General features: G+C 41.2%; 3 protein-coding genes and 1 pseudogene across 3 annotated transcripts; 1 reads left to right on the forward strand and 3 right to left on the reverse strand.

The window, feature by feature from the left end:
• Positions 1-3,538: 3,538 nt before the first annotated feature.
• On the forward strand, positions 3,539-36,404 carry Tomm70 (translocase of outer mitochondrial membrane 70). The gene is made up of 12 exons (XM_032900314.1): positions 3,539-4,049; positions 16,288-16,461; positions 17,830-17,956; positions 19,732-19,841; positions 21,984-22,132; positions 24,215-24,422; positions 26,378-26,512; positions 27,615-27,722; positions 28,666-28,782; positions 30,267-30,364; positions 31,524-31,646; positions 34,436-36,404. Exons 1-12 carry the CDS (start codon positions 3,720-3,722, stop codon positions 34,587-34,589), a joined length of 1,833 nt encoding a protein of 610 aa, XP_032756205.1. The 5' UTR covers positions 3,539-3,719; the 3' UTR covers positions 34,590-36,404.
• Positions 36,405-38,880: 2,476 nt separating this feature from the next.
• Nit2 (nitrilase family member 2) lies at positions 38,881-49,596 on the reverse strand. The gene is made up of 10 exons (XM_032900315.1): positions 49,514-49,596; positions 48,471-48,589; positions 47,301-47,421; positions 46,260-46,348; positions 44,396-44,489; positions 43,862-43,936; positions 42,741-42,819; positions 41,278-41,376; positions 39,366-39,421; positions 38,881-39,038 (listed from the first exon to the last, which is right to left on the reverse strand). Exons 1-10 carry the CDS (start codon positions 49,518-49,520, stop codon positions 38,947-38,949), a joined length of 831 nt encoding a protein of 276 aa, XP_032756206.1. The 5' UTR covers positions 49,521-49,596; the 3' UTR covers positions 38,881-38,946.
• A 3,884-nt stretch (positions 49,597-53,480) lies between these two features.
• Tbc1d23 (TBC1 domain family member 23) lies at positions 53,481-109,263 on the reverse strand. The gene is given in 20 exon segments (XM_032900316.1): positions 53,481-54,044; positions 55,263-55,457; positions 56,495-56,630; positions 59,939-59,983; positions 59,986-60,023; positions 63,386-63,430; positions 64,733-64,872; positions 66,219-66,325; positions 68,011-68,053; positions 71,099-71,269; positions 73,276-73,368; positions 74,615-74,737; positions 79,142-79,245; positions 79,554-79,600; positions 79,687-79,811; positions 82,397-82,520; positions 86,167-86,371; positions 88,194-88,299; positions 94,404-94,515; positions 109,063-109,263. Coding segments are annotated over 20 exon segments (2,094 nt in total). The 5' UTR covers positions 109,116-109,263; the 3' UTR covers positions 53,481-53,962.
• Positions 109,264-127,030: 17,767 nt separating this feature from the next.
• LOC116898325 lies at positions 127,031-127,931 on the reverse strand (annotated as a pseudogene).
• Between the last annotated feature and the right edge of the window lie 16,248 nt (positions 127,932-144,179).

The following is a 144,179-nucleotide window of genomic DNA, read 5'->3' on the forward strand; positions in this document are numbered from 1 at the left end:
AGTCTGCCACAAAGACATTTGTACATTCATGTTTATTGCTGCATAACTTAAAATAGTTAGGAAATGGTAACAGCCTAGATATCCATAACAGATGAATGGTTAGTGAAAATGTGGTACATAGACACACAACATCATTTTACTTACTGTAAAAACAAATGAAATCATGAAAATTTCAGAAATGGATAGATCTAGAAAGTATATTATAACTGTCTCTCATATGTGGTTCATAGCTTAAAATGTCTCCATGTACTAGTGAGAGGTCAGTGCCGGTGTAGCTTATGAAGCCAGTAAGGAGGCTACTAGAGGAGGGATACAGTTGTTGAGGAAAGGTGAGGGGGTGGGCAACAAGACATGTAACGTTAAAAAAAAGAAAAAGAGGCTGCGGAAGATTATAAGGGAGATAAACACAGGCATGAAAAGATGGAGAATAACATAAATACATAGAAATTTTACTTGAAATGTCCTAATGTAATTTAATGTTTTAATTTTAAAACTTGTAAGTAAAAACTGAAATTTATTTAGAAGGAAACACAAAATAAATAAAGGCAGGTAAAAATATCCACAAACTATGCATTCAGCAAAGGAACAGTATCTGGAATCTATACATTTCACATTTCAACATTAAAACAGCAAACAATTTTATTATAAAATAAGCCAAAATCATGAAAGACAATCACCTTACGGAGAAAAATAAATAAATGAAAAATAAGTTTATGAAAAGATTTTCAACATTAGCTATTAAATAAAGGTGAATTAAGAGCATTAAGTGGGCTGAGGAGATGGCTAGTCATTAGAGTGATTGGTACACAAGTGTAAGAATCCGAGTTTGAATTCTTGGTTCCCATGTGTCAATACAAAGCTAGAAATGCATAGCTCTAACCCCAGTGCTACAGAAGCAGAGACAGGAGGATCCCTGTGGGTTATTAGATGGTCAATCTAGCAGAACAGAAGAGCTTTAGGCTCAGTGCGAGAAGCCATATCAAAAACCAAGGTGGAGAACTTTCATCGGAATTATGCCCAAACTTGACCTCTGTCTTCCACACACCATGCCTGCCGATCTGAATTTGAAGCCTGGACCTACATGGCAGAGAGAACCAACTCCTGCAAGTTGTCCTCTGACCTCCCTATGTGTGCCATGACTTGAATGTCCACACACATACATGTGTGCATAGGCAAACAAACCAGAAATGTAATTAATTTTTCCAAAAATAAAATTGAAGTACAATCAGCATTTTTACATTTCCCAAAGATAACAAAATCTTATGAACTAAGTCAATAGGGATGAGAAGATCTTATAAAGCTCTGAGTGGGCCGGAAGGTGGCAAATGAGTGTCTGAATTATACATGAGTTATCAGTCACGGTGAAAGAGGGGGAAGTAGGGTTGCTATACATGGCTCCTTGCGGATAAATGCAGAGGCTGCTTCTGACAGCAGAATGAGCAAGCCAGTTGATGGAATCATGACATGACATTCCCCTGTCAAGAAAAGTAGTACCACCTACTCAACTGAAGACTTGATGGAAGTTTAATAAAGCAGAAACCATCAGGATCAAGAGACAATTATTATCAGGAGGGCTCAGAAAAAAAAAATGGGGATTCCACATAAGTAGAATACAAAACAATGCGATAAATAATATCCGACAGGAACCAGTCAGAGTGAAGGTGAGGGGCAGGGTTCACAGCACTCTAGAGTTTGGAACTAGCAGTGATGGTGGTGGTGGTTGTGAAGGAAGAGGGCTGTTTGGGGTACAGCCACAGCAACTGTGCTGAGTCCTAGCCGATAACAGTATCAGTGGTATTCAGCAATCCTGGTGCTGGACTGGCAAGGATCGTAGATAAGCTGGAGCAGCCAGGAATTTGTTCATTAAATATCTTAACAGCTCTTTATCCTGCATTAACTGTTTTAGGCATTGTATTAGGTGGATAAACCAACAAGAACCCATCATATGTCTAACTTACTAACAGGTTCAGGAGTACTAAGCTTACTATACCATGATTCCTACTCTTCAAGGAATCGAAAATGAACTTGAGTAGCAGATATGAGAACCAATAACTGTAGCAATGTGGCAATAATTGGGGAAGAAACAGAAACTAGTGTGTGATAGCATTTTGCTGGTGCTATAAAAGATCCCAAGACCCATATAGCCAAAAGAAGGGACTCCCAAAGATTCCTAACATGATCCGTGGAAGGGTTGCACACATACGAATACATACACAAAATTAACAAAGGGAAAAATCTTTCAAGTGTGTCTTAGTTTTAATGGTTTATTCAAACTGGGAGCCTCTAATCCTCCACGATATCACAGAAAAATGTGAAGTTACAAGGGAGAATCCTTTTGTTGTTATTCTGAAAACTCCAAGATTATTCAGAGAGCAAGAGATTCCTCTTTTGAAGTCCTGGGATGAGAACAGTGCCTAGAGCAATCTATTTGATCAATTCAAGTACGAAACCATTTTGGGTTTGTTGCTAGTGCAAACATTTCACTGGTGAGAGCCAACACGATGCAAGAGAAAAGGCCCCGAAGTTTCAAGCTGGAACAATTTATTTTAATCAGTCCATGCTGGCACAGCTTGACCTTTGCATTTCCATGCAGTGTTGTTATGGTGAGCAAGCACCTTGTGGTACTTAAAAGCCAAATGGCCATCTATGTTTTTGTTTGTTTGTTTTTGACAAAAGGATGTTCAAACCTGAAATGAAGGGCCGCAGCCTGGAACATTTAATTATTCATGCCTTGTCTTTTCTTCTTGTGAAGTTCCAAACACCTAGCAGAGTAATTTTAATGCTTTGAGACCTGACCCAGTGTTTAAGAAAGTTACTTCAAATAAGTGAGCAAACTAAAGTGTCATGAAAGGCTATGTGCTCCAGGGAAGGCTATATGGGCTGAATGTCAGCTGGAATCCATTTATAGATTTGTAAAGATGACTGCAGTGATCCACGGTCCTCCAAGACAGCCCTTACTTGGAAAGCCTTCTAACACACATCATTGCCTTTCTAATTATTGGAGCTGGAGCACACAGGCATCCTCAAGTCACTTCGATGAGTCAACCTAGCTTTCCCAGTTTCAATCTAGTCTTTGCTCCAGTAACTATAAACTCGTTCAAACTAACCAGGATGTTTCAGAGATACAACACAATGATCTCACCTTTTTCCTCCTACAGTTTTAGTCTTTAACTGGCACCAACATAGCCACACCCTCTCCCCAAACCTACCAATCAACTGGGAGGCCCACCATTCCTACTGGCCAATTATCCTCACAGTGCTTCTGCAATCCCGCCTACTCACAAAGCTACTGGGAGCTGTCCCTCTGCACTCGCTGTATACAACGCCCCCGTCCACGCTGCACTGGCAACAGTGCCACCGGCCCTTCCATCCTGGAGAAGAGGTCTACTATCTCGCAAGGCCCAAGACCTCCCAAGAGATTCTAAGCAACTGCCTGCTAAAGGAAAGGGGAAAGCAACCCGAAACGCCAGACGCACACCCATCCTTCTGACCCCGGAAGTGGTTCTCCCCTGTTCGCTCGATAGGGGCGGGCACAACCGCAGGTCTAGCCCGGCATGCCCCGGGCTTCCGGTGACCTCTGGCCCTTTTCTGTCGTCCGCTCCTGCTGCTTAGCGTGCTCGCTCGCGCGTTGCTTTCCTCCACGCTCCCGGCTTCCTCCCCACGCTGCCCGGTGACCGTGGCGCCCGCGACCGGCGCGGCGGCGGCGGAGGACAGTCGTCATGGCCGCCTCTAAGCCCGTAGAGGCGGCGATGGCGGCGGCTGCTGCGCCCGCTTCTGGAAATGGAGTGGGCAGTAGCGGTGGGACTGCGGCCCCCGGCTCGGGCGCGGGGACCCTGCCGCGATGGCACGTGGCGCTGGCCATCGGGGCGCCCCTGTTGTTGGGTGCTGGGGCCATGTACCTGTGGAGCCGAAGACGGAGGCGCCGGGAAGCCGGAGGCCGGGGCGACGCCAGCGGCCTGAAGCGCAACAGCGAACGAAAGACCCCAGAGGGCAGGGCCAGTCCGGCCCTGGGCAGTGGCCCCGACGGTTCTGGTGACTCCCTGGAAATGGTGAGAAGCCGCCCGGGCCGTAGAGGTGAAAAGGAGCGGATGCAGCTTTTCCTTGACCCGTTGTGCGGGTGGGGGCCCTCCCACCGGTCGGAAACTGCCGAGTGGCCGCATATGACTTTAAAGTCGTTCTGGTTGCCTTTATAGGGAATGGAATAGCAGCTCCAGGCTGGCTAGCGTAGAGACGTTCTTTGACGATTTCCTTTGGGATCCAACAGAATACTTTGCTTTTCTTCTCAGTGACACAGCATTTATCCCTAGTGGTGTAGGTAAGGGAAACGTGCACAAATAGAATAATTCCATTAAGCGAAGAAAGGCAAATTTCACGGAACGATTGGAGTTGTGATGTGAGTTGTTACTGTGATTCCCAAAACCAAAACTTTACTAAGAACCGTTTAATAACTAACAACCCATTCTTCTTTTGGAGTTACTTCTCTCCTGGTTTTGTGGGGGGGGGGGCAACAACTATAGTTACAAAATTGAAAATAAAGTATCATTAAGTAGCTTTGTATATAGGGAATAAGCCAATTTCTAAGGAACTGCGCCCCCGCCCCGCCCGTGCAGCACATCTTAAAATGCTCCATTTCATCTGGACATATACACGTGTCCAAGCTTGATAGTACCTCATAAAGAGTCTCTGGTATTAGAACAAGCATTGGAGTGACGAACTGCTTTATCGGATCTGGTGGTCAGACTATTAAACCTTTTTGACAAGTTTGACAGCTGTGGGAAGAATTGACATGGTCTGAGATTGAGTGAGATAAGGGACATTGTCTGGGTCTGGAGTTCTGTGGTGGTATTACCAGAATAAATCGAGTTCAGAGAAACCAATGGGTAAATAATTCCCAGGTATATGCACATACATTCTTTATTCTTTATACACATGCATCCTGTGTGCACTTACGTTTATGAGAAAAAGTGTACAGTTAAATGAATAACAGATTTTCATCCCATCCAGCTTGAAGACACATTGTTCTTTTACTAAGTTGCTTCAGAAGTTCTGATACATGACTATAGGTTTAGTGCTTACTGTGTGTGAGTCACTATGCTAGCCAGCAAGAAAGCTGTTTGTTCTCTCCTCTGAGGAAATTAAACGGCCAATTTCTAACCAGAATTTACAGTGTTGGAAGGAACCATGATCTTTGAGATGCCATTCTAGATTGTCCTGTCCAGCATTTTGTTTTGGTAAGCTCAGTTTATGTCATTGTCATCCTAGTAGGCTAAGAGGATTAAAATATTAGCTCCCTTCTGTTTCATCCAGTGCTAAAATGTTAAAGCAAAGTTTTTAGGATGAAAGCCTAGCACTGGCAGCCCCAGCAAACTGATGAGCTACCAAACTCCAAGAAGCCCATTACAGAGATAAATAATGGCAAAATGCAAAGATTTGTTTAGTGTTGCCACACTGGAAAGAGGGGCGATTAGTTGGTTCCAGTAACTTCCAAATTTTTAGGTTACTCTTCAGAACTTTAAGGTTTAAATAAGGGGAGGATCAGGGCAAGAGGTATGGGAAATTAAGCAGCTCTGGTCAAGAAATGGTGTGGCTGTTCTGATCCTGCAAGAGGGATGGTGGGAGGGCTGAATGAAGGGGATTGGTCTGGTTCGTACAAAACTACTAAGTGTGTCCCAGGGTGTGGAGACTCAGCTCAACCTCCAGGGTAATTACCCTAGTCTGAGGGGTGCTCTGGAATCCAAGTTAAGGACAATGGCTTAATCTCTGCGTTAGTTGAGCTGAAGGTGACACAATGCAGAGATATTAAGCTCTTGTCCTATTTTCAGTCATCAATGGGCCAAAATAAGATTTTTTAAGGGCATTTTTAGCAAAGCAACTTGTAAGTGCCTCTTAAGAAATGGTGTAGTTATGCGTGCCCGAGTAGGTGGGTGTCATGAGCCTTCTTCGACTCAGTTACTGTCTTGTATCACTTCCATATATATGAGACTTTGTACATGTGGAAATTTCATATCTAAAGTTTCTATTTCATTTTAATCTGGAATAGTAGAAAAGTGAACATTACACAAAAGTTTTTAGTTCTATAGTATTCATTAAGACTAAGGGGAGCTGGCCTGGAGAGGAGGCTTAACAGTTAGAGTGCATACTGCTCTTGCAAAGAACACGAGTTTGATTCCCAGGACCCTTGTCTGATAGCTCACTCTTGTAATTCCAGCTCCAGGAGGATCCAGTACCTCTAGTGTTCAAGGACATTCTCACTTGGTTGCACATAAGCACATTCGTGCGTTCACACATACATAACAGATAAATAAATAAGAGTAGTTTTACATATGAAACTTTTAGCATTACATTGCAGTTTTAGCCACATCCTCAGGCATGCTTATACTATGGTTAGTAAATCCTCTTGTCAGAACTGCAGCATTGTCTGCAGCGTGCTAATGATTTCCATATTTGTAAGTGGCGTGTGGATCTATAAAGAATAATTTTGATTGGCCTGACTTCTGTCGAATTCTCTGAGAACTTGAACTGCTTTAAAAAGATTACTTGTTCCAAACTAAAACTGAGCAAAACACTTGCATATACCATTTTCTTACCTCACTAAGAATGTGTTCCTGAAATCTTGCTTGGAATTACTAAATTATTGTTTAGCAAAGCAACATTAAAATCTTCATATTTTCTAATGGAAATGTATATTTTTAACTGTTGGTAAACAATAAATATTGAGAATGTTTGACTTTTAAAAATGATGTTCCCTGTGTGAGGTGGGCCACATCCAGTTATCAGTTGTTTGAGGCAGTAAAAGCTTGGAAGATCAGCAAAGCTGTTCTGTTGGTTTTGAGTAATGAAAATTTCAAGATATCATTCAAAATATTTGACAGTTGATAGTTTCTGAGTGAGGTAAAGTATTAAACCATGTTCCATTTAAGTAGTTGTAGAATTTACCAGTGTTCTGTCTTACTTTAGTAGGTTTTTCAAATTTTAATTACAGATTTTCAAAATTGGGAGATCTTCATGACACTTCTCACTCCAGATTTGAGCTACCACAAAGGATTAACCAATACACAATAAGCCTAGTATTCTAGTTGCACTAATAAATATGCACTAGTTTAAGAGCAGTATCAATTTCATAACTTTATTAATTTCATAGTAACTTTTTATTCTGTTAAATTTTAAATTCAGTGGTAAGGAGAAAGTAGCTGTTGTTAGTCTTTTGTTTTTATTTAAGTGATTGTACATATGGTTATGTGCACCTGAGTGAAAATGCCCCTGGAGACCAGAGGGATCAGATTCTCCTGGAGCTTGGGTTAGAGGCGTTTGTGAGCAGCCCAGCATGGGTGCTGGAACAGAGCTTAGGTTGGTCCAAGAGCAGTCAGTGTGTGGTATTGTGGAGTGGTCTCTACCACCACCCATCACCCTCTTGTTAAGCAGTGTCTCACTGTCTAGCTCTGGCTGGCCTAGACTCCCAAGTACTGGGATTAAAGACATACATTGCCAGATCTAGCTTTAGTAATTAAAAAAAAAAGTATCAAGGATTACTGGTGACCCTCTTATTATAAATACTTTTCTTAACCTTAATAATATTTTATATTGCCCTTTTAATAATTTTTTCTCTTCCTAAAACACATTTTACTGATTTTATTTACTTTTCAATATCACCAATTGTTAATATTTTTCCCAGTCTCTTCTGCTTTTTTCCTTTTAATGACCTTCATGGTTCTGTTGTAAGAATTCTTACATACTCTACTACTTCCATGGATGTTAGCCAGACTTCTCACGAGGTCTAACTTAAAAGGAATCTTCATTTGTCTCACAAGTATTTTAGTCTCCTTTTCCTAATCACACCTCTTCTTAAATAAAGTGTCTCATCAGATGTCCCCAGCAGAGCCTTGGGTGTCATCACTCTCTCTCTTTACCACTCTTATGATCTCTATATCTAATCAGTAAATAAAAGCAGAATATTCTTCACCATATCTTAACCAGCGGACTGATCCATTCCCACTGCTATCATTCCTCACCTGAATAGCTGCTGTCTCTTTATCTATATTTATTTTTTAAAGCAGTCAGCTCTGTCCATGTCTCCCTCCATCTTTGGATTCAGCACATGGTGAATCAAAGATACTGGGGGTCAGAGGATTGCACAACTATTGAACATGGACACTTTTACCACTCCCTAGATAACACAGTAATGATTTACATAGCACTTACATCTTACTAGGTAATGAGTAATTTAGAGATGGTTGAAAGTACACAGGAAAGGGCTGGACATAGTAGCTTAGTTGGTAGAGTGCTTGGTTAGCTTAAGCTTGCACAAATCCCTTCGTTTGATTCCCAGTACTGCATAAAACCAGGTGTGGCATGTGCTTACAATCCTAGCTTGAGGTAGAAGGAGGAGGACATAGGGAACAGTACATATAAAGTCATAGCTGCTTGGGGAAATGACTTGAGTCCACAAGTTTGAAACTAATCTGGCCAGGAGACCAGAAGAGCATGACTTGCTGAAACAAAACAGTTATGCTAGCAGATGCACCCAAGTACTAGGCAAATAGTGCATAGGGGATTTGAATATCCATAGATTTTGTTGTGGAATGAAGTTCTAGAACTAATCCTCTGGCTATTGAAGGACAACTGTAGTCTTCTACTTCATTGTCCCTATTAGATTAGATCCCATGAATCCCATGCTTAAAATGATAAATCTCCTTAGTGCAGATAAAAGTTCCTTTTATCTTGAATGATGTTTGGATTAACTCCATGGAGTTAATTCTCTGTAACCTTTCTTTTTTTTTTTTTTTTTTTTAAGATTTATTCATTTATTATATATAAGTACACTGTAGCTGTCTTCAGATACACCAGAAGAGGGCATCCGATCTCTTTTACAGATGGTTGTGAGCCACCATGTGGTTGCTGGGAATCGAACTCAGGACCTCTGGAAGAGCAGTCGGTGCTCTTAACCGCTGAGCCATCTCTCCAGCCCTCTGTAACCTTTCTACTCTATTTTCAAGCTTGAGTAGTGGAATTACAGGAATATGTTACCACACTCAGCTGCCATTTGCTGTTGATTCTGGTCTGGTCATTGGATGGTCTGTGAGCATTTCCTCTCACACAGTCTCATAAAAGACAACAGTGAAGTCACCTTACGTTTGCTGAAATCCTGGTCTGTGTGATTCCGTAATTCCCCGGGTTATATACAACACTTTTAGAGTACTAGAGTTTCTTTTTTTAAAGATTTATTTATTTTTTATGTATGTGAGTACACTGTCGATGTCTTCAGACACACCAGAAGAGGGCATCAGATCTCACTTCAGATGGTTGTGAGCCACCAGGTGGTTGCTGGGATTTGAACTCAGGACCTCAGGAAGAGTAGTCAGTGCTCTTAACCACTGAGCCATCTCTCCAGCCCAGTACTAGAGTTTCTTATTCCCACCTTTATTACTCTTGTAGTCTTGAATCTGTGAAAACTGTGATTGGCTCTATTTTCTTTTCTCAGAACTTAATGAAGTGCCTGGCATTCAGGCAGATATTTGAAACTAATTTTAAGTATAAGTTTATAGGCATAAATATATAATGACTGTTGAATCCTTATTTAGAATGATTCAACCTAAAATTTGTCACCTTTATGAGGTATGAAAGCAACAAACCTTCAGTAGACACTTTAGAATTTTCATCTTGTCCCAGGTGAGGTGGTATGTCCTGTAGAATAATCTTCTGCAGTTATGGGCAGCAGGAGAGCACCACAGCTATAGGGTTGTGGGTAAACCACCAGCACTCTGTATTTTACTGTGATGCTAAGCTAGCTTAGGTTCACTACATGCATGTTTACTTGGGATATTTTCTTTTTATTGTTTTTTTGTTTTGTTTTAACATAACCATGTCAAAAGACTTGTTTAGATGCCAGTCCTTTTCTAGTGTTTTGCACATGTCTATTAATTCTTTTGGGTTGATATTTTTCCTTCCTGAAATACTTTCTTGATTGTTCATTAGCCATTTGGTTTCAAAGAAGATTATAATAAGCAACTTTCATTAACAATTATTGAAACTTAACTTCTAAAACTTTTATTGCAAACTGTAACTTTTTTTTTAGAGGACCACCTCTTTGAGACATGATGGGCAATTTTTGCTCTTGACAAATTCTAACGAATAGTAATGTTTGTTGAAGAGAGGAAAGACATGCTTGGTGCTTTTCCTCATTTCCTAAACGTATAGTCTGAGATACTTGATTTTGATTGTTTCACCCCATGGGTTTGGATTTATGCGCATATTTCTATTCCTTGAAATGATTTTCTTGCCAGCTGTGTGGTCTGATGTATAGATTGGGATTTCAGTATTTGATTAGTCATAATTCGTTGGAAAGTGGTCATTTACTTGTTTTCTATGCTGACATGTACCATGTTCCTTTAGGAAGAGCTACTTTGTTGTTTTTTGTATAGTTGTGTCTGAATCTCTGTGTCTACAAAGAATTGGTGCCATGAGTGTCCAAATCTATGATGCTTAAAAACCTTATATATGTGTATGTAAATTATAGTTTTGAATAAAGTGTACATCATACATGCTCACAAGCTGAAGTCATCTTGACATTCTATAATACCTAATACATGTTAGATGTTAGCTTATTAACTATTTTGGAATAATAAAAATAAAGAGTGTATATGTATAGTATAGATTCAAGGTCCGATTCAGATCTGTTTTAGGCCTAATCACAGTATTTATCAGCAACAGTTAAGTTTTTCTCCCTTGATTATTTTTATTCCACAGTTCAAATTAATGGACACAGAAAGCCAAATGTGTGATGGCTTGGGGAATATCTGGCTCAGAGAATACTATGCTTACAGATCAATATGAGTTCAGGTCCCTAGTGCCACGTAAAATGCATTGTAGGCCCTAGCATTGAGGAAAGAGATGCATGCTTCCTAGTGGTTCACTGGCCAACTAATGTAGGCAAAATTGATATCAGGTCTAGTGAGAGACACTGTCTCAAAAAAATATGGTAGAAAAGCAACTGAGGGAGATGTCCCAACATTACCCTCCAATTACCACACACAAACCCAGGGAACGAAATTGTACTTTCCCAGCAAAGAGGAAAATATCTGGTTGTGCTGGTGATCCCATTTGTATGGAATAAATGTACAGTGAGTATTGTACCTTACTCTTTCCTTTGTTGGTGTCCAGAGTGTAAGCATTGAGCTTTTTGTTGTTTGGTTGGTTTGGCTGTGTACAGGCAGGTAGATGGGTATGGCAAAGGTTGTTCTGTTGATGAAGATTCTTAATTGTCCTAAAGCATCCTCCATAAATACAAGCTAAAAATATATATATAAATAGTAGTAATATGTAAAGCTTTTAGGGTGTAGCTCTTAAAAACATTCCCTCAGCAATTTTGACAGTAATTGGTTGATAACTTGCTTCATGCATCATTTCTATGATATCCTCACTGGATCCAGACATTTGTTGTATTGATTTATCAGAATCACATTGGCAGAACTGCTGCTGATTAGTCATTATCAGGAGAAAAACTTATTCAAATTTGGGGTAGAAAATGCTAAATTTTATAATTTCAAGCAATTGATAGTATAATATAATGGGCAGAAAGGAACATCTTTTAATTACTTGTGTTCTTTCCAGTATTCACAGAGCTTAAATGTATGTCCATGTACTGCCTTCTTTGAAGAAAAGAATGCGTATGACTTAGTCTCTTCAAATCTGTGTCCCTCAGAGAGACTAAGGGGCTTTCAGCTTTGTTTTCAAGGTGGCCAAGCTAGCCACCATTCTACTGGTAGCAAGTGGTGTTAGACGAGCTTCCCTAGTGGCACTACCAGTGGTAGCATATGGTGAGATTAATGTTTGTGTGTGTACATGGATGTAAAAGTTAGAGGTCATCTTTGGGTTTCATTTCTCAGAAGCCAGTCTACTTTGTTTGTTTTGTTGAGACAGTTTCTCTTACTGTGACCTGGGCCTCTGATTAGACTAAGCTGACTGGCCAACCAGGAAGCCCTGGTCCTCTGTCCCTGATTCCCTGTTCTGGGGTTGCACATGTGCAGCATGCCCAGCTGTGTGCGAGATCAAACTTAGTTCACTGTGCTCATACAGCATGCCCTCTGTGCACTGAGCCACCAAGGTTAATGCTCTTTAAACCTGCTGGACTTGCATGTATGCAGAGTGTAATAAAACTAATTGCGATAAAGGTCTCAAAACTAATAACTTTTCATAAGATCTAACCATGAAATCTATAGCCTCCAGAAAGACTACCAAAGTCAAGTTGCTTCCGGTAATGTTAAATGAGTTTGTGATTTCTTTTAAGAACTTTGGTGGCTTCTGAATAGACTAATAGACTACATGAAAAGATTGAACTAGCTTCTCATGATCCCAATATGTTTGAGGTCATCTTGTCTTCATTTTTTCGTTTGTGGAAATATACTTTCAGAATTGGTTTTGAGGTGGTATTTTTTCTAACTTCTGCCTTTAATTCTAAACATATTTAATATAACTTGGGAGGGTAGACAGTGAGGGAAATGTCTTTGAAAAGCAGTAGAAAAAAATTTTGTGTGGTAGAGTTAAAACCCCTTGTAGTAAAACAGTGATTATAATGTCCATTAAGATCTTCTCTTCCCTCATTAAATTAATTTTTGCTTGAAAAGCCTAGTTTTGGATGTAGCAGAAAACTAGTTATTTGTTGATATCCAGCTTTTTGTAAAAAATCCTAATTACTATTCTTGTGGTGCTATTTTTCTCTGCATTATTATTGAAGAAAAATTATGGGTCAGAAAATAATGGGAGTTGGGGTAATCAGAAGGTGAGGCAATGTCAGTGACCTTTGTGCTACTGCTAGTTGTAGTTAGGTGGCTGGCCAAGGTGGAGAGGTGGAGGAATCATAAAGGGAGAGAATTTGCCAGCTCATCACTCGTCTATATAGTTGTATTCCTTTTCAACCTGTCTTCAGAACACCATTTATTTTCAGTAGTACATTAAGGAAATTAAGTAGACTTAAGAAATTAGAATTTTTTTAAAAGGGAAATTGTTATGAAACTTAATTGAGGGGGTTGGAGAGATGGTTCAGGGGATAAGAGGAGTTGTTGCTCTTGAAAAAGGCCTAAGTTCAATTCCCAGCACCCACATAGTGACTGATAGTCACTTATTCCAGTTCCAAAAGATCTGATACCTTTTTTGGCCTCATGCAGTGCATAAACATATGCATACAATTCAGCCATACACATAAAATTAAATTAAAAATGTAGCTAGTTGAGATTCAGTTTGTCGGGCTTAGCACATTTAGACTTTGCTAAGTGAAGAGTGCTATCCTCTTTCTTGAGGGAACTCTGTGTCTTTGTCCAGATTCCTCTCCGTCCTTTTCCTCTGTCAGCCTCCTGGACTCTTGTGTTTTATTTAGACGTAAGAAGAGTTCATTACCTGCTTATGCTAATGAAACAACTTCCTGTACTTTGGACAGTGAATGTTCTTTTTATTTACTCTGAAAATCTTTTGTTAAAATACTGAGTAACTGAAATGTGTTGATAGTTTAGCCACATTATTTTCCACATAAATAGTCCCTAATGTTTCAGGGTATTGAGCAGGCTTTTAGTGACTCAGAAACAATGAAAATTTATTGTACTAAATAAAATAATGTTTTTTTAAACTTTTATTTGCTATCAAAAACAAAAGTTTAAGTATAAAGATCAATAATTATACTTTTGGTCAGATTGTACTTTTACCAATAGAACTATGTGATATACCGTCTGCTGCTCTTAAGAGCAGTCCTGAGATAGTGCCTTTTTTGTGTTGTACCTGCCTTTTATAATGTTTATTTTTCCTTTCTAAGATGTTTCTGTGTCATTTTGCTTTAAGTCATCTATTTAGATAACATTTAGCTTTACTTTTAAACAATTTGAAGATCTTTTGATCAAAGCCTCAACCTCTTCACATTTATTGTTACTGGTAAGTGTAGTGGTTGTTCCTGTGCCATTCTTTCTTTCTTTCTGCTTTTTATATTGGTCATTCCTCTGCTGCAGGTACGTTTGAGCACGAAAGCTGTAGTGTATGTCTATATTGTACTTAACTTCAAACACTAGTTTCTCAAGTGATAGGATTTTATGTTGGAGGTCTTGCTTCAGAACTTTGTGATTGTTAATTATTTATCAGGACCTAATGTTGACAGTTTGTACCTGATTTGTTCTTTTTCTTTTGTAGGTAATCTGATTTTCTTTTCTACTTAAACATCTTTGGGATGTTTGCTGTAAATTTTAGTATAATGTGTTTAAAAGCACATCATTTTGTTTTATTTCTCTATTATTTCTTATCCCTCTTTAACTGTCTTCTAGGAACTTGCTGGATAGATATTGGAACTTATTTCTTTATTTTCTTCAAACGTCTCACCCCTATCCTGTTTTCATTGCATTCTGGAAGTTTCCTTGGTCAAACCTTGTACTTCATTTGTTCCTCAGCTATGTTTGTTGTAGTACAACCCCTCTTAAATTAGTTATAGTTCTTGTTTCCTTTCTTTTTTTTTTTTTTTGGTTCTTTTTTTTTTCAGAGCTGGGGACCGAACCCAGGGCCTTGCGCTTCCTAGGCAAGCGCTCTACCACTGAGCTAAATCCCCAACCCTCTTGTTTCCTTTCAAGATGTCTAATTGTGGATTGTAGGCGTTTTATAGTTCAGTGGTAGCATTTGTGCTTTGTGTATAAAAGGCCCAGCAGCTTCTCCCCACCGCACTTTATTTTGCTGTTCAGTTTCTTTATCAGATAGTAATTTTCTGTTTGAGTCGTGTGCCTCATTGTGTACTGGCTTTCCTTCAGTGTTAGCAGTTCCTCTTTGTGTGGGCTCTTGGAAAGGACCATTCTCCCTTCAGGATATCACAGCCCTATTGCAGTCTGACTTGTGTTTTTGGATTAAAGAGGGCATCCTAAATGCAAGCTAATTATCACTTTGATGGTTGTCTTCCTAAAGCCATACAAGGTTCTTGTTTGGCTTCTCTCTCTGTCTCTCTCTCTCCCTCTCCCTCTCCCTTTCCCTCTCCCTTGTTGATTTTGTTCTTGCTTGTTTGTTTTTTAAGACAGAGTTTCTCTGTGTAGCCCTGGCTGACTTACAACTCAGTGGGTACACCAGACTCGCCTCCAACCCAGAGATCCACCTGCCTCTTCCTCCTGAGCGTGGGCATTAAAATCGTGCACCACTGCACCTGACTCATTTGTCTTTTCTTGTTGGTCCCAGCATATTTCCATTGTCTTAGCTTCTGTTTGGTTTTATTCATAGCTCTTCTGGGCCCATGAGGCCTGGGCTGCAGCAGGTGCGACAGTTTTGTAACCTATTTTTCCTTAAAGTATGTTTCATGGTTGCTATTTGACATGGAAAGCTGTTAGAAGTTGATTAAATCTGTTGGCAAATGGAAGGTTTTTCGTCTTTGTGTTCTTGGTTCCTTTTATCCCACATCCTGATTTTTAAGATACATTTCTTGTTAGCACTATCTAGGTTATACTTCTATGTATAATAGACAGTTTGAGTTACATACAAATCTTTCTTTGTACACTATACTAGAAATAACAACAACAAGCCTATAGGTGCAATGATGCTAAAGAAGAACCACAGAGAGTGAGCCGGGAGCTCGAGGCCCTGGGTTTGATCCCTAGATACCTCCAAAAGGGAAGTAACTAGTGTCTATATTTCCAGGCATTATCAAAATCCTCTGGTATGTAAGGGGTTCAGCTTATATGACGTGACCCTATACGTCATCTTGGCCATAACTATCCATTGCCCGCAGAGAGCTTCCTTTGAGTGTGTGATGATAATGATTTTGAGAGAAGCCAGGTGTCCTGTTGACTTGAGCCTGCCTTTGCCTGCCCCTTGTGCTTTGATGTAAAGATCCTTTCTGCTACTGCCTAAAGTAGGAAGTTTAGGCACTTATTGACCTTTTAATTTAGTTGTTGCCATTTGCTTTTAGCTCAGGTTGGCGTTGAACTCTTGACTTAGACTTTCTTGTGCTGGTATTACAGGCTTGTGCTACCACACCCAGCTATGGAGACTGGTTTTTATATACTGGAACTAGATTTTTCCAAAACAAGGGGTTTAAATTACCTGGGCTGAGAAACATGTCTTTATACCTATTTGGTATAAATTACCACTTATAATGTTGGCAGAAATGATAGAGAAATGGTAGTTAATGTGTTAGTGTGTTTGGAAGAGGTCTGGGTGGTTTTGAACTATAAACAACCATCCTATCTTCCCATATTCTTTCATCAACTTGTTTAATCACTGTTGTCTGCATTTATTCTTAAATATCATTTAGTTCTTAATAATTATTTTCTCTCATTTCAGAGCTCTCTGGATAGAGCCCAAGCAGCCAAAAACAAAGGCAACAAATATTTCAAAGCAGGAAAATATGAGCAAGCTATTCAGTGCTATACCGAGGCTATTAGTCTGTGCCCTACTGAGAAGAATGCAGACCTCTCTACATTTTATCAGAACAGAGCTGCTGCCTTTGAACAGTTGGTATGCACCCTGGGTTGTTTCCAATGTACTCCTTTGCTTTTCCTCTATCTGCTAAAAGTTTTGGTTAATTCTATTCAGATGTAATGTACTTTCTCATTTCAGTTTTGCTAGCCAAACTGTAGACCAAAATTCTATAAATTTTAATAAAACTAGATACTTTAAGTTAAAATTGCATAGTAATTCTACTCCCCCCACAAAAGTTCGAGACCATTTGTTTAATTTTTGTTTCTTTGTTTATATAAGATATGAAGTTGCTCTGAGACTAGCATCTAGTGTTTTAAACAGTAAAAGTTCCTGAGTACAGAGACATGAAAGTGAAGGAGGCAGGGACCAAGTAAGGAGAGCCTGTAGGCAGTGAGTTTCCCTTTGAGCTAAGTGTGCTGGCCTCGGCCGTCTCTCAGCACTGAGGAGGTAGAGGAACATGAGTTGATAGCCAGTGTGTAACAGCAAGACTTTGGCTGAAGAAGATGAAGAGTAAGTGAAACAAATAAATCTGCAGTTCATTCTGAGTGCAGTAGAAGTGTTTAAGGGCCTCCCTCCAGGGGAGGAATATCAAATATTTTTCCTCCTGCTCTGTCAAGGATATACTGGAACCAGAAGGGGTGGCAGGGAAGCATATTGTTGCAGTGGTCTGCACAGAAAGGAGAGCTGAAGACCAGCAAGGTTTGCTATTGCACTGCCCGTGAAACATAAAGACAAGAATTTTAATTCCATCAGGGTGGAGGAAGAGAGAGACGGCTAAAAGCAGATAGTTTAACACACATCTGTAATTTAGCAGGTAGCCGGGCTAGAGATGTTTTGTAAGGCCAGACAATCATCTAGGAAGAAGAGAGAGGTGAGAGCTTGAAGATTGCAGCATGTAGCAATCAAGTAGACAGACGGGTTCAGCTAAATCAGTTGAGAGTAGGCAGCCAGTAGTAATAGGTAGGTAACAGGCAGATGGCAAGGTGGACTAATGGCAAGTCCCTGGTCAGTGGGTTAGTAACTGTGAGAAGTATCATCTGAACATGCAGTAGAACTGAGGGCTGTTGGCAGAGAAGGAACAGGTGAAAGAGCAAAGACCTTGGCGAGGGGACTGTGTGGATCCAGATCAGTAGTGCTGAAGGAGTGAAAACTGCCCAGAGCACACAGCCGTGGGCAGGTGGGAAAACAGCCAAGATCTCATTGCCTAGTGTTGAGAATCTAGTGTAGACTCTTTATTTCATATTTGGGGCTGGGGGATGGTCTTTTATATATTGTAATCTTTGAATTGGAAATACTTTTATTGAGAAACTCTTTAACACTTGGCCTGTCAGGTTTTGAAAACTCAATTCTGTTGAACAGTTGTTTTCAGTGTAACTGTTTTTCTTTTCATGCTTTCAATTGCAGCAAAAATGGAAAGAAGTGGCCCAAGATTGTACAAAGGCCGTTGAACTTAATCCCAAATATGTGAAAGCTCTCTTTAGACGTGCAAAAGCCCATGAGAAGCTAGACAATAAGAAGGAGTGTTTAGAAGGTGAGGAGATTTCTGTATTTTCCTAGGAAAATTACTGAAGGCTTTGTAGTCACTGGTACTTTTATGTTTACTGCCTTGTGAGTGTAGAGATCAGTCCATTGTCTTTCAGTGTTAAACTATGCCACAGGTGAGACCGTGTTCTCTAAGTTAAATAGAAATTACTGGTACATAAGTTCTCTCTGTGTTTGCTACTGTGGAATATTTATTGGTTGGTTGGTTGGTTGGTTGGTTGGTTGGTTGGTTGGTTGGTTGGTTGGTTTTTTGGGGGGCATGGTTTCTCTTCATAGGCTGTCCTGGCACTCACTGTGTAGACCAGTTGACATCAAACTCACAGAGATCTACCTGCCTCTGTCTCCCAAGTGCTAAAATTAAAGGCACATGCACAACCGAGGGATTATTCATGAGTATAAGATTAAGAAAATCAGAAAAGTAGTTTTTAGCAGGTTAGTGTTGACACATTTTCAGCTGCTTTCTTGTATAAATGTGAAATAATTTGGAGATGAGTTATTAAGGAAGTCACTTCTTCCCTTCATACTTTCAAACGTTTTATACACAATTGCAGATTGTGTAATTGCTATAAAATCCAAACAAAAATGTCATTTTCTGAAAATACTATAAATATACCACCTCTAATTGGCCATATCTGTTTCCAAAAGTGCAGTTAAAGTGCGGGTTATAGGCTAAGTGATGAAACACTAAACCAAACTATAATTTCTATGGTCTAAAAGTACTTTCAGTACCTGTTTGCATATCCTTTAAAATCGTCAGCAATAAAATTTAGCCATAATTACTCTTTTCATAACTTTGTGGTTGATAGTGGGGAGTAAAACCCAGGTTCTCACTTAGCTCACTGTCCTGAGCGGAGCGCACAGTGCCTTTTTGTTGCTTTATTAAAGGAATGAGTCTTTTTAAAGAATGAGGATGTTTTAGATCATGTTAGAAAATGTAAAAGTTTTGTGATGTTCTGTGATGGTTGAAGGAATGTTTTTAAAATGGAAAAGCAAAGTTTTGAAGTTATGGCAGATATAACTGTCAGAGAAGAGGCTGAGTGGAGTTTCAGATCAAAGGCATGGAGTGAGAAAGGAGCTTAGTGTGAGTGAGTGAGTGAGTGAGTGAGTGAGTGAGTGAGTGAGTGAGTTAAATGTGACGCTGATTGACTTGCTTGGGAGAGAAGGACTTGGGATTGTGGAGAGTGGAGCTTAGGAGAAGAGGCCACAACTGTTGCATGAATACTTGAATGGCAAATACGTGCTGAGGGAACTTCTGATCTTCCAAATTTCAAACCACTCTGTTGTGAGCTGTCTGGAGCATAACCAGTGGGAAGTGGTGTTTTGAGGGTGTTTTTGAGCTCTGTGTCGAAGTAGCTTTGGAGACAAAATAACTTGAAGGCCTTTAAAAAGCTAAGTTAGGAGGCAAGGCAAGAGGATTTATTGGGTGGAGGAGTTTGATAACAGCCTAAGCAGCAGAGCAAGATGTGATTCTACTGTGTTCACTTGCCTTGTGTTACTAGCCAGAAGGAAATATTCTGGATTCCTTGTTTTCTTTGCTGTCTACACAACGTTAGACCATTGAGAGACATCAGAAATTAAACAGGATAAGCACATTCATTTCACAGGTGAGGAAAACAGACCCCAGCGAAGTACAGTGGTGACAGTTCCTTGAAAAGTGAACGCTTCCACCTTGCTTTGAGTTGTTTCACCTCTGTATTTCAGTTATACCTATTTGATACTGCTGATCAGAATAATTCCGTAATGCTTATTTTCTGTCATTTCCAGATGTCACTGCTGTGTGTATATTAGAAGGGTTTCAAAATGAGCAGAGCATGCTGTTAGCTGATAAAGTTCTTAAACTTCTCGGAAAAGAGAATGCCAAAGAAAAATACAAGGTAAATTAGTGTGAGTTGGTAATAGTTCAGTGCTGCTTGAACCTAGACATAATGTGTATAGTAACTGAAAGTAAAATTGGTTGTTTCTTTTTCTTTGGTTATTATAGCATACCAATTTTTCAGTAAATCTAAAACTGTACTCAAAGAGTATAGTTCATTTTATTATATATTAGGGATTGTCAGTCAGCAGTCCAAAGTCCAAATCCAATCTGCTTCCTATATTTTAGCTGCTTGCATAGTGCTTAGGGCTACTTTTATGCTGCTACTTCACAGTTGAGTGGTTGTATTCAAAGTCTATAGAGTATACAATGTTAAACTATCACCTGATCTTTTGTTTAAAAAAAAAAATGCTTGCCAACTCTTGCTCTGTATCATTAGCTTTTAAAGGTATTGTAAAAGTATAAAAAATAAAAAAAGTATTACTGTCTTTTATCCCTCACTTGGTTTATACCCAAGATATCTGCTGGGTATCTTAATTCTCAGTCAGCAAAGCCTCTCACCTGCTTTGCTCCATCCCATATCACACTGCCGAATGCCTCTCTCTGAGCCTGGCAGCAATCTCTCTACCTATCTAGTTCTCAAGGCAGGTTTCCATGCCAGAAACACACATCCCAAATCTGCACATGAAAGAACACACAACACAATAACCTTTGACCCAATTGGTAAGATATAATTGCCCACCTAAACATACAAAGCCCAATACACATCCATCCCTTAAAAACATTCGTAACAACCTGTAAAGGTACAGTGTGGAATCTTAACGTCACCCGCCATATTGTCCTGCCACGGCTTCTCTCCCTCTCTCTCTCTCTCTCTCTCTCTCTCTCTCTCTCTCCCTCTCTCCCCCCCTCTCTCTCTCTCTCTCTCTCTCTCTCTCTCTTCCTCTCCAGTCTCCTCGTCTCTTCCTTCAAACTTCCTCCTCTTCCTTCCATCCTTCCTTCTCCTCCAATGACAGGCCTCCTTCTATCCTGTATCTACCCCTCACCTGTATTTTACAAGTTCAATGGGGAGAAGGTTCTGGTGAAGTCACCTGAGTCCTGAGCACATGACTCAGTGTGACTCTGGGTGGTGGAATTAACATCAAAATACAGATAACTCCAGGGCAAACCTCAACATAAAGGTAAACTATATCAATGGACATTAGTGGCATAGCTTAATTCTACAGTTAAACTAAGCTCTGTGGTAGAGCAATGGATACAACAAGCACACGGTCCCAGATCTAAGTGACTCTTTTTTTTTTTTTTTTTTAAGATTTATTCATTTATTATATATAAGTACACTGTAGCTGTCTTCAGACACACCAGAAGAGGGCATCGGATCTCTTTACAGATGGTTGTGAGCCACCATGTGGTTGCTGGGAATTGAACTCAGGACCTCTGGAAGAGTAGTCGGGTGCTCTTAACCGCTGAGCCATCTCTCCAGCCCCTAAGTGACTCTTAAAACATAAGCACTTAGAAGGTTAGGGTAGGAGGAGCACCACAAATTTGTGGCCCACCCATGCTATAAAAAGGGGAGAGAGTAAAGACATGGTGCCTTCTCCTAGAGGGCTCATTTTAGTGGAACAGATGTTATTAATTATAAAAGACCTGATATTAAGCATTAGAGGGGAAACTTAAGTAGAGTGCTGGGAGAGTGAGAGCTTAGCTAAAAATCACCAAAGATTGACTGCTAAGTTTCAGGAATATCAGAGTACTTGTTGTCTTTTCCATTACTGATATGATAATCTCTGAAACTAATCTATACAGCTGGGCTCAGTTGGCACATGCCTATATTTCCATTACTTGGGAGGCAAAACGGGATTATAGGTTAAAGACAAGCTAGTCTGCACAGAGACCCTGTCTCAGAACAACACTTAGCAGGTTTCATTAACGTGGGCTTTCATGTATTAGCATGTACTGTGAATCCAAGACTAACTGTACTAGGGCTTAAAACTTTGTTGCCTTTCTGCAACTCATAATGGAATTCTTTAAAATCACCTGTGAAACCTGTTGGATTTCCAGTTGTATCCTGTGGCATAATGTTGTTTATTAATTTAAAAATGAAAATCTACTTATTATAAGTCATTTTCGTTCCGCAGTATACTTGCTCTTTGATTAGTATTTTCTCATTTTAAAAAGAAACTTAAACGTGATTGAATTTCAGAACCGGGAACCTCTGATGCCATCTCCACAGTTTATTAAATCTTACTTCAGTTCTTTCACGGATGACATAATTTCTCAGCCAATGCTTAAAGGAGAGAAGTCTGACGAAGATAAGGACAAGGAGGGAGAAGCGTTAGAAGTAAAAGAAAAGTAAGTATGCCAAACACAGTGTCTGTCGGGGGGCTTGTACCATGTTATTAATTTCTTGAGATTTTTTTCTACTTGTCCGGGACGTGACAGTCTTGTGTTTTATACTACAGAAAGGTGCAGTCAAAGGACACATGCCTTTATGGCTGGAGGGAGACCTCGGTGTATAATGTATATGCCATCAAAGCCTGCACATTCCTGTTTGCCAGTGCATGTGCTTTTCAGTTAGGGTAACTCCTCCCTCATATAGGGTAGTAAGTAGTGTTGCTGATTGGGTATTTATTAATACGTATGGAAGGAAGGGAAATAGTGTTCCCTGAACTAAAACACAACTGAATTTTAAGGAAATCTGTATGATTATACCAAGACATGTACATTTTAATTGGTATATAATGTTTCAGAAAGTCATAGTTGGAAAATAAGTATTTCAGATGTCACATAGCTTTAGTAACAGTGAGACAGAAGCAGTAAACGGTCTTCATCCCGTAAAGACGAGAGCAAAGGTAATGACATGAGCTGTGGCAAGAGATGACAGGATATGAGTCATAAGCTCACAAGAGCTCTCAGCGGAAGCTGTTGCGCAGTTTGTAGTTTGTATTTCCATCTTACTCCAAGCCTCGGTGTCACCATGTTTTGAAAACACTAGTACTGCTGATTCTTAGTTTATAGGATTACTTGAAGATTTAGAAGCCTATGTAATTATTTACCATGTTTTCAGTGAGTGGGAACTCTTTATGTTCCATCTGATCTTAGTATTACTGCTCCTGCTTTCTTACCCTGGTAACCTGAGCAACAAAATAGAGAATAAATGGTTAGTGTGAAGTTAGAGAAGTTAGAAGAATTTGATATAATTTTTTTTGTGTAAATCACATACCAGTTTTCTCTGTCTAGACTATAACAACTAAAATGAGAAATTGTACTTTAATTTATAGTGCTCTTTAATACAGATGCTCTTTGACTTTTGAGGGGTTATACCTGTATAAATACATTGTGAGTTGACAATATGCTAATTCAAATATGCATTTACTTTACCTAACTACTGAGCAACATAGCACACAGTAAAGAATCAGTATTTTACCCTTGTAATCCTGTGGGTTTGTATCATATGTCTCTAACCCAATGCAAGATAAAAATTTGAAGTATCTACCTCTAAAGTATATCATTTCACACCATGCTAATTAATGTATAAATGTCATATATCAAATGTCTTAGAAATCACATAGAATACTTTTTTGTGTCAGAATCTCCCATAGCAGTCATCATCTTAGAAAAATGTTGTAGCTGGGCTATGATGGTGACCCGTGCCTTTAATCCCAGCACTGGGGAGGCAGAGGTAGGCAGATCTCTGAGTTTAGAGGCCAGGCTGGTCTACAGAGCGAATTCCAGGAGAGTCAGGGCTACACAAAGAAACCCAAACAAAAAGCAAACAACAACAGATAGCAGACGAAAACTGTACTCACTGTATTTTAAAAGGAGAGGTCATTCTAGGGGCTCTGCAAGATAGCTTGTTGCGTAAACAAAAGTCCCCTGAGGTGAGTTAATTCTAGGTCTACCTTTTAAGGTGGAATGATAAATCTATTTGAAGCACTTCAGTGTTTTAACTTCTAGTCTTTGTTCCTTACTTAGTCCTGTTCCTTACTCAGTCTGTCTTGGACAAAACAATGGTCTGTACAAAACACACATCTGGCTACTTCTCTTTACTTGATTATTGTCTACTTACTTCTTATCCCTTAATGAAGTACTTCTAATGCCCCAGACAGAAAGTAAGACAAGGTCCTCATCCATGCTCAAAAGAGCGACTTTCTAAATGGCTCACTCATATTAGCTAGTGTTTGAACCAAGTACTAATGTAAGAATTCTGCCAGTGACTGCTGTCTCCACTTGAAAACTGTTTCTTGAGGGTATCAAGAAAATCCTGTTGGTTAAGAACTCCTGTCAGTTTAATCTCTAACCCCAGCTCCAGTCCCATACTGACTGATGAGCAGAGAAGGAAAGGATGATTCAGAGTGCCATATGTAGCAGGTTCTAGTATTTGCTCTTTGCTTAGGAATTATTTTCCTTTCCTATGTTTGCTTTTGTCTTCAGTTCTGGATATTTAAAAGCTAAACAATATATGGAAGAAGAAAACTATGACAAAATCATAAGTGAATGCTCAAAGGAAATAGATGCTCAAGGCAAATACATGGCAGAGGCATTACTACTACGAGCCACCTTCTACTTGCTTATTGGCAGTGCCAACGCGGCCAAGCCTGACTTGGATAAGGTCATCAGTTTGAAGGAAGCTAACGTGAAGGTACATCTTGAAATGTGTGTGCGTGTGGAAGTTAGAAAGTCAGCGTGGTTACTTGTGCAGTCGCTTTGCCCGAAGCCTCAGCACGTCACTCGAGTTTCCATGAAAGGCTGGTTTTTATTTTGAGGAATCTATGTCTAATGATATTGATGTAGTGAATCCGAAGCAGTAATACATGGCAAGAAAATAAACAGCTTTCTTCTACAGCATTTAATGTACTGTCAGATCCCTTGTGGCCATGGCATACTGTAAAAGGTTGGTTTTGGATAATGGTGACAGTGGTGTGGATGATGACACTCTTCTAAGTATTCTTAAAATGCTTTTGAAATTAAATTTTCATACCAAAGTTACCCTATAAAATTTTCCTTAATCTCTTTTTATGTTGATTTCCAAATTATTGCATTTCTTCATTCTATTCTGCTATAAAGTATATGTGCTGTTGCTTTGAAGAAGAAGCCTGTGTTCATGATCATGACTTTTAGCTTTAACAGCAAAGAGTAATAATAATATCTACTGTATACTGTGTATAAAGGCTATTTCAAAACAAACCAGAAACCTAAATGTAAGAACTAAAAGTAAAACTCTTAGGAAAAGCATAGGAATGACTATTGCCTTGTATTAGGAAGGGGTTTCTGAGACAAGACACCTAAAGTCTAACTTCACAAATCAAGAAGTGCCATCAACTTGCTGTCAGGGCTGACAACTTGAACTCAGACCCTGGAGCCCAAATGGCAGAAGAAAGGATGGACTCAAGCAAATGTCCTCTTGTTGCAGATGCCCCTGTGAATATGTGTGGGCATAAATAAGTGGATGTGAAAAGAGAAATAGCAGCTTTTGAGCCAGGCATGGTATCTTGTATTTGGACAGCTGAGGTTGGAGGATTGCTTTAAATAAGGCTGTGCTTGAAAGAACAGTATCAGAAAACTGAAAACACCTTCCATAGAGTAGAAAAAAAATTCATGGAAGGTTCATTGTAATCAAGAAAAAAAAACTTAGAACCCAACAGTAAAAAGGAAACCTAATCAGAAAATGTACAAAAGAATTGCATAACTCACCAAAGACTATTCTACAAATGAGCAATGACAGCATGAAAATGTGTTCCAGTACCACTGCCTGTTAGGACAGTTTCAACCAAAACAGTTGAAGTACCCCTTCTTTCCTAGTGTCATGACTATATATATATATTTTTTTTTAAGTTGAAAGCACAGGCAATAAAACTGTAACTCAAAAACACAGATTGTAATGAGTACTGGTAAGAATGTAGGGAAATTGGAACATTGTGTTGCTGACGGGAATATAAAATGATAAAGATTCTTTGGGAACTAGTTTGGTTATTTAGAATGTTAACACGTGTAGTTGCCATGTGATCTGTCAACGCTGCTTCCAGAGAATTTAAGACATACATATACAGACCTGAATGTTGATAGCGGTGTTAATCATGACACTCAAAAAATATAAATAACCCACGTGTCCAATATCTACACTGAAATATTTTATCATAAAAAGGAAATATTAAGGGGTTGGGGATTTAGCTCAGTGGTAGAGCGCTTGCCTAGCAAATGCAAGGCCCTGGGTTAGGTCCCCAGCTCAAAAAAAAAAAAAAAAAAAAAATATTAATACATATCACATTGAATACACTACATGAAAACCAGAAGAGGCCATAGTGTATATGAAGCATTCAGAATATACAAATGTGTGGAAATAGACTAGAGGTAAGTAGTTTCTGGGCATTCAGATTAGAAGCGTTGTGCTTGTGTGTGCTGTGTTCTTTAGGGACAATAAAAATGCTCTGAAATCTGTAATAAGCAACCTTTAACAATATTTAGTCACTATACTTTAAAACTTATATAGTCCTTAAAAGAATGAACTTTGTAGTAGGCATTACAGAATCTTTTTTCTCTTAATCTAAATTAGATTTTAAAATTAACCAGGTACTTTCTCTTGCTTTGGGTGTGTAGCTTCGAGCAAATGCCCTTATCAAAAGAGGCACCATGTGCATGCAGCAGCAACAGCCTATGCTGTCTACTCAGGACTTCAACATGGCTGCTGAGATCGACCCTATGAACTCGGATGTTTATCACCACCGAGGACAGGTGGGTAGATCTCACCTTCTAGAGCTGTGATTGCTGACTACTCTTCAGAGATTCTTAAAGTTTTCTTACAACATGTGAACTCCTGAATTGGCCTTTATTTACTTACATCTTGAAAATTTATAATAATATTGATATTATTGAAGAGAGGGAAGGCAAAAAATGTGTTAGCAGATCAGCTTGCCTTTTGGGGTATTCATCTGTAGCTTGTAGGCTTTCTGTGGGTAAACACCAATCCTAACATTTTAATGATTCTTTGTAATTAATATACGTGTCTGTAGGAGTATATGCACATGACTGTAGGCTCCCAGTGAGCCACAGGTATCCGGTCCCTCCCGAACTGGAGCTTCATGGAGTTGTAAAATACCTACTACATATGCAGGGAGCAAACACCCAGAATTGTCTGGTCTTGTCTGATTTGCTCAGCATGCTTTCTTTTACTACAGTGTAGTAGAGCAGGAAGGTCTGTATAACAACTGAATGTGTGTATATTCAGTTATTTTAGACCCAAGTCTCACTTGTTGTGCAAGCTCATCTGAGCTCCCCTCCAGCCTCGACAACCTGAGTCCTGGGATTATAGGTGGACCTGGTTTGAAGTTCTTTGGAGGGGAGAATTTTGTCCAGTGCTTCTGAAAGGCTGAAATAGCATTTTAAAAATTCTGGCCATTTCCATCTTTTTTTTTTTTTTTTTTTTTTTTTTTTTTCCGAGCTGGGGACCGAACAGGGCCTTGCGCTAGGCAAGCGCTCTACTGCTGAGCTAAATCCCTAACCCTCCATCTTTATTTTTAATATCTTGAAATTAATATAAAGTTGGTAATTGTATAAAGTTCTAACCAACTTTGAAATTAAATACAGAAGCCCTTAATTTTTTTAATTTCTTATTTTTTTATTCAAATTACAATGAAAAAAAGAATTATCTTTTATTTTTAATCAGACACTAGTTTTAAGGTTGCAGCTTGATTATTTTTTTTTTTCCCTGCAAAGTAATGTTACGGCGAATAATAATGAACGCTGAGCGTTAACTGACAGCAGAAGAGAAGCACAGTACAAGCTTAAGTGCTCTGCCTGTTGTTCTGTTGCATTTAATCATGTATTCCTTCCCTAGCTGAAAATCCTGCTGGATCTAGTTGAAGAAGCAGTGGCAGATTTTGATGCATGTATCAGACTAAGACCGAAGTTTGCTTTGGCACAGGCTCAGAAGTGTTTTGCATTGGTAGGTGCCTTTTTAACTTGTGATTTTATACACATTTGTATTTCATAGTATCCAGCAAAGTGAGTATCATATTGTCTGCAGAATCATCTGGTTTTTTTCTCAAAACAGTGAACTCAAGAAGGAAGTATCTGAAAGCATGTGTCACTGTGCGATTGGCCTTGGACTCACAGCCCTCTTGCCCCAGCCTCCTGCTGGTGCTGTCATAGCTGTGCATTGCACACCCAGCTCCTGAGTTTACAGCAGAATTACATCTCTACCTTAGCCTAGTATGAAGGTGTCAAAAATAATTTGAGGAAATAAGTCATAGTAATGACAAGACTTAACTGCTTTTGCTTTCCTATGGCCAACCCTAAAATAATTTTCCCTGTAAAGAAAGTTGTATCATAAGTATTATAGGTTTAAGATGAAAATGAAATTACTACATTAAAAAGTCTCTAGGTGGGATGTATCTTGGTGATAGAGTACGTGGAGGCCTAACATGTGTAAAGTCCTTGTTTTGAATTCTGGCACTACAGAAAAGTACATCAAAATTATGACATCTATGTGCTCAGTTAACATGTCTTAGTTTTCTATTGCTGTGGAGAGACACCATAGGGCAGCTTATAAAAGGAAACATTTACTTGGTGAACACATTATCATCGTGTCCGAGTATGTCAAAGGTCAGGTAGGCATGAAGCTAGAGCAGTGGCTAAGAACTTACCTCTGATCCTAAGTAGGAGAAAGCGGGCCTAGCCTCAAAGCCCACCCCAGGGACATACCATTTCCAAAAAAGCCACACTTCCTAATCCTTTACACAGGAAGGAATGGAGGTAGGTGGGTGGGTGACTCACCTGCTCTTCTGGAAATGCTTATGTAATGTTCTGTGTCTAGTGTAATATCTTAGGATTCCAGAAGGGGTTTTTTTTTTTAGCTCTTTGACTGGAGTGTTTTCATTTTTAATTAGTATCGGCAGGCATATACAGCAAACAATTCTTCGCAAGTCCAGGCAGCTATGAAAGGTTTTGAAGAAGTCATAAAGAAATTTCCAAGGTGTGCTGAAGGCTATGCACTTTATGCCCAGGTAAGTGTAAAAATTTTAAGGACTGCATCTGTAAACTGAAATCTAGCATGGAATTATGCTAGCCTGATCTCTCCAGGCGCTCACCCCCTCAGTCGATCTCTTGCTTGCTTGCTTGCTTATTTCTTTGCTTATTTTACTATGTAGGTTTGGCTGGCATATATAGACTAGGCTGGCTTTGAACTCAGATCCATCACCTCTGCCTCCAAGTGCTAGGATTAAAGGCATGCACCACCAAGCCTCCTTTAACAATTTTTGAAGATTTACTTATTGTTTTAGAGTTGAACTACAAAAAGCAAGATTTAAACCAACATTAAATCCAGGCTGGCCTTGAAACCATAATCAGGAATGAAGTGGCCTCCAAAGTACCAAGCCTTTGCCACTGTGCCCAGATTTTTTCTTAATTACAAAATACTGCCAAATTATCACAGAAATAGAAAATATTAAACCGTTGCAGTCTTTGTTAGACTCCTCCCCTAATCCTAATCCCTTTGTGAGATTGGTAGTTTTATTTTCTTTCATGCTCTTTAGTGACCTTTCATAGATACTTGGAAGGTTTATTGAAGGAGGCCTATGAGAAGTTGTCCTACAGCATCACGGGGCAACAGCTGATGACCTGGGACGTGAAACCACCTAGAAGTTGCTGTCTCTTCAGTCTTAGTTCTTTCCATTTCTTTATCAAAATGAAACATGGCTCACTACACTGTAAACTAACTCTCAGCATCTGCTGTGACCTGTAAAGGTAAACAGTGACAAGTGACCATTTATGCTGTAATGGCCCAAACTCATCCGCACCTTTGCCATGGGATCAGGAGTTCAGGGTATACATTTCTGTACCCCACAGAAAACAGAAGGATCGCTGCTCTTCAGTGAAAGTAATCCAGGAAGAGCTTTTCTGTAGCCTGTTTCCAAATTGCACATTTCTCTTTTCCCTTTGGATGGGTTTGATTTTTAGAAAGTTTCTTCAAAAATATGAACTGGCATAACTGCACTGAAAATTTAATATAACTTTTTACATACATGTAAAAATTTATTTTTACATACATTTAAAATTTATTTTCCATAGCTTCTATAAAAGTTATATAGTATATATTGTTTAACTCTCAAAGCTTAGATGTGAGCACCTCCCAAGTTAAACCCCAGACATAATGTCTATGAAAGTAAGTTTTTAGCCACGTCAGTAGTTTTGGGATGACTAATAACAGTTACCATATTTATAATGTACCCTTTAAAATGACTAATCCTCAGACTAATCCTCTTAATAATAGTGTGATAAATTATAAATACAAGTATAGTTATCATTAAAAGTAGGCTCTTCTATATTCTACTGTTTCCCAAACCCTTTGATTCTGTTAAGATATAAAATTTAAACTGACTTAAATTAATTTCAAGCTGTAATTTGGTGGTGAATAAATTTTAATACTTAATAAAGAGTACACTTTAAATTGTCAGCAATTACATTGTAACTAAAGTCTTTCTTCACATAGGCATTAACAGATCAACAACAGTTCGGTAAAGCTGATGAAATGTATGATAAATGTATTGATTTGGAACCAGATAATGCTACAACTTATGTTCATAAAGGGTATGTATTTTCCTGGTTTCAATAAAATACTAAATCTCTTTCACGGTAGTATACTATTTCTTCCAGCCTTACAGAAACGATTCAGATATAGTAGACCTATCAATTAATTGATGAATTTATTACTTTATGTAGGGCTTCTTTTAATCTTTGTGCATATGAATCTGTTATATCTGTGTGCTGAGGCAGAAGGATCTTGAGTTTGAGCTAGTGAAAGCCTTTCTCAAAAAATTAAAAAGCTTAAAATAATTGCTGTATTTGTTATGATACACATCTATGGGTGAGGTTTAAGGAAAAAAATGGTGACTTGAAATTAAAGACTGGAAAGGACTAGAGAAATGAGATTGCTCAGCAGACCTTATTGTCTAGAGGACCTGACTTGAGTCCCCAGCATACATGGTGTCAGGCAACTCAAAACCGCCTGTGGCTCCAGGTCCAGGATCTGAGTCCCTTTCTCTAGGAGCACTTGAATGTATGCACCATACATTTATACAACCATACGTAACACATCGATGTGAAAAACTGTGAAGACTGTAAAACAAGTATTGTTTACATTTAATATTTTGAAATGATTGTATGAAATGATTCAGAATTTATAATATATTCAATTTGTAAAGATAAAATATATTATCAGAGTAAAAGGAGAAGCAGCCTTAATTTACAGAACAACTTTTTTACAATGGGTTTATTAACATTTTATTTCCATGAAATGGAACCAAACACAACTGAGACAACAAGCTGAGTATACAACTAGAAATTAGCCAGTGCCAGTAGCAGAGTAGAAATGAGACCAAAAATATGAAACTTTAGCCCTCAGAACTCTTCTCTAGGACCTTCCAGCAGTCAAAACTGGTCGTAGGACAGGAGTTGGAAGGGAATGAAACAGGGGTTGGTATTTGCATTCAAAATCAGTTGTCTCTGTTTCTTAGAAATACAGAGAGAAAGGGTACTGGATCATGACTTATAAATCTGTGGCCGTGTACTCAACATCAGAGATGGAGACCAGAAGCCTCCAGCGTGTGTTCTGCTGTAGTCTTTGCTTTCCTTATAAATTGTTACTTGTTTATGGAGGTCAGAATCCAAATCATATGTTTATATTTCTGTCAGTACTGGGTCCATCTAACTGTTTCTCTCCCTCTCCCACCCCCCATCCCAAATCCAGTTTACTTCAACTTCAGTGGAAGCAAGATTTGGATAAAGGTTTGGAGCTTATCAGCAAAGCTATTGAAATTGACAACAAATGTGACTTTGCGTATGAGACCATGGGGACTATTGAAGTGCAGAGGTAACTTCTCAAGCTGCTTCCTACAGATATAGTTACTGCCTTGTGTTCTCATTACATATATTTGATTATTAATCAGTATCGATTGCATTTTTAAAGCTTGCTGTACTTTTGATGCAGGCTTCCCTAAAAATTAGGGAATTCGAATTTGTCTCATTTCATTATTTTTCCAAATTAAAAGTTACACTTATAAAAGCTGTCAGACTTGTGCCTTAAAAAGTGAGACTCGGGGTTGGGGATTTAGTTCCGTGGTAGAGCGCTTTGGTCCCCAGCTCTGGGGAAAAAAAAGTGAGACTTGGTCTTTATCGTGTGTGATTTCCTTTTTCATTTTTATCCTTCCCATGGGAAGACCAGAAACACCTGAAGTATAGTTTAGTCAGTGCAGGTAACAAGGAACAGATAGCTAGGCGTTGTGGGACCTGGATCCCGCTACAAGAAAGCAGGCAGCCAGGAAACTGGATGGGTTGTAACACATCTCTGAGCTGCTGAGTTTTCGTGAAACCTCTGGTTTGGTTGAACTTTTTACACTTCTGATTTCCCTAACTTGTTTTGTTTAAATATTTACCCAGAGTTGCACTTAAGGTCTACATTTAATGTTGACAGCTATATTTGTCGTGGACTATGCCCTCTTAATGTTGGCATTTCCTCCAGAATGTATTATAGACTAAACACTGGTCTTCAGTACCTTCCAAATCTCAGTTCTGTTGACCTAAACCCGTCTTTATAACAATTCCAGTGTATAATTAAAGTGTACAGAAACAAATGCCCAGGCCGGTTAGGCTAACAAGGCCCCACTGTGATACATTACTGAGGGCAAGACTTGAGTCCATACTTCCCTGACGTCAAGGCACTAATCTTGCCACCATCAGTTGTCAGGAATCAGCATAAGTCCTCTTAACTACCTATTAGTCTGCTTTTCCTGTGGCTCTCTTTCCTCCAAAAGACTGACAAAAAATGTGGTTCTTCTAGCCAGTGCCAGATTCTTCTGATGGCAGGTATACAAATACCATTTCTTATGTTAATTTGTAATAAAAAATAATTCTTTTACTAAGATAGAACAGTGGTTCATAACTATGCTTGAGCAGAGCTCTGGTTCTTCTTAGATTAGTGCAAATAAAAAGACTTGATATTTAATTTAAGGTATATTCATAGAGATTACCTTAAAAGGATGAGGGTTGATGGAATTTTCTTTGTATGGTAAATTGTACCATAAAAGTCCATTTTAGGGGCTTGAGAGATGGCTCAGCAGTTAAGAGTACTGGCTGCTTTTCCAGAGGACTTAAGTTTAATTCCCAGTACCCACGTAGTAGATCATAGCTGTCTGTAACCCCAGTTCTAGGGGATCCGACATACTCACATAGACAGACATGAAGGTAGAACACCAATGCGTGGGAAACTTTTTTTTTTTTTTTAAAAAAAGTCAGTTGTAGGTCTGGGGATTGTGCTTCATTGATAGAGTGCTTGGTAGCTTGCCTGAGACCCTGAGTTCATTCTCCAGCACTACAACTGGGCATGCGGCGGATTCTACACAAACTCTGAAGGTTGATATGGAGGAATAGGGAAGTTAGAGGTTCTCTTAAAGTTAAATGATTGGCATTGCTGGTTAGACTAGTATTTTACAGATTGGCATTGCTGGTCATACTAATATTTTGCAGATCATTTAGCTATCGTCAAAACAGACCCATATAAACCAAAAATAGTTAATTGTGTTAGCCATATACTATGGGAATTTAAATATGGTCACCTTTAGTGGCACTGAGTTACCTAGACTTGCTCTTAGTTGCAGGATTACACACATGTAATTAAGTATTATGCACATGTATGCACACATAACAATAAGATAATAATAATAACATAAGATAACACTGCTTACCTTATACAGTTGTTTCTTAGTAACTGTAGAGCTTAGCCACACTGGAGTGTAAGAGGTAAATTTTATCAGCCATAGCACGTTCATCCATTTACTCACAAATTACCAACCTTTGTACTTAGCTGTTGGAACTGAAAGATACCCACAAATGAGCTACTAAGGTAGTGCAAACTCGCATCTGCCTCTGTATACAGGGCTAATAGAACTGTAAGGAATATTAAGAGTGAAGTATTTCATTCTTCTGGGAAGAAAAGGTGGGGGAATATACAATACTGTACTTGAAGTGGACCCTAAAAGGTAGGGATTTGATCAGAGGTAAGCAGAGGCAACAATCCGAGGCTCTTTGTGATCAGGTTTGACTGTGACCCTTGACTGCATGGAAGGTCTCAGGTTTGGACGTTTGGGGTAAGAGATGAGGTAGTAAGAGTGTGGACTTGGTACTTCAAGGGACAAGCGTTTGAGGGCTACTAGTGTTCTATGTTGCGGGAAGCCACGTTTCATCAGAAATAAGTAGGCTTAGGAACCAGGAAAATTATGATTTTTAAGTAACCAACTTAGTTGCCCTAGTCAGCCTGTATTTAACAAAGGATTCAAGATAATGTGGACAGAGTAGGCTGCCATGGTGGACTCAGTGAGAGAGAATGTGCCTATCCCTGCAGACTGGACATGCCAGGGTGGGGTGATACAGGGGCATCCCCCTTCTCTGGGGTAAAGGGGAGGGAGGGATTGGGAGGAGAGATGGGGGTGGATATTGGAATGTAAGGTAGATTCATTGGTGTTTTCAGTATGCTGTGCTAGGCATTCTTTATTATGAAAGAAACATTTTACTAGAATTATAGTTAAAGACTTCATGCAGCACAGTAAACTTTATTGGTTATCGAGAACTGCTTGTTGAAGAATCTTTGAATTTTTGCTCCTTTAGAGGAAACATGGAGAAAGCCATTGACATGTTCAACAAAGCTATCAACCTGGCCAAGTCGGAAATGGAGATGGCTCATCTGTACTCACTTTGTGATGCTGCCCATGCCCAGACAGAAGTAGCAAAGAAATACGGATTAAAACCACCGACATTATAAGCACCAGGGGAAACAGACTGACTCTTTTAAAAGAAGTTTACCCCCTCTTCAACTGAATCCTGAAGACACTGTCATGAATTGTTGAATGGTGGAACTCAGTATTCCCTTTGTGATGTTGTCATTCATTACATCTGTTTCATGTTTAGGTGTAGTGGGCGTGGCCTTCAAGGAAGTTTGCAGTCTTGCAGCTTTTATTCCCTGTGCAACAAAAGCTTAGAACCTGTTAAAGGGATATTAAAACAAAGTTGTAGAATACAAACAGTAATTGGCCATGCAAATAAAAACTTTGATTTGTTGATTTGGTTTTTTTTTTTTTAATATTGGGGTGGGGATTATGTTCTGAATTTTTTTGTTTTTATAGCTGTTTGTATAATATGTGAGTGTTTTATAGTGTGTTAGTCTTTAACATAGTAAGTGCTGTAAAATAGACTTCTTTTGTATTCAATTAATCCTTTTTAATTTTTTTGAAGGATGAAAAGCTTCAATATGGATTTCAGTAAAATTGAAAGACTAAGCTATTGTCAGCATGCACAGTGCCTCTGATTCTGTAGAACTTTAGTAAATTATGCAGAAGCAAAATATTCTGATTGATACTTGTACAGGAAGACTTAATGAGGGACTGAACGAGGAAGGTAAGATGAACGAGACATGTGTATACTTGCCCGTGCCTATTCCATAGTAAGTACTATTCAATAGTATGCTTTTTAAAGAATGTGGGTGTATGTGAACAACCCACATACCCATGGAGTACATGTGTGATATATAGGAATATTTAATTAGCTTGAATTTTCTAGTGACAGAAATTTGGTAAAGGTTCAAAAAGGATGTCAGTCCTGGAGCCAGGGCATACTTTTTTGGAATAAAAACTTTAGTGGTGTAGCTGTGGCTGTTAACTTAAGGGATTTGAGCCAGTATTTTCAGAGATGTCCGATACACAGAGTACTTTTGTATTGAGGTGACTTTGTCCTCTAAGGACTGATGGTCCACGCCCACATCTCCAGGGATACTGACGGCTGACTTTACTCCTGTTCTGTTCATTTTTATCTGTACCTCATCCTCTCTTTTGAATCTCTAAGTTGTTGCTATTCATCACTTTTAAAGATTATCCTTTTACTTATTTATATGCTGGATTTTTCTGGTTGGGGAGGGATGTGTTCTTACTGAGTCTATTTCCAAGATCCAGGACAGGTAGGTTTATTTAAGTGAAATGATAAAAAAAGAAGCAAGCCTGTTAAGACTTACGGACAAAGTCTAATTATAGTTTACATTGTTGAGAGTATAGGAGCATTTTACACTCTTATTTAAAAGGGTGCTTTATCCCACTGAAACCAAATGATTTTGTCTACAGATGCTGTCTTTTTAGGAAATATTAGAAATGACTCCTTCTAAAGTCAGTTTTTGGACAATGCTGGTAAGCCAATAGGAGCACTTAACATAGTTTGAGACGACTGGTATAATGGACAGTTGGAGAGCTCTCCATTGTGTTGTGAAATAATTCTCCGGTGATGATAGCCCTAAATGCAGAAATGTCCTACATCTCTGAATGTGACCCTTCGCTTAAGAGTCTTTATTTGCATGGTTGTATTTACATTAGTAGGGACATCTTCTCCTGTTCCCTCCTTCTTGGGGTTGGGTAGGAAACACTGAAGCATGTGCCATTCAATACTGTCATTCCGAATACTCAAAAATGTTTTTGCTTGTTGTGAACATATTTGAAACTGCACTGAAAGCTGCATCTGTCTGTATCTTTACTTTTGTAAATGGCTTCACATGTAAATTCACAAAATAAATATTACATTCAAGCTTTTCTATCCATTTTTGAAACAGAACAATAGGAAATTTGTTTGTTTATTAACTGAAACCTTCAGTCAGTTTCTTGTTGATTCAAACTGACTTTGAAGATAGGCATATACAAGTTTTTATTGGTGTGGTCATGAAATTTCCTGCAAATATTCATCCCTCTAAGAATGAAACAAAGCTCTGAAGAGCGGTAGTGAGAATTGGTTCTTTATCTGTGTCATAGGCTTGTACAGCAGCCTAGAAAACATCTGTCATGTTATCATGTTCTTCGAGTTGATTCCACAAGCGTGTTTAATCATAGTGTCAACCATGGAGAGAACTTGAGAATGTAAGTAAGCTAAAGCCATAAACTTCAGAGGACCCAGAAGAAGGGCATCTTTAAAGGAAAATAGAGCTGGAGAGGTTTGGTTTCCAGGACTTCATGTGGCAGCCCACAAACTGCCTGTAACTCCAGTTCCAGGTGATCTGACACCTTCTCCCTCTTCAAAATGACTAAACGTAAACAGTCATTTTAAAGGAATAAAAAGTAAGTTGGCCTTTGTGGAAATATACAGTTTGCTCTTCAAATAATACTTTAAAAAAAATTGAAGTTCGTAGGCATGGTGGCCCAAGCCTGTACTCTCAGTACTCAGGTGGCAGAGATGGGGGCAGAGATGGCCACCTAACAAGATGGAAAATGATAACTACTAAGAATAAGTGAAGTGGTAACTGGTAAGAAGGATGTTTAGCATGGGAGATCTGGGCTTAATCCCCAGTGTGAGGACGGGTAAATGTCATTTTCCCCCTTTAGAGGGGGAGACTATGACACAGCATGTACATCAAAATATATAAGCAACTTACCATGAGGATAAAGCCATAAAATATAGGCAAAAGGTTATCAATTGATTTCACCAAAGATACACATGAAAAGATGTCAGTATCAGTGGCTAATCACTTTTTAATTGTCTATTAGTTGTGCGAAGCGTACATGTGGAGGGCAACTTTATAGAATTGGTTCCTTCCATCATAGGGTCATCAGGCCTACAAAGCAGAAGAGGCCTGCTTTTACCCACTGAGCCATTTTACCAGCCCAAGAAATACTCAATTTACTGAGAGGAAGCTGGGTACTGGCATTGTGCCTATAATCCTAGCACCTGGGAGGTTAATGTAAGAGGGTTGATCCCAAGTTCAAGGTCTACTTGGGCTATGTAGCAAGGCGCCATCTGCAAAAAGGAAAGACACTAAAGTTTAGCCATACTAGGCTGAAGTGGGTAGGAGTGGGGAGTTAGAACTTACACAGTTATTGGCAGCAAAATGGCGTGGCCACATTGCAAGCCGCTTGTCAGTGACATAGCTATGTAAGCCCACAGCTCTACTGTTCAGGTATGAAAAGCTTGTTCATTTCTAACTTCTTCATTAAAATGTAGAAAGAACTCAAATGTCCATCAACAAGTAATACATCGCTGATATACAGGTGAGGTAAACACCCAATAAAAGCACTAGGTTGTAAGTCATTTTTTACATAATTCTAGAAAACTCATAGTTCTCTATGGTGACGAAGCTTACCAGTGATTGAATAGCTAGAGAATTTACAAAATTATAGGGAGGGGCCAAAGAGATGGACCGGTGGTTAAGAGTGCTTGCTGCTCTGGGAGAAAACCTGAGTTCAGTTCCTATATTGACCAACTTATGAATACCTCTAACTCCAGGCCTAGGGTATTTCTTCTGACCTCAGCACCTGCATATACCCACACACAGACAAGAAAAATCTTCCAAAATGCTAACAAGGAAACTTCTGGTGGTAGTACATATACTCACTTTCTCGATTGGTATTTCAAAGATGTATGTGTATGTGTGCCAAATCTTGCCAAATTGTATACTTCATATATTTTTAAGAGTCACTTGGTTTTCTTACTCTGTAAGAAAAATAGTCTATATATTTATATATTAGAAAAGCTTTGATTTACCAGTATTGAACCAGTGCTAAAGCAATATTGTATAGGTCACAGGACCCAGCTGCACATCTGTTTCTGTTTACGAGTGGCACGTTAAGCTCCATTGTTTTCTTTTTTGTGGACTTTTTGTTTCCTTTTGTCTTTATTGGTCTTTTGCTTGTTAATTTTGATTTTCATTTTATGGAGTTTTTGTTTTTGAAAGAGAATATAAATTTAGATGAGTAGAGAGGAATTGGGGAAGAAAAACATCAAAATATGCTGTATGAAAATAATTTTTAATAAAAAATTTTTAAAGTGTCATGTTGATGGGCTATTAGAACCATGAAAGTTAGTGTTCCTGTGAATGTACGTTTTCTCAGACAGCTAGGACCAGCCCACCACAAGGTACGCGTGGAACCAAAGTGCTTAGAGGCTTCGGGTTTTAATTGTGCAAAAGATCTTGAGCCTAAAATGCCTAAGAACCATCAGGCTAAGTTGTTAAGAGCTAGAACATTGTTACCAAGCACATTTGAAGACGGATCTTTTAATTAAAATAGGGGGCCTTGTGTCACAGATCCTTGGTAGAGTGGTAGAGTTGCTCGTCTTACAGAACATCACTCTGCTTGTGACAGGTTAGAAGGACATCAGGGCTTCTTTGACTCCACTGAATAGAGGTCTGCTCGTTTCTGTTTTAAAATGGGGATTTGCTGCCGAATTTCAGACAGCTTCTTCAGGTCTGTAAAACAAGGAAATACACATGATTACTAATTTGCAACTACTTACCGAACAATGAAATTTCACCCCCAAACTAAAAACAACCTGAGTCTCAGCAAGTGAGCCAGGAAAGTTTGCCTTGTCTGGATGCTGTGACCTGGGTTGTCTCTGGGTCAATTCAGATGAAACAAACCCAGTGAGACAAAGCCCCAGAGATCATCCTCAAAAACAGTATCACCAGGATAGACACACAGAGCACAAAGGGATCCTTCCAAGTGACCAGCCACAAAACGTGGCCTCAGAGCAGTGGGGACACCGGAAACCTGAACCACAGCAGGGCAAATCTTACCTATGTCTGAGTACAGGATTGTTTCCTCGGTGCCAGCTTTGGTTAGGACCTGCCCCCTGAAGGAAATCCAGAGAAAGAATAGAGATTCACTGACATCTATCTAGTAATTTCTCCTTGTATAACAGGCCAAAAGAAAGATTCTAAGGTCTGAAATAAGGACATAGTATAAATTCTGGTTCGAGAACTTTTGGCATATCGTGTAGAAATGCGAGTCCTGTGAGTCTTAGTGAGGAAAGTGTGGAATATGTATTATAAACTGCACATTGCTAGAAAATTATAGCTTGTCCATGATTATAAGTATCTGAAAACAGATACCAATTGTCAACAGGAAGTCCCAATACTACTTGGAGAGGCCCCTTCCAAAGAAGGTCTCCATCTGTTCCTCAAGCCCCCCCAAACTGCAGCCACAACTGAGGACAGTGAGGCTAGGCCTGTCGAAGGCCCAGATCTACCACAACCTCTACCTGCCTATGTGGCTCCCTGTGCTTTTGAGTTTCAGATTGGAAGAAAACTTTACCCAGAGCTTGAATAACGTGCTAAGAGTGTGCTGACAGGAGCAACAGCTCTGCAAAAGTCCAGGCGTTCTGTTCTGGAAAACTGCAGTACCCAGCCTTTTGACCCAATGCAGAGCCTCAGTAATATATCTGGAGAAATGGTTAATTTCCAAATATGTCAAAACAAGCCATCTGGCACAGTAACTTACTGTACTTATCAGCTAAGGATGAGATACCAATACTATTAATTTCATTTGATTAAATCCTTCTCTAATTTCCACCCATCTGTCCTGCTGAATTCAAAGTTCTTTCTCTAATGTCACCCCATCCCAGGCACCAACCACCCTAACGTAGGCCTCAAAACCCTTCAGAAATAAAAAGGAAGAGCACGTAACACCTGCAATTCCTGTCACCAACATCTCCACAGGAACATGACAAACCAGTCTAACCCAGTTCTCCAATGCCCATAGACCTGAGAATCACATACACTGAGGGATTCCCCACTCCTCTCTGGGACCCCTGATGGATTATTTATAAGGTCTTTTATTTTGGGTTGGAGAGTGTTCTGTTTCAGTTTGTAGAAATAGTGTGTGTGTGTGTGTGTGTGTGTGTGTGTGTGTGTGTGTGTGTGTGTACACATACACAGAAGTAGGGCCAAAGCCAACTTTTGAAGTTCAAAGTTCTAGTAAGGATACATGTCTGATTGAAATGCTATGTGTGAATGTATGCTGTCAAATGACACAGTTGCCAAACATGTGATTTGTCCAATGGAGAAACATCTGTGTGACTGGACAGATGTTCTGTGTTTAGTCAGTGGTAAAATGCTTTACTTTTCACAGGGGGACAGCCAGTTTCTTCTAACCCAGTGGTTTTCAACTTTGTTAATGTTATGATCCCCATGTTGTGGTGATCCCCCAGCCATAAAATTATGGTTGCTACCTCATAACTGTAATTTTGCCACTATTATGAATCATGATGTAAATATATGATATGCAGGATATCTGATATGTCTGGAGAGGTGATGATGCACAGATTGAGAACTGCTTTAACCCATTCCCCCATTCTCTAATCATTACATGGGAAGTAATGCTTCTCATTCCTGCCCTTGGACCAGTCACTCAGCCTAAATTTTAGCCAAATGCAAACTAAGAATTCTGGAATCTCTTCCTAATACCAACTACCTGCCCATGCTGCAGCCTTGTTTATTTATATGATTGCCAAGACTACCTAGACAAGCAAAGATGACCAGAGCCAACTGCTAATACAGATGTAGGACAGCTTCCTTCTCCTGTGGGTTGCAAGTAAAAGCTTTCCTCATGCTTGTCAGGATACGTGGATAAAAGTGGGTAGGAGTTGCAGGAAGATGATCCTATATCATTCTTCAACTTCCAGCTGAGCTCAGCCTAAGACATACTTACCAAGGATCCACCACAGTGCTGTGTCCCCAGGCCACGTACGAGGCTTTCTCATCCCGGGCAGGAGAGGCTGTAGCCACATACACCTGATTATCAACAGCTCTGCAGTCGGAAGACAGAAAACAAATACACTGCACATTGCAGACCTGCAACATGTTTCTAGCCAAGTACACAGCTCTTTTAAAAAAGACATACTATGAAAACACAGGGAAAGGCTGGGTACATTGAAATGAACAAGGACTTGTGGGGGACTAAAACAGAAACAAACACAAGAGAGGCACGTGGGCTTATAATCAGTCTTCTGTACAGCAAACAAAGGTACCAAGAATGGACAGAAAAACCTCCAGAGTGGCAGAAATATTTGCAGGTATGCAGCTAATAATTCTACCTAGACAAGCTCAGTGTCACAAAAACACAGCTCCACTCAAAACTAGCAAAAAGTCAAAGTCTGTCCAATCTCACCAACCAAGAGGCTGAAGCAAGAGGAATCAAAGTTCAGGGTTAGCCTCGGCTACTCAGTGACACTCTGTCAAGGAAGATCAACAGAGCGAGACATTTTTAAAAAGTCAAGCAAATCGTACTTGAAGGCTGGTACACAGTCCACAGCACTACTAGAAGGGGAAGTTGCCCAACCTTTATAGGAAGTAGGACAGAGAGAAGAAATTAGGCAGTTGGGGGTACCCCTGAAGAACCCGTGAATCCTGGCCTCTCTTTTTTTCCCCCAGGTGAAAAGACTGCAGTAGACTCTACAGCCAGGTGAGACATGAAACCTGAAAGTACAGCCAAACTAGACTTCCCAGCCTTCTGTGTTCTCTCTAAGGCATTTTGTCACAATGATAGACAGCTGACAAACACAACTGACCAACATATTTTTAGAAGGCCCCAATACCACCAATCATCAGGCAACCCAAAACCAGGATGGCCAACCACAACACTATCTAACTATAGTTCAAATGGTCATTATCAAGAAGCTTAAGTCCCTGTGAGAAGACCCTAGTGCACTATAGTAAATTAGTATAGCCATTGTGGAAAGCAGTGGAGTTGTCTTTAACAGGTAAAAACAGGACATGTCCAGAAATCCTTCTAAAAGGTACAAGTCCAAAGGAAACAACGCCACATGGGAAGACATCATCTGAACCCAGCATTGATGGACTGTCACAGGAGCCAAGAAACGAAACATCCTGTATGTCTGTTAACTGTTGAGTAGGTAAAAGACTGTACCCATATACAATATTAGAGTGGCATTCGGCCATTGCAGAATGGATGGAACTGGAAGTCACTGTAGCACATGTAACCCCAGCATCTCTTGAGGGAACTGCTATGGCATCGGAGGCAGTACCTAGCAGAGCTCTATGCAGTCATCCTTTCTAAGTGCATCTGGGTACCAGGACAAGCTGGGGCAAGGGCAGGGTTCCAGTTAAGGCTGACAGCTCTGTCAACACTGAGATGCTTGATTCCTTTCTTACCGGGCTCGCTGAAGCAACTCCCAGTGGGCTGGTCCAGTGGTCATATTGAAAGCTCCAGGATACACCAAGAGCTGGCAGCCTCCAGTGTGGGGGGAGACAAAGTGCAGTGGTGAGCGCTCAATTACTCCCTCCCTTTATTTCTCATCAAGTACAAACAAACTCAAACTTTCCCACCCACATAAAAGGTCAGTCTAGTAAGACAGACAAGGCTCTGAATTTAACATTTCTAGACATATACCCCTAAAACAGCTGCAAGAAAAGTGCAACAGATGGCTAATGTCTGACTTGTGCCTTCACTTTTAAAAAGAGTGCTGTTATCAAAATGTTGCTTGGCCTCAGACACTCAGCGCCACATAGTGAAGAGATGGACGATGTGACTTTCTAACCTATTTGGGGCAGTACAGTTTCACACACTCTTAAGCCCAGGTATATGCACCTCTCTGCTAAACAGCTGTCAGTCATCCATGCCACTCAGTTAAGTGTCAGTGACTTCAGGAGCTTAGTAAGGACACTGCTATTCATTGAATGGCACCAGAAGTTTGTAAGTTCTCCCATTCCTCTGTCATACCAGTCCTCTGAGGGAACCACACCTCCTCAGAGAGGTAAAGTGATTGATGAAAGTACTGTGCTAAGGAGAAGAGTTAGAGCCAGAACTCGGGTCTTCTGACTTACCTCACTCTGACTTACAGGCAGTAAGTTGTCCAAAGCAAATCATTACTGTGTATGTGAGTGAGGAAATCCATGAGATCATGGCTCCATTTCTACCTGGCCTCATGTGACTCCACGTACAGTGGTATTGGGGACTCAAAGGGTAAAGGGGATATTCCAGAACAAAGCTTTTGCTACATAAAGTGTGAGCTCCTACATACCCACCCTGTAACCATATTATCCCTTGCTCAGCACAAGTCTAGGTAGCAAGTTGTGGAAGTACTGGGTGCGGAGACATTAACACTACCTCTGACATTTTGTGCAAATTTCTTTGTGTTTTGGGTGGTTTTTTTTTTTTTTTTTTTTTTTTTTTTTGAGCAGCTTTGTGTTAGGGGGCTATCTTCATGCCACAGATACCACCCCAGAATCAAACCTCCGAGCAGCTTTGTCACCCATCTGTGACCCTAACTCACCTCTTTGTGCATAGATTTGTGCAAGCTCTGCGAAGCGCATATCGTAGCAGATGCCCAGGCCCACTCTGCAGTAAGCTGTTTCCAAACAGAGCAATGCACAAATACGTGAAACTCTGGCATAGGATGGGAGAGTAAAGCTCCGATCGTAAACACTGACTAGGAAGAATTAACTCAGGACTCCTACACAGACAGTTTGTAATCAATCCTAATGGGACATCATTCAAAGACAACATTCACAGCCTCGGGATAGCTTTGAGAAATTTGTTCCAAACAGTGCATTATTAAGTACAGTGTGTCAGTGGTGGCCCACAGGAACGCCCTGGACACCATGGTCAGGAGTCTGTAACCCAATGGAAGAGCAATGTCAAAATCCACTCTCTCCACTCTCTCCAGACTTTCTAGTTCTCTGACAGCTTACTCCATTCTGAACCTTTAATGTGGATATATGAAAAACTTAGAGCTAGACATGGAAAAGAAAATACCTGCTCCTCTTTTCTGGGATTGCTGTAAGAGGCAAACTTAACTGGTACGTACAGGTATCAAACGTGGAGAGACTATCACCAGGACTCAGTGTTTTGGATTCTTGAAATGTAATTTTCCCAGGAACATCAATGTCAAACAGATGGATCTGCACCACAAACAATTGATTTGGTTACCACTTTCCCACAGGCCTCACGGCAGTCGTGTCAACTGTCTCTCCATGGGATTGACAGTACAAAGATCATCCTCGGTTTTGGCCATATTGCACCTACAACTGGCCACATCTGACCACTTATCTTCTTGCTCTGTGTAGGATCTTAGGCATAGTCTTCAGACATAGATGTCTTTATCTTGTTTTCAGTCCCTGAAGGAACAGGTTAACAATTTTGCCTATCCCTTCTACTATAGGAAAACAGGAAAGTGATGTGGGTTTTATAGCCCCTGTCATCTCCATCTGTGAAAACGTGCAGGTTCCTCATGGACGTAGTGTGTTGCCTTTACTCACTTTCAATGCTAAGGAAGATTTCTCAGAATCAGAACCAAACTGACAGAACTGGCAAAAGAAGAAAAGGCCTTTGGGAAGCAGGGACAGATATATGTCTGTGAGTCTGGTGTCAGACTGGTCTACAAGGATAGTCAACCTACATAGACCCCACATTAAAAATTTAAAAAAATTAAAAACACCACCAATAAAGAAAGCAAAAGTATGTGCAGCATTTGAAAACAAGTACGTCGACATGGTGGCACATGTCTGGAATTTTCTAGCACTAAAGATGCTCTGAAAGGAGGACTGCCACAAGTTCTAGGCCAGTCTGCACTATTGGAGTTCAAAGTCAGCCTAGGCTACACAGAAAGACCCTGTCTCAAGACAAATACAAAATCCAGGTAAAATTTTGCAAAACAATTACAGATAAGATGTATTTCCTTCCTTCCTTTTCCTTTTCCTTTTCCAAGACAGGGTTTCTCTCTGTAGTCCTGGCTCTCCTGGAAACTAACTCAGTAGACCAGGCTGGTCCCAAGTCAGAGATCTACCTGCCTCTGCCTCTGCCTCTGCCTCCCAAGTGTTGGGATTAAAGGAATGAACCACCAAATGCCTAGCTAAACTAAGATTTTTGTTTTAAGCACAACAAACGTGGCTTGATATCAGAAGATTAACCAATGTAATTTATTGCAATAATAAAAGAAAAAGCCATATGATCTCAAAGACATATACTGAGTGACAGTAATGTATGCTGTGTATGAGGGGCTGGGGGTCAGGGCAATGACAGTGACTAAACCCGGGCCTTGCCTGTGGATGAAAGCATCTACTACTGAGCTTTACCTCCAGCCTATGTCTGCTGAGCTTCTACAGCCAACCATGGTTTTCAAAACAAAACAAACACTTTCTATGAAGGGAATGCTATGCATGTAAAAGTCATAGTAAGCAATTCTAAAACAGTATTTAGGAGTAAAATAGTGAACATGTTCCTTCTGAGACTGGAAATGAGACAAAAACACTTTCTTTTTTCTTTCTTGATTTTTTTAAGACAGGATTTCTCTCTGTAGCCCTGGCTGGAACTCACTCTGTAGACCAGGCTAGCCTCATACTCAGAAATCCATCCACCTTTGTGTCCAGGGTAGGATTAAAGGCACGAGGCAGGCAGATCTCTGAGTTTGAGGCCAGCCTGGTCTACAGAGTGAGTTCCAGGGCAACTAAAGATACACAGAGAAGCCTTCTCTTGAGAAAAAAACAAACAAACAGGTAAGTGCTAGCACCGCCCACCTGAGAGCACCTACTATTTAATGGTATGTCTGAGATCCTACTGGAGCGACAAATTCAACAAGGCTGAACCAGCAAAACCAGTGGTGTAAAGGTTAATTACATCTACATCCTCGCACGAAACAGAAAATGGAAGACGATGAGATTTGCACTACTCACCTTTCTGTGCTTTACCAGTAAATTTCCATCAGGCCCAAACACAGTGCAGGTATTATACAGTTTCCCATCATCCTCTTCTGGGATGGAGCCTTCCGTTGAGAGAAGCATACAGTCACACAAAACAATAACAAAAAGGAATAAATAGCCCAATAACTTTGTGAGGGTAGGTAAAGGCCTGGTAAATAGTCATTTGGGCCCAATAATAAAGTTTATTCTAAGCATTCTCTTTCCCCTTAAATAATTCTTTCTGTGATTAAGCTCCAAGTTATTGATGAAATATAATTAGTCCAGATGTCAGAGAAAGGTTTAAAAAATAACCAAAAGGCCCTGAAATTCAGTCAGGCGCTTGAGCAACAGTTAATATGTAACATCAGAGCAAACTCAAATTCCACATTGCTTGAGTCCACCACATCTTAGAACAAAACTGAATCCCACGGCCCTGGGATGAGAACGTTGAGACCCAAACAAGCCTTTCTTCGTCACAGAGCCAATCCAGTACATGCTCCATGCATTGCCAGCACCTAGTCATTTCTGGTCCCCAACTATCATGATCAGCTGACACCAGATAACCTTGTTCATTATGTTTATTGATCCTCTGGAGGTTTATTGAGATCTTTGTTTGTAATCAGCACATAGAACACAGGTCAAATTTCTCTTGCCATATTCTATCTAGCTCTTTAACCAGTCCTTTGATGGGGATGTCATCAGTGTCCGGACGGAGCGTTTCTGTGGTATTTACTAGGAGATCTGTATCTCCATGAGAAAGTGTACAACCATCATTTAAAGGAGGACTAATCTAAGTTCTATTATAATCATGCTGGACTTGCATTTTTCATACTTAGTATATCTTGAAGTATATTCCAGGTGGGCCTTGAACTTACAGTCCTGCCCTAGCTTTCTAAGTGCTAGGATTATAGGTGCATGCCACCAGCCCTGGCAACCTCACTGTTATCAAGGGCTAATGTTTAAATATTTAAGTGTAACAGAAGTCATCCTAGTGTTCTTTAATGTTTACATGTCACTCCGCATGGAAGAAATTACCTCCAATGAGGTATATGCTGTTCTCCTTTGCGACTTCAGAAAGCTTCTTTGTGGACTCTCCAGGAATCTTCTCTGCGTATTCAGGAAAGTAGTTAGTTCCATATGGAGAATTGAAGCACTCCTAGAGTCATGTTAGAGAAGAAAAGAGGGGAGAAACCAGACAACACATTTAAACTCCTGCAGAAAGCAGAAGCACAGCACTTCCAGTTCTGCTTGGAGCAGATAAAACACCAGCAGGAAAAGACGGGGCTGGAACTAAGAATGTGATACTGAGGGCAGACAGGCAACCAGCCCTGGAGAGGATACTAATCACTCCTGTGACCTGGCAGAAGGCTAGCCCTGCGGCTTGTGGAATTACCAGCTCTTGGACATCCAGGCCCTTCACAAATCATGCTTACTCTGTGACTTGGAATCCTGAGATGATTCTGGAACCCCAAATTTTACCACTAATTAGGTAAAGCAATAAAAGTTATGCATTAAAAGTTCCAAGAGCCACAGAAGTCACACTTTTATTAATTGTAAGTAAGCTGTTCCCTACTCCATTCTGACACCTTTATGATGTTTCTCATGGATAGGGAAAATGGGTGAGGATGAAACAAAAACAGGGATGGGACACAGACACTAAAAATGACAATGACACTAACAAACACACATCTGCCTTCAGCAATCCTCTGACAAGTCAGAAAACAATAGGTTAATAGAAAACATTAACTGGATTTCAATTTAAATTCACTCATTTTGCATTTAAGGTCAGTGTCTAGGAACCAGGCATTCTGCTAAAGAATGACCCGACATAAACTAACAAAAGACCAAGGTTAGGGACCAGGTACAGATGAGTCCTGTAACTGATGTTTGTTGTATAGAATAAGTTCCTTAACTATGGAAGGAACCAAGCAACCGTACAGGCCCCGAGTGTGTTATCTTCAAGGAAGTCCCCCAGTGGACTTCTTACTCCTGGTCTGAACAGGGTGGAGATCTTGTTCAAGACTTGTGTTAGACATCTTATGACAAAGGTCGCTGCTAGTCTTCGTGTAAGTTGAGACAAGTACGGATCAATATTAGGGTTCCAAAAGATATTGCTAGAGGTGGGACACAAGAGGACCACTGGCAGCAAGCAGTACTGTGGTGGGCCCACAGCTCCTAGGAAGGGCAGGCTGCCCCCATACTTACCGGCAGAGAAACTATGTTGGCACCTTGCTTTGCTGCCTCCCGGACTAGGCTACAAGCCCGGATAATGTTATCTGATTTAATGGAAGAAACCTGAAGCTGGATGAGGGCCAGGCGGAAAGCTGAGGACAAAGAAACAAGAAGTCGTCAGATCTGCCCACTAAGTTCGCCCAGAACCAGGATTCTCAAATAGGCTATCGGGCACTGTTTGAACATACATGGTTTTTGATCGTCCCAATCTGGCAATCTAAAGGCTTATCTCCAACAGTGACAAAACCCTGGCTGACCTTGAGCTATCACCAGAGTATCACAGAAACTCATATCTCTCGTAACCCTAAGAAGTTAGACTATCTCTGCTCCTGAGTCAGGGGAGGATAAAACTAATTTGCTTTTAGCTTCTACTCTCCCAAAAGCCACGAGGTATAGTCCCGACCCAGGTTTGGTGCTGGTGCAAAGCGCCCTCTGCAGGCTGACTCAGGGAAACCCCTCCACTGGGGTCTTGGGCGTGCAAGACTTGTTGCTTCACCTTCTCAGAAAAGCTGTTGACTTTGAAGATGAACAAGAGGGGGCGGAGGGCACGAAAACACCGCGAGTGACGGGCCCATTATGGGAACAATATTGACATGAATATGACAGGTCATTGCACCCATAAACTTTTACAGACGAGGAAGCCTGCTGTAGAAAAGCCGCACCAAGTCACTGGACAAAGTGGCGCAACAATCAGGCTAATATCGGAGTGAGGTCCGAATATCGGAGTGAGGTCCGATTATCCACCGCTCTGTGAGGCGAGGGAGTCGGGGTCACGAGTTTGACACCACCACCCAACCCGCAAGCCGACCAGCTCCTAGAGTGCAGGATGCCCTGGGCAGAGGCCTGTGCTCGCTCGGCCCGCCGCCCCTGGGCTTCCCCGAGCCGCGGACGCCGGCGACAAGAGCCACCCGCATGGTTGACCGGCGGACGCACGGACCCAGCCGGCTCATCTGCACCGCCGTACCGAGGACTCCGCTCCTGCTGGGAGCTGGACAACCAGGCCACGAACCACTTACTAGACATGGCTCTTCCCCGGAGCGCCAGACGCCACAAGGACTGCAGCCAGTCAATCTCCGCTGCCCAGCGCGGAAGGCTGGGCGGAGCCGCGGGCGCGCGGAAGGGGCGTGGTCGGGGGCTGGGCCGAGGGGCGGAGCCTCGATGAGCTTTGAAGATTTGTTTTGTTTTGTGCTGTGTTGGTGAGTGAGCCTCTGACTTTGTGCACATTCAGTTCCAGTCTACCACTGAGCTACATTCTTGCTTGGGCCCCGTACTACAAATGGCTCACGCTTTGCGGTTGCATACACCAAGAAGTGATAATTTCAAATTCTTTACATAGGGCCTTCAAAAGCCAGGTCAAAAAAGTGATGTGCCATAAATGGCTAAGGAGTGGAATATTTGGGGTAGAAAAGCCCTACTTATGACACGAAGGACGTAAATTCCAGGTTGGATCACAGCAGTGGCCAGGATATGACTGATGCTCCGTGCTGACTGGCTTGAGGGCGTGACCTGGTTGTTTTAGGCTAGCAGGATTTCAGGAGCTTGCTCCTAAATGGGCTGGGGAATGAGATGGAGAGAGTTGGTGCTAAGCAGTGCTAAGGTCTATGATTTGACCTTAGTATTTATTATTTTTCATTACCATTTATATATGTAAATATTTATTATTATTTCTTGTTTTGAGCTTTTCTGGTTTTCAGACAGGATGTCCGGTAGCCCAGGCTGCACTCTAACTTATGTAGCCAAGGCTCACCTTGACTCTTAATCCTGCTCCCACTCCTAAATGCAGGGATTGAGTCATCCACCAACACACACCTTGCTCCACTGCTTTCTAAGCTTTGCCGTGGTTGCAGGTGAAGGTCCATACCTGTCACATTTGCAGAACATGGAAACGAGGATTATAGAGCTAGGCAAGGGAAACAAAGCCTGCAGATCAGATCCCCAAAGAAAATTCAGTCAAAGTCTTCTTCAGTGGTGGTTGAGCTTTTTACAGATTTATGGGTGTGGCATTTTAGGGCGAGAGGGAAAAGGAGCCATAAACAGCAGTTTAAAAAGGACACTGCACCCTTTCCCACTCTGGCCTGGGTGAAGCAGGCTTGTGGGCCAGTGACACCCAGAAATTAAGAGGGTTTTGGAACCCGGGAGGTCGTGGACGGTTGCCCCGCGGCTGTCATCATGCCACAAAATGAATATATTGAATTGCACCGCAAACGATATGGATATACTTTGGACTACCATGAGAAAAAAAGAAAGAAGGAAGGTCGGGAGACCCATGAACGTTCAAAGAAGACAAAAAGAAAAAAGAAAAAAATTGATTGGCCTGAAGGCTAAGCTCTACCATAAACAGCGCCAGCCGAGAAAATATAAATGAAAAGGATGCATGAAAAGAAAAACACCAAGCGGGGCTGGAGAGATGGCTCAGTGGTTAAGAGCACTGACTGCTCTTCCAGAGGTCCTGAGTTCAAATCCCAGCAACCACATGGTGGCTCATAACCATCTGTAATGAGGTCTGATGCCCTCTTCTGGTGTATCTGAAGACAGCTACAGTGTACTTATAAATAAATAAATCTTAAAAAAAAAAAAAAAGAAAGAAAAAAAGAAAAACACCAAGCAGAAGGATGATGAGGGAGCGATCCCTGCCTATCTGCTGGACACAGGGCCAGTAGAGCACAAAAGTACTTTCCAACATGAAAAGCAGAAACAAAAAGAAGGCGGGAAAATGAAAAGTTCCTCTACCCAAAGTTCGTGCCTAAGGAGAAACAGAAGTATTGAAAGTTACTTGAACAGGAAAAAGAAAAAGGAAGTCATGGAAGAGAATAGTTACTAGTCTGCTTTGTTGGTGATGATTTTACAAGAAAATCACCTAAATATGAAAGGTTCATTAGGCCAATGGGTCTACGTTTCAAAAAAGCCCATCTCTCACACTCTGAGCTGAATACTACCTTTTGCCTACCTATACTCTGTGTGAAAAAGAATCCCTTCTCCCCATTACATACAACCCTGAGTGTGATCACCAGAGGTACAGTCGTTGAAGTGAATGTGAGCGAGCTGGGCCTTGGGACGCAGAGGCAAGGTGATTTGGGGAAAGTATGCTCAAGTTACCAACAATCCCGAAAACGATGGGTGTATAAATGCAGTCTTGCTGGTTTGACAGTGACATCATACAAGTCATTTCACTCATTACCAAAGACTACACACTGTCAGGAAAACACCATCGCTATGCTCTTTCTGAATTAGCCTTACCCCGTGTGCAGTCATCAAGAAGTACTTAAATGGTAAAGGAAAATGAAACGCTGCCCAATTTACAGTTGGTCTTTAAAAAAGACAAAGCAGGCAGGAGAGATGGCTCTGTGTTAAGGGCACTGACTGCTCTTCCAGAGGATCTGGGTTTGGTTCATGTCTTGAAGGGATCACAGAATTGTTTCTTCCAAGAATCTGGGAACACTGTGGAAGCTGGTGAAGAAAGAATGTGTGTGCTGGAGGGAGGTGTGGGGATGGGTTGCCGTATGGCCTTATGTCTTGCAGGTATAACATGTTTACCCCACCTCCATCTTGCACTAGAAACTACATTGGCCTGGTAGCCACGGCAACACCTGAAGAAAAAGCCAGGTCTATGGAGACAAATCTATTGACTGGCTTTAGTAGAAAAAGAAAAAAAAAGAGGGAATGCCTCGCTTCCTGAGCTCAAGTGATCCCCCTGCCTCAGTGATCACTCCAACCCCCAACTAGTGTCATTAGTTTTAGCCTACCTAAGGTGCATATATAAGACAAATGTTTAATCTGCAGATACAATACCGATAAAAGAAAGAGAACAAAACAGCCTCGAGAGCAGAAGTTTTGAGCAAACTTGTATCAGTTTATTTACAATTGTAATTTATAAACAGTAACACAAACATCTTTACATTAATATTATGAAAAAAGTCCCATAGCTGAGATGGTTGAAAAATGAGACTTCAGGACATTTCAAAGAGGGTGTCAAGAAAATGGAAGAAATGAAATACAACAGTTTGGGAGAAGAGTTATAAATATCAAGTACCTCACAGGGTGCAATTTCATGCAAATGTCTTCAACCACTCAAATACACTTTTTATTTAGATATCAGAATAGAGTTCTTTTAATTATGTTATCTTTTATTCACTTGATTTCCATTATGCAAATTAAAACACTGGCTACTAGTGGGGTACACCTAGATACTTCTATCAACCAACCCCTTCGAGAAAATCTATGACACTGTATGACTTGGCAGGTTATGTTTACTATTTTTCAAACAGATTTTATAAAAATCATCCCATGGTCCAAAGATGTTCTGGATCTCTCAGCACAGTGGCTAATATGGGCCACAGAAATTAATCTGAGCAAGCTGCAAAACAAGCAGGCCGCTTCTGGCTTTTTTTTTTTTCTTCCCAGAGTACAAGAATGAAAAAAAAGTTTCAACTACTGAGATTTTACTGAGAAGACAAAACCAAAAAATTTTTTAGAAAGTGATAGAAAAACAATAAAATTTCTATAGCTCTCTGATTATCTATTTTTAAACTGGACATTAGTGTGGTCACAGGTGATCATTTCAAGGAGGATAATCAGTGTGTTCAAAACATTTGAAACAGCCTAGACCAAACGACCCATGACATTCTTACAGACACAATTCTGTCCCCCGAGTGCTAATTTTAACCTAACATGCCTACTTACTTCTAATGCTGTTAACTGTTCCTTAGCAAACCCTGGGATGAGGCTCTCTGTCTCTGAGTCAATTGTCTCTGAATAATTACCCACTGGAGCAAAGATGGGGCGAAGCTGACGCTTCAGGGTCTCCTAGGGACTGTACTGGAGTTGCTATGATCTCCATCCATTCTATCAAACAGACTTCAATCTTTTTTTTTTTTCCTATTTTTTTTTTTTTTTCGGAGCTGGGGACCGAACCCAGGGCCTTGCGCTTGCTAGGCAAGCACACTACCACTGAGCTAAATCCCCCACCGACTTCAATCTTTTTTAAGAACAGAAACAGTGAGCTAATTATGAATCTAACCATTTATTTTCCAATAATGCTCATTGTAGTAAAACTCAATGTAGCAATTAAATCTCTTCAACTAATTCTATCCATAAATTTCAGTGAAGACATTGCAAATACGTATGTGTACAGTTGTTTTAGAACCGAAAATGATGCATGTCTTTAAAACAGCTCTTCAAAACAGAACTGCATTCTAAGCCCTTGATCCATAGGGCACAAGGCCAGTTACTTAAAAGTCATTTAATAACTGACCTTTATAATAAATCATTATATAAAACCAAAGATGCAAAAGAAATTTTTAAAAAAGTGTACCCATCCCGAGATTGATTACAATAATTTGCATTTAGACCCTCTCCTCAGGCACCCCGTGAGCAAATCAAAAATCTCTGGTTAGTATTGAGTCAGGAAATATATTTTCATGTTTCTCTTCGTTGCCTTAATTTCTCTTAAATAACTTTCTTTTACATTAACTTTCCAAAGCATCCAACACTTTCATGATCTGCTGTTTTATGGCTCTGGTAGCATCTCCTGCATTGGGAATCAAATACCTATGGAGGAAAGACAGACATATGTATTAATACAGCACGCTCCCTTCAGACCTCTGCTGAGATGTCACATAAAGGTAGCAAAGACGCCCTGCTATGTGCCGCATCGACTTCCCTCAGCAGATGATCAAAATGCTCCTTGAAAATCCAAAAGTCAAAGCCAGGGGACTTCTCATGTTACACAGCTAAGATTCTCTGAACTACCTAAGTATCTAAGCATGTGTAATGTGCAAAGAAAACACAGGTAACCACTGTGCTTGCTGCCTAGTACAGATGTGATTTAAGCTGCTACAGTTAGGATTTGATGGCATCTAATTCCACAGACAATGACAGCTCCAGGACCTGCTAGTCTGACCTCAAACAAAACATTAGGTTGTCTAAAACAGATTCAAACCATCTCTAGGGTGGGAAGTTTTGATGATAGAAAATAAAACACCAACTTAGCATTCTAAGACAAATTTATTTCCCCACAAATCACCATTTAATATAGCATTTGTATAATTCTTTTTCTAAACAATTTTATTTGTGTATATGTATTGTGCACATGCACTGCATGTCTTTTTTGTTTTGGTTGGATTTTGTTTTTTTTTTTGTGTAGCCCTGGCTGTCCTGGAACTCATTCTGTAGGCCATGATGATCTTGAACTCAGATCCATCTGCCCCTGCCTCCTTAGTGCTGGGATTAAAGAAGTGTGCCACCCCGACCAGCTTGTCTTGCCTGGCGGGGAGGGGGCGTATAACATCTGTGAGGCACTGCACGTGGGTTCTAGATGCTGGGACTGAGGTCTGGCCCTCATGACAGAGTTGCTAGACTGTTACGGTATTTCTTCTTGTTTGTTTTTATATTACACTTACTTAGTGGGGGTGCAGGGTACTTATGTCAGAGTGTTAAGTCGAGCTCAGGGACTGAGCTCTGGTCCTCAGGCTTGGCAACAAGTGCCTTTACCTGATAAGCCGTCTCTCTTGACGCCTAGATTATTCTTAATGACTCTGAGGTGACGTCTGCCACAGTGTAACTGAAATCATGCACCAGTGTAGAAGCCACTTATGAGCACTCTAGGAAGATTACAAATGACACTGTTCCCAGGGCGGAACACCTCAGTCAATACCCACTCACCAAAATCAAGAAGGAGCCTGCACTTAATGGGTTGCGTTGATTCAGTTAATAATAATAATAATAATAATAATAATAATAATAATAATAATAATAATAAAATCTTACCTTTCGATAGCCAAGATTTCTATCCCGGAAGCACTGCTGTTTCCATACTTGAAGGTAATTAGCTCGGGATGTTTTTTTTTGGACGTAATTTTAACTACAGAATTTAGTGCTTGCCGAGACTGGATGTAAGCCAGTCCTTTCCTCGAAAGAATCTCCCTTAAGCAGTACATATGCGTGGCCGTAACCAACAGATGACTTGAAAAAAAAGGAAGCTTAAATGAATAGGGTTCCAACAGACAGAGTTCAACAGCTCCAACTGTAAACAAATTCAGCTTTAAAGAATTATTTTGAGTTACCTATGAATATATTTGATGAACAACCTATATATTTTTATTTAATTTTATGTAAAATAGCTTTAATTAACAGATAATACCACATTACTTAAGAGTAAAGGTATGTTTAATAGTGAGAAGTTGAGTATAATGTATAATGTTTAAATTTTAATGGAGTGTCCTGCCATTCTCAGAATTTTTAACAGGATTATATGTATCCAAAACTACTCTCTGTCGAAGTCCACTTGGCAACTGTTGGGTTTCCTTACATATTTTGTAATATTCTGCAACTAAATCCTGAAGGCAAAATGGGCACAGATTAAAAGCAATTAAAAGAGAAAACCTCAAAACTCTCAGAACTTAGCTATCTTCCAGCATAACAAACAGGAGGCAAACTGCTGCACAGGCCTAGAACGTGAACCATTTTGCTCCTGGCCTAGCTTTGTGAGGAGAACAGGTATGTAGGAGAAAGGGCGAGGCCCACCAGACACTGCGTGAGAAGAGGTAGTAGCAGGCAGTGCAGGACGGACCCAGAAGAGAAGGGAAACTGGCAAGGCTGACCCGGGGACACTGGAAACACTGGGGATGACCTAGGGCAGCATTAACTCAGTAACCTTCATTCTGGTGAACCATGGCACTGGAGTTACAACAGAAACTGCCCGTATCCTTGGGACATGCGTGCTGAGCACTTAGGGTGAGGTGGCCTGAACAGCCTGACTGTGCCACACTTACTATGGGGACAGTGAAGATCTGCCAAGCCAACGTGTCCAGGAGAGGGGCATCAGAGCCTGTCTCAGAATCTCCAAAATACTACGCGCCTAAGACCTTTAAAAACAGACACTTAATGCGGGTTGACAGTGAGAAATTAGGCCTTTAGCACTTGAATACAGGTCCCTGGCAATTTACTTTTATATTAGCCTTTCCTAATTCGAGTTACTTGTAAAAACATTTCAAAAGTACCTGGGAAACATGTGCCCGCTTTCTTTTACTTCTTTACAAGGAAAGTGGTGCTTGATGTCTGGCTTGTTGATCCAGGTCTGGATGTTTACGACTTCCTTTCTATCATCATCTGACATGGAAGAGCTGTCGATCTCATCTGAGGACAGAGAAGTGTTAAAGGGCGTCGGCACCATGGACACAGGGCACGAAGGGAACCGCATAAGAAGCACTTTGAACCCTATTGGCTCTGTTACAGGGACATTGGGAGACAACCCTTAGTCCAGTCAAACTACCGGGAGTACATTTTGCAGGGTTTTGATAAAAGATGCAGCAACTATGGTCTGACGCGTCAGTGAGAAGCGGCTTTCTTGGGGTAGGGGACACAGTTTCTGACTTGTAAATAGAAAATAGCACTAAGTTCAGTCTCCGTACATCAATGGAAATAAACATTCTAATTTTGTTTTCCTAAATTAAGAATTGCAATGCCTCGGGTTAAGAATTACAAATGTTCCCCCCTTTGTCTTCGTGTGTGTTCCTGAGAGTGCAAGTGTGGGCATGTGCCTGGGGGGCCAGAGGACAGCTGCTGCCATCACTCCTCAGAAGCCAACCCTCTCTATATTTTTGAATTTTTATATTTCTGTATTTTTATTTATGTGAGTGTGTGTGTCAGTCTATATCATGCGTGGGACACAAGAGAACACTAGATTCCCTAGAGGGCTCCCAGCCGTGATGCTGGGAAGCAAGTTCAGGTCCTCTGGAGAAGTGAGTGCTCCTAACTGCTGAGCCATCTCTCAGCCCTATTTATTTTTTTATGCGTGTGTGTGTGTGTGTGTGTGCGGTATGGAGGCAGAGGTTCTCTTATAAGAGTCAGATCTACCTGCACATGATGTGTGTCCTGAACTCAAGTTACCATGCTTGCTTGGCAGCAAGCCCCTCACCTACTTACTGAGCCATCTGACCGGTTTGCTCCCTTTCCCCCCTCCCCGCTCCCCTCCTCACCCCCTTCCACCCCTCCCCCCTCCTTTGAGACATCCACCTGTGTTTTGAGACAGTGTTTGTCACTGCCCTGGAGCTCGCTAGGCTCACTAGGCTGGCTGGGTGTGAACAAACCCCGGGGATCCACTCATCTCTGCATCCTAGTGGATGGTATTGCCAGCATGGGTCCCCCTGCTAACTAGTTTCATGACAACTCAACAAAGTAATTATGAAAGAAAACCTCAGTTGAGAAAATGCCCCATTAGATTGGCCTGAGGGAGCCTGTGCGTGTTTTATTATTGATGATTGACACGGGCAGACCAGATTACTCTATGTGGTGCCACCCGTGGGCTGGTAGTTCTTAGTGCTGTGAGAAAGCAGGCTGAGCAAGGCAGTAAGTAGCCCCCTCCATGGCTTCTGCTTCAGTTTTGCCTCCACGTTCTGGCTTTGTTTCTGTCCTAGAGATGGAGTATGACCTGAGAACTGTAGGATAAAATAAACCCTTTTTTCCCCAAGTTGTTTTGGTCACAGTGTTTTATCCCAGCAATTGAAAACCTAAGTTTGTCAGCCACCATAGTTAACTGTTTTTGTTTTCTTGGTGAGACACGGTTTCTCTGTGTAGCCCTGGGTGCCCTGGGACTCACTCTATAAACCAGACTGGTCTTGAACAGACAGCCCCTGCCTCTGCCTCTGAAGTGCTGGGATTAAAGGTGAGTGTCACCCCCGCCTTCTTCCAGAAGTAGAAGAGAGGACTGAACTCAGGTTCGCACTTTATTGAGTGGGCTATCTCCCGGCACCTTCCCTTTGCTCTCAGTGACTTGTTCACGATAGAGACAACGCTAAAGAAAATGTCAGGCGTCAACCCTCCAGCCCTCAGGTTGTTACTCCCTCCTCTGGGCACCTTCTCTTTGCCAATAGGGACTTCCCGTGTGAACAGTCCTACAGGGGTCCTTCCTGTAATCAATGTGCTCATCTTCAGAATGCAGAAGCATCTGCATCTATCTGACAGAGGCAGTGAAGTACAACACAGTCTTCTGGGACTGCTACCCGTCTCCCAACACTGTAGCAGTCACGCATGCCGACGCATACAGTTCCAGTGTCCCTCTTTTGCTATGGCCAACTTTCCAACTCATACGTAGGCGTGTTTGTCGGGAAGTGTCAAGTAGACCACAGTGGGCTCATCCACTGTCCACTCATCCTCTCCCTTTTGCTCAAGAAGGAAGTTAAAATAATCAGGAGGACAAAGAAGTACATAGCACCAGGAAGACGGCAACAGAGATGAGAAAGGAAAAAGGAAAAAGAAGCAGCTAGAAATACCATATTTACTTCACCGCAAATGTTTTAGCAGTCAAATTTGTAATGTTATTGAAACATCAACTGCTTTTCTTGAGCAATCTTACTGCTAAGGGCTAAGTCTATGGACAGACTTTCAAAGCTCTTCATGATGGATGTAGAAAACTGGAGCCGCTCAAAACTGAAGCAGAAGACTCCAGAGTTGAATCCTCAGACTGGGCAAATGGGAATATCCACAGCAGAGAGGGTACAGGGCTGAGAGGGGGCTGGGATGGAGCACTGAGAGCACTGGCTGCTCTTGCAGAGGACGGGGTTCAGTTCCCAGCACCCATGTGGCAGCTCCCAGCCGTCTATAACCCCTGTTCCAGGGGATCTTTGCAGACACGCATTGAGGCAGAGCGCCAATGCACGTAACGTAAAAGTAACTACATCGATTTTAAAAAATAAGAGAGTAAACAGATGTATGGGCATTGCTGAGTGGGAAGGACAGTGACATTCACATTTATAATCTTCTCACTTTTACTAACATAACTTTTTTTTACTAACATGACCTTTTCCAACTTAATATGCATATAAACTATGATACTTACATTATTTAGGCTGTGGAATTATAAATTAAAATTATAAATTGATTTTGATTTAACATAAAGGCAATCCTAGGGAAACTTAATCTATAGTGCCATCTGGTGGCCTTTTAGGACCTTAGCACCTTCCCGCAGACCCACAACTCTCAGGCAGCAGGTGGGTGAGTGTTCAAAGGGATTAAAATATGATCACATGGGCTTAAATACAACTTCCACAAACTGCTTGCTCCTCAGCTGATGACTGTTGGTCTAGGCCTATGCAAAATTTCTGTGTAGATTTCTAGAGGGCACCATTCATGAATTCTAAAACCAAAGCATTACTAAAAGCCCCTCTGAGGTTCAAATGGCTCTTTCACTGGGTTCCCTAAGACCACTGGAAAACACAGAGAGTTACATTACAATTCAAACAGTAGCAAAATTACAGGTGAAGTAGCAAGAGAAATAGTGTTGGGGATCACCACAGCATGAAGGGCTGTCAAAGCATTAGCAAGAGTGAGAACACCTGTCATAGACAATTCCTGCTGTGGAAGTTTGTCAGGGGAAGCATTTGTTTGCTAGTCCTAGGGACGACCAGCCCTGAGGGCTGAACAGAGAGAGGAGTGTATTACTCAACCTGTGTCGTTCTCTTCTTCGCCAATGCTGAACACGGGCTTCACGCATGATAAGGCTTGCCCACTCTGTCACTGCTGCTCACATGCCTGTATTAAAACAAGTTTAGGAAGAAGTAATCAGACTTTTAACTCAGCATCATCTGTCTGTTCGAACACAATGTAAATGTTCTCTGCCCATCACAGAGCACCCACAGCTTTAGGACAACTACATTAAGAAAACTGCAAGGAGATAAATTCTGTAAGCAAAGAGGCACGTGCCATCGCATCCAGCCACGGCAAACAGCTTCAGCGCTCCTAGTTAAGCCAGGGGTTAGGTGCTTCTGGGCCTGCGGAAGTTAGCCCTCTGCTGTTTCCTCATTTGAAATATAGTAATAACGAGAGACTTCGCCTGTCAGGATTACTGTGAAAATTAAACAGCTCTCTCTCTCCCCTTCGTGGAGCCCTCAGAATAGCACCTAGTAAACGTGCACTACCAGTTTACTGCACAGAACAAACACAGCAGCAAGAACAGGAAGGCTGCAAGTTTCTCAGAGTTTTTCCTCCGCCTTTAGTACTGCTGCTTCTGTTTTAATCCATACCAAGATTCTACTTCTTTTGCATAAATTAAAGTGCTTCAGTAAAATATTGCATAGTTCTGGGGAAAAACTGTTTCCTTTGCTGGGTAACTACCCAATACAAAGAAGGCTAGATTTGTTCTTTCTTCACCTATCATAAACACCATTGAGATTCTTCTATTTTTCAAGAATCTTAATCTTGAAAGAAAAATCACTGTGGGCTAGTGAGATGGCTCAGTGGTTAAGAGCACTGACTGCTCTTCCAGAGTTCCTAGGTTCAATTCCCAGCAACCACATGGTGGCTCACAACCATCTACAAAGGGATCTGATGCCCTCTTCTGGCATGCAGGTATACATGCAGACAGAGCACTCCTACATTAAAAAAAAATATATAAATTTTTAAAAATCTTCATTTGAGTAGACTTAAATATTTATCTTTAAACCAAGCCTCCTTAAAGCAAGCAGGCAGGCAAACACTAATTGAGCTTAGTATGGCAGACCCTCTTAGAATTACAAGTTAGGTTAACCTATACTTAAAATTTTGTTGATTAACACATGTGTAATGCAAAATTATCCTGTAAGCTATCAAACCATGATCATTAAGAAGTGTCAGAGTTCAGATCTGAAATGTCCCCAAAGGAGCCTGTGGTGAAGCTTATTCCTGGTGTAGTGCTGTTTGGAAGGTGGCAGAAAGTTCCAGAGGCAAGGTTTAATGAAAAGCCTTCCAGCACTGGGGTATATTCTCTATGTCTCTGTCTCCCTGTTTCTCTGTGTGTATGTGTGTGTGCTGTAAGTGCGCACGTGCACATCATATACACCTATATGTGCATGCATACAGGGCCAGTGGACAATCTTGGCCGTTCCTCTTAAGTACTAACTACCTTGCTTTGTGAGATAAAGGTCCCTCACTAGACTGAGGCTTACCAAGTAGCTAGGCTGGTCATGCAGAGTCCCAGGGATCCGCCTGGCTTTGCTTCCCTAGGGCTAGGACTATGATCACAAACTACCACACCCAGCTTCTTTTTTCAAGATTTATTTATTCTTCCCTTATGTATACAGTGTTCTGCCTGCAGGCCAGAAGAGGGCACCAGCTGCTCTTAACCTCTGACCCATCTCTCCAGCTCCTGCCCAACTTTTGTTTGTTTTTTAAATGTAAGTTTCTGGGATTGAATTAGGGTCCTGGTGTTTGCAAGGCAAGCACCTTACTAAGTTTCTCCTCCACCCTATACAGAAAAGTTTGTTTGAACAAAATAATAAAAGTTTCTGTGACATTTCTTCAAATTCTCACAAATTTAATACAATTCAATGTTGCTTTTTCTTTTAATCTACACTTGTTTGTTTGGACTATTTTTTTTTAAAAGAAGTATATTGATATTTTCAGAAACATCTATGGAAATAGTTTGGACAAGTTTTAACTTGGCTTGCTCAGAAATAAATTTGATTCTTTCAAACTGCTAATTAAATTACTCGTTCAAAACAAATACACCTATATGTGGACCAGAGAAATGTAAAGAAAAAGTTAAGAATTTGAGAGAAAAACATAATTAAATTGACCAGAGGTGAACTCAACGGTCCTATAGAAGGATGATTCACAAGCAGATTATAGTTCTCAAAAAGAACAAGTTTCTTTACAGACTAAGGTAAAATTAAATAGTTGTCTTATAATTGCCTTGTGTAGGAACAGTTCAAAAAAATTCAAGTTATTCAACTGGTACTTTAAAAATGCTGTTTCCAATCGGTGCGAACACTGAAATGATGAGAAAGTCAACCCAAAATTAACCCAAAACAGCTGAATTTCTATTCAAAGTATGGCGACTCTTTAAAAAATATATCTCGTTATTGTTGCGTGTGCACAGACTTGTACGTGAGCCATGGGGTGAACGTGGAGGTCAGAGGACAGCTGGTGGCACCTGCTTCTCTCGTCCCACCAAGGCTGGCCCAGGGACCAAATCCAGGAGGTCAGGCCCCACAAGTATCTTTACCTGCTCAGCCACCTCACCGACTACACTTTCTTCTGTAAATGTTCGATTATCACTATATTAATATTCCAATTTAAGGCGAAGAAAATCTCTGCTAGAATATAAACTACAGTGCTGCATGAGGTTATTAAGTTGGCAGGGCTTGTCTGCTTAAACTAATTTGAAGACTCAGCGTTTTAAACCTTAAATCAAATCTTCGTATCATCCATCAACCACCATCTTACTGAGGACAGAGGAGGAAATGGATTGGACGGTAGAGACCATGTCTCCCACGATCTCCTTCATGGAAAACCCAAACTCAGAACCCGAGAACTCTAGCTCTTTCAAACAGATTTATATATGCTAACTCATCAATGTCAATGCATACACCTCATTAAGTAAAATCGGAAAGTTTATAAATTTGCATAGAGTTCATGTTCAAATTCCGATTTGGGAGACGTGGCTCACTGATGAAGAACAAGTGTCTGCATGTCCAAGACCCTGGCTTAACTCCAGCATCAGGTTCCGACCACGAACTGTTTCTGGACTTAGGTGCTGCCATTTTCTCTAAGGGCAGGAGACTGGTCAATTATGAGACGACTCAGGCTCCTCTGACCCCTGAGTCAGTGGTCATTTCACCCCTCACTGTTTCAGAATAGAAACTGCAGAATTTATAAAGTCCTTGGGTTTGAGCATGTTTGCTTTCCATCTGAGGAACAAGGAGATAGGAACATGCAAGGGAGAAAAATCAGGCACAAGACAAAACGAAAGCACGATGTCAGCATGGTACACTCCCATGAGCAGACTGGGAAAAGGGCAACTCCACAAGCAGAAGCACCAAAATCTAGCCAAGTCGACACGAGGCTCGCAGACCGCGCGAAGCATGCTGGAGGGAGTGAACAGACCGTTCAGGTGAGCTGACTACTCATTGGCTTACCGCTCTGTACATGATCTGTCTGGCCAAGGAAGATTGAAAGACATTCTATAGCAAATCAAGGCAGAGGACAGAACAAAATGATTATAAAAAAATGCAGCAGCCTTAGAAAACACACAATAAAATCGGGTTTTCAACCATTAAATACATTATAAAGAAATTATTTCAATCATCTCAAGCATGAAGGAGAATGAAGAAAAGCCAGTTTTACATGACACTTCACCAGACAACAATCTTTTTATCTTACAGTTATCAGTGGTCAATCTTAGAGGTAAACAAGTGCACTTTAAAACCAAACTTTAATGTTCTCACCAAACTGTAGCAGCAAAAGTCTGGGGACTCAGAAGCACTGTAGAAGGGTTTCCCTTGGAGAGCAGATGTAACTTCATTACGCAAACAAATCCTCCAAGCTCCATCAAATGCCTTAATATGTATTGTAGGCCATTTTAGGTGAGGGACAGTTTGGGGGTTAGGGACGGTAACCTGTTCTTCATCCTTGTACTTACTAAATGGGACATACTTCTGTATGCATACGCACTATACTAGAAGGGACATTCCATTATTAGAATCAAATGTTTCAGCTTTCCCCTGATATCGCAAGGAAGATGGGAGAGGAAATCAATCACTAACATATGCTCACGATCAGGAATGCTGAGAAACAAATTCCATACTTGAGTCAGAATCCTTCTGCTTTTGTCACTGTGACGTGAGTCCACCCCTGAGAACTGTGCAATCAAGTACCTCATCACAAAGGACTCATCATGCTGTAAGTTCACAATCTGGGGTTGGCCACACCCACGCTATTCCAGGCTGCAGAATGCATGCGCCTGAGCTAGACTAACACTATTATACCGTACACTCAGAACAACCAGCAAAACGAAGTCTTAAATATCCTTGCCAGTTGTTCACCATGTTCCTTTTTTTAATTCATGGAAAAATGGTGTTTGTTTATATTTTTAAACAAATTCCTTTAAGATGTGAACTTGGTAACGTGCAGTTCTGTTGTATTGAGCATGTATCTAGGTTTTATTTAAACTCTCGAAGCAGAGGTTCCTGCTGTACAATGTTTGCTGGCAGTCGGGGAGCAGCTGCCCTATGGACTATGAGCCCAGGCCACGGCCTTTCTGTAATGAATGGGATGAGGGACAAACACAGATGCACCTTCCTCTGCGGATGAGAAAGGCTCTGCAGAGCAAACATGAGCAGGGACGGTGGCCAGCCTGCAGTGGGGATGGCATGGCAACCTCATAGATGTGGGACCCCTTCTACAGCACTCCAAGTGAGATGTATGACAGAACATTTCCTCAATTTAATTACTCATCCTAAGTTCACACTGCATTAGAAACTCACCGGTCCACAGGAGTTGACGTGTTCTCAATGAAACTGATGACCTTTTCCCTAACATTAACAGATTTTGTCTTTAGAGCCACAGTCATTTTATTGACAAGGGACTTCATCCCTCTATCATTTGAGCCGTTACAAGATTCACCCTGAAAGACAAGAACACAGAAGAACCACTCTACATAATCAGTGCATACATGACCGCCAAAGGGTACCTACACTATGGACAGACTTGTATCCCCACCAAATTCCACTGCTGAGTACTACATTCAGTGTACCTCAGAAACCTCTATCTGAACAAAGGGCATTTAGAGAAACAACTGCAATTAAATTAGGTCAGGGTAGGTTCAGTTCTGTTTATGGGGGAGAGTGTACACTTCCATGTGTCCATGTGTATGTACGTACTCAACTTTCCGCCTTACCTCATATGGCCTTTACTCTACACACACAAATCTGTCTCCATGGTAAGAGTTGGAGGAGGGGAGCTGTGTAAAGTGCTCGCCTTCCAAGTAGGACATTCTGAGTGTGGGTCTCCAGGACCCATGTGAAATCAAAGCCCAACATTACACATCTGTAACCCCAGCGTGGGGGATAGGGAGGGGCAGGGCCCACAGGAGGATGCCTGTCACTGACCAATCTATCTGAACTGGTCAGCCCCAGGTTCGGTAACAGGCCCTGTCTTAAAAACAGTAAGGCAGACAGTGACTGAGAAAGACAGATGTCAACCTCTGACCTAGCGTGCACACATGGAGTAGAATTTGTAAAAGAAAAAGGTGAAAGGTGAAAAGAAATGTAAGTATTTAGCAACAAGGTATTAACCGAATAAATGAGAACACACACAATGGGATATTACTTAGCTTTCTTGTATACCTAGAGGATCGAGGTAAAAGCAGATTCTCAGAGAAGCCTTATCTGCAAATAATGTACCAACGACCTGCTTTGATCACGTGGCTGAGGATAAACCACAGACCGACAGTGTTCTACCATACATATTCTTGCTCTCCTCAGGCCCTCCTGAGGGTTGACGCTGTTATCGTTTTATTGTGTGAAAGCACAGCTGGAAGGTCTTACTGGAAATCATAAAGGGGGAAGTTGTACAGATGAACTCTGGACCAACAATGGTCTCTACCTAAGTCCAAATGAGTAACTGTCGCCCTGTACAGCAGCTTTCTGCCTCTGTTGTACAGACTAAACATTGGTATGCGACTACTATTAGTCAACAAATTGATGTGATGACATCTAGTCAACTGTCAAGACGCTTTGCCCAAATGTACTTACTCCCTATAGCAAAACCGCAGTCACTCACAGGACAATCACTGAACATCAGGTACACTAGGCTGGCCAATGTTCACTTTCTCTACTTGCTGGTGCCAGCCTGTCCTTAACCCCGCAACAGTGATTCCTCATCGCACACTGAACACTCTGACATCTTTCCTGTTATGCTGGGAGTAGGGAGTTCTGGAAACTCATCCAGTGTGCTCCGCACATTACTTACATCAGCAGAGCTGATGCTGCCCCTTGACCCTGAGGTGCTGGCAATCCAATGGCCGTATCCACTTTCCGGTCCCTCCACATTTATGTCTGCCAGGTGCTGCTGCAGGGCTGAAAGTAAACAAGACAAACCAAACAAAAGCTGGACCGGAGGCTCCCCGCAAAGACCAAATACCAGAGAGGTGTAACAAACGCGTCACAGCCAAATGAAAAAGGATCAGGACATAATCACCATGTGTACATCCTGCACCCCCACTGAGAACACCAGGCCACAGGAAACCTTCCCACCTGTCTATGGCCCCTTCAGAGTCCCCAGAGAGACGGCTAGAGAACAGTCTCTCAAGTACTAACAATTCACAGAAAAGCTAGGAGACATCAGTTTTTTCCCATAACAATGTAGACTTGGGCATTAATAAGAGAAAGATTAATGGAGAGGAAAAAAACACATTATAGTTTAAAAAGCTTTCTAGAACTCTAGCCTGTGGCCATGGTGATGCGCACTAATGATCAGCTCTCGGGGATCTGAGGCGGGGGACAGCATGAGCCTGAGTCATCTGGAGCACCCGTGTCAGGGCAGCTGACACGGACCAAGACCTTAATTTCCTTTTTAACTCGAGAATACATTGTAAAATGCTTTTACTCCTGAAAATTATATTATAAAATAATGCTTTTTTCCTGAACATTCTTGAGAATTATATGGCTAGTAACCAACTTTTATACTGTGTTATCAAGATTTCTAATAACAACAGGCAAGAGGTTAAGACTTGTTTAACAATATCCTTTTTTTTTTTCAGACAGAATTTAACTCTGTGGCTCTGGCTAGCCTCAAGCTCACAGAGGTTCACCTGCTCTAACTCTGGAATGCTGCACTGAAAGTTGTCCAACCTTGAATGGCAACAATGTCATTTGGTTTTAGGGGTTTTTTGGTTTTGTTTGTTTGTTTGTTTGTTTTGAGGCAGGGTCTCATTTTTCCTAAGCTGGTCTCAAATTGCTAGGTGGTAGAGAATGCCTTTAAACTCCTGGTCCTCCTAGCTCCACCTCCAGAATGCTGGGATTATAGGTGGGCTGGGCTGGGGAGTAAATCCAAGGGTCTTCTGCATGCTAAGCAGGCACTCCAAAAACTGAGCTATAGCCCTAAGACACATGCACGCACGCATGCACGCACGCACACACACATACACGCACAGCAGACGCACACGCACAGCACGCACCCACGCACTCACGCACGCACGCACGCGCGCACAGACAGACAGACAGACAGACACACACACACACACACACACACACACACCCCTTTTTGTCATTGATGGTGGCTGAGTTTGTTTCAGGTCTTTGGGGCGGAGCTCTTGTTTGTTTTTTGAGGTGGGGTTTTGCTATATAGCTTAGGCTGGCCTAGACTCACCCTGTAGTTGAGTCAATTGGCCCTCAAACTCCTGATCCTCTTAAAAGGCTAAGGCAGGAGGATTAGGAGTTAGAGGGTGAGCTCAGTGATCAATGCTTCCATTGCATGTATGAGCCCTGGTTTCAATCCCAAGCACCTTATAAAATAAAAACAAAAAAGTTTTGAAATAGAAGCTAAGGAAAATAAACCCAATTACTTATGTAAATAGCCTGCGTTCACTCATCTCAGTTGTCCTTGTCCTTTGTCACCTATATGCTCTACTTGCCTCTCTCTTCTGACAGTACTAAAGGACTGGAGACAGAAGGCACACGTTACAGCTCCCTAACACTAATCAGCTCACTCTATTTTTTGTCTGAAAAGTAGACACAATTAAATTAATGCATGATAGGCTTACCCATAAATCCTCCACTGGCAATACTAACATATTCTTTGTTTTTCTGTAATAAAAGACAAAATTAAGTTACTGCAAAATGCAGTTTAATTAAAGCTCCAGATAGTCCTAAAGCATTGGCATAGTTATAGATTAACATACTTATATATTATAACACATGGTTATATATTAACATATTTATATATTATAACACATGGTTATATATTAGCATACTTATATATTATAATACATGTTATATACTAGCATACTTATATATTATAGCACATGGTTATGTCTTAACATACATATATATTATAATACATGGTTATATATTAACATACTTATATATTATAACACATGGTTATATATTAACATATTTATATATTATAATACATGGTTATATATTAGCATACTTATATATTATAATACATAGTTATATATTAACATACTTATATATTATAACACATAGTTATATATTAATATACTTATATATTATAATAGATGGTTATATATTAGCATACTTATATATTATAATACATGGTTATATATTAACATACTTATATATTGCAACACATAGCTATGCATTAAATGTCTAGCATAGCACGTTTCCTTGACACAATGGACTTGGGCACATAGAGTTGTACATGTATTGATCTTTCACGCTGCAGGGGCTGGTGCTTGGGCCAAGGTTCGAGGCAGCTTTTGACTATCAAGACTGTGTTTGTATTTGCGTTTCAGTCTCCACAGTACGAGAGTCAAACCAAATCCAGTGAGTAACACTTTAGAATGCAATCAAAGTAGGTTTTTAAAGTTTCAAATATTTTTGTCCTTTACTAAAAAAAATTAAAAATATCATAAAAAAAGAAAGTGACAAAATTACCATTTTGCAAACTACTAAAAACTTAAAGTCAGATGTGTTGCTTTCAAGGCTGAGTCTTCAGGATCTCAAATGTAAGTCTAGCCTGGTCTACATAGAAGAAAAAAATCCAAACAATAACAAAAATTCGGGCCAGAAACATGGCTCAGCAAGGAAAGGCCACTGCTACGACGCCTGACGACTGGATTTTGGGTCCCAGACCTACATGATGGAAGGAGAGAACCGACTCTCACAAGCTGTCCTCTGTTCTAATATGGGATGTGTCCTGCAGGTATGTGCACGCTTGTGAACACACACACAATACAGTAATTAAAATGTCATATTTTAATTAAAAAACAAGATACATAATAGATCTTGGCAATACATAATGGCAAGCCAGGGACGAGTGGAGAAGAAATGACATTGGATGAACACACAGAGCAGAACACTGAACATGGGAAGCTGCACAATTAACTGGGGTGTCAACAAATGCATGCAGGATAAAACTACAAACTGGGAACCCATACATTAAAAACATTAGCAATGGGGGCTGGAGAGATGGCTCAGTGGTTAAGAGCACTGACTGCTCTTCCAGAGATCCTGAGTTCAATTCCCAGCAACCACATGGTGGCTCACAACCATCTGTAATGAGACCCGATGCCCTCTTTTGGTGTGTCTGAAGACAGCTAGACTGTACTTATGTATAATAAATAAATAAATCTTAAAAAAAAACATTAGCAATGTCATAATTTAGAACCTAGGAAAAGCAAGGAAACTTGAATACTAGATTCTTCTTCTCATACTAAGGTATGACAGTAAGCTCATGTTATAAAGATTTTACAACAGTTTTTGTCCACTTTTAAAAAAAAATTTAGCTGGGTGTGGTGGAATACATCTTTAATGCCAATACTTGGGAAGCAGAGGCAGATGGATATCTGTCAGTTTGAGGCCTGCCTGGTCTAGATAGTAAGTTCTAGGGCAGCCAGATCTAGGTAGAAAGATCCAGCCTTAAAAAACCTTAAAGATTTAAAAAGAATAACCTTACGTGTATTGGTGTGGATTGTGAGGAGTGCAGAGACATCAGGTTCCCTAGAACTGGGTTACAGGAAGATGCAAACTGTCTGAAATGTGTGCCTGGAACCAAGCTCAGGTCCTCTGCTGGAGCAGCCCTCATTCTAGACCACTGAGCCATCTCTCTGGTCCCCTACTTTCTATTTTTATTTCTCTTTATTTATGTGTTCATATGTATGCATGTATGTTGAATGTGGGTATATATGTGCATGCACAGGACCCAGATGTACATATACAAGCACTTGTGAGTGCCCCCTACACTTGCAAGACTCTGTATACATGTGCAGGTAGAAGCCAGAAGCCAGTGACAGTCTTCTTCAATTGCTTGCCTTCTCTTTTGAGACATGGTCTTTTATTGAACCTGCATCTAGCTGAGTGCTTCAGGGATCTTCCTGTCTTTGTCTTTCCCTCCCATCAGTCTGGGATTACAGGTACACACTACCACCTCCAACTTTTTATTCAAGCCAAATTCCTTGGAAAACACAACGGAACTAGAAATTGTTCAAGATGGAGTGGCTTGGAGGATCAAGACCACTGTCTTCCTGATCCCACAGTTGTGGATGCCACACCCAAACTTCAGTGTGGGGACTCCGCAAAAGTACTGAACAATCAGCTGGTTTTATAAAGAGCCATCAGTGGCTAAGGCATTGAGGCAGAGGGTCAGACTGCATAAAACCACCAACCCAAGTTAGCTATGCTATAGAGAACCAGGGGGGACATGGCAAAATATGTCATAGGTAACAGGTACGTATATGCATATATGTATGTATATGTATTTGTCATGGGTAATGGGTATATGTACATATAACCAAAATAAGTAAAGGACTCAAAATAAATCATTGCTATTAAAAGTTCTAGAACATGAAGCAACAAAGATTAATCCAACAGAGTGATCTGTGAATACATCCTGAGCACAGAGAAATCCAGTATACTAAGAAAACTTATCAACAAAGTGATTAACATAATAATTTTCCTACTTCACTTCCTACACAAAAACATGGTTTATAACTTAAAATTAAAATAGTATCCTATGATCATGTAAGAAAAATATTGAGAAAAAGATCTTAATAATATGTAAAATCAAGAAGCTTATAAAACATATGGATACACAGATATAAAAGAACATTAGCTGTGGATTTCTTCAAGCAACACCCAAACAAGATGCAGTCATCAATGTGGGCATACCTGCAAGAAGTGTGCGAGGACCATGTTCATATACATGTCTTCTTCCTCTCTGCCACTGCCCATAAAACAGAGGTGCTCCCCACCAGCGATGGAGCCGGACTCAATGGACTGTCTCTGCGCTTCTAGCAAGGACTTTACTGACTGTGCAAACTCGGATGGATTCTGCAGCATCTGGAGTGTTTTTACAAATGAAAACTTGGCAAGCATATATTTGTAAACCCAGAACAGATGTCCAAGCAAACTACCAACATTAAAAACCAAGCATTAAAGGAATGGAAAATGAAAAGGTGTAAATGAGTAAAATTCCAGGGATATGTTTATGTATATATTGGAGCAAAGGCTGAGAAAAACAGTGCTCAGTCAGAGGGGAAGAATTGTTTCACATAGAACAATGTGCAGCTACAGGAGTCCTGAGTCATGAGACAAAACAGAGCTTAGCTCTGAACAGAGTAAGTAACAAGTGCAGACCCAGACAGCTCTGATTTTCAGTTTCCTCTTCCAAGGCAGTCCATGTATTTCTGAGCAGACATCAGAAACAGCAGAGACCATTTACTTACCATTTACTTTAGGTATTGGTAAAAGAAAAATCAAAACTCATTCCTTATTTTCAATGAAGTAAGTATACCAATTACTACAAAAATTCTAAGCTATGGTCACTAAAATCCCATTCAAAATAGAGCAAAAATCCAGAAGAAAACTGGGCAGACCGGGGAGAAGACAATTTGTTAGTTCTGAAGATTGTTATGTCTGGGTGACTGCATGTATGTGCATGCACCAATGTGTGCAGGTATCTACGGAGGTCAGAAGAGGGATCCGAGCCCTTGGAACTGGAGTTACAGGCAGTTGTGAACTGTCACGTGGGTGCTGAGAAACAAACTCAGGTCCTCTTCAAGACTAGCTCGCACGCTTAACCTCTTAGCCATCTCTCCAGCCCCGAGGGAAAAGCAACTTTAAGAAGAGAGAAAGAAGGTGTTTGCACCTTGCTTGAGTATCTCTATTTTCAGTGTATTGGTGGATAATGCCCAAGAATGCTGATGATACAGAACATATCCTACCCAGCGTTGAGGCATAAGCATCTCCAGGGTTTTAAGAGCACTAGCATTTGTATGTCCATTCCCCCAACGCGGAATTCTACTTTAAAGAGTCCACTTCACAGAACTATTTGGAAAACGACACGAAACACGTATAACGTTTTCAGCAGCAGCTTCGTAACAAAAACTGAAAGTAATCTAAATATACGTTCACCAAACAACAAACTATGGTCATACCTGCACCATGGCCCTCTAGGAAACATTAAGGGAGAATATATATTAAAGGTGAAGACTGAGTGAGCTCATGACCGTGCTTTCAGCACATTCTCTGGCTGTTAATTCATGAAGATAAAGGCGCCCATGAATCATGAGGAAAGCTTAAGAACGTGCACGAAAGGAGGGACAGACATAGCTCTCATCAGAGGACACAGACAGGCTAGCACGTCCTGTCTCAACCACCTTCATTTCTGTTGGTTTCCTCTCCACACCACCTAGCCCTTAAACACATCCTTCTGGCTCCAGGGCCAACATTTCCAGACCGGATGAGGAGGGGAATAAAAGGCTGTGTATTCAGCTGGAGGGGAGGCGCTTCCCACCTCTGAGGCTTTAACCTCAGAGTGGCTTGCACGGTGCCAGTCTTGGGGCTACCCCAGCTAAGCATCTCTTATGACTGCATTTATTTTACCCATTTCTACAATACAAATTACCTAGGACAGGGTGACTAACAGCTGAGCACTTCTATATCAGAAACAACATTTCCTGTATATTAGTTATAAAAATACTCAGAAAGTTTAAAAACGCCTTATAACAAAAACTTCTGGGATTCTTATCCAATTATGCTAGGAGCCCCCTATTTCTACAGTACTTACTAGGTGCAAGGCACAATGCTAAGTGATCTACCTTTGAGAAGCTCATAGTGAGTGTAGAATTTACTGACATAATAATGAAAGAACAGGGAGCCACAGTTAGCAGATGTCACTGCCTCTTTATGACATTGACCCTAGAAGAAAAGGGAACTCAAGCCCTTCCCACAGGGCGACTGCCAGAAGCAAAAAGAAAGTATCCCCATGGATCATGTAAATCTAGGTATAAGCCAAAGAAAGATCCACTCCGTCTCTCCCACACTCCATGTGCACGTATACTAACCAAGTCTGAGTCTAAGTGGAACGCAGTTGACAAATGGCCCGCATTGTACTGTTCTGCAGGACGGCAGTCCACCACGAAGAACCGGACTCCTTCCTAAAAGGGAAACGACAGTCAACATTAGACATAAAGTTCACATCACATGACAGGATGGTAAAAAGAAACCAAAAGAGGGGGAACAGGTTGTTTTTAAATGGATCTCACAGGGAATTAGGAGGACCCAATTTATACACACACAAAAATGTAACCTTTAGGATCTAAATACATTTTTCTTATGTATTAAGCTTGAAAGTCTCAATATGTACCAGGAGTCTGGCAATCTGAACAAAATTCTAAATATATTAGGAATAAACACGTTATTGCCTTAAACACAATGCTAGGCAAGCTTACTTCCAGGCCCATAAACTTATAGGCAATCCAAAGAACTTTTCTTATATGTGGAGGAGACAGGCTCATATGTGCTTCTTTTGTTTTGTTTTCTTCATTTGAGACAGGGTTTCCCTCAAACCCTTCTTCTACAATAAGTTTAACTGTGATGTGCTATGAGGGGCATTCTTTGCATATCCAAGCCTCGTCTCAGCACAATCTTGGAAGTACAGGACATTCGAAAGCTTAGCTACAGGACTATATCTCAGCACATATTGAGAAAGCTCACCCATCAAACCGACTCTCATTTTGATGAAGAGCTTAATAGAAAATTATGACTTTTTTTTCAAGACAGGGTTTCTCTGTGTAGCCCTGGCTGTCCTGAAACTTGCTTTGTAGACCAGGCTGGCCTCAAACTCACAGAGCTCTGCCTGTTTCTGCCTTTCGTGTGCTGGGATCAAAGGCTTACACCACCACTGCCTGGCTACAGCGTACTTTCATAATTTTCTATGGCTTTCTTTATGGCATTAAACCATGTGACTCAGCAAGCTGTGGAGCTGTTCAGAATTATCTGTCGGAGGCTAAGCACACCCCTTTAAGTTCTCCATATAGGGCTATGTTCAGTTGCTTTTCTGACATGTGCAGAAAGGGCAATTTGTAAAATTGGTGTCTAGAGACACAAAAATAATTGTTGGCAATCAAAGTAGCACACAAGATGGATGTTGAAAATGGCCATACAGGCAGGAGATATAACATACTAATAACATATTAATCCACAAAGGTGATGTAATGGCAAATTAAGTTTTGCAGGAATTGCTGACAGTGAGGGAATGTTTGTTATTTATTTCTGATGGCAGGTATTGAACCCAGGGCCTCAAGCATGCGAAGCGCATGCTCTAACCCTGAGCTGTACCCATGCTCCAGGTCCTTGCGTTCAAAGGGCACAGTGCCCGACAGATGGGGTTACTTTGCTTACCCCTTGCAGCTGATTTGCTTGAAGGATCTCGGATACTGAAACAGCCAGACACAGAGCCTGGCTCAGATCTGCCTCATCATCCTTGATCCCCAACAGAGTACTACCAAAGAGGTGATGATTATCCTACACAAAGAGAACACTGTAAACATTACAAAGAAAAATCAAGGTGCTCTTCCCGAAAACGTTTTAGAATGCATAATAAAATGTAAAATAATTGTTACTACTTGAGTTTAATTGACTTCTTTTAAAACTTAGTATCATATAATTTAAAATTTTATAGGAATGTGTGTGTTGCAGTCAAGGTCTGTCAGAATTCACAGAGAACAAAAGACTAAGAAAAATAATTTTACCCAGTTCTATATCAATACCCACATTAAATATTAACTGCAGGAGCTGAAAATGTCAGTAGTAGAATAAGCTTACCCAGTATGCTCAAGACTGGGTCTGCCTAGTATCTGGGTGCACACTGTTAATTGAGAAGGTGAGGCCGGAGCACTGCATGAGTTACAGACCAGCCTGGGTACATAGTAAGTGTCAGGCTAGGAAGGGTGTATAACAAGATCTCTCCCAAAAGAGGATATAAAAAGTTGTGGGTTTAAGCTCTAGCACTGAGGGAAGAGTGCAATGACGAATGGGTCAAGGAAGAAATCAAAAAAAGAAATGAAAGCATTCCTAGAATAAATGAAAATGAACACAACACAGCAAAGCCTCTGGGACAGCAGGAAAACAGTCAGTCCTACAGGGGCACCTACAGTTCTGACTGCATTATCAAAAAAAATCAAAAGAGCACATAGAAGACTTAATGATGCTCTTTAAAAATCTGGAGTCAGGCAGTGCTAACACAACCTTCAATCCCAGCCCTTGGAAGACAGAGGCAGGTGGATCTCTGAGTTCAAGGCCAGCCTGGTCTATAAAGCAAATTCTAAGACAGCCAGGGCTACACAGGGAAACACTGTCTCAAAAAACAAACAAACAAACAAAAATTTGGAAGAACAAGAAAAGACCAAATACAAACCAAATCCTTAGCAAAAATTATAGGAATTAGCAGAAATAAATAAACTAGAAACAGAAAACAATACAAAGAATCATCGAATCTAAGAGTGGGTTCTTTTGGGGTTGGGATTTAGCTCAGTGGTAGAGCGCTTGCCTAGGAAGCGCAAGGCCCTGGGTTGGTCCCCAGCTCGAAAAAAAAGAAAAAAAAAAAAAAAAAAAGTGGGTTCTTTAAAAAGATAAATAAGATGGAAAGATCCTTGGCCCAATTAACCAAACTCTGTGCTCGGGGCACTAGCTGCAGCAGTAAAGAAAGAGAAGGAAATTAAAGGGATACAGTAGGGAAAGAAGTCAACCGGTCCTATTTCCAGATGACATATAAGAGAGCCCCAAAATTCTACCAGAAAACTTCTAAAAATGATCAATTCAACAACATGGAAGGGTACAGAATCAACCTGCACAAATCAGCAGTGTTTCTATGTGTCAACACCAAATGCAGAAGAACAGAGGTTCTTATGTTCACAGATAAGCAGTACAGGAACCAGAAATGTTAAAAACACGGGCTGTCTTCATAGAGAGAGGTGCTTTCTTCCCAGAAGGCCAGGAGTGAACATGGTTAACAGTCTGGTGACCTTTGTGCTATCTGTATGGCCAAGAGCACACTGGATCCTTCCTCAGACCCTTATAGTGAGTTTGTCACTCTATAGAACCTATCTTTATCGAAGGTGTCACATATAGTCAACCTATAGAGGTCATCTTTACTGAAGGCATTGCATGTAATTTACAGAGTTTCAATGTAGTCATGTCTTCGGGGTTACTGTGCACACAGCATTCGGTTACCTATCACCAGGAAAAATCGTACTGTGCGTAAAATAAACTGCTCAGGGTCAGACTCCCAGAGTTTGAATCTACACCAGCTACTGAGGAGAGTTTATCTGAACTATCGTCTTGCCTCCCCCAGATCATTACTCTGTGGGTAATGTCTGTTCACAGAGACCCCTGTGAACAAATATACAGAGAAGGAGATCATGGGCACACTTCCACTGACAACAGTATCAAGAAAATAAAATGTCTAGGAATAAACCTAACCAAGGAAACGAAAGACCTCTCCAACGAAAACTTTAAACAGAAGGAGGAGGAGGAGGAGGAGGAGGAAGAGGAGGAGGAGGAGGAGGAGGAGGAGGAGGAGGAGGAGGAGGAGGAGGAGGAGGAGGAGATTTACAACACCAGGAAATGGACAGACTCGCCATGCTCATGCATTGGTAGAAATAATATGGTAGTGACCATTCTGCCAAAAGCTATTTACAGATGTAACACAATCCCAATCAAAAGCCTCATTTCATTCGTCATAGAATCAAAGAGAAAAAAGACCTATTATAAAATTCATAAGGAACCATAAATAACCCTGGATAGCCAAAACCATCCTGAGCAAAAAGAACAATGCTCGAGGGACTACCATCCTAGATCTCAAAATATATTAAAAAGCCATAGTAATAACAACAATACGGTAGTGGTATACACACACACACACACACACACACACACACACACACACACACACACCCGCACGCACACATGACATGCAAACCAATAGAATAAACCCAAACATGAGTGCACGGAGCTTCAGCCATTTAGCACTGACAAAGATCCTAAAAGTATACGCTGGAGAAAAGAAAGCATGTTTAACAAATGTCCGGATGTCCACATGCAGATGAATTTAATTATACCCATATCTATTACCTGCCACAAAAGCTAGCTTCAAGTGTATCAAGAACCTAACCGTGAAGCTTCAAACACCAAAGCTGCAAGAAGAACTCGTAGGCAGTTCTGTCCATGAAACAGATGTAGGAAAGGACTAGGCCTCCATTTGCCCAAGATTTAAGGCCAACAAGTGACTCGTGGGACATGGTAAACTAAAAAGCTCTCCACAGCTAAAAATCCAACCAGGTTTGAGGGGTGGGGGAGCCACAGAATGGGAGGGAACTTACCAGCTATACAGCTAATAGAAAACAAAGGTTCAAAAACAATAAACAACTCAAAAAAATAGCTTGGACTCTAAACATAATAAAGAAAAATGGCTAAGAAATATCTCAAAAAACGTAAGAGCCAAAGGGACAGAAAGTTTACTTTCTCTGATGTGAAAATGTATTTCCTGGAAATGTTCAAAGTTATACCCATGAACCCTCAGCAACCGACTGCCGATATCACCTTAATGAGGACACAAATAGATGCACTAATGTGGAAAAGCTCGTGAGACCTTAACTCTTTAAAAAAAAAAATCCCCCAAACGCCAGCAACTAAGGAATGCTGAGCGTGGGAGAAAGAACCTTCCCCAAGGAACAGGACACCTATTAGTTATCCATGCTGAGTGGTCAGCCCTGAAAACATACACACAAGAGTAGCATGATACGGGCTGCCCAGGTTGTACTTACCTATTTAGTTATATACTTATATGTGCCTCCAAAGGCAAAGTGACCCTGCTGTCATTAATAAGACATATCATGCAGATCTATGTCACCCAGGCTAAGCTCCACATAATAGAAACCCAACTACATTCCCAGCCACTGGATCTCTGTCAGAGAAGTTCTGAAGCTACAAACACACACACTGAGGAAACAATCTCCACATGACTAGAGACTAAGAATCAGAACAAGGGCAAGATGCTTCCTGTTGTTATTTTTGTCAGGTCTAAGGGAAACTCCACTTCCCCAAATTCCCGAAGTCCAACACAAGTCAGCATTCCTCAGGAACTTGTGAGGCCAATCTCCTCTACCAAGGAGTCATCTCACTTATCACGGGCAGGAGGGACAAATGGCTGGCTGTGAGGCCTATTAGCATACTACAGCCCCTGTTGGCCTCCAGGCTTCCTCAGTGTCACCAGGACCTGGTACACATTTCAAAGTTCCTGCTAGCATCCTAGCTCTTCCCACTCCCTTCCCTACCCTAACTCCTTCCAGCCCAGGAGTTTCCCTCCCTGCAAGTTACTGGCTTTCCTTATAACCCTGCTATTTCTGCTGACGCCATGGGAGCGCTCATTCTCTTTGTCATACTCTGTGTGTTCTCCCCTCTGTCTCCGTCTTCCCGTGTTCTCTCCCCACCACCTCCATCTCTCTCCCTCTGTGTGTGTGTGTGTCCATCCTCCCACTCTCTGCTCTCCTACACTCCTTCCGGTGTCCCCCTGTCTGCACTGGTCTGCTTCTCTCATGGCCAGGTCCAGCCTGTTGGCCATGTTCATCTACTACTTTCTGTCTCTGCTCTGGACTCTTTGATGTCTCTCTCATATCTAAAATAAAAGCTTTCCTCTTAACCAGACTATAGAGCAGCAGCCATGCCATCAGCTGATACAGTATTTAGTCTATTTCTCTACTAGTGAGAGAATTTACAATGAGAGACCAGAACAGCAAACCACCACAGTTTTGAAAGACTGGAAAAGAACCATAACTGAAATATTTTAACCAAAGTGAAGACAGTGGGAGTAGATAAGAAAATGACACAAAACATCCAACACAGACCGAACGGCCATTTCTTGTCTTTTACCTTCCTAAAAGAAGCGGGCGTTTTACTGCAGTAATACTGAGCCAAAGAGAAAAGGTCTTCTATGTCTTCCAGATTCAAGCTGGAGGGAGTATTTTCCAAAAAGTCTGAAACGTGATTACAGATATGACAACAATTAACAAGTTACTTGTGAAAGATGGTCACTAGCACTGTTTAAGTTTAAAGGGAAATCCAGCAGAAGCATCCCGTAAATAAGATCTCAGCAGCGAGTCTTCCACGAGCTGTCTCCATTCCTTACCCAGTGCTGGGAACCGAACCCAAGGCCTTGGGGATACTAGGACATTTAACAACGTGAGACCTGGCCGGGACCTCAGAACTCTTCTACACCAATCTTGCCACAACCCGAATAAGTACTGAGAGGAAATGACCTCAAATATTATTGAACACTACTTACGGATAACGTCTTCTTTGCTGTCAGACTCTTGTGCTAAAATAACTTCTCTGTGAAAAGGAATCGAGTAAATTCGAGTTACATATTAAAGCTCCACATCAAAAGTTGACAAAAGTCTAACCAACATGGTACTTACTTCGTATTAACAAGGATAATTAACATTAAGAAATAAATAAAAAATGGATCCGCTTGCTGGAGATATCCGTCCCATATGGCCTGGGTGACTTCGATGGAACAGTAATGTGCAAAAAGGCTTCCGAGCTACAGTCAGAGAGAGAGAGATAAACCACTGGAGCTGCCTTAGTTACTGAGGCAAACAGTCAGTGACATCATCTGCACCTGGGCACATGAAACCCAAAGGCAGAACACTGGGGTCATGTAACTAGCCGTGTGACTTAGCGCATGTCACTTAACTTCATCAGAGCTTCCCTTTCTACTTCTGTGAACTCCAAAAACAAACAGCGCAAGAGAGAACACTCATTGTTCCCAGTGCTGAGAGATAACCAGCTTAGCATATCCCGAGGGATGGAGCTATGTCTCTGCCATCGAATAACAAGTGGTATTTAGAACTTCATAAGCTTAGTTAGCACACTATTACTAATTACTGCAAGCATTCGCTGAAAAGATAATTATGAGGATTGGGAAGGCAGTTAAAGGGTGCTAATCAAACCTCAGCTCAGTACCATTGTCAACTAGCTGCTTCCAAAGCTCACTTAGAAATCACTCACTGAAACACCAGACCAAATTCAGATTTTTCAATTTTTTGGCTTTTAGGGGCTTTCTGGGTTTTGTATTTTAAAAATAGAAGTTACTAATTTATAACTTTCTTTACTAACTAATTGTGTTTTAAAGCATATGAAGATCTAATTTTACTGGCTACTAAGTTTTCCTTAGAATCAGAAATAACTACATCTAAAGGATCATATTTAAAATTTCTCGTGGCTAAAGGGAACATAAAAGTGTAGTACAGATTTTGTATCAGGCGCTAAATGACTACTAGGTATTATTCATGAATTATCTTTAGTTCTTACAACAGGCCTCACGCGTGGGCTTCTCTCCTAGACAAGGACTAGACTTGGATGATATGCTCTGTTCACAGGGCTGAGCTGTGTGCTGGGAGCAGGAACGGACCAAGAATCCATGGCGCATGCCTGAGCATCCAACCAGAAGGCTTGGAAGCACAGCAAGACAAACGGAGACAGAAGGTGTGACTATAAACTGAGGGACAATGTGCAGCCATCCTTAACCTCAGCTCAACTAAAGCCGCCATTACCTTCCTCAGTCATGGGCTCTGGAGGTAACTTCAATTGCCTTGTCTCATGATAAAAACACAAAGAACAACAACAAAACCTTGAGCTACATCAGCACAGCACTAGCAGCGAGAACAAACTATCTGGCAGACCGCTGCACAGTAGACTTCTAAATCAGCAGAGCATAACTTCGAGTTCTGGCGATGGAGATGCCATCTCCTAGGCAGAACCACATTCACCATCAAAACACTTAGGGAATGATTCCTTAGTTTAATAAAAATAACTTGATTTACTGGCAACATATAAACAGGGATGCTGTTATAAGAACTGTATCATTTTTAACTCAAAATGACAAGCCCAGCCAAAGGAACTAAAGCAGAGGCTAGTGAGACTTAGTGTGTCTGGGAGTGAAACCAGTTAGGATGCTTGAATTACCATTTATGATTCTAACTGCATCCCATTGTCCCCTGAGATTTTACTATATTATTATTCCCATTTTACAGATTAAAAAAAAAAAAAAAACCAAGCTCTGAGCCAGCCAAGTGTCTTGGCTCATGAAATGGGAAGCTCCCTAAAGAAATGGTAGGGGAAAACGACCAAAGAATATGTTTAACTCCTTAATAGCCTTCCAGCACTTAACCAATTCTGTAGAAAGGCCTTTCATTGGCACAGTAGGGCCTTCTTGAGTGGGATCTGAGGAATCCAGAAATCCCAAGATTCTATACTGAGAAATTTGTAACACCTCACTATTTCCAAAATAATTCTTGAAACTTTTACTTGCCTATTTCAAATTCATTCCCTCACTAGTGAGCAGAATTCTCAGAAGAGTAGAAGATAACAATACCAACTAAATAAATTTGGAAGCAGTTAAATGAGCCCATCTGCATTTGATTTCAGCAGACAACAGGAAACAGGAAAATATAAAATAACTACACTCGTCCCACTACTCACTTTTGGGAAATGCAGTCATTTTTCATTGTAAGGTAAACTAATTATGTTATAGCACACAATAAATTTAACATTACTTTTAATGAACTAAAGATAAATCATTAAAATTCTTTAGTGTTAGCTCATATCCAGTATAATACATATGAACAATGAATCTCAAAAACAAAAAAAAAGGAAGAGCATAGAGGGTTTGGAGAAGCAGAGATTTCAGAAACCGTGAGAGCTAGACCAAGACATCAGCTGTACTTTATATTCCTTATATTAATTAGCCATAAGGTAACTGCAGCTTTCCCTGGGATTGTCTGTCCATTCTTACAGACACTATCAACAGTCTGCACACAGGAACCTGTAAGCAGAGCTCACATATACATACATGTTTACAAATATTGTATATTTACAAAATACAGCTATTAGTTTGGATATATCACATGTAAGTAAATAAATACATAATATTCACTAATGTACATGAAATATATTATTATTATTATTATCATTATTATTATTATTTCTATTTCCATGTATGTATAAAGTAACAGAAGACTAATGCTGTGGTCTTTTGGGGATTCAGGTTTTCCTAGCCCAGCCTAGCCCAACTACAGTTTTATATAAACTATTTTTCATTAAATGTTCCTACTTTCACTTTATTACCCAGTTGAGTGCATAGGAGTCTGGAGTGATTTTCTTTGTATCAAGAAAAGAACAAAGCTCAGGCTCATGGTACTGGATGAGCAGTCGGAAGAGATGAAACGGCCTCCCCTTCAGGGAACAATCCCTATGAGAAAGAGAAGCAAAGTTTCTCATTACTAGATCAGACATGGTCACACTGTCTTCTGTCCTCCTGAAAGACCCACTTCCTGTCTACACCCTCAGGACACTCCAACATCCACAGCAAGCCCACCTGAGAGCCAGCAGCGCTCTCTTCTAACACCTTCCAAAAGACCTGCCGTACAGACAGCACAGTCACTTAAGGGACGGTTCCTAGGCAAACCCAGGAGCACTCAGGTAAGAGGACTTCAGGGGTAACTAAAACTAGCATTTAGGTTACTGGGATGCAGTTAAGGTCCCCAAAGATCTAGAGGGCCCTCATGAGTCCAGCCTCCTACCTCCTTGCCAAGTAAGGAGAAACTCCTTGGACTACTTCAAGTTTGTACCACAGTTTATATATTCAGACAGGAATGACTTTCAGCAAAGGTGTAAGTCTGAAGACCACAGATGACATTTCAGAATGTCATGAACCTCTGAGCCTGAGATATCCATCAAAGTGGCCTTGACACCAGGTGCCCAGAGTAAATCCCAGAAAAAAAATACCCAATTTCAAATGGTTGTTATGCAAATAAGATGAAAAAGTTTAATTTATATACTGTTTCAAAGTTAAAGTCATTAAACATATACTCTGCCATTTTTATTATTACAGGGCCTTTTCCCAAAGGAATATTACATTGCTGTGCACATACTTCAAAGGAGTAATTGTAAAGGAAAGAACATGTTCTGATGCTTGACCCCCCTGAGGCTTCTGGTTATTAACACAGGAAGCTTCTCATCTATTCAGCTTTAAGACCAGCCTAGGGTGGTCATGGGAGCCACCCAAACCCTGACCTCAAAAGGAAGCCACACATCTGCTCCAACTGGAGCAGGACCAGACTGGTCAACATGCTAGCACAGTACTCAGGAGACAGAGTGCTTCTTCCTGACTACGTGTGTCTCTGACAGGAACGCAGAAGCCACATCTTTAAGTCTGCCCTGGGTAGCATCAGTGAAATCATTTCTGCACTAAAGATTTGGCAATACTCTGGTCGTCACATTTTATTTAGAGTATTTGTATTCTTTTGTTTCTTAAGATTTATTTATTATATATAAGTACACTGTACCTGTCTTTAGACACACCAGAAGAGGGCATCAGATCTCATTACAGATGTTTGTGAGCCACCATGTGGTTGCTGGGATTTGAACTCAGGACCTGCTCTTGAATTGCAGTCAGTGCTCTTAACTGCTGAGCCACCTCTCCAACCCAGGATAGATTTTTTTTTTAAATACAGTTAATAAGGGTTCCCAAATGCTTTAAACCCCCTTCTAGTACACCACAGGAGAGAAAAGACGGTAAATAGGACAGGGGGATATGGATCTCTCCTCACATCATGTGGATTCCCATCATGTGGGATTGAATTAGGTCATGAGGCTTAGTGGCAAGGGGCGTTACCCACTGAGCCATAATGAAGCTTCCATGGTAAGGTTGTGATAACCACTTAGTGGCTTTTGTAAGCACAACTTTTTACTCTGCTTCACTTTCTTTATAGTTTGCTTTTAAAGACTGTACCCCTGCAAAACAGCTTGTTGAGTTATGCACAAAGTTTTACATGTGGAAAGATGGCCACATTGCATAACAAGCTAAGGCCTAGTTTCTGTGTTCGAGTCATAGTTCTCTAATTTGTTATTGCTGGTTGTGTGGCCTTCGGTGACAGACGTGACCTCCAACCTCAGCTGTAATGAGTATGGGGATCAGTAGGGTTGCTTGTGAAGATGAAATAAAATAAGTCTGTGAAATGCTTATTACAGTGTTTGGTAATGTTTCTTCAATAAGTAATTGGCTTTTATTATGATGCCCTGGGCTTTAAATATGTCAAATCAGAGCACAGTCTTACCACGTGCCTTTGTGTGAGTGGGACATACCTCACTACAGTAGCTGAAGCAGATTCTGGAGACTGTCTCTTAAAGGGAACCTCCAGGCCTAAGGGAAGTTAGTCCCCACTCTCCATGACAACACCTGACTCTACCAAACCACCCAGCAAAGCAACCATGTGTCAGTGTGGCTTGTAGTTGCTGTAGTTGCAGCTTCTTGCTGTTTTTAAGATGTAGTGAATAAAAAATAGTGCTGTTCCTTGGGTAACTGCGATCACAATACTAAAAATCAGAAATCCTGAGATACATTATTTTGCCATGAGGTAACTGTTCAGGTTTGAGGTTTAAGAACACAAATGGGCTGGAGAGATGGCTCAGTGGTTAAAAGCATTGAACACAGAGGCAGGAAACACAGGGAACATGAGGGAAATGGCCTCATCTTCTGGAACAGTGAGCATCCCTGGGAATGAGCCACCGAGGCAGCATTCATTGAAGAACTGTATACTGCAACGCTACTCTCCACTACAAGGGTTTGTGCTGGATACAGTTCTACCCATCTTCCACCCAGTCAGCACTAAGAGGATACATTAGAGTGGGGTTCTTCTTTAAGCATTCTATAGGCTCGATGTTCAGTGTTCTATCTACCAGCAATAGCTAGAGTGTCATGTTAAATGCAGAACTCACAGAAAAAGGAACTAGAAAAATGTGACAAGGCAGAGTGTGACACACATCAACATAACTACTCCTGTCACCCTTACAAGGCTAGGTCTCTCTGTCTCTCTCTGTCTCTCTCTGTCTCTCTCTGTCTCTCTCTGTCTCTCTCTGTCTCTCTCTGTCTCTCTCTGTCTCTCTCGTCTCTCTGGTTTTGTTGTTGTTGATTAATTGGTTGTTTTTTTGTAACAGGGTTTCTCTGTGTAGCCCTGGCTCACCCAGAACTCACTCTGTAGACCAGGCTGTCCTTGAACTCACAGATCTTCCTGGCTCTGCCTTCTGAGTGCTGGGATTAAGAGTGTGTGTCACCATCAGCTGTTACAATGAGAGACGGCCATACGAAGTAATCAAGCAGATGACAGGTATAGTATGGCAGTTATTCCTACCTGGGAATCCCAACTTCAGCTTTGTATGACTGTGGCTTCCTGTCACATCTTTGGGCCTGTTTGCTTTCTACGAGGAGGATGGCTTCTAGGGAGCACAGAGGTTCACTGCTCTGGTCTAACTATAAATCTCTAGGGAGCTTTCAAAAACATATATACGTGGGTCTAGTGTTCCGGGACTTAAACTCCGGGGACTTTTGGCCAAATCAAAATTGTTTTTCTACTCTACATCTTTTTTCTTATAGATCTGTTTGGCCAAAGACAATAAAGGACTTACCAATAAACATAGGAATAGATGCTTACCATCATTATCTTTTTTCTTATAGATCTGCTTGGCCAAAGACAATAAAGGACTTACCAATAAACATAGGATAGATGCTTACCATCATTATCCAATAAAGAACCTCATCAAAAGACCGGAGTATGGCTCACTGTGAGCACATTTTTCCAGCACAGTTTAGTTCCAGGAATCTGACACCCACTACTGGCCTCCTCAGGCACCAGGCACTCATGTGGTATATACATGCATGCAGGCAAAACACCCATACACATAATAAATAAAACCTGTAAGTATCTGTCACAAGAACAAAGTCAAGAAGCCAATACATCTCAGGCAACCTCAAAAATTACCTTACCATAAAAAGAAACCTAACAAACTCTATTTCAAAGTGAAATGGACTTTTACAACTCAACCAAATCATATTTTACCTGGGAATGTACTTATTCATGATGGCATAGAAGCAGTTGTATAGGTCGCTGCGAGGCAGCTGGAGACAGACCAGTGGTTTCAGTAGATGAGTCCAGCTCAGGGATGTGCTGTATTTAACACTGCGTGATTTACAGTAAAAAGTAATTACAGATTCAATATCCAGGAGTAATTCTGCTGCCTTCTCCTCTGGTACTGAGAGCTGCTCTAGAATAAAGCATCAAACTAAAGTTATCAGGGTACTACAAGGGCTTAGCGACTGGGCACACTACGTCACACGTTCATCATGTGAGTGCATTACACTATGAAAAAGCAGGAACACTGAGCACTTTTTCCCATGATTGATTGACTGTTTCCTTTTTATTTTTTGTAGTAGTGAGATCGAACCATGGCTTTACATAAGCTAGGTAAATGCTTCATCACTGAGCTATGTCTGCTCTCGTATTTAATAGACACTGGCTGGCAAAACATAAGGAAACGTCAGCGCTCTTTGTAACATTCTAGTTTTAATGTTGAAAGCTGTCATCATGGATATTCATTGTTCATGGTACTATGTTACTATGTTACATATGGACATCATCATACAGTGATATACTGTATATTGAATATCTTCTCCCCAATCTTCTTTTTAAAAAAGATTTATTTATTATATATGAGTACACTGTCACTGTCTTCAGACACACCAGAAGAGGGCATCAGATCCCATTACAAATGGTTGTGAGCCACCATGTGGTTGCTGGGATTTGAACTCAGGACCTTGGGAAGAGCAGTTGGTGCTCTTAACCAATGAGCCACCTCTCCAGCCCTCTTTTTTTTATCTTAAAGCAAGACATATGTTACAGAACAACTTATCAGTTTCAAGTAGTGAAACAAGGTGTGTGTTTTCTTACCCAGCCCTGAGAGAAAAAGGGAAGACAGAGGACAGTCACCAACAAATGGTACTCAGTAATATTGACCATGGGCATTCTAAACACAGGAGTGACCAGTTTTAAGTAGGGCAGTAGGGGTGGCAGGCGTAATTCAAGTTGCTGGAAAGCCAAAGGATGCTTCCTAACAAGACTGCCAATTGCTCTGCAATGGACAGCTTTGGCAAGTAGAAGGGCAATTCATTCTCTACTTTGGAATCCAGTACTTTATTCCTTCCCTTTCTTTGTTTTAAATCTTAGTTTTTATTTTATAATAAAGCTAATCATGCATCCACATGCAAAACTACCTATGACTTTTCATACTGGTAGCTCTCATACAGAATAAACAGATAAAATACAAATTAAATATGAATACAACTATACCATTATCATTTAGATCGAGGTCTCAGAAATATAGGATACATATCATATAAAGTCTTCAAATCTCTGGTCCAAACTTAAGTTTTTTTGTCCACACTAGCAATAAAGTCTGTCAGTCTGTCTAACTGTCAATAGAGCTGGTGATAGAACCAGGATCTTGCATGCATATATACCTCTCCCAGGTAAGCCTACCCCCGCCCCCAGGTAAGCGTTCCACCACTGAGCTACAATCTAGAAACTGTAGTTTATGAATAGTTAGTGCCCTGAAGTCGATTTAACCAATGCGTTAGTTCACTAAGATGTAACAGGAAAACAGAGTCCAAGGTACTATAAACGAATTAGAGAAGACAGGCATAAACTGAATTAACTTAATCTGTACCATGAATTAACACAGATTTTGTAGAGTGGTTGGAAAACTATTCATCTATGATTTATAATAATCTGAAAAGATAGATCATAAAGTTTATAGATAAACTTTCAGAATACAATCTCTTCTAATGGAAGACTACAAATAATCATGTGGGCCCACAAGTCTATGAGAAACAAGGTAAAGAGCATAGCAAAACTATAAGTGTATAAGAAAAATCAATAATATAAAATGAACAGTAAAAATTGGCTCTTTCTCAAAATTATGTATCTCAAGATTTTGTTTATTAAAGGGCAAAACTATTTATGAGACATTTACAAATTTAAGATATCCCAAATTATAACTAGATAATATTTTCCATGGTTATTAAACTTACCAATAAACTCAAGGCAATCTTTATGAATACTGTTCTGTTCGGGCAAGTCTAAAATACCATCCCATGATGCCAAACTATCACCTTTTCCTGCAACGTTCAGAGCAATCTGGAAGAAAAATATTGAAAGCAACTAGCATCATTGTTACTTTTCCTGTAAAATACGCTGTGTTAAGGAAAGCAAGACTTTAGGAATAAGAACAAAAGATTACAAGCTTAAGTATCCACACATCAGCAAGTGCCACCACCACCAAGTAACAAAATGCTCCTATATTAGATTTTCCGACTTCATGCTGATTCAGCGGATAGAATGAATTACAAAATATTTGTGTATTTACAAACATGGCTTTATTTAAAGCCAACTTTTCTGAAATATAAAAACAAAGAATATAATATTGTCAAATAAAAATATTCCTATACCATATACAACTTAAAAGATATAAAGAATATTTAATGAACTGAGAAAATGTTATTTTGTAAATTTTTTCAAGTATGTATAAAAACTATTTTATTTATTCACTTACTCATTCATTCATTCATTCGTTTGTTTGTTTGTTTGAGACAGTGTCTGTCTGTGTAGCTCTGACTATCATAGAAATTACTCTGTTGAGTCAGGCGCAGTGGTCCGGGGAATCTTGCAACTCTGACTAGCAATCAGGTTGCTCCTTTATTTATACAGTTTCACAGAACAAAGACAGACTAATGATTATCCAACAAGTACAAATTATATTACTTTGTCTGGAGACATGTGTTTGATTTTTCACTACGTGTCTGGGATTACAAGTGCAGCCACAATTAGAAAAGACAAATACAACAGACTTAATTTTATTATTAGCCCTATAACTCCATTTCAAAGAATCTAAAGAATGTCTCCACCAAAGCAAACACAGCCATTATATGACAGCCTGCTTTCAGACTGGCAGTATTTGAAGTTTTAAAGTGCTCCAGACACATAGAAAAAATATTTGAACCGGTTTTTTATGTATAGCAAATACTAGTCCTGACTCCTTACATTTATATCCATTGATCACCCAAGCTATTAAGTAGGAGAAGGTTATTTTAGTCCAGCTACTTTATTTACTGAGTTCTATTCCTCCAGGAGTGTACGTACCCTGCATAATCCCTTATCTTTAAACAACATTTGTAGAGAGCTCTAAGCATATAAAGGAGGCCTTGAATCTGTCACCAATTCTCCTGGCCAGTCAGGTTTGTCAACTATTTCTAAGTTTATCCTGTTCCAATTATAAGTCTGAGTTTGCCTAGGGAAGAATAGCCCAAGAAGATCCCTGGAGTCAAGGCCTCTTTAGAAAGCCCTATCTTTGAGCTGCATGCTCTCCAGGGCATAAGGAAGACTTCCAAATAGGGCCACATTAAAGTTATTTCCCTAAGAGCAGAAGGGATACTAAATTTACAGGTTCCTAAAAAGACTCAAACACCATTTTTTCAGGAAAGAAAATGGACCACAATGCAGAGAGTCTCTAAGAATGTGACACGCAGAGACGGAAACCTGAAAGGGAGGAGGAGTGACAGCCATCGCAGCATTCAGCTCGGCTTTGCTGGAACCGTGTCAAGCAGCTGTGCTGGCTTCCTGACTTCCACTGTGTCCAGTGGATGTGGCTGTGCCACCCAGCCAAGAGTATCGCTGTGGTGTGGTTTGGTTTTTGGTTTTGTTCTGTACAGCCCTGGCTGTCTTGGAACTTGCTCTGTAGATTCGCCTGCCTCTGCCTCCCGAGTGCTGGGATTACAGGTGTGCAATTAACAGACTCAAGTGACGACTCAGCCTAGTGCAACAAGGGGTCCTTCCTGCATTTGAATGTGAGTCACCTATCAAAAGACCTTTATAGACAACTGAGGAAATTATTTCAATACTTCAGAATTACTGTTTTTAGTTATTGGTTAGTGGGGAGAGTCACTGGTGAAGAGTTCGCGCTCCTGTAAGTAACTCTAAGGAAACACTGTCATCCCCCACTGAAAGGAGAAAAAGGACAAGAAAGTAGAAGCAGACCAACTGAAAAGAGGAAGAGGATTAACAGGAACAGGAAGGGTCAAGAGGGAGTAGTGGAGGTGAACATGATCAAAATGTAGAATATGTACGTGTGAAACTATCACAATGAAAGCACTGTTGTATAATTAAAATGCACTGATAAGAGGCAAGAACTACTGTGCTGGTATCTAATGGTCGTAGAGTTACTTTGAAACTATAATTTGGAAATTTCTTATTCAAATATTTTAGTATGCCACAAGGGATTTGCTTTAAAACAATTCAGCATGAAGGAGTCAGGAGGATGAGTTTACTACTAAAACAAGACTGGTCAGTCAAACAAAATAGTCAAACAAGACTAGTCAGATGCTGGTAAAGTTAAATAAAGCTGGGTTACAGATACAACTTAGTTCATTACATGAATCTCCACATTTTTTGATGGCAAGGCACATGTAGCATCTGTAAATTCTGCTTCAGGAGACAGACATTCTGCATTCACAGACATTATCAGATTAGAGGAACCATTACAGAGAAGATAACACGAGCAAGTTGGTCGCACTGAGAAATTGTGAAAACAAAATCTAAGTCACTTAGCCATAATGGTAGGAATGTCGAAGGCCCATTTCTGAAATGTACACACTAAGAATAATTTTACATGTGCCACACACTATTTTACATGTTTAAATTCCTGAAATAAGGCATTTAGAATGCTATGTACAGTAATAATTCCATTTCTGTTAAATATATATGCTCTGGAAAAATAAGGAAAGGACAGAACATACATTTACACATTGTTACATGCTTTACCTATTGATAGTAACTTTATTTCATCCTTTTGTACTTATAATTTTCACAAATATGTAACTTTTTTTTTGAGACAGGGTCTCTCTGTGTAGCCCTGGCTGTCCTCGAACTTGTTCCTTACATAAAGCTGGCTTCAAGCTCAGGTGTGTACTACCACCGCCTGGCTACAAATACATAACATCTTAATTCAAAATTTTCTTTCTTCTTATTTTCAATCTCCCACCTATCACCCCTTCATCTTCCCTACCTGTCCCTTTCCCAGATTCATGACTTTTGGTTTGATGGAGGATCCATTTGGTTTACTCAGGGCCATCTGTGTGACCTGCTCATTGAAGCCCTGGTGGGGTCACCAGTGGACATATAACTGATGGCATTTATTCCCCCATTGCCTCAAATTTTCCTAAGAAATAGTTCAGTAGAGAAGGGTAGGGCTTCAAGTCCTCCATTTCTGGCTGGTTGGTGAACCTATTCTTTTTTTTTTTTTCCATTTTTTTTATGGGATATTTTCTTTATCTACATTTCAAATATTATCCCCCTTCCCAGTTTCCCCTCTGGAAATCCCCTATTCTATCCCCCACCCCCTGCCTCCATGAGGGTGCTCCCCCACCCACCCACTCCCTCCTGCCTCCACCCCAGTTCTGACATTCCCCTAAACTGGAGCATCGAGCCTTCACAGGACCAAGGGCCTTTTCTCTCACTGATGCCTGACAAGGCCATCCTCTGCTACATATGCAGCTGGAGCCATGGGTCCTTCCATGTGTACTCTTTGGTTGGTGGTTCAGTCCCTGGGAGCTCTGGGGGGGTCTGATTGATTGATATTTTTGTACTTCCTATGGGGTTGCAACCCCCTCGGCTACCTCAGTCCTTTCTCTACCTTCTCCACTGGGGACCGGGTTCTCAGTCCAATTGTTGACTGCAAGCATCCACCTCTGTATTTGTCAGGCTCTGGCAGAGCCTCTCAGGAGACAGTTATATCAGACTCCTGTCAGCATGCACCTCTTGGCATCCACAATAGTGACTGGGTTTGGTGACTGCATATGGGATGGATCCCCATGTGTGACAGTCTCTGGATGGCCTTTCCTTCAGTCTCTGCTCCACACTTTGTATTTCCTCCTGTGAGGATTTTACTCCCCCTTTTAAGAAGTACTGAAGCATCCAGTTTGGTCTTCCTTCTTCTTAAGCTTCATGTGGCTTGTGAATTGTATCTTGGGTATTCTGAGTAGTTGGGCTAATATCCACTTATCAGTGAGTACATACCATGTGTGTTCTTTTGTAGTCACTCAGGAAGTTATTTTCTAGTTTCATCCATTTGCCTATGAATTTCATGAAGTCATTGTTTTTGATAGCTGAGTAGTACTCCATTGTGTAGATGTATCACATTTTTTGTATCCATTCCTCTGTTGAAGGGCATCTGGGCTCTTTCCAGCTTCTGGCTATTATAAACAAGGCTGCTATGAATATAGTGGAGCATCTGTCTTTGTTATATGTTGGGGCATCTTTTAGGTATATGCCCAAGAGAGGTATATCTGGGTCCTCAGGTAGTACTGTGTCCAATTTTCTGAGGAACCACCAAACTGGTTTCAGAGTGGTTGTACCAGCTTGCAATCCCACCAACAATGGAGGAGTGTTCCTCTTTCTCCACATCCTCACTAGCATCTGTTGTCACCTGAGTTTTTTATAACCTTAGCCGTTATGACTGGTATGAGGTGGAATCTCAAGGTTGTTTTGATTTGCATTTCCCTGATGACTAAGGATGTTGAACATTCCTTTAGGTGCTTCTCAGCCATTTGATGTTCCTCAGTTAAGAATTCGTTGTTCAGCTTTGTACCCCATTTTATAATAGGGATACTTGATTCTCTGCAGTCTAACTTCTTGAGTTCTTTGTGTTTATTGGATATTAGCCCTCCTCAGATGCAGGATTGGTAAAGATCTTTTCCCAATCTGTTGGTTGTTGTTTTGCTCTATTGACAGTGTCCTTTGCCTTACAGAAGCTTTGCAATTTTATGAGGTCCCATTTGTCAATTTTACAATACTAATCCTGCCAATCCATGAGCATGGGAGATCTTTCTATTGTCCGAGATCTTCTTCAATTTCTTTCTTCAGAGACTTGAAGTTCTTGTCATACAGATCTTTCACTTGCTTGGTTAGAGTCACACCAAGGTATTTTATGTTATTTGTGACTATTGTAAAGGGTGTCATTTCCCTAATTTCTTTCTCAGCCTGTTTATCCTTTGAGTAGAGGAAGGCTACTGATTTGTTTGAGTTAATTTTATACCCAGCCACTTTGCAGAAGTTGCTTATCAGGCTTAGTAGTTCTCTGGTGGAACTTTTGGAGTCACTTAAGTACACTATCATATCATTGGCAAATAATAATTTGACTTTGACCTTTCTAATTTGTATTCCTTTAACCTTTTGTTGGGCTAGGACTTCAAGTACTATATCAAATAGGTAGAGAGAAAGTGGGCAGCCTTGTGTAGGCTTTGATTTTAGTAGGATTGCTTCAAGTTTAGCAGGCTCAGTGCGATGGTATAGTGGCTGAGCATTTGTGAAAAAAATAAGCCATGTATGCGAGGTATGGTGTTGCCCACCTGTCATCTCAGCACTACATAGCAGAGGCTGAGGAACGAGGATCGAAAGGCTAGGCTTAGTAAGATTCTGTTTCAAACAAAAACAAAAACAAAATAAAAGCCAACAAACAAAACCCCCACAAACATTAGAGAACAGATGGGAAGGAAAATAAAGAAAAACTGTAACCAGCACCCATAGACATATTTCCTTTTTTTTAAACACATTTTTTATTGTTTATTTATTTTATGAGTACACTGTCACTGTCTTCAACACACAAGGAGAGGATTCCATTACAGATGGTTGTGAGCCACCATGTGGTTGCTGGGATTTGAACTCAGGATCTCTGGAAGAGCAGTCAGTGCTCTTAACCACTGAGCCATCTCTCCAGCCCGACATATTTCCTTTAGCATTCCTAAGATCATTCCCTGGGAGTCTGTGCTCATTCTATTTTGCCTTCCGCTTTTATTTCCTCACTTGTTACCACTTGCTGAACAATTTATAAGGATCACAGACATTTCTAGTGGCTATAAAATATTACCACTGTGAACATTATTAAGTATAGGAAACACTGCAGAAACATGTATTTTGAGAGTCTTGTTATGTCTTCCTGGCTAGCCGGAATTTGCTGTATAGACCAGCGTGGCCTCGAACACACCAAGGCCTGCTCGTCTGTTCCTCCCAGAGCAGAAAGGCATTGAATGCATGTACAAATGCACCTGGCTCAGAAACGCACTTTTAGTTAAAGTTACTCAAATCAATTTTCTTGATGCGATATATTTATAAAGTCTTTTCAGAGAGCTGAAAACCAATTATTAAAAATTCTTTTAAGTGACTACAGTTTACCATTAGTTTCTAGTTACCTTCCAAACCTTGGCCCTCAGTTCAGCAGGCAATGGTCTCCCTTGAATTATATTCCTCAAAGTTTCAAGATCACAACCTCCTGCTTCCAGGGCTTCTTCAAGATCTTTTTCCCTAAAAAAAAAAAAAAGAAAAGAAATTCATTAAAACTACTCGACTCATTAGTTCCCCTTGTACATGTACATGGCCAGTTAAAGGGTACATCTCAGAGGACAAGGTTCTCGGCAGTCAGAATGCAACAGTGCAAGGCACATGCAGCCTCCATACACTCTGCTTCAGGGATACAATTCTGCCTTGGTGTAAATTATTTCAGAAATTATCAATCAGAGTTGTTCACCAGGAGGTGGCACAGGCATGTTGACAGCACTGTGAATCCATGGAGACAAATCCCAGTAACTTGTTCTTGGCGGTAGGGATGGCTTGGTGCAGCACTCTCCATGTGCCAGGTACTGTTCTGAAGATTTTACAGATGTTTATTTATTGTTTGTTTGTTTAAAAGCTGAATCTAATATGGCGGAGGCTGGCCATCTTCCAAGAGCTGGGACTTACGGAGCGTTACCATCTCAATCTGCATGTGTCCATTTTAATCCTCACTACAGTGACACACATCACTGGCTGCAGTTATGACGCAAGATGGGTCATGGACACTTCTGAGACACACAAAACAACCATCCTATGGTATTAAAAATCCCTTTCTTTTCATTTAATGAGTTATCATCACATGGCCATAATTAATAGCAAACTTGGGAGCCAAATTTTAGCAGGCTGGATTCCCAAATTAATGCTCATAATATTATGCTAAACAGCAGCAAAAATGAAAAACACTAAAATTCAAGCGAGAAGTCAAAGCCCAGCAGTTTGAGGCTATTTAGTACAAAATTATATCAATGTTATGCCCAGAGCACAGCCTGATGTACAGAAAGTGTTTGATAAATGACAGTGGAACAAAGAAGACCCCACTGTTACGCTAAAGCAAAATTATAAGGAAACATCATTAAGCAAACTAGAGGGCAATTATACTCAATCTACCATGTCTGAGGAGAAAAGTAACGTTCATTCTCCTTCCACTGTGCATGATTAAGATGGTCAGTTAAGAACTTTCACGGGGTATGAACTATTCTGTAGCTCAAAATACTGGTAAATCAATTCCCTATGGATTCCAGAGGTTGAGGTCCCAATACTTTATTATTTTAGCATACATTAAAATCTGTGAAGATGTAAAAAAAAAGTAATACAGACAGATAATTTCTAACATTCTTAAAGCAATTAAGGAGAAATGTAAATCTGCTAGAACCAGTTGCTACAGTTTTAAAGAAAAAAATCAATTATGCTGCCTAATTTACTCCCTATCGTACATGAGTCTAAGGCTGCCCTTTGAGTGTGCATGCTTTATTAGATCGTTCTCTTAACAGAAAGGAATTAGATAGATGAAAATGTAATCGCTTGGGTACAATCAACATTAAAGCACTGGCCAAGTGTCCCTCAACAAAGTCCAAATTCATGTGAGCACACAGGTGACCACACAAGACAAATCTTTTGTCTTTTGCAAATAGACACCAAATCATTTTTGGTCTTTTGCAAATAGTCACCAAAAACGTTGGAAGACGAGGAAAAAGGATGAGCAATTTGAAGTTTAGGGCTGATAGCTCAGGCCTGCCTCAGGAGACAAGTGTCTGTCTAGTCCACGCTAACTAAGCTCGATGAGACAGATGATTAGAATTTAAAATATGGTTTATAACTACACAATTAATACAATGTATGCTGAGGAATAAATGCCATGTTTGTCAACTGTGAAAATGGAATCAGGAAAATATCATTTAATGGAGATGGAATTTTATAACACAAATGAGCTAGAATTGTTCTAATATTTCAGTGCAAAATCTTATTTGTTTTTTGAAGGAGCGCTGCCAAATACCTTACTACTCCATACAACACAGCAAGCGCCTCCAAGTGCTTGCAGAGTCACAGTAATGTGCAAGCACACCTGTTAAGGAGCTGCGGCTTGAACTCTGATGCTGTGCCCACGAGACCACCATCTGCGGCAGCACTTCAACTGTACGTGTATGCCAAGTACTGCAGAGACCAGAAAATACTATACTTCGAGTAGTAGAAGACACTTCGCACAGACCTAAATAATTAAATAACCGTGCCTTCTGAGGGAGGCAAAGCCTCAGTTTTCAGACTTTATACACCAGCATCTGTTACTGCAAAAGAGCTGCGAACACTGCAGTTAAAGATTGGACAGAAGGGTGCGGAGAGGTGAGAACTCTACACAGCACTCAGCCCGCAGCAGGCTCACGTCTCCTTTGAACACGCACCATCTACAGGCTTAACTGGTGAGTGGTGGGCTGTAGGTTTTTTAGTCGTCTTTGGCTCTAAGAAACTCGGAACTGACCTTACAAGCTAAAGCTTAGACAAACATCCGAGCTAGGCAGATGAGGTCCCAAAATAGAAAAGTACAGGCTTTATTCATAAAAGTAAACACCCCCTTTGCCCAGCAAGTTCAAGACACAGCAAATACAAGGCTTTGTGACTAGAAACTGAATACCACCTCCCTCCTGGCTCTATAATTCTAAAACTATAACATGTTAGAACACAGCAGGGTGTTTCAATGAGCTACCAATAACATGCTTACAACAAAGAAGTAAAAATCCAGCAATGGATGATGTCAGGCATCATCAGGCTAAAGGGCAGGAGTGTGGGAGTTCAAGGTCAGCCAGGGAACTACAGAGTGAAACCCTGTCTCAAAAATAAACAAACAAACAACAAAAACAAAAACCCCTAAAATTAGAAATAAAGTAATAACTACCTTTAGAATAAAATGCAATAAAATTCCCCCTTATCAGATGTTTTGTGGCAAAGTCATGAGAGCACTCTAACCCAAGCTGCTCTAGGCAGGCACAGACTTATACTCCAGCTATTGGCTGAGTCTGAGTCTCTTCCATCAGACAGGAACTAGAACATTGGGAACTCGTGCACAACTGTGCAAGAGACAAAAGCATAAACTCAAACCACTTCCAAACTTAATGTGCATTCCTAATGCTTCTCGGATTATTAAATCCAACTAGAAGTTTTATAATTGTTTCTAAATAAGCCACTCAATGAATCCCCTGAAAAATCTGACTCCCAAAACAATAAAGATGGTCAAGGTAACTCTTGGTCGTTCCTGAGAAGTTACGGGTGAGCCCCTATTGCTGAAGATACCACACACACTTAAAACACAGGACTTGGATGATTTTGAACTCAGTCATCTTTCCTGTCTACCTCCAAGGTTCTAGAAAATACTATGCAAGCTTTGAAGGTGAGGGGAAATTAAACAGTTGTACCCAGGAGCAGCACCTATGAAGCATGACAATGACCAGAATGATAAGATATACATAAGAGTGCATAAATGCACTCACATCTTGATGTTATCTAACTGAACTTAAAGCCCACACTCAACAGGAAGGAAATCATGCCTGGTACTGGAATCTAGCCAGCTTCCTGGGGCTAGTGAGGCCATGGACTTTAGCAAAGAATCGACTACTGTTGCCACTTTGCTAGACCAGCATAATTCCTTCCTACATTCTAAACCTTATCCTTATGGCCATATAAAAATGTAGCTATCACCCCTCATCAATGAAGCCTCTCTTTACAGCAAATGATCATCACAGAAAACCACAACATGATACAATGCAAAGAGGAACAGATCAGGGTAGGGCCTAGCCTCAGCAGATACAACTACTTCACAGGTTCTGCATCTATGACTCAGCCAAAATCATGGAAGACAGAATGGAAAGATTCTAAGAACCAAGAAGTCTGCTGGTCCCTCTTAGAAATGGATGCATAAACAAGAAGGGAATGATGATTTTACCAATGGACATGTAATGTAGAAGGGGGGGGGAATTCCCTATTCCTAAACAAAGAACTTGGGGCAACGATTGACTGCTGGGAGGAGGATAACTAGCCTCTCTCTGGGATAAGCCCCCTCATTGGTTATCCTACCCAGAATGGTCTACCTTGAAATCATATACATACCATCAAAGAAAGACTCAGCAGGTTGTACTCACATATATTTCTGTGTACACGCATACACACATGCACTCAACAGTGATAGCCAAAGTAAAAGAGGGTATCAACTTGGAGGAGTGGGAGGGGCTTGAGGGTGGTTGTAAGAGGCTAGAGGGAGGAAAGGGAGGGGGGAGTGATGTCATCCTGTTTTAATTTAAAAAAATTAAAAAAAATAAAATTTAACAAAAATTAAAAGAACAGTTACAGAAAATCTCCCGCTAGGAGAAAAAAAAGATTAGCAATTAAGCTTTTTTTCTAAATTACTTTCCCTCCCAACTATGTTCAAAAGACTTCTACTCACAATTTCAAAACTTATAGAAACTGTTTAATAATGCATTATTTGAACCTCAGGAAAATGAGACTTGTTTTGCCTATCTTTCCATGTACATTCTGTATATAAAGAAACATCACATCCTGGGAGCAGATGCAGACACCCACAGTCAAACATCAGGTGGGGCTTGGGAATCCTATGGGAGAGGGGAGGGGGGAAAGACTGTAGGAGTGAGGGGGGTCAGGACACCACAAGAAAACCACAGAATCAACTAACCAGGGCTCATAGGAGCTCACAGACTGAACCAACAGGCAGGAAGCCTGCATGAGTCTTACCCAGGCCTCTGCATATATGTTATGTTTGTGTACACTGGTCTTCTTGTGGGCCTCCTGACAACTGGAGTGGTGCTGTCTCTGACTCTTTTGTCTGCTTTTGGGATCCTTTCTCCTGCTGGGTTCCCTTGTCCAGCCTTAATATGAAGGAGGTGACTAGTCTTACTGTATTCTCTTATTGATATGCTCGTTTGGTTGTATCCCTGGGAAGCTGGAGGAGTGGTTCTACAGGAGAGGGGAAAGAGTGGTGAGGAGGGCTTGGGAGGAGAGAAGAGAGGAGAAACCGCCTTGGGTTGCACCTTAGTTAGGGTTCCACTGCAGTTTAGTCCACTATTATCAAGAAGGGACTATGGCGGCATGCAGGCAGACACGGTGCTGGAGAAGCTAAGAGTTCCACGTCTTGATTCAAAGGCAGCAGCGGGAGACTGTGCTCCACTGGGCATAGCTTGAACATATATAAGACCTCAAGGCCTGCCTGCACGGGGACATACTTCTAACATGGCCACAGCTACTAACAGTGCCACTCCCTATGGTCCAAGCAATCAAACATGTGAGTCTATAGGGGTAGCCAAAAGATTTCATCAGCTACAAGATTTCCTCACTGTACAACAGGAAAAGGATATGGAGGTCACAAGTTTAGTTCTGTAAACTATTCAAACTACCACTGGTTATAATCTATGAGAAGCAAATGAATAAAAAATAAAAAGAGACATCACATCCATTAGAATTCACTTATTACTTCCTCCCACCAGCCCTTCCTCACCTTGCTCCCAGCCTGTAATAAGAATTCACTTATTCCCTGACTCTCCATATCTGCCTATTCGGAACACTTCACATAAACGCAGTGATGGCACACGAGCTTTACTGCCTGGTTCATCAGCGTTGTTTCCAGCTCTGCTCCTATTATAATCTATGTCAGCACATGCTTCTACTGCCAGTAGTCTTCCTTCCCATGACTACAGATATTCTGTTTACCATCTAATGGTGGACTGCTCCAAGTTGGATATTATGATTACTTATTAAACTTAAAAATAAACACCCCAAAACTCAACTGGTTAAATGTACAGTTTATCCGGAAAGACTGCAGAGGAGTGTTAACCGGCTGGGAGAGGCTCTCTTACAGGCGTGCAGTTCATTCCGGTGTGTAAAGGTAAGGCACCCTGCGGCCAGAGTAAGCCATGACAGCTCGGCATATGCATCCCATCGTCCTCCCTGACGGCTTTAGGCCCTGCCAGTGTTCTTACTTCCGAGATAGCTACCGAACCCCTCTAAGCCCAGCACACAGTACGGTGAGCAACCGGCACTTGCTTCATTCAAGCTGTTCCATGGCCTAATTTGTACCCCGTACTGCTGAGTTTTTCCTATTGCACAACTCAGGAAACATCAGCCCCAAAGTTCTTCTCTTTCCCTTTTCTCCCCCCGCCCCAAACATGTTTTCATTAATTATTTGGCAATCTTATACAATGGACTCCAATCACACTCACGTCCCATTTCTCCCAGAATCCTCTGTCGAGTAAAGAGATGCTAAATATAGTTGTTTTGGTCAGATATCCCTTACAAATGTGACAGCTACAAGATTTCATCACCATGTGACAGGAAAAGGATATGGAGGGCCCAAAAGTTCTGTAAAATTAAAAATTAACTATAAATAGAATAAATGCCATTAAGTCTTTTTTAAAATATTCTTTTTTTAATCCACAAGTCACGAAGATCACATTTTACCAAATGGTACCCACAGTAGCTCTTCCTCTTCTAAGAAAAACCTTCAAGGGATTACTATTTGCTGGGGGTGGGGTGGGGGTCTAACAGTTGCATGTGTAAAAAAACCTCAGGGATTACTACTTGCTAGGGGTGGGGTGGGGGTCTAACAGTTGCATGTGTAGTGAGGATACGTGTTTATTGCAGCTGTAAGGTTTTCCCATGCTGAACTACAGGAGAGCTTCTCCACTGACGAACTGTAACCTCTGGCTGTTCTAGCTTCTCTGTCCCATGCTTTCTCAAGATAAAAGTCCCCAGCATGTTCCTGTTTACCTGTTCATTTACTTACTGGCTTACCCGTGTATGTGAGTGTTCACATGCCACAGCACACATGTGGGGCAACAGAGCAACTTTCAGTTTTCTGTTGCACCACAGAGGTCCCAGGGATCAAACTCAGGAAGTCAAGCTTGGCAGCAGAGTCCTTCCCCTTTCCCTGCTGAGCCACCTCACTAGCTTGCTCTCCACAGAGCCCTTTCCAACCAAAGCCATGTACTTGGAAATTTAAAAACAGCAAATTGTTTGCCTAAAATAAGAATGGAATGAAAAATAGCAAAAGTCTGCAGAGACATTCATTATGTGTATCAGTTATAAATTTCTTTCTTTTGTTTTTTGTTTGTTTTTGGAGGTTTTTTTTTCTTTCCATTTTTTCATTTTTTGATTTTGGAGATAAGGTTTCTCTGTCTAACAATTCTGGATATCCAGGAACTTACTTTGTGGACAAAGCTGTTCTCGAACTCATAGAGATCCGTCTGCCTCTACCTCCCAAGTACTGGGATTAAAGGCATGAATAGTCATGAGCAGCTCTATTACAAATACAATGATTTTTTTAAAGTATTATTTTTCCTGAAAAAATGGTCTTAGAAAATAATAGTCTGCATGAAAAATAAAAGGTGACATCATTATGCAACATCTAGGCAATTTTTCACAAAGATACTTTATTGACTTAAAAAATCATTCTTTGGCAAGAGAAGTATATGGCAGATCTACATTTGGAAACTGGATTCCAGGCAGTGACAGAGATTTATGTGATAAAAGATACTTTCACTTATCTTCGTTGTGGCTGTCAAATCCTATGGAATTCACAAACCTCAAGGTCTAGGGTTCATTGAATATGATGGTTCCCACATTATCCTAGAACTGGGGCAGGAGGACTGCCCCAAGCTCAAGGTCAGCCTGGCTTACTTACAGGTTCTAGGCCAACCTAGACCTTGTCTCAAACAGAAAAGAATTCCTGTATTCAACTGCATATTCCTAAGAGGATGCATTTCCCTAAGGAGCATTTTTATAACTTTTATCTTTTGAAACAAAGAAAGGGGGTCATGGAGATGACTCAGCAGGTAAGGATGCTTGATAAATATGACCTGAGCTCAACCCCGGAACCTACACGAAGGCGGGCAAGAACCAACTCCACAGAGTTACACACACACACACACACACACACACACACACACACACACACACAGAGAGAGAGAAAGAGAGAGAGAGAGAGAAGAGAGAGAGAGAGAGAGAGAGAGAGAGAGAGAGAGAGAGAGAGACTAGAATAGAAACTCTACAGGGGAAATAATACACAGTAAGATACTTATTTCCCTATGGTTGAATTAAAGCGACAGAAAAACTGCTGAGTTGTTAAGGCTATCAAAACAGTGTATTTGCTTACCACAAATAAAATAATCTTTCGATATATGGTAGATTACTTACCATATTAGCACATAGTATAATATAAATACATTACATGTATTTATTTAATCATATATATTAATATATACCATTAAATAATTTATTTTCTATTTAGATGATGTAGATAACCATACAATAAAGTTTAAAAAAAAAAACAACAACAGTGATTTGGGATAGGCATATGAGAACATAGTGTTATGAAAATAAAAGGTCTATAAAGATATATATAGTATACATATATATAATTTTTCCTTATTATCCTATCATATCAGTCATAAATTGTATCTTCTCATGAATATAAGAGAGTTAGTGATGTACACAGCTCATACATATCCTCATATCTACATAGGGTCCACAAATAGCCAATATATGCTCAACACATATACACATATATGTTCAACGCACAACTTTGAATACATTGCTTTCCAAAATATAACATTTGATCCATATTTTCAAGAGGACTTTCTTTAGGAGTCCCTTAAGGGACATGTGACATTTATAACATAAATGCAATCAGTATTACAAGGAACACAGGGCTTGCAGAAAGGAGATGCTGAGTTAGTACAGGTCTTCTATGACCAGGATCTGCCGAACCACCACTCTAAGGCCATCCTCTCACCCCCAAGAAAGCATTAACAGTAATTCTGCGTAATTCCTGTCTCAAAAAGCTGTTGTAAGATGCACGTGTGTGTGTGTGAGTGTGAGTGTGAGTGTGAGTGTGTGTGTGTGTGTGTGTGTGTGTGTACATGGGTATGTAACCGAAAAAGCTCTATGCAAATGCTTAACAACATTTCTTATATCTCCTTGCTAAAATTCTTAAATATCATCTGGTATGGGGCTTGGCCCTGAAATGCTTTTTCACATGCTCACAATTGAACACTTGGTCCGCAAAACTGTGGCACTATTTTGTCTTATTCCTTCTGACAAAATGATGAGTTAAAGCAGACCAAGCACTACAGTGCCCTGCTCTGACTTTAACACTGCTTCCATTTTTCCCCCTAAAACCTTACCCAGCAGCCTGAATATAAAGCCTACTGAGTAGATGTTTGCTGAGCCATGAATGCTTTGCTAAACGATTTTGCTTTCTGATATGTAAGGGCAGCTATTGTCTTTGGCTGACACCAAACAGAAGTCACATTTCAGCATTGCTCTGCCGAGTACAGAGAATAGAGTTTATCAACTCTATTCAAAATCGTCCTCTTCATAACCAACTGTACATTACGGTATATACAGATGTTTCGTACAGAACTGATCCTTTTACTATTATAAGAATTTAAGAAGAATTGAGCAAAAGATTAGAATTATGTTAAAGTGCATATTGAGTAAAATTTATAAATTTAAATAAGTTCAGAATGCCAACAATTATAAAATTAAGAGAAAAAGGTTGACTATGGCTTTGGATCTCTAAGCATTATTTAATAAAGAATTACTCAGAAAATAAAAGCATATGTACAAATCCAAGGCTTCTTCCTTTAATATATCAAGGAGGGCATTACCAACTTTCAAATTTTAAGAATTTAACTTTGTCTTTGTGGTAGTGGTACATCACACCTTTAATAGGTAGGCAGATCTCAGAGTTCCAGGACAGCCAGGGCTACGCCTCACCACCAGCCCTCAAAAAATAAAAATAAAAACAAACAAACAAACAAAAAAACCCTTGTTATGAAAAACAAACAAGAACAACAACAAAACCCTTAACTTTATCAATCTAAATTCTGACTAGTTTTTTACCACACCTTGAGGTCACATGGCTAAAGGTCTAAAGAGGTGGGAGCTGAGACAGTTTCTGATTGCCTTTCCAAGGGGATAAGCACCAGCCTGCAGTTAGCTCATAGGAACACGAAGGTTAGGTACTGTATATGAAACAGTGGCTTGGTATGCATCGCTCGTGGTTATACAAACGTTGGCATTCGCTCATATATATATATACATTCATGCAACAAATATTTACTGAGCGTCCTGCCATCAGCCATTCCCCTTGACAAGCTCACTGTCATAAAGCAATAAGTGAAACAGCTCAGCACTTAATGGGTTTTCTGCCACGCCTCATTTCCTGTGTTCAATAACTGGAACACACATGGTGGAAAGACTCTTGACAGACATCCACATGTTCCCCCTACACATTATGCACACGATACACATATACACACACCAAAACGTTAAATAAGTAAAGAGCTGTGTGATGATATAAATCATAGCATATTAAGTTATATGATGTAACATGATATAAAAAGACAAATTCCCCTGACTTCCCTTCTGAGATACAGATTATCCATACCTTGTTAGCTGACGGTCAGTTCATGAAGAAACAGAACGGATATCACATAGAAACTACTCAGAAATAGAGACTCTCAGACCCCACCTAACACCTACTCAATCAGTTGGCATTTTTAACAAGCTTCAAGGCAATTGCAACGCATTTCAATTTTAGGAAGAGCTGGGGATTTAAAACATAACTAAAACCCAATAAGTAGGCAGAAGTGATGTCAGAGAATCTAAGTACTCAAAGATTTATTAATTTTTACTTTTATGTGGATGAGCGTTTGTCTGCAAGGTGTGAACCACGTGGAGCCTAGAACCAGCAGAGGCCAGAAGAGGGTGTTGGTTCTCCTGGAGCAGAGCGTTATTTTTGGATGCTACCAACTGAATCCAGCCTCTTCAGAGTGCCAGGTGCTCTTAACCACACTGAGCCATCTCTCCAACCCTTAAAAAAAGACTCTAAGCCCCTTTCAGAGCTCTTTAAAGAGTATATACATATTTTTAACAAGTTCAACTAGCTAGTTCCACTTATTAGGAAAGAAACTGAAAAATACTACTTACTATCCACAAAGAGAAAAAGACAGAATAAAATAGTGAAAAGCAGTTTCAAACAGGGATGGCAGTGCTGGCCTATTTAAGGTAGCACTAATCAGCTACAAAAGAGCCCCGAACGTCTCATTGTGTTACACTGTGCTGATGTTCTTTTTGTTGTTTAGTAGTTTGAGGCAGGGTCCCACCATGTACCCCTGGCTGGTCTGGAGCTCACTGTGTAAATCAGGGTGGTGTTAAACCCTGTCTCTGCCTCCTGAGTGCTGGGATTAAAGATATACCCAGTCAGGCCCAATTTTGTTGATGTTCTTAAATGAGCCTTTTGATTTAGATCATAAATTCCTGGAGGACAGGGGCCTAGGTTTTTCTCTCAGTTCTTTTCCCTCTCCTCCTTCCCCCTTCCCTCTCTCCTCCCTTATCCCCCAACCCCTTGACCCCTTTCTTCCTCTCACTTTAGCTATTTCATGTTTCTGAGACAGCCCAGGCTGCCCTAAAAATCACAATGTAGCTCTGGTTAACTTTGAACTTACAGCAATTCCTCTGCCTCGGTCTCCTGAGTGAATAACGCTGGAATTAGGAGTAAGCCACCATACCCAGCCTAGTTTTATTCGTATGCACTTCCATTTGTGAACTGAATGGTCCTTAGTCATTAAGATGAGTTTGGTGGTAACATGCAAAATGCACTGTGGAAAACTTTTACAAGTGACAAAGTCAAAATTAAAACATGACAGCTAAACTAAAAACCACTCTGTAATGATCTCATTTACCGAACTCTCAAAGAAAAGTGGGTTCACCAAGCTGTGGCTCCCACTCCCAAAGTCTTTCCTCACTCTGTGGAAACTGGTCAGGGGAAGAGTGAGACTGGAGGGAAGAATGGGTAGAAGAGGATAGAGGGAGACTGGAAATTGTAATGAACAGCTCAGTGCTCCTCCACTCATGGAAATAAAACAAGTAAGAGAGAGAACCCACACCAAACGGTGCTAGGTAGTTTTAGGTCCACTTGATACGAGCTGAAGACATCTGAGAGGTGAGATCTTATGCCGCCATAAGATCCAGCTGTAGGCAAGCCTGTAAGGCATTTTCTTAATTACTGACTGACAGGAGATCCCAGCACGTTGTAGAAAAAGTCATCCTTGGGCTGGTGGTCCTGGGTTCTACACGAAAGCAGGCAACCCATGAGGAGCAAGGCAGAGAGCAGCACTCTGCATCAGTCTGTGCCTCCAGGTTCCTCTCCTGGGGAAGTTCCTGTCCGGACTTCCTCCAGTGGTGACAATGATGTGGAAGCACAAGCTAGACGAACCTTGTCCTCCCAAGTTTATCTGATCAGGGTGTTTCATCACAGCAATAGTAACCCTAAGACGGACCTGGCCTCACAGTGGTGCCACACTCCTTTGATCCCAGCACTTGGAAGGCAGAGGCAAGAGGATCTCTGTGAGTTCGAGGCCTGTCTGACCTACAGAGAGATTTCCAGGACAACCAGGGCTCCACAGAGAAACTCTATCTCGAAAACAATCAGATCAACAAAAGACACAGGCCTAAGGGAACCTTTAAGAGAACAAATGCGCTGCTGGGAACCATCCACTAGAGTGGCCTTGCCAATAACCACACACATGAGTGCCCCAACCTAAGAACTTCCTAACAAGGTTTTAACTCAGAAAAATTTGCTCCCCTACGGTTCTCAATCAACTGACTAAAGGCAGTTGATAATACAATTCAATCTTCCCAAACTCCGAATTTCATGCTATAACCAGCTAGGTCACTTTCTAGAAAGTTCTTTTCATTGATTTTTTTTAAAGATTTATTTATTATATGTAAGTACATTGTAGCTGTCGTCAGACACACCAGGAGAGGACATCAGATCTCATTACAGATGGTTGTGATCCACCATGTGGTTGCTGGGAATTGAACTAAGGACCTCTGGAAGAGCAGTCAGTGCTCTTAACCACTGAGCCATCTCTCCAGCCCCTTTTCATTGATTTTTAAATGGTCTCTATAACAGGTTGAAGTCTTTTTACTGATCTGACAATATAGCTCAGTGTAGAGCACCTGTTTACCATGTACAAGACCCTAAGGTGCATTTCTTATAGCCATGTATGGTATTTAATATTAGAAATATGGCTAGAACAACTGAAATTCATGATAAATGTAAAGCGTACATAGACTTTTTCATATAGGTAAAAATTAAAAACTAAATCTGGTTGCAGTGGTATATATACCCTTAATCCTAGAGCTTGGGAGACAGAGGTCAGCCAAGGATATATAGCAAGTTCTGGACCACCTAGGGCTATACAGTGAAACCCTGCCTCAAAATAAATAAATACATGAAAAACTGTTTTAAAAATGAGTACATGTTCAAATAACATATTGGGTGTTGGATATACTTTTTTAAATACAGTAAAAGTTCTATCTGGTTTTTTGTTGTTGTTTTTTAGTTTTCAATGAGGCAAAAGGAAAAAATTTAACTACTTCTGTAGCTCACATTATAGTGATTATTTTGAATAATGTTAAGATAAATCTTACTAATTCTTCAGAGTCTAACTCACACACCAGTGCCTCCGTGAAGCTTTTGTAATGCATGCTGATGTGGTTTCTGCCTCTTCTGAACTCCCAGAACACTTATTTACAATCTCAGAGAACAAAATTAACTTTATCACAGTTCCCCAAGTCCAATTACTCAATTGCTGTATTATGTATCCCTTTCTGATATTTTCATTGTCTCCAATCAGTAAAGTACAAGTTTACCGAAGGCTTGCATTGTGTGTAGGTAAACAGTGATAGTAATCACTAGGAAAAACTGTGAACAACAAAATCCCTGAGTATTACACCTGATCAATACACTTAGATTAACTGTAAGATACACACACACACACACACACACACACACACACACACACACACACTATTTCAAAGGTAGAAGTGTTCGCCAAAAATTAATGACCCTCAGTGGAAAAAAATGCCTACCAAAAAGGTTTTGGGAGGCTTGGGGATGTATCACAGTTGGTAGAGAGCTTGTCCCAGCATGCATGAAGCTCTGGGTTCATTCTCACAAACAAGCAGGATGGGGTTCACCTATAACCCAGAACATCAGAAGTTCACAGTCATCCTTAGCCACACAGAAAGTTCGAGGACAGCCTTGGGCTACATGAGTTCCTTTAAAAACAAAATCTTCTCACACCCCCAGAGAGACATGCAAATGCTTGGGATAAACGATAACAAAGTTTAATACACTATCCAAAGCCATGAAATTAAGTTGTGAGGGAAGTGGTGGGAAGGAAAAATAACAAATGTGGGAAACTGTTGGGAGACTAATAAATAATAATAATAATACTATTTAAACACTGAACTTCGTAGGCGGAATCCTGCTGGGTGTATCTTACAACCTCTGCACTGTCAAAGGTCGCGGTGGTTATTTCAAAAGATCTTATTTCGAATGATCTGAGATCTCCATCCAAGAACTTCCTCCTTAGTGCGCCCATTCCAACTCCCTGGCTAGGGACTCTGTGGAAGCCACCCTCTCCGCTGGACCAAGCAGGAGGACCTGACTTAGGCGCAGATCCAGGACTACCTCTGAGTCCCCGGGATTCCTCCCTCGCCGGAGAAGCCCGCGGGCAGGGAAGACCCTGAAGCAGAGGGGGCGGGGCAGGGGCTTGGAGGAGGACAGGTGACTTTTGCTCCACGCCCCGCCAGCCAGCACCTCGGGGGCAGGCTGGATGGAGAACAGGAAGAGAAGGGGCCAGTGGGAATTAAACCTGGGCTCGCACTCACCAGCTGTCCCCGCCCGACGTTGACAGTGGCAGAAGATCTTCTCCTTCCGCCATTGCTGTTGACGTCCACGTCACTTAGCCGAAAAGTGGACCTGGCGCCGAGACTGCCTCAGAGACTCAGTGTCGTAAAAGGAGTTATGAAGTCTGAGACTTGAGACTCCACCAGAGCTAAAGAGGGAGGCTTGGAACTAGAAGGATGCAACGTCACCGCGTCCCTAGGGCGAAAGGCGGAGCCCGGCGCTTGCGATCGGGTGAGGCTGTGGAAGACCACAAATCCCAGGATGCAAAGGGGCCGCGAACGAAGTGGGAGGGGCACAAGGTTTGTGGGTGGGGCCTCAGGTGGGCCGGCCCCTAAGGAGTGGGTGGGGTTGTTGGGAGTGGGCAGGGAGCGGCAGCCAGGCTCGAATCAAAGGAGGCTCTGAATGTGAAGCATCTTGGCTTGGCGTCTTCTTAGCAGCTGTATCCCTATTTGACTGTCGGTGAAAGCCCAGCTAGTGATGAGAGAGAAGGGCGAGTACGAATTCACACAGAGAAGGTAGGCTGAATGGAAAGTAAGGAAAGAACAGACCACCTCATTTGTAAGGACCATTCAAAGAAAAAAGGCCAGGGGCTTCGTGAAACCATACAGCGCTTACCCAGCGTCCTCAATTGAACAGTCACCAACGCTACAAGAAAAGTAAAAATACACGAAGGGCTATGTTAAGCTATTCAGTTAAGACAATTGTACTCTAGCCTTCTCCTTCTCCCTTAAATATGCCTTCTAACAGCCAGGAGAATCGACTCTAGTTCTGAAACTGAAATTTCAGTTTAAAAATCAGTTTAAGAAAGCTGCCGAGATCCTTCCCTTCCTATCCTATGTCCCATATGTCCCTCCTAAAGGGTCTCATTGTTCCACCCAGCTTTCATCCACAGCACCAGTAGTACCAAAACACTAGCCCCTGGGCTACCTTGACTACTACAGATTCAGGACGGACCTGAAGAAATACTTTTAACAGTTAACTACATGAACTATATGGATAAATCTGAAGATGTCATTGTTAGATGAACAAACCAGATTACAAATGAACGGCATCATTTCTGTTTTAAATCAGTGCTTTAGCAATAGATGCATACACACTGAAAAATGCAGGGGCGATGTGGAGAAAATCTGAAAATAATTAACTTTTAGGTGGGGCAGAAATGGCCAGAAATAGCCTTAAGTAAAGTAAGTGTCTGTTTCAGTGCTTGGTTGTTTTTATCTTTTGTTTTGTTTTGTTTTGTTTTGTTTTGTTTTGTTTTGTTTTGTGAGACAGGGGCCTTGAGGAGCTTGGAATTTGCCTTGAAGACCAGGCAAGATTCATGGCGATGCGTTTTAGAGATGGGGTTTTTCTGTATTATCCAGGTTTGTCTTGACTGGGGGGGGGGGGGGGTGTCTGTGAGCTCCTAAGCGCATATTCTTCCTGCCTCAGCCTCTCAAATAGGTAGTGTGGCAGGTGTTTGCCAATGTATTGTTTCTAATGTTTAATATTTTACTTTTAGGAGCTCAGAGGTGCCTTCAGGGGTGTCCATCAATTTTTATAAAATATACTTTGGTACCTAAAATGCTCCATAGTTTAAAAAATATATTTAAACAGTGTATTGCAGCTGTCTCAGTTATAAACCAAAACATGATGACTTTCCTTCCAAAAAGAGACCACAGAGACCATAAAAGTCTGAGCATCATTGCAGTCAATTCCAAGCCTGGAGTACATTATAAAGTTCAGTTCTTCATTGTGAAAATTCATTTTTACATAGCATGTTGCTATAGATGGCCATTATAAAATAGAAGGTGTGAATCTAGATCAGATCATCATCCTGATACACATATCCTCTGATGGAGCCCTTCAGTTGTTCTGAAAGGTTTTCAGAAAAATGGCTCAAAAACTACTCAGTGACATGCTAGCAATTGTTCACCTGTCAAGGCGATTCTAGCCTTCAACCAAAGTTGCAATCAAATTAGTGACTGTGCTCTTGTCTGTTTGGTAAAATATTCAATTGAGCATATATCACTTATCTCAGATGGAGGTGGTGCTCACCTTTAATCCCACCACTTGGGGGACAGAGGCAGGCAAATCTCTGTGTTTCAGGCCAGCCTGGTCTACAAAGTAAGTTCCAGGACAGCCAGGGGTACATAGTGAAACCCTGTCTGGAAAAACTGATAGGTAGGTAGGTAGGTAGGTAGGTAGGTAGGTAGGTAGGTAGGTAGGTAGGTAGGTAGATAGATAGATAGATGATAAACAGAGGTTATGAATATATATATAAAACTTAATATTTTCAAATAGTTCTTCACTCTGAGCAAGTAGATTAAACCTTAGACTTCTCCTTAACCTGTTCAGAACCAGCTATGTGGGCATTCAACCTGTGCAAATCTGAGACCCAGGCCCAGACAAGCGCTGTGTTTGTTTGAATGGTCTGCTGCTGCCATCTTGAAATTAATGCTTGGAATAAAGAGCCTTCTTTTTTTTTTCATTTTGTTTTGTTTTATTGCGTTGTGGGTTTTTTTTTTTGTTGTTGTTGTTGTTTTTTGGGTTGTTTTTTTTTTTTTTTGAGACAGGTTTTCTCTGTATGGCCCTGACTGTCCTGGGATTCACTTAGTAGACCAAGTGCTGGGATTAAAGGCATAGACCAAGCTGAGTCTTCCACTTCATTTGCACCAGTCCTTGCAGTAAGAATAGATGCTGCTAGGTAAAAATAAAGAACACCTTACTATCTAATGGAGCAGGCTTTCCTTTGCTAACAATATGGCCAATGATGGCATTTCCTCATTGCTCATCTACCCATTCCAAGTTTCCTATAGTCTTCATTTTGAGACCCTGATGTGCATAGTGAATCCCATCTCCTTCAATGTTTCTGAAGTCAACTCCTCACAACATTAACATGCTTTTGGTTCCTCTGACTCATTCTCCCTAGTGTTTACCTCATTGTTAAGATGCTAAGATCCAAGCTGTTAGGAGAGCGTGTATTTCAGCTGTAGGTAGATCTCCTGCCCTTTCTAATCTTACTTTTCTTCTTTCTCAGCACCATCTTCCTGTACCTTGCTTGGTCTTCTGAAAATCCAAATCCCCAACTGGATCATTGGTGAGGAGGTAGCTGGGAGAGTGTGGATAGATCTGGTTGTAAGTTCTCTAACCATAAGGCCTCGCTTTTGCTCGTGCTCTGGCTCTGACTCGTGTCCCATGTCTCCTCACATACCTCATTCCCTGAGATGACAAAGCCTTTACTGCCCACAGAACATTTTCTAGCTGGCTGCATGCTTTTCTGAGTGTTCTTTCCATTATTCAAAAGGTCCTTCTGGTTACCTGGATCATTCCATGTTTAATACATGAGCAGGAAATCACAAGAAAAGTGCAATAAGTTCTAGTAATAGAACTCTGCTTCACACCCAACCAAAAAATAAAGTTTTTAAGGGAGCTGTCATAATGAAATCATGTACCATGCACTTTTCTTACAGTATTTTTCTCTGTTAACTATAACATTTTATTTATATATCTTTCTCTGGAACAGAGGAGTTGAGAGTCCTTTTATGAGGTTTCCATAAACCCAGTGCTCTGCTTATGTAGAAGTGATAGTGGTGATCTGTACCTAATTCTGTCCACTCACAACACCAACCAATGGGATGTTGTGGCCCCAGCCTGCATTTATGCATCTAATTGTGGTCTTCACATCCTAAAGGTATAATACTTTTCACATTATCCTTGGAGAAAATCAAATTTTTATTTTCAAAGGAAACATTTTACATGAATTGTAGAAAACAGAAATGTTTTTATTTATTATTTGGTGTATGTGATATGATATATACTTAATTCGTAAGTGTATATTCTATAACAAACAACAAATTCTCAATAAATATTTGTTAGATAAACTGAGGAATTCGGGGGGACTTTTTTGGGTAGATGAAACCATTAAACTAGAAATGACTAGTTGGAGTCAAGGTCAACTAGGATCATAAACTGATCTGTGTGATCATAGTAACTGAATTATGTGGTAGTTTCATTTATTAATTTTATGCATTCATTTATTTACTTAGCGACTTATTGAAGTTAGATTTTTGTCTCCCTCAAATTCCTAGGCTCAACTATTCACCTCTTTTAGCTTCTTAAGTAGCTGGGAATTTAAGCCCATTCTACCACATTTTCATTCTTTGCTTTTCATTATACTATTTTATATATATATATATATATGTATATATATATATATGAATTATAACTTTTGATCACTTATTCCATATCCATAGAGCGCTCTTGTGATTCATGAACATTCTCAGGTAATGATGACATAAGATATAGTAGTCTACTCCGCATAGCAAATTACCTCAGAACTCAATTACTTGAAAGAAAAAGCACTTATTATCTCTCAATTTCTGTGCGTCAGAAATTTAGATACAGTTTGGCTGCATGTTAAGGCTCAGATTTTAAGACAAGGTCTCACTCCATATCCCTGGCTGTCCTGTAACTGGCTACATAGACCAGACTGCCCTGAAACTCACAAAGATTCATCTGCCTCTTTATCTCCTGAGTGCTAGGATTACAGAGTCTTTTGAAGTCGTGATCAAGATCCCACAAGGTGGCAATCATGAAGTCAAAGGAAGGCTTCAGTGGGGCTAAGCAGTCACTCCCTTCCATGGTAGGTCACTCACACAGCTGACAAGTCTTAGACCCACCCAACATGAGCTTCTTCATGGCCTTCTTGAATGTCCTTTTAACATGTGGACTGCTGTCCCCTAAGAATAACTCTGGCAGCATAGCTCTGAGGCTAAAGGGGTTCACCACCAACCCTCACAACCTGATTAAGAGCAGAGAAAGAGGGAACAAACTCCCTCAAGTTGTTCTCTGACCTACACACACACACACACACACACACACCATGTAATAAAAAATAAGAAAAGAATTAAGGAGGAGATTGAAGTAGCTGACAACCAGAGGGAGCTTCCCCTTCTAATGGGGATGGAAAAAGGACTTACATGAGGGGAGACTGGGAGGAGAGGAAGGGCTGATACTGGGTTGTAAAGTAAATAAATAAATAAATTTAATTAAAAAAGGAAAAGAATTGAACAGAAATCAAGATCAAAACCACATTTTTTATGATTTAGCCTTAGATGTCAGCGTTCCATTACATCGTAGTCATTATCCACAATATCCTATTTATCAGCTCTATTGTGTGGAGGGAAACTACATAGGGCTTAGATGCTAAAGACAAGGATCCCCATATGTGAGGCTGGCTGCTCTCTAAGTTCACACATTGTCGTTGTCCCATCAGGTCTGTTACCAAGGTCCCTGCTTGTATCACCTCAGCCTTCTTATTATGTTTATAATTTATAAGATTATTTATCAAGCCCTTTCATCTGGGCATACATGGTATCCTGAGTTCCTTGTTGTTTGTTCTCTTTTGTAAGATAGCATCTTGAATTCTTTAACTCTGAAAATGACAACCATTTCTAAGTTCCTAGATTCTGGGAACTCAAAATACAAAGCTGAAAGTGTACATGTCACTCAACATTCTGGCCACATACCAAAATTTTTATTTTTGTTTGTGAAGACATCGTGTGGGGGTTTCAAGAATTTAAACATTTCCGGGAATTTTCCTTTTTTATCTAATAAGGACAAATATTTCCACAGTTATCAAAAGCATTTCAAGTATTTATAACCTTGAAATCCCATCAAGAAGTTACATGCCAAGACACTTTAAACTATTGATGCTCACCATTTAATTTTAACAGTGACCAAAACCAAGTTAATTCCCATTCTCAGACGAGCAGTAAATAGCTGGCAGCAATTTCAATGTCTGTTTTTAATCAATTTAAAAGTGTCAAGCAAACAGTGGTTAAAACAGCTAGCTGGAAACCACAGTACTTTCCATTAGGTTTCTAGTAGTTGACTTCTCCAATTAAAGTTAACTCTTTAATGGACTACGTAGATGAGACATTTGGAAAGAGACTGATCCATTCTTGAGTTTGGGGTGTTTAATGTGTGGATCTGTTTTACTCTTTCTTTATCCCGTGTATTCCAGAATGTTCCAAGAAAATGTTCCTGTTCATGAGTTTGAGCCACTCCTGGTTGGAAACAGGGGTAGTAAACCACATATCAAGTGAAAGTAGACTTGTTTCTAAGAGTTAAATTCTGGGTTTTTGTGAATGAATACCTCTAAAGACACAAAAATGTGTGAATAATGTCCTCTAGAACACGGCAGTACTGTGTTTATGTACGTATTTAAGGAGTGTCTTCATTAACCCCAGACAGCCTCTCTTTTAGACGCATGCCCTTCAAAATAAGGAAGTTATCAATGAGTGAGTTATATGATATGTGCTTTCAAAATGTGCATACCTTGGTTTCTACAAATATGCTGATTTATAAACTGCTTTCTTTAATGCTCATGCTAACTGGGCAGCTTATCATCATCATGTCTACATTCCAAGTTTACTTGAAAATAGTAAAGAATTTAAAGAAAAATCCTAAGACATCATAAATATAAAAATGACATGTATATTGGTCCAAGATATACACATGTGGTCCAACACGTCTGTATATGACAACTTCATGTTGCAGTGTCCAGTGGTTGAATGCCTCTGGTTTCCATGAAGAACTTTTTTCTCTGGGCTGGAGCAATGGCTCAGAAGTTAAGAGCAAATAAAATGAGGACATGGCCGCTCCAAGGTACGGCTGAGGAAAAGGATTTTATTGTAGATCTGAGGGAGAATTCAGCCAGAGACATCTGGAAGAGTTCAGACTGGCTCCCCATGAGAGGAAGAGGTAGTGATGTGAGGGAACAGAAAAAGAAGAAAAGAAAGAAGGAAAAGGGGAGAGAGGTTAAGAGGACCATGAGAGGAGCTGAGGACCAAGAGGATCAAGAAAACACTCGGGTGAAATGGCAGGTTTATATGGAAATGAGAAGCTGGGGGAAGAGAGGCAAAGCTGGGCCCTGGGCTGGAGAAGTTTAGGTTAGGGTGGAGGGTGAGAAGTGCTGTGAGGAGCACTTCTGGACCTGACACAGCACTCACTCTTGCTGGGTTTGGTTTTCAGCACCCACATGGTAGCACCCAGTCATCCAGGACTCAGTCCCAGAGGACCCATTACCCTCTTCTGATCTCTTCAGAAACAGGCACACACACACAGTGCACACACAAGCACAAGGCAAAATACTTATACACAGTTTAGTGCTTTGAATAAGTTTGCCCCATAGACTCTTGTGTTTGAATGCTTGGCCCACAGGGAGTGGCACTATTAGAAGGTGTGACCTTGTTGGAGGAAGTGTGTTACCGTAGGTGTAGGCTTTGAGGTTCTATGCTCAAGCTCCAACCAGTATGGAAGAAAGAGTCCCCTTCTGGCTGCCTTTGGACCAAGATGTAGAACTCTTGGCTCCACAAGAACCATGTCTGCCTGGACACTGCCATGCTCCCACCTAGATGATAATGCACTGAACCTCTGAACCTGTAACCCAGCCCCAGTTAACTGTGGTCCTTTATAAGAGTTGCCTTGGTCATGGTGTCTCTTCACCGCAATGGAAACCCTCACTAAGACACATAAAATACATAAATCTCTATAAATTTTCTGATGATCAATAACTCACTTTTTACCACTATTTCTCTCCTAAAAACTGATTTTAAAAAACTGGATTTGTATTTCTGATTCTGCCTTTCTTTTGTGTTCTTTATCTATATATCTAGGCTTCCACTTGGTGGGTGTGCTGGGATGACTCACAGATGCTCTGGACTAACATTTCTAAACCAAAGTTCATTGTCTCCTCACGTGAGGCTCTTCCTGCCTGTCTACAGCGTCAAGGAATTTGCCTATAAACTAGAGGCTAAGACACTATTCTGCCTGCCTGCCTGCCTTCCTTTCTTCCTTCCTTCCTTCCTTCTCCTTCACATAAATAATCAGGGAACGTGCATGTCTGCCCCTTAAATGTTTATTATATTGGGTTCTTCCTATTCACCCATGCTGCTTTTTCCCCGCTTCCTCATCACAGTTTACACAAATTCCTTAATTAGTCTCTACTCTCTTCCACATTCTGAGCAGTTAACACGACCTCTACTCTGGGATTTCAAACATGCAGCCCTCAGGATCAATGTCCACAGCAGTTTTTATTTTGTTGTTTGCCCTCCCCTGACCGTCTCCATTCATAAGTCGGTGCTCTTCCTCTGACACTCCCCCATCACCTTAGAGCAGACTCCAGGCTGCACATCTGTTACTTGCTTTGTCCAATGGAACTCTATGCATTTGTGCCCTTGCTGCACATTTTCTACAATGACAGTTGACTTAAAATCCTTCAATGATGTGACATTCTTTAGGGAAGGGTTTTCAAATTCCTCACCACTGATACCGGTGCTCTTGCAATCTGCCTCAAGTATTTTCCCAGCTTCCCTTTCAACCTTCCCACAAGTCACTGTGCATCAAATGACCCAGATGTACACTGGCACCAGGATTTTCGGTTTGCCATAGCCTCGACCTTCTGCATGTTGCAGTCCGCTAACTATAAGTTTTGAGCAGCATTTCCTCCTTTACCCTTTGCCTAGGCAAATCAACTCCTATATTTGCCACCACTGTTCATTAACACACATCAATTATTCTATTTGTCAACATTATGTTATATTTGTTTCCCCATTACATGTGATATCTTTCGGACCAGTTTTTACATTGCTAAAGCCTAGCACAGTAAGGCAACATATAATTATAATTTGCTGTATGGATAAAGGGATATAAGATACATTCTATAAACACTCTCAGAGCAATTACTATTCGTTAAGTGTTGTTTGAAGCACTGCTAACCCATGCAATCTTGTCGACAAACTCATAATAGGAAGGAATGAATATGCAGGCCAACTTCAACTCTCCTCATGATTTAAGAAGAAGAATCTCTTTGGAAAGAGATTGCATATTATGTGTTTGTATTAAGTGATAAGGGCGAATGAAAACATAAAATAATGAGAGAAGGCATGAGTTCAGAGTCCTTTCATCATAAGAAGTAAGAACAATTTCTCAGAAGTCCAGCTTGCTTCCTGTTCTACATGATGAAATTCTCACTGGCAAAGGCAAAACCTAGTGCCATATTTGTTAACCTCAAGGAAAATAATTTCTTCTGCCATGACCATATTATTTTCTTTTTTTATTGGATATTTTTATTTACATTTCAAATGTTATTCCCTTTCCCAGTTTCCTGTTCATAAATCTCTTATACCATCCTCCTCCCCCTTCTTCTGTGAGGGTGTTCCTCACCTAACCATCCACCCCTTCCTACCTCTCTGCCCTGATACTACCCTACACTGGGGGGGGGGTGGCTCCAGCCTTGGCAGAACCAAGGGCTTCTCCTCCCATGGATCTGTTCATGTATACTCTCTGGGTGGTGGTTTAGTCCCTGGGAGCTCTGGTTGGTTGGTATTGTTGTTCTTATGGAGTTGCAAATCCCTTTAGCTCCTTCAATCCTTTCTCTAACTCTTTCAATGGGGACCCCATTCTCAGTTCAATGGTTTGCTGCAAGCATTCACCTCTGTATTTGTCATGCTCTGGTTGATCCTCTCAGGAGACACCTATATCAGGCTCCTGTCAGCATGTACTTCTTAGCATCAGCAATATTGTCTGGGTTTGGTGGCTGTATGTATATGGGCTGTATCCCCAGGTGGGGGAGGCTCTGAATGGCCATTCCTTTAGTCTCTGCTCCAAACTTTGTCACCATATTTCCTCCTATGAATATTTTTGTTCCCCCTTTTAAGAAGGACTGAAGCACTTTAGTTGTCCTTCTTCTTGAGCTTCATGTGGTCTGTGAATTGTATCTTGGGTAATCCAAGCTTTTAGGCTAATATCCACTTATCAGTGAGTGCTACCATGTGTGTTTTTCTGTGATTGGGTTAGCTCACTCAGGATGATATTTTCTAGTTCAATCCATTTGCCTATGAATTTCATGAAGTCATTGCTTTTAATAACTGAGTTGTACTCCATTGTGTAGATGTACCACATTTTCTGTATCCATTCCTCTGTTGAAGTACATCTGAGTTCTTTCCAGTTTCTGGCTATTATAAATAAAGCTGCTATGAACATAGTGGAGCACGTGTCCTTGTTATATGTTGGAGCATCTTTTGTGTATATGCCCAGAAGTGGTATAGCTGGGTCCTCGGGTAGTACTGTGTCCAATTTTCTGAGGAACCTCCAGACTGATTTTCAGAATGATTGTACCAGCTTGCAATCCCACCAACTATGGAGGAGTGTTCCTCTTTCTCCACATCTTCACCAGGATCCGTTGTCACCTGAGTTTTTGATCTTAGCCATTCTGACTGGTGTGAGGTGGAATCTCAGGGTTGTTTTAATTTGCATTTCCACGATAACTAAGGGTGTTTACCATTTCTTTAGGTGCTTCTCAGCCATTTGAAATTCATCAGTTGAGAATTCTTTGTTTAGTTCTGTACCCCATTTTTTAAATAGAGTTATTTGATTCTCTAGAGTTTAACTTCTTGAGTTTTTTGTATATTTCAGATATTAGCCCTCTATCAGAGGTAGGATTGGTAAAGATCTTTTCCCAATCTGTTGGTTACTCTTTTGCCCCATTGACAGTGTCCTTTGCCTTACAGAAGCTTTGCAATTTTATGAGATCCCATTCATTGATTCCTAATCTTAGAGCATTAGCCATTGATTATCTGTTCAGGAAAATTTCCTCTGTGCCCATGTGTTCAAGGCTCTTCCCCACTTTTTCTTCTACTGGCTTGAGTGTATCTGGCTTTATGTAGAGTCCTAGATTCACCTGGACTTGAGCTTTGTACAGGGCGATAATAATGGATCGATTTGCATTCTTCATGCTGACCTCCAGTTGAACCAGCACCATTTGTTGAAAATGCTATTTTCCCCCCACTGGATGGTTTTAACTCCTTTGTCAAAGATGAAGTGACCATAGGTGTGTGGGTTCATTTCTGGGTCTTCAATTCTATTCCATTGATCTTCCTGCCTGTCTCGTACCAATATCATACAGTTTTTTTTTAAATCACTATTGCTTTATAATACAACTTGAGGTTAAGGATGGTGATTCCCCCAGAAGTTCTTTTATTGTTGAGGATAGTTTCTGCTATCCTGGTTTTTTGTTATTCCAAATGAATTTGCAAATTGCTCTTTCTAACTCTATGAAGAATTGAGTTGGAATTTTGATGGGGATTGCATTGAATCTGGAGATCACTTTTGGTAAAATGGCCATTTTTACTATATTAATCCTGCCAATCCATGGGCATAGGAGATATTTCCATCTTCTGAGATCTTCTTCAATTTCTTTCTTCAGAGACTTGAAGTTCTTGTCATACAGATCTTTCACTTGCTTGGTTAGAGTCACACAGAGGTAGCTTATATTATTTGTGACTGATGTGAATGATGTCATTTCCCTAATTTCCTTTTCAGCCTGTTTATCCTTTGAATAGAGGAAAGCTACTGATTTGTTTGAGTTAATTTTATATCCAGCCACTTTGCTGAAGTTGTTTATCAGGCTTAGTAGTTCTCTGGTGGAACTTTGGGGGTCACTTAAGTATACTATCGTATCATCAGCAAATAGTGATATTTTGACTTCTTCCTTTCCAGTTTGTATCCTTTTGACCTCCTTTTGTTGTCTGATTCCTATGGCTAGGATTTCAAGTAATATTTTGAATAGGTAAGGAGAGAGTGGACAGCCTTGTCTAGATTGCTTTAAGTTTCTCTCCATTTAGTTTGATGTTGGCTACTAGTTTGCTGTATGTTGCTTTTACTATGTTTAGGTGAATGACATTCAATCAGCTGAGATAAAGGCTCTATTTGTGTGTAACATAACAAGTAAACCTTTCCAGCCCACAGTCTTTTCACTGGCCTATGAGGCCTTAGTTAGCCTGTGACCATAACATTTTCTCCAAATGAAACGTTCCTTACCTTCATGTCGACTTGTAAACAGTGTTCAGACAGCCAAAGGTAGGGCAAAGGAAAGAACATCAGATATTGAGTGACATAGTCATGTGCATTTCAGAGCCAGGTGTTCTGTTGCAGGGGATAGAAGTCCCTCTTGCCTGGAGAGAGATGCTTTCTATAGAAGTGAGGGGAAGATGCAACTCAGTTCGGATTGGGATAGACTGGTGAATGGCTGAGGTTCTTAAATAAGATAGAACCACATGACCTAAAGGAGGCAGAGAGATGGCTCAGAAATTAAGCTCATCCACAGGACCTGGGTTCAATTTCCAGTACCCATTGGTGGCTCAAAATTGTACCTTCAGTTCTAGGGGATATGATACCTTCTTCCAGCCTCTGCAGTCTCACATGATACACACACACACACACACACACACACACACACACACACACACACTTTAAAAAAAAATAAGGTCTTAAACTAGGACAGTGGTCACAGAGCAGAAAGAAGATAGATTTCCCAGTTCATTATGAGACTCAGGAGAGGGATAGCAAGGGTGGCCCAGATAATGTTCCTCAGGAGATTTGCTTCACAATGGAGGTGTGATAAGAAAAGCAGTACATGAGACTATTGCAAGTGCAAACTATGCAGATAAGAACAGGGATAACATCCAAAGATTTAAATCCTGAAGTCTACTAATTTAGTCAAGGCACGGAAAATGGCACAAGTTGGTCAACCTTTAGGAAGCAGACATTTGGAAATATTTTCAAAATTTCAGATATATACTCCTGGCTTCAGGACTATCTTTCTATCCTACCCTACCCTACCCTACCCAATCCTATCCTACCCTACCCTATTCTATCCTATCCAATCCTATCCAATCCTATCCTGTCCTATTCTATCCTATCCTAATAGTTTACCTTTTGGGATAACTGGAATCTTTGTACAATAGGCAAGGGTATATATGAAGATGGTTGTGCTTCGCTTGCAGTGGCCAAAACCAAAACAACAAAGCTGGTCAGTCTAATTGTACATCATTGAATGTCTCATCTACCCAATGAACTGCCAGGTTGTTGCTAAAACAAAATAAGTTGCAGCTGTGCTAGCTGATGTGGAAAGGTGTTTTAAATATGAAAAATAAAACAAGAAAGTTCTAAAATAGCATGCCTAGTACAACCGCGTTTTCACCTCAAATTGCACATGCACATAGAAAGGTCTGAAAGAATATATTTGTTTGCCGGGCATCATGGTGCATGGCTGTAATCACAGCACTTGGGAGGCAGAGGGAGAGGCAGGCAGATCTCTTAATTATGTAGTGAGTCCCTGTCCCAAAACAACAACAGAATATATTCAACATTGTTAACTCTGATGAGTCTGATTTAGAAGATTTATACACTTATAAATTGATTAAAATGTTTCCCCAATAAACATGTACTGGATTTGTAATGAGGATAAAATATTAGAAAGCTCCTTTAAGAAAAAGAAACTAGAAGTTTTGGAAATCAGTTACGAACTTAAAGGCTATCAGTAAGTCACTGATATTGAGGATGAGACACTTTGCTAGAAGAAGGCAGGCAAACTTATCTAAGAGAGACACTGGTAAGTGGAATCTAAGTATACATAAGTGAACGAGAGGGGCCCTCTTTGGCTGGGCACCTCTAAGGCCTTCTAATCCCTTTCCGTTCCTTCTCACACTGCCTCCCTTTTGTCCCTTGAGTAAGTTCCACCTCTCAACACATACTTGACCTTCCTGTCCTCTTCCTTCAGAGACATCCCCCACTCCACAGGCCTCAATATGAGTACAGTGTAGTTATCCACTATTCTCCAGACCTCAGCTTCCTCAGAGAAGTGTCATGGACTCCTTTTGCCTACTCCTTTGTGTATCTCTCTATTAGATGTGATCTGAGTAGAGAAGTCAAGAAACTAAACCTGGGGAAGAGGAAGTGAGAGTGGTTCACATGATCGGCAGTACACGAGTTATGTCTTACAACAGTTCTTCTTTTCTTTTCTTCATTACCTGTTTCTTTCTCTTTTGGTTTGTCTTTTGGAACAGGGTCTCCCTTTACATCCCCAATTGTTCTGGAACTCACTATGTAGACCAAGCAGGTCTTGATTCAGAGACCCACCTGCCTCTGCCTCCCGAGGCTTGGGATTATAGGCGTGAGCCACCTCACCTGGCTTTCTCCTTTGACTTTTAAGTTCGTCTGTGGTTCTTTGTGGATGGTTTTCATGTGGGCTGTAAGAGAATCTTGAAATCATCTGTAGGTTATTGACTTCCGCAACGGTCCCCTATACATCTGAATAACAGAAGGAGTCAAGACAACAGCAAACAGCCTGCTGCCCAAGTGCTGTTTAAAACTTCCCCAGGCAATTTCCAATGTGTAGACCATACGGACACTCACAGGCGGAAAGTAATCTTGAAGTCGCAACTCTATCTGGAAAACCGAAGAACACTTAACTGGTTCCACTACTTCCTTGCAACTGGTCTCCAGATGGTGCGTCTTCTGACAGAGGCTGAAGGCAGGAAACTGTGGCAGAGGAAGCCTCTGAGTGAAGGCTGATGGCTTTGAATCAGAGCAGCTGGTTGTAGGGACTAATTTGATTACATGTGCAGATGGTTTGGGGACAGTTGTTATAAAGAGGAGCAGACACAGTAACTATAGGGACCCAGACGTTCCCTTCTCTGCAATTCACATGACTTAAAGACTTTAATAGTATGTAAATATTACTTCAGTGTGTTAAGGGATGGGGGTTCCTGAGGTACCCGGGAGATTTGGGCTTTGTTTTCCGAACTGTCCAGCTATTAGGCATCCTAAGTTGAACCTATTACCAGGTGAGAAGACTCCAAATCAGGCCACCCGATCCCTAGATCGAGAATGGTCACAAGCCAGACTCACCCGTGGCCTTATTTAGATCGCCTCTGCTCCCACCTCACTATCCTAACCCCCTTCAATTCTAACAAGCGACACTAGGTGGCACTCACGGAGCTTCAGTGGGCAGCAGTTGAAGCTGGTTGGCTGCCAGGATCCTTCAGTTCTTTAGAGGACCCAGGGATCTGCCAGGGACAATTTGGGAAATCACAGTTTCAGGAGGACCTTTCCTTAGGAACTTTGGGGTCTGTGATAGCCTGTAGTATTTTTGCCAGATTATTTTATTAATTACACCCTGCTTTCATAGTCCTCTCCCCTTACCACCTGAAGTTTTTAGACGTTGAATAGAAACTGTTTCTCTGGCTGGGCCATGTTTAGTTGTTTTTTAGGTTTGATGTTCGGCCCAGGTCTTACTATGTAGCTTAAGCTGGTCTCATATTTGAAATCTCATCTTAGCCACCCAGGTACTCAGCCCATCTAGTTTACAATTTTGTGTGGGACATAAGCACATACAGCATTATTTTGGCAATCACTAAGCTTTCCCAGTAGCTGCCACTCACCAGTAACTTGAGAGAGCCCCACAGCACCAACTGCAGACTTTAGACCCATTCCTCTAGAGAAAGCTGCGTACTCTTTGACACAATAAGTTGCCTTCTCATTCAGGGTCAGCTTAATGTGGTTCTTGTTCCAAGTCTCGTCCCTAAATATTTGTTGTCCAGGCATCTGAAGTCCCCAGGAGAGCTTTTCCTGACTCTAATCCTTCTCAGGAATTCAGTCCTGCTCAACCAAATCAGAACATCCCAACATGTCAGCCCAAATGCCACTGACGCTCAGAAGTGGGCTTTAGGTGACTCTAGCCCTTCATCTGTGAGCAGACACATGTGCTTCGAGCCCTCTATAGTAACCCTAACACACTTCACACCCCAGATATCTCAACCCTGAAACTTCATGCCACTCTCAGCTTGCATTGACCCTTTCTTTATTGGCCAATGCCAGCCAAGTCACCTGTCCCACTTTCCTCCTGTCCCCAACCACGGGAGCAGCAGCTAAAGACGTAGCAACAAGAACAAACATACAAGAAGTGATTTGGGGGTATAGCTGTCAGATCTAAGGAGAGATTCACAAATTCCCATCTTACTGATTCATTTCTGAGAGTCGGAGAAGAACATTCTGACTTTGACACCTTTGAGCTGTGCTCCTCCTCTCCATCCCCCTACTTTGAGTTTTAATTATGTGGTTTTGTACAGGTGAGTATAGTGCCCTTGACAGCCAGAAGAGGGGGTCAGATCTCCTGGAGCTGGAGTCACAGGTAAATGTGAGCATCCTCTGCAAGAACAGTGCTTGCTCTTGACTTCCGAGCCATGTCTTCAGCTCAGCCGTTTGTAGTGATTTTCCTCCATCAAAGTGGAATGCTTTCCTCATGGGATTGCATTTCTCTCCTGTCTTCGTTTTTCATCTTCATGCCAATTCTACAAATGTCGGCAGGTACTCAATTGTGTCTTCCACTGGTCCTTCTTGTTGTCACTCCTTGTATCTACTATCTGCTGGTGAGAGTGTGAACTAGCCCAGCCACTGAGGAGAAGAGTGTGGAGGGAAGGTCCCTTAAACAAAAAGGGCAGAGAACACAGTGGTAGAGCACTTTCCAGTATGGGGTCCTAGGATCAGCCTACAGGAAAGAAGGGAAAACGAGAGCTGTGTTTGATCTGAGAGTGCGAGTGGACAAGAAAGGAAACTCTCTGCATTATAATTCGTTTTACATTATTTACGAACATGTGTCTCTGTGTCTGCCATGGCTGTGTGGGCTCCTGCAGGGACAGGAGAGGGTCTCAGACTCCCTAGAGCTGGAGCACGGGCCACTATAACTACCAGACATGACCGGTAGCCACTGAACTCGGGTCCTGTGAAAGAACAGCTAGGGCTCTTAACTGAGCCCTCTCTCCAGCCCTGAAAGTCATGATCTTGAGATACAACCTGTAACTGTCTCAAGACAGAGAGTCATGCTCCCTGTCACTTGTGTCACACATCAGCTGTACCCTCCACTTCCTCTTTCCAACAAATAACTTCTTACCCAGCTTCCAGATAGGCTGGCCTCAAGTTCACTGTGTATCTGGGGGTGACCTTAGGCTCCTGATCTTCCTGGGATTACAGATGTGTGCTATTTTCTCCTCATCATGAGAAAGCATTACTTCCTTCTGATTTCTCCCTCTCCCTCTCCCTCTCCTCTCCCTCCCTCTCCCTCTCCCTCTCCCTCTCCCTCTCCTCTCCCTCTCCCCTCCCTCTCCCTCTCCCTCTCCTCTCTCCCTCTCCCTCTCCCTCCCTCCCTCTCTCTCAAGCAAATTTCACTACTTGGGACTCAGTTGGCTGGCATTTCAATGTTGCCTTCTCCTGGTCATTAGCTCTTTGTTTTGTATGCCTGGCAGACTGATTTCTGTCTGTTGTGTTGTGGTGATTGGTTGGTTGGTTTTGAAACAGACTTTACCATACCCTAGGCTGGCACGGAAATGGCCATGTAACCCAGGCTGGCCTTGAACTCACAGCAGTTCTCCTCCCTCATCCTCCAGAGTGGGAGGATCACAAACACGCACACACATTCCACTGTTGGTCCGGCACCCCGTGCCCCAAGATACCTGCTAGATATCTTGCCAGAAGCACACACCCAATTTCGTCACCGCATACTCAGTGTCCCAGCTGCCACATATTTTCTTAAACTTAAATTGCCACATGAAAGACCACACAACACAATAACCTCTAATCTAATGGATAAGATATAATTGCCCACCTAAACATACAAAGCCCTGTACACATCCATCCCTTAAGAGCATTCATAACAGCCTGTAAAGGTACAGCGTGGAATCTTAACAGTCAGCTTCCAAGTTCTCTCCACAGCTACTCTCCCTGTCTCCTCCGTCTCTTCCTCCTTTCCGCTCCAGTCTCCTCCCCTTCCCTCAAACTTTTTCCCCGCCCATCCTTCCTTCTCGTCCAATGACAAGCCTCATTCTATCTTGTACCTGCCTCACCTGTGACATCATCCCACATTCCACTTTCTGAAACCGGAGAGTGCCCTAAGGAGAAGTTCATGTGAATCTTCTCATAGTAAACTCTACCTGACAGACTGTTCCCTTAGAGCTTTTACTTACACTTCATGTATCCAGTCTGTTTGTTTGTTTGTTTGTTTGTTTTAGCTTTTGTAACGTTATTTTCCTTCCACCTTTTTCCCCTTCCCTCAGGTGTCAGCAGAGCAACTCAGGACCACTCAGGGGCAGCTCCAACCCACTCCGTGGCCTGCACTGTGGGAGCTGCTGACCAGTCCTCAGTGGCTGGCTGCACACTCCAGTCTTCTGTGGGGAACTGCTGGATGGGCACAGAGGGCACCTGCACACCCTCCGACCCACCAGCCACCTCAGGCTGAGCAGCAGTGAACTCAGGCACTGGCGCGGTCCATTCACCCTGGAATTCCTCCTTGGTCACAGTCTTCTCAGCCACAGCCTGCTCCTCCTTCCCAATCTCCTCAATCTCCTGGGTCTCCGTAAAGATCAGACATAACCTCGCATGGGTGTTCATGAGAGACAGTACCTCGCAGGCAGAGTACTTCCCAGGCCAGCATCCACCACATCAGACCCACTGAGTGGCGCCCTTGTTGCATGGGATGGTAATATCCACGTAGTGCAGGGGAGAACCTGTGTTAAACAGAGCAATGGTGGGCAGGGTGACATAAGAGGCCTCTGTGGTCAGCCCTGGGATCAGTCACCACTAGAAGCCATGACTCCCTGAGGCCTGCTTGGATCTGGTTAGTGGAGGTCCCAGGTGTAAGGCGGCTCCTGTGGCAGCAGCAAACTTCAGCACAGCTCACCGGCCTGTGTTCCCGGAGGAGATGACGCTGATGTCAGCAGGGTTCTCAGTGGCAACAATAGGAGTGCAAAGGCTTCTCCCAGGTCCTCCTCAGATTTATAATGGAGATAACGTCACTCTTCCTTTTGTAGATGTACTGCTCCATCTGAAAGTCAAGGTTGGTGCCACCTAAGTGGGTTCCTGTAGCAAGGAATTTGAGGACATCCTCCTCCTTCACTTGCAGGACATCAAGGGCTCCGGACACTGTGTAAATTTCCCTTTTAAGTGATGATGGGAGCCAAGAACAAAGCTGCATGGACCTGTGCCTGAGTAGCTCGGAAAGCACGCATCCAGTTCTTAACTTTACATTTCATGGGTCTTTAAGAGATCATTGACACGCATCCCACAGTTCTACCACGTCCTGCCGTGTGTGCTGTGGGTATCTGTGTACTTCAAAAACAGCCACTCCCATTCTCCCTCTCACTGTTATGTAGTAACTCTCAAGAGCTGGGTGGGCTATTACTCGAACAAGCCTAACTCTTCTTGTTCAAGGCCAAAATAGTTATTTATTGCTGACAACACAATATTTAATGCTGACAACACAGAAACCTGAGTGAACAAATAATTGAATGAAGAAAAAAAAAATAAAACTCGGGCATGCCTATGCTCAGGACAGTGTCAAGATTTTGCGTATCTCCTTTCACTTAATCCTCGCCAACACTCTGTTTGTAAGTTTTAATAGCCCCATCGGAAACACATTTATCTCTTACGTATTGCTTACCATACTGAGCTTCCTGTCTCTGCTACCTGGGCAGTGTATCTGACATACATAGGAATACAAAATATAGATGAGGGATCAAAGAGACAACAGGACCAACAATGACAATGGAACGTCAAGCCTCTACCCTCGCTAACTGAACAAGAAGGCCACACCCTTAGCTCTGTCTAAATGGGGTATTGTCAACCATGAAGGTGATAACTGAAGGACCAAATCTGACGGAGAAGGACATGATCTCCAGTGTCCACATGTCCACATGTCACTCATGATTGTGACAGAAGCAGTGGCACTTGCTCTACTTACTTGTAAAGAATGTATTCACCATCATTCGAGTCAGTTCTCAGACTTTCTGTTTCTCTTCAAACATGAAACATGATCATAATTGTTTCTTCATTATTCTCTTCCTTCCTTCCTTCCTTTCTTTCCTTTCTTTCTTTCTTTCCTTCCTTTCTTTTTTCCCTCCCTCCCTGTATTCTGTAAGACAGCTGTATTCTGTCTTCTACATGCATGCTGCAGCATAGACACACGCACACACACACACACACACACACACACACACACACACACACACCACCTTTTAACAGATACAAATGATGACCATTTTGTCTCATTTCTAGAAACAGGATCTCAGTGTAATGAACTCAGTGTGTAGACCAGGTTGGCCTCACACTTGTAATAAATGGTCCATGAACCTCTGCAGGATTGCTGGGATTATCAAGACAATTAAACTCTGTGTGTGTGTGTGTGTGTGTGTGTGTGTGTGTGTGTGTGTGTGCGCGTGTGTGTGATTGTTTGCTATTTTAAAGTTCTTCTTTCATACAATATATTCCTGCAGTTTCCACAGTTTCCACAATACCACAGTTTCCCTTCCCTCCACTCCTCCCCCATCTCCCTTTTCCCCAGGTCCACTCCCACTCTGTTTTCCTTCAGAGAGGAGCAGGCCTTTCAGGGATATCACTGATCATGACATACCATAGCTCGTTACAATAAGCCTGAGTAGTAGGACAGCCAGGGCAGGTACACAGAGAAAGCCTCTCAAAAAGAAAAAAAGAAAAGACTAGGTACAAACCCTCCTATCAAGGCTAGATGAGGCTACCCCATAGGAGGAAAAGGGTCCTAAGAGCAGACAAAAAAGTCAATGACACCCCTTCTTACATTGTTAGGAGTCCCACAAAAACACAAAGCTAGCAACCCTAACATATATGCAGAGGTCCTAGCACAGATCAATACAGACTCGGTGACTGCCTCTTGGGTCTCTGTGAGCCCCTAAGAGCCCTGCTTAGTTCATTCTATGAACAATTGAATCCTTAATCTTCCTTTCTTCTATGATTTGACTTTTAGTCAACCGAAATCACTAATTGATGCTGTTAACATTGTGGTTAGCACCAGAAAGAAGCTTCTAAGGCACCCCACGGATCCCAAAAAATGTGAGAACATTTGAAGCAGATGCTGAGACTTAAATAATATGATTGACATTCCAGACTTTCCATTCCCACTACTACTTATAATGGAATGAAGTAAACACGAATGCACTTAAAGAACTAATAATGAGTTCATTCATAAAGCATTTTCATGAACCTTTGAAGGTAAATCCAAATTGCCTTTAAAAGTTGTGACTCCATGATAAAAATATATTCCTAAAATGTTGGAGGGGAGTTCTTATGGTTCCCTATTCATGCACCCTTCAGATATAGTCAGATGCTGCCAAGGCAAATGCCTGTTTTTTTACAGATGGAAACGGACACCGAAAGTTTCTTCTGAGGCAGTGGAACTGATTCAAGCCTATCAGATGTTGGAGGACTAAACTGAGAGTTGCTCAGGCCTGGCTGTAACTTGACAACGTTATAAAGCTAGTGTCCAACCCTAATCCATATGACCTGCTATCCATCCATGTGCTATATGATACATACTCTTACCAAAGGGAATAGCTTATGTGAGAATGGATGTGTGCAGTTCTGTGTGACTTCATTCACAGTTATCAACTCCTTATCCATTTGCATATTTAAGAATAGAATTTGCAGGGTTGGGGATTTAGCTCAGTGGTAGAGCACTTGCCTAGCAAGCACAAGGCCCTGGATTCGGCACCCAGCCCCGAAGGAAAAAAAAAAAAAAAAGAAAAAAAAAAAAAAGAATAGAATTTGCATATTCAATAAGAACTTCTAGTTTGGGTGAAGCATTTCAGAAATAAATTTTCTCCTTACATATTTTGTAAATGTGGTATAAAATTGTTTTAAAGATTTTATTTATTTATTTTATATACATATACTGTAGCTATCTTCAGACACACTAGAAGAGGGCATCAGATCCCATTACAGATAGTTGTGAGCCACCATGTGGTTGCTGGGATTTGAACTCAAGACCTTTGGAAGAGCAGTCAGTGTTCTTATCCATTGAGCCATCTCTCTAGCCCCAGTATAAAAAAAATTAAGTCTCAGCTTCATGTCCGATGGTTATAATTTCTATCATATTTGTATGACCCACCCAATTGTCTCTTATAGGACCTTGCCCAGTTACACTAACATCTCAGAGGATGTAGCTACACACATCTGTAGTCCCCAGAACTCAGAAGCCTGAGGTGGGAGAATTATTGACCCTGAGATTTTGAGAACTGTCTGGACAACACAGTAAACTTAGCTCAAAAAATAAATAAGTTCAGTAATGTAAAGATAAAATGAGCTGTTGGGTGTTATTTAAAAAACATGCCATGCCAAAGATTAAAACAGAGACAGAAGGAACACCCATTCAGAGCCTGCCCCACATGTGGCCCATACATATACAGCCACCCAATTAGACAAGATGGATGAAGCAAAGAAGTGCAGGCCGACAGGAGCCAGATGTAGATCGCTCCTGAGAGACACAGCCAGAATACAGCAAATACAGAGGCGAATGCCAGCAGCAAACCACTGAACTGAGAATAGGACCCCCATTGAAGGAATCAGAGAAAGAACTGGAAGAGCTTGAAGGGGCTCGAGACCCCATATGTACAACAATGCCAAGCAACCAGAGCTTCCAGGGACTAAGCCACTACCTAAAGACTATACATGGACTGACCCTGGACTCTGACCTCATAGGTGGCAATGAATATCCTAGTAAGAGCACCAGTGGAAGGGGAAGCCCTGGGTCCTGCTAAGATTGAACCCCCAGTGAACATGATTGTTGGGGGGAGGGCGGCAATGGGGGGAGGATGGGGAGGGGAACACCCATAAAGAAGGGGAGGGGGGATTAGGGGGATGTTTGCCTGGAAACCGGGAAAGGGAATAACATTCGAAATGTAAATAAGAAATACTCAAATTAATAAAAAAAAAATGCCATGCTTCGCTTTGTGGCTTAACATTTATTTTCATTTTTTGTAGTTACTACATTTACATATTAGCACTTTGAGACTTCATACCACTTTTGAAGTACCTCATCCTCAGGTCCCCAAACACACCAGCTGAGGTCCCATCATTTAATATGGATGGTAGTCAGCAGAGATGGATTCATGGGTTAAAGCACTTGTGGCCAAGCAGAAGACTGAAGACCTAGGACCCAGTGTTGGAATGAGAACTGACTCCTTCTGCTAGTTCTCAGACCTCCGTATGTGGGTGTGCATGTGCGTGTATACACACACACACACACACACACACACCATATACACACTAGTACATACATGCACACTCACACATGTGTGCATATTTCCATGCCCAAGGTAAATAAAATGTAATGATTTAAAAATCTATATCATGGTAGGTACCTGTCTCAATGTGACCAGTTTGTTTGTTCACCACTATAGTCCACAGTAGCTGGTGTAGAGAGGAGCAATATATGTCCTTACTAGAACATTGCTTTAGAATTTTTGTGGGGAAACCCCTTGCTTGTAAGGTTAGAACTACAAAATCATCACGGTGTCCTTGGTAGCCACATGAGAAAGGCTGGCTGCAGTAAGATCAAGGAAGGACTGTCTAGAGAAGAAATATCCTCTGAACTCTAGATCCAGTCACACCTCTTACCTCTTCCACTGTACCTACCTACCCTGGTTACACAAGTCACTGTGTGGTTTTGTTTTGTTTTGTTTTTGAATGTGTGTGTATTTGCATATTGGAGGTACACCTGCACATGCATGTATTCATGTGCATATGTGTTCAGGCCCAAGATTGATGTTAAGTGTCTTCTTCGATTGTTTTCTAAATGTTGGGCGGGTGTCCCTTCCTGAACCCAGAGCACTCTGAGCTAGTGTGGCTCCCCAGCTTGTTCTGAGGGTTTCCTGTCTCTGCCTTCTGTTCTGGGATGATGGACAGGTCACCATAGCCACGTGGCATTTTGCATGGGTTCTTGGGATCAAGATGCCAGTTCTCATGCTGGTGTGTCAAGCACGTTACCTGAGGAGCCATCTTTCAAACCCCTTGCTTTGGATGTGTTTGTTTGCACATAAGCCTTGGATTTCTGATCCTTCTGTTTCTCTCACGTGGTGGGATTACAGGCATGTGTCACCATGACTGGCTATATCTCTTGATTTTTTACAAGGTATGTTGTTCTGTGACAACTGAGAGTCCTGATTTCTACATCCTGAGAGACGAATGACCGGTAGCACATACATTGTACTTTGCTCGGGTCATAGTTCTCTCACCAAGCATTGTTTGTGTGATACACTCATACTATTGTGGGCAATATTGTGGATTATTTATTTTCCTTATTGTATAGTAATCAATGTTAGGAAATTTATCTTAATTGGCTTATCAATTTTCTCTGTTAGCATACATGTGGATAGTTTTTTTCCCCCTTATTGTTTTGAACTAGAGAACAAATACACGTCAGTACATACAAATGAGTGGGATTGCTCAGCTGTACCTTTTAATGTATGTTTGGCTTTGATTTGATATTATCAAACAAATGTTCAAAATAGTTGATCCAATTAACCTTCCAAGACTAAAGTTTCAGACATCTGCTTGTGTCATGTTCTTAACAATACATCATGCTTTCTATGTTGCTATTTAGTACATTAAATAATTTCAGGTCACCGAGTAAAAACACTTGTCTGCATAGTGTATGCAGTCATCCATAGCTTGCAGAGGAACAATCTGAGGAGGACAAGATGGTACTATAGTTCAGTACAACATGACTAAGTAGCAGGTGTCAGTTCAACCTTCAGGAGTCTGACTCTGAGTGGTTTATTTTAGTTTTAAAGCACAACATATTTGGTGAAAACTTATACTGGTGACAATGAACTCAATCCTACACACACAGCAAAGCATACACAAGTCCTCTTGAGGAACATAAACTAAATACTGATTGGAGGTGGCTACATCAAAACGCCTTGTAAAGTCCATAAAGATAGGTTCTATAGACTGACTGAGAAAAACAAGCTTATGGCAAGGGTCTGGTCTTAGGAAAGTCTCTAGCCACACAGATAGAGAAAGTCATCAGCCTATTAAACACATCTGTTCCCAGCCTTCTGGGCTTTGTATAACAGTTTACCCATTTCTTCCTTTGAAGAGAGAACCATGTATGTTCAACAAACCAGGCTCCCCAAGTGCATGTCTGTGAGCACAAAGACCTTTGAGCCTCCTCCAAGCAAGTGTTATTACCGAGTTCAATCCTAGGGCCCCACATTGTAGAGAAAAAACCCCACTCCCACGGAATTGTCCTCTGGCCTCCACACACATACAACCAAATATATATATATGTAAAATTCGAGGGAGTTTTCAGTTTTGTTCTCTCAATGTCTTGCAGAGGAATTTTGGGTTCTCTGGAAGAACTGTCCATGCAGCTTCCCTACTAGCAGCTTGTCTTCAGACAGACACCACTCTCGTTATTAGGCATTGCCTGTGTAAGAGTAAGTGTAGAGGAATTTTAATCCAGCAACACGGCTGCTCTGGCAACGATGACATCCAAAGACCTAGGTCTGTATGATCTGGCTAGAATGGCATACCTTTAATACCTCTGGCTGGAATACAGAGGTACCCTTCATCCATGCCTTTAATCTCAAACAATGAAAGAAAAATTAGTTCGTAGAAAGAAACAGCTGTATTTGAAGGTGACGTCTAACTGAAGGCAAAGTGACAAATCAGAGAAAGATCTGACTGAATGAGTCAGAGATAGGATATGCCCAAGTCTCATGAGAACAGCACAAGAAAGAGAGGTGACTTAAGAAAGCAGTGCAGGAGGTGGGGTGAGGAAGGCGGTTTTGCTGGGACAATTTTACAAAGAGTGATAGAATGGAATATGTAAAGCAGTCCTGGACAGATCATGGTGGCAACAAGTCTCACATGTGAGATCTTACTGGTAGAGGCAGCCTCTGAGTGTGGTGAGAGAGAAGAGGAGGAAAGAAGGACTATGGGTCAGGGGACATGTCTTTTATCTGGGTAGTGATTCGTGTGGTGCATGCACAAGAGGGGCAGCACTGTCACCTAGTGATGACACGTCTCATAGCCATGGCAAAGGGAGCTGGCTCTAGAGAGTTTCTGGCTGTACACGGATACACCTGATGCTAACAGAGAGAACAAGATAAACAAAAGTGAAAACAAACCAAGCCAGAGAATGAGAAGGAGCCGGCAGATTAGAACTTATTGCCAAACTTAGTTGAGGCCAAACAGAGCAATTCAGTGAGAAGCCAAGAGAAGCCAGCTTGAATCAGTCAGCTTGGAGAGGAGTTTTAGCAACAACATCTGAGTTGAACTAGCCAGCCAGTGTTCAGAAAGAGCAAGAAAGGGTGAGTTAATTCAATAGTAAGCCTTGGAGGTGACAATTACATCTGTCAAATAAAAGTTACATTTGCAAGTAAGTAAAGGTGGATTGAATTTAAGTTTCCTAATTTCCCTTGATGTTTCCCAGAAGAGCTAATTATATTCTTTAGACCTAGAGACAGCAAACAAATTCCTTCCCATTTATAGAACCTGGAGGACTTTAACTGTATACCAAGGCCAGGAAATTTAGCAGTCAACAAATTGAATGTGTGTAAATCTAATTGTCTAAAGTCATCCAAACACTATAAATAAATCGTCCTATTTTTGGTATCAACACTGTACCCATTGTACATCATCTGTACTCTTGCCACTATTTATATTTTATGAATTTTTTATAATTTTAAAAAATTATATTATTTATTTACTGTGTGTGCATGAGAACGTACATAAGGGTCAGAGGACAACAATCTCTCCTTATCATGTGGGACCCAGGGATCACACTAGTCTTGGCAGCAATCACACTAGTCTTGATTCACTGAGTCATCTCAGTGGCTCTATGCTAGACTTCTTAAGAGCAAATTCTAGACATTGTGATTTCACCTATAAATACACTAGTCTTTTGAGTAAAAAACAAAACATAACCATAATGCTGGTACTGTTATCGAAGTGAATTAGTACTCTCATCTCCTTTGGTCTAAAATTTATTATTCGAAATTTTAGTTCTTTATTTTATGTGTATGGATATTTTGCCTGCATGTATATGTCTATGCATCGTGTGTGTGCCTGGTGCCCACAGAAACCAGAAGAGGGCATTGGATCCCAGGACTGGAGTTATAGACAGTTGTGAACTACCATGAGGATCCTCTGAAAGAACAGCTTAACTGCTGATCCGTCTCTCCAGCCGCTGGTCTACAGTCTGTTTAAACATCTCCATTCTGCACCAAAGGTACCATTGTCTTGAGGCTGTCCTCAATTTGTTCCTTACCTTCTATTTGCTATTTCATTTCACTTGCACAGGGGGGCAGAGGAGGAGTTTTCTGTTTTTCCTAGAGTCTTTAATTTAGGCTACTGACACAGTTCTTATTAGATCCTTGAAAATGACTTTATTAAAGGGTCACACACAAGGGAGATGGGTGACGAGAAGAGGAGGCCATGAAAGAGGCCGCTGGACATTCGGTATATCACAAAGTCCTTTCCTTGAGTCAGTTAACTTTTCAGTTTTAGTTTGGGGAGGATATTTGACCCCATGGAATTAGGAGTTCTTATATTTGCCAAATTGCTGAAGCCAGTGAATATCCTCATAAAAACGTGTCCAAATTTGGGGCCACAGAGGAGTCTCTGTGTGAGTTATTGCTCCTGAAACTTCCACACAGCTGTCTGTGGAGAGGGAGGGATGGAGGTCAGGTTTCTTGGATGAGCTGCAGTCAGTTTTCTGAGGATGTGGTTGATCCCAGAAAATACACAGCTAATTTATAAGAGGCTCGGAAGAAGGCAGCTGCCTTGAAGAAAACACACTGAGAATTCTAGAGGTCAAGAAAAGACCTCAATTCTTATGGGAAATTCTTACTGCTGTGTACCAAAGAAGTCTGTAGGAAACTATGGGGCGTCTGGAAGCTCCTGAAAATGCTATGTTACTTTACCTCTTAGACAAAAGGAGTGGAAAGGCAGCAATCTTTAAATACAGACTCTGCTCCATACTGGCTGGAAGGAAGGTCCTCCTCCCCTGGCACTCACGTATCCCAGGATTTAACCGTTCTTTTCAGTTTAACAGAGTCCAACAGGGTAGATGCATACATCAGTAAATTCTTAGATGTGAATTATTTTCATAGTCTTTGAATCTTTAGAAGCTAATAAATCACATTAAACAGAGCCCTAGATTATCTGTCTTCCTTTTTAATGCCTCTGCAAGACCATGCATTATCTCACAGGATCGGAATGTGACAGATTCTATTTTGAATCTTCCAACGACTCTTTTCACTTAGCCTTTCTGAGACCCAGAGTTGAAAAGAATTTGTGCAACCACGAGTCACCTCCCAGTTCACTGGGTTTTTCAGTTCTGGTTTCAAAGAGGTCAGTGTCTTCTTCAGAGCCATGTAGACACTTGAGCATGTTCTCGGGAGAATGCAATCCTTGTGCTGAGAACTTATCTACAGAGAATCCTTCACAGAGCTCTATCTAGTGATATAGAGACTTGTCTGTGGCCAAAAGATGCTCTAAGCACTTAAAGACCAGGACTGTTTCAGTGAACCCGATAAACCCTAATTAATGAGACTTACCATTGACATGAAGACTGCCTAGTTCCGATGAAACTAGCAAGACAGAAGTCTTAAAAAAAAATGTATGCTGCCCAAACTTGTTAGGATATACAGCTGAAAGATACATTCATCGTCATCCTCCCCTGCCTCTGTGTATGTGTGAGTGGGGGCGGGTGTCGAGAGTGGAAAGTATGGTGTGCCTGTGTGATAGCCACAGTTCTGTCTTGGTAAATCTGACTATTTTAGCTATCTCATTAGGGAAATCTTCCAGTGCGTGTCTTGTTTCTGTAACTGGCTTGTGTCAGTTGTGACAGTGTCCTCATTGCTCAACCCTCTTTTCCAGTTTCCATCCTTTCTTTAAGAACTCACTCCCACTTCTTTGCACAGACACCTGGCTGCTTCTAACTTTTTGGCCACTGCTATGAGCATGTACACGAAAATGTGTTTTCAGCTCTTGCTTTCTAATAGTTTTTTTTTTTTAACTTATGGTTTGCAATTTATAGGCAAAATTGTCTTCAAAAGGCCATAGAAAATCATGCAGGTGATAACGGTACCTGTTGACCTCATCTTAGATGTCATTTATTCTGATATGAAATTCTTGCTTTTTCACCAGTCTTGTGAGACAAGTTGTCTTGGTTCCTTTTCCTGTTGCTGCGATAAAATACTCTGACCAAAGCCACTTAAGGTATAAAAACTTTATTTTGCCTTACAGTTCATGTATACAGTGCACCATGATGGGAAAGTCAACCGCAGGAGCTGGTCACATTGCACCCATAGTCAGGAGACAGAGAATGGAGTCCTCAGCTCACTTCCTGCATTATTTTATACAGTTTGGGGAACACTGCCAGGAGCAGTGGCCAAGCCTTTTTATCTCAATTAACCTAAGAAAGCCTTCACCGGCTTTTCTAGAGGCTAGCCTACACTTCCGTCCCGCCTAGGTATGAGTGGAGGCTTGTCTCCTAGGCATGTCAAGTTGGCCATGTTAACCACCACACAGCACTTGGCTTCTCTTGAAAGCGATTTAGTAAGGAGGCACATCACTCGCGAATGTCAGGGAGAGGCTTCTGTTTTTGTTTTGTTGTTTTGTTTTTTAATGCAGATACATAGTTTTCCCAACACCCTTTGTTAAAAGACTCTTTCCCTTTACAAAACAGTTTTAGCTTTGGTTGCAAGTCTTCCGGTCATATATGTGAGAGGTTATGTATTCAACGATTGAGTTGATGATCTGTGTCTGTAGAAATTACCATGGTGGTGAATTCTTTTTCGTTTTTCTTTTTGGTTATCTGAAATCAGAATGTGAGACCTCTTTTGTGTGGCGACTTCTTCTTCTTCTTCTTCTTCTTCTTCTTCTTCTTCTTCTTCTTCTTCTTCTTCTTCTTCTTCTTCTTCTTCTTCTTCTTCCTTCTCCTTCTCCTTCTCCTTCTCCTTCTCCTTCTCCTCTCCTCCTCCTCCTCCTCCTCCTCCTCCTCCTCCTCCTCCTCCTCCTCCTCCTCCTTCTATTTCCAGATTATATTGGCTATTTAAGGCTCTTTGAGATTCTATGTAAATTTAGGCTAGATTTTCCTGTTTCTGTACAAAATGCCACTATGGTGCTGATAGGATCAGCAGATCACCTTGAATAATCTTTTAATAAGCATTAAACCTTTTTAAGAAAAAATATTTATTTATTAGTACACTGTAGCTGTCTTCAGACACACCAGAAGAGGGCATCAGATCTCATTATAGATGATTGTGAGCCACCATGTGGTTGCATCTGAACTCAGGACTTCTGGAAGAAGGTTCTTAACTCCATCTCTCCAGCCCCCAACATTAAGCCTTTTACTCAATAAACATGGGATGCTTCCACTTGTTGCTGTCTTTTTCCAGTGTTTTATAGTTTCCAGTGTAAAATTGTTATCTCCTTGTTTTTGCCTCCTATTTGTGATACTGTGGATTGAAATTTTTGTAAATTCCTTTTTGGAATAGTTATTGCCAAAGTTTAAAAAATATAGCTTTTTTTGTGTGTGTATGTTGCATCTGGCAGCTTTGCTGAATTTCTTAGTTTTGGTGTGTGTGCACGGGCATGTGAAATCTTTTCTGCATGTAGGATCCTGTTGATGAAATCATTTGGGAAAGGTTAGGAAGTGTGGCCTTGCTGCGGCAAGTGCATCGCTCAGGGTAGGCTTTGAAGATTCAGAAGACTCGTGCCATTTCCAGTGTGCTCTCTGCTCCCTGTTTGTGGACAGAGATGTGAACTCTCAACTGCTGCTCCATCTCCACGAACCGGCCTGCCCCCCTGCCTGCCTGCCTGCCCCCCTGCCTGCCTGCCTGCCCCCCTGCCTGCCTGCCGCCTTGCTCCCTGCCATGATGGTGATGAACTACTACCCCTTTGAATCATACATAAGCTCCAAATAAACCATTCTTTCTCTAAGTTGCCTTATATAATGGAATAATTTCACTTCTATCATAGTATTTGATCACAGCAAAAGTAAGGCTAAGTTTTTTTGAGGCCTTTTCTCAAGAAAGTAACTGAAATTTGTTAAAATCTCTTTCTACATGAATAGAAATGATCATATACCATGGCTTTGATTCATGGGCTATACGTAAAGATAACTGAGAAAGGCCTTAGCGTATCGGAAATGATAATTGTTGTATGAAACTGGTCTTTCTCATAGTTCTTGGTGAGGTCCCACACTGTTATCAGAAGCAGCAGTAAGATCAATGTATTTTCCTTCCCTCATCTGCCCAGCAAAGTTTAGTAATAGCTGAGGGCAGCTTCCTTTCTTAATAGGAACTGGAGGGGAAATCAAATCAATTTGGACTAATTGATGCTGACAGCTGACTAGGAGCCATTTTTAATGGAATAATGTCACTTTTATTTCTAAAAACTAACTTGTAGTAAAATTGATCTTTTGATGCATAATAAATGCATATACACATGTGATCAAGGAAACCTCTACTACAATCAAGATTAGAGCAATTCAACTCTAGGTTTTCTTTGAGAATTTCATACAATGTATAACATCTCTGTGACTAGACACTTATGGGTAGCCAATGGCTTTGCTAGGAACCATCTTGAGAATCATCCCAAAGTGTAAACCAGTATCATCACCATGGAAGGCAACCATAGTGTAATGAATTCCATTGGTTCCAGGGCACCAGCCTCTGAGCTCATATCAGTCTCTGTCTTCTGTTAGGAAGGGATGCTGGCCAAATTATAAGGTTAGTGCTAGAGGACTACCATCAGACTTAGCTCCTGGTTGTAAGACATGACAACAGCTAGTGATGTCACCATCTGGGGTACACAATCAATTCCTGGGCCATAGTGTTTATCATCAACACAGGAAAAACACTGAGGAAGAAATGCATACAATAGAAACTGCAAAAAATATTATCTTGGATAGATTATAAACATGTTTTAATTTTTCTGCAAAAACCAGTGGATTGATTTTTCTGACCTAATTAATGAAATATATTTAGTAGAGTATGTGTGTGCATGTGTGTGTATGTATGTGCATGCGTGCATGTGTGTATTGTAGTATGTGTACACATGACATTGTTTCCCTCTATTGCTCTCCGCCTTGTTTTTGAGACAGGGTTTCTCACAGAACCCGAAGCTCATTTCTCTTATGCTGGACAGTGAACTCCTGGGATCATTCTGTTTCCCTCTCCACACCACCCTGGGGTTACAGCCACACCCAGCCACACCAGGCTTTTCACATAGGTGCTAGAGGTACATGCTCTTCCCTACTGAGCCATCTCCACAGTCTCTACGAGAGAGTTCTTAGGTGTGCTTCTTCCTCGTGTTCTTCCTCTTCCTCCCTCTCTTCTTCCCCTCCAGTTTTCTGATTTAGAGAAAGAAGCTTCCTGACTCAATCAACAGACTTCACAGAGAACTGCACCACTTGGTGAAGTATGTCCCAAGCATTTCTCTGTCTATTGGACTTCAAGGTGAGCTCTAGAAGGAGGGCAGACCGTAAGCAAACAGTCCCTCAAACAGGCATTCTATGTGCAGCTGCCATGGGGCTAACCACTGCCGTTTGGGTAAGGCACTTCCATTTACCACACATGGAAAGAGCTGGGTCCTTCTTGATTTTCTTTGTTTCACTTCTCTCTTTGTCCCCTTCAGTGTTCCCCTATCGCCGCCACCACCACCACCACCACCACCACCACCTTCTTCTTCTTCTTCTTCTTCTTCTTCTTCTTCTTCTTCTTCTTCTTCTTCTTCTTCTTCTTCTTCTTCTTCTTCTTCTTCTTCTTCTTCTTCTTCTTCTTCTTCTTCCTCTTCCTCTTCTTCCTCTTCCTCTTCTCCTTTCATCTTCTTCTTCTTCTTCTTCTTCTTCTTCTTCTTCTTCTTCTTCTTCTTCTTCTTCTTCTTCTTCTTCTTCCTTCCTTCTTCTTCTTCTTCTTCTTCTTCTTCTTCTTCGTCTTCTTCTTCTTCTTCTTCTTCTTCTTCTTCTTCTTCTTCTTCTTCTTCTTCTTCTTCTTCTTCTTCTCCTCTCCCCTTCTTCTCCTCTTCTTCTCCTCCTCTTCTCCTTCTTCTTCTTCTTCTTCTCCTTCTCCCAATTCTTCTTCTTCTCCTTCTCCCAATTCTTCTTCTTCTCCTTCTCCCAATTCTTCTTCTCCTTCTCCCAATTCTTCTTCTTCTTCTCCTCCTCCTTCTTCTCTCCTCCTCCTCCTTCCTTCCTAATTCTTCTTCTTCCTCTTCTTCCTCCTCTTCCTCTTCCTCCTCCTCCTCTTCTTCTTCTTCAATTCTTCTTCTTCTTCAATTCTTCTTCTTCATCTTCCTCCTCCTCCTCTTCATCTTCACCATCTTCACCTTCATCCTCTTCATCTTCACCATCTTCACCTTCATCCTCTTCATCATCACCTTTAGAAAAAACATGAAAGTCCAAGTTGTTCATCTTCCACACACAAAAGCCCTGCCCATCCACTTCAATCCTGGCCTTCTTTGTATTTTTGAACAGCACCCATCTCCAAAAACCATTCAGAAGCTCAAGAGAATCGCTGGCCTTAGAATGGAAAATACATTTTTCACTGCCTAATACACAGATGCCAACTATGAACAAGAACTGAAGATGTTTATAAACAAAACAAACCGATTAAGGGCGTTGTTCCAGCATTAGCCTGAAGCGAAAGGCTTGAGAAAGGCGAGTCCTGCCCTCTCTCGCCTGTCTCTGCCGCTGGTGGCCTTGAGTGCCACATGGAGACTTTTTACCATCAGAACAATGACGTCAGTTTTTCCCTTCCAACTGTGGTGAGAATAAATAAGACAATTGGAGCCTTCTTCTGGAAGTGAGACATGGGCTCCAGACTCACAGAAGGGAGAGCCATTGCTAGGCAGTATTTCATTCTCTAGATTTTGAAGACTTCCTATGTCAGAGTAGTTCTGAATCATGGAGACCACAGGGCAGAATGGCGACATTGGACCACTTGACTCTGCCGCAGCCAAGTTCCCTGTTTCTGAATGAACGGCTCCCACTCTGTGTGAGTCACTGTAATCCAAACCTTATTATTTCACTTCCTTCTTTCCCAGTCATTTCACCACATAATCATTTTTTAGGGGAGAAAGGAGAATGAGGATTTTTTTAAAAATCATCACCCCAAAATGCAGACTCAGTGAAGTGTTGACCGGTTAACTAGGAAGAAAAACAAAAACCAAAACCATGGTTCTGAGGAAATCTGCTTAATAAAGACTTCAGAGAAACTTAAAAAGTCATTTATTTTTGAGACAAGGTTTTGCCACACAGTCTAGGCTGGCCTCATATTGTCCATTCTCCTGTCTCAGCCTCCCTAATACTAGGATTATAGGTATACTGAACAGTACTTGGCCTTCTAAGGACAACTCTCTATTTGGCAAGCAAAAGTAGAGTTAGCAATGGGATTCTGAGCCAATCTTGGTGAAGAGACTCTGGGTTGAACCTTTGAGTGACTTCCTTGGCTCTGAGGACTGGAAATGCTTTCCTGTGGAGAAGCCAGCAAGGATCTGCTCCATGGTATAACCAGTTAAGGCTACTCAGAAACTGAAAAATGCTGACAACCACAGGCCACAGTACTGTGGGAATGCTGCAAAGCACACTGCAAAGGCAAAACCAGCAGCAGCGGTTTGAAGCTGTTTCCTTTTATGAATAGTGCATTAATAAAGGCAGCACCAAGTCACACAGCAGATGAGAGCCCCAACCTTCCTCAGGCTGCTCTCACGGGGATGGCTGGCACGCTGGCTGGGAAAATGATGGCTCGTCCAAGTCAGTGGGTTTTCTAGTTTCAGTGTCCTGGGTTTATGTGGAAGGAGTTAGGAGACTGGTGCTGTTCTGGGGGAATATTCCCTTAAGACATACCTTGAGGGAACTGAGAGAAACCTAGAACAGTGGGGGGGATCATGGTCAACCATGAGGAGAATGTGGACATCTGTGGAGGGCTATGGAAGTTGATTTAATACGAATGAGGAGTGGAGAAAATCTCACTGCAGGCAACTAATGAAATGACTACTGAGAGAGAGGGAATTAGCCTCTCCCAGGGAAGAGCCCCTTCATTGGTTATCCAATACGAAGTGCTCAGTCCTGACACAAACAAAAATGGACATAGCAGGTCGTATTATATATTTGTGCATACAACTCTGTGTGTGTGTGTGTGTGTGTGTGTGTGTGTGTAACAATAATAAAGGCACTGAGGCTCTCAATTTGAAAGTGAGGTAGGGTGGGGGATAGGTTGAGTTGAATGGAAGGGGTTAATGTAAGGGGAAGCCCTTCCCAGCAAGCTTCCAAGATGCCCCCTTTTGTTCACTCATCCCTGTGAGCTTGGCACACAAGGTAAGGGTCAAATAAGTAAAGTTTGAATAAAGCTCAACTCTACATCACCACAGGGTATCTATCGTTTATCTCAGGCTGGCA

This window comes from Rattus rattus, chromosome 4 (assembly GCF_011064425.1).
Source record: "Rattus rattus isolate New Zealand chromosome 4, Rrattus_CSIRO_v1, whole genome shotgun sequence".
Classification (NCBI taxonomy): domain Eukaryota; kingdom Metazoa; phylum Chordata; class Mammalia; order Rodentia; family Muridae; genus Rattus; species Rattus rattus.

What these genes read in the sequence shown, in the direction of transcription:
- Tomm70 (XM_032900314.1), top strand. Translation starts at nt 3,720, where the DNA reads ATGGCCGCCTCTAAGCCCGTAGAGGCGGCGATGGCGGCGGCTGCTGCG. An exon ending in CTGCTGCCTTTGAACAGTTG is followed by an intron (nt 16,462 to 17,829) that starts GTATGCACCCTG and finishes TTTCAATTGCAG; the next exon opens with CAAAAATGGAAAGAAGTGGC. An exon ending in GCTATGCACTTTATGCCCAG is followed by an intron (nt 28,783 to 30,266) that starts GTAAGTGTAAAA and finishes TTCTTCACATAG; the next exon opens with GCATTAACAGATCAACAACA.
- Nit2 (XM_032900315.1), bottom strand. An exon ending in ACAAATCTATGCACAAAGAG is followed by an intron (nt 42,820 to 43,861) that starts GTGAGTTAGGGT and finishes CCCACACTGGAG; the next exon opens with GCTGCCAGCTCTTGGTGTAT. An exon ending in AATCCTGTACTCAGACATAG is followed by an intron (nt 39,039 to 39,365) that starts GTAAGATTTGCC and finishes CTTGTTTTACAG; the next exon opens with ACCTGAAGAAGCTGTCTGAA.